The sequence below is a fragment of the Rhinatrema bivittatum genome, chromosome 15, assembly GCF_901001135.1.
Source record: "Rhinatrema bivittatum chromosome 15, aRhiBiv1.1, whole genome shotgun sequence".
Lineage (NCBI taxonomy): Eukaryota > Metazoa > Chordata > Amphibia > Gymnophiona > Rhinatrematidae > Rhinatrema > Rhinatrema bivittatum.
In genome coordinates this window covers 47,403,137-47,545,554 of record NC_042629.1, presented here as the reverse complement: position 1 = coordinate 47,545,554, position 142,418 = coordinate 47,403,137, and the positions used below count along the sequence as shown (strand labels likewise).

The 142,418-nt window shown below is 44.4% G+C and overlaps 5 protein-coding genes across 18 annotated transcripts; 3 read left to right on the top strand and 2 right to left on the bottom strand.

Moving 5' to 3' along the window:
* Window positions 1–5,767: 5,767 nt before the first annotated feature.
* On the top strand, window positions 5,768–15,081 carry LOC115077013 (3 beta-hydroxysteroid dehydrogenase/Delta 5-->4-isomerase-like). The gene is made up of 3 exons (XM_029579130.1): window positions 5,768–6,340; window positions 12,097–12,261; window positions 13,070–15,081. The coding sequence occupies exons 1-3, from the start codon at window positions 6,181–6,183 to the stop codon at window positions 13,885–13,887; spliced, it is 1,143 nt and encodes a 380-aa protein (XP_029434990.1). The 5' UTR covers window positions 5,768–6,180; the 3' UTR covers window positions 13,888–15,081.
* Window positions 15,082–22,733: 7,652 nt separating this feature from the next.
* Window positions 22,734–50,977, top strand: PLA1A (phospholipase A1 member A). Of its 5 annotated transcripts, XR_003852799.1 has the most exons (12): window positions 22,735–22,873; window positions 23,201–23,405; window positions 32,977–33,154; window positions 33,834–33,945; window positions 34,212–34,313; window positions 34,979–35,065; window positions 40,091–40,258; window positions 41,206–41,295; window positions 42,252–42,360; window positions 42,934–43,107; window positions 44,416–44,562; window positions 50,253–50,977. XR_003852799.1 is itself a non-coding variant. In XM_029578154.1 (11 exons), the coding sequence occupies exons 3-11, from the start codon at window positions 33,011–33,013 to the stop codon at window positions 44,495–44,497; spliced, it is 1,068 nt and encodes a 355-aa protein (XP_029434014.1). In that variant the 5' UTR covers window positions 22,734–22,873; window positions 23,170–23,405; window positions 32,977–33,010; the 3' UTR covers window positions 44,498–45,282. The 5 variants fall into 5 exon arrangements, 4 of the variants coding, with proteins under 4 accessions (XP_029434014.1, XP_029434013.1, XP_029434015.1 ...); XM_029578154.1 differs by lacking the exon at window positions 50,253–50,977 and having other exon boundaries at window positions 22,734–22,873; window positions 23,170–23,405; window positions 44,416–45,282; XM_029578153.1 differs by lacking the exon at window positions 50,253–50,977 and having other exon boundaries at window positions 44,416–45,282.
* Window positions 49,324–66,688, bottom strand: POPDC2 (popeye domain containing 2). Of its 2 annotated transcripts, none has more exons than XM_029578158.1 (4): window positions 65,757–66,687; window positions 60,982–61,090; window positions 55,103–55,481; window positions 49,324–50,332 (listed from the first exon to the last, which is right to left on the bottom strand). In XM_029578158.1, the coding sequence occupies exons 1-4, from the start codon at window positions 66,242–66,244 to the stop codon at window positions 50,247–50,249; spliced, it is 1,062 nt and encodes a 353-aa protein (XP_029434018.1). In that variant the 5' UTR covers window positions 66,245–66,687; the 3' UTR covers window positions 49,324–50,246. The 2 variants fall into 2 exon arrangements, with proteins under 2 accessions (XP_029434018.1, XP_029434017.1); XM_029578157.1 differs by having other exon boundaries at window positions 50,195–50,332; window positions 54,964–55,481; window positions 65,757–66,688.
* A 12,696-nt stretch (window positions 66,689–79,384) lies between these two features.
* Window positions 79,385–87,325, bottom strand: LOC115076738 (cytochrome c oxidase copper chaperone). 4 transcript variants are annotated; one of them, XM_029578560.1, is made up of 4 exons: window positions 86,982–87,325; window positions 83,832–83,971; window positions 82,265–82,381; window positions 79,385–81,080 (listed from the first exon to the last, which is right to left on the bottom strand). In XM_029578560.1, the coding sequence occupies exons 2-3, from the start codon at window positions 83,948–83,950 to the stop codon at window positions 82,297–82,299; spliced, it is 204 nt and encodes a 67-aa protein (XP_029434420.1). In that variant the 5' UTR covers window positions 83,951–83,971; window positions 86,982–87,325; the 3' UTR covers window positions 79,385–81,080; window positions 82,265–82,296. The 4 variants fall into 4 exon arrangements, with proteins under 4 accessions (XP_029434420.1, XP_029434419.1, XP_029434417.1 ...); XM_029578559.1 differs by lacking the exon at window positions 86,982–87,325 and adding an exon at window positions 86,808–86,943; XM_029578557.1 differs by lacking the exon at window positions 86,982–87,325 and adding an exon at window positions 86,730–86,876.
* Window positions 87,326–87,445: 120 nt separating this feature from the next.
* Window positions 87,446–139,424, top strand: LOC115076737 (potassium/sodium hyperpolarization-activated cyclic nucleotide-gated channel 1-like). 6 transcript variants are annotated; one of them, XM_029578552.1, is made up of 11 exons: window positions 87,446–88,363; window positions 91,389–91,575; window positions 93,096–93,200; window positions 102,152–102,268; window positions 109,282–109,443; window positions 110,481–110,574; window positions 114,709–114,836; window positions 116,121–116,267; window positions 124,084–124,321; window positions 126,521–126,688; window positions 138,462–139,424. In XM_029578552.1, exons 1-11 carry the CDS (start codon window positions 87,630–87,632, stop codon window positions 138,497–138,499), a joined length of 2,118 nt encoding a protein of 705 aa, XP_029434412.1. In that variant the 5' UTR covers window positions 87,446–87,629; the 3' UTR covers window positions 138,500–139,424. The 6 variants fall into 6 exon arrangements, 5 of the variants coding, with proteins under 5 accessions (XP_029434412.1, XP_029434415.1, XP_029434413.1 ...); XM_029578553.1 differs by having other exon boundaries at window positions 87,447–88,363; window positions 93,093–93,200; window positions 114,751–114,836; XM_029578551.1 differs by having other exon boundaries at window positions 87,447–88,363; window positions 93,093–93,200.
* The last annotated feature ends 2,994 nt before the right edge of the window (window positions 139,425–142,418 follow it).

Genomic DNA, 142,418 nt, shown 5'->3' with positions numbered 1-142,418 from the left:
CCATCTTGTCTGCGGAATCACCTAAGGCGCACGCGCGCAAGGGCCTCCTTTGTACAAGTCATGGTGGGAACCTCGGGGGCGGCCCCTCCAGGTGACGTGAACTCGCTGCTGTACTTAAGCTGACCGGCCCTTTGCTTCAGCGAGTTAGCAAGGAGTTCCCTCGTTGCTGAATCCGCTCCATTCCTGGACTTCAGTTCCAGATTCCTCTCTTGGCGTGTGGACGTTCTGGGTACCCGCTCCTCAGGGGCCCTTCCGCGTTCCCGGCTATCCTCGGAGGGCCTTCCTGCCTTGGACAACTACCTGACCCACTTCTCGGGACACTCTCCTGGAACTACCACTTCTGAGTACTTTACTTCAGACTTCAACGATACCAGCTTTACTGAAGCTTCTCTGCGGTGTACCCCGTGCCTCGGGCCACTACCGTTTCCTCTTCAGTGGAAGTTGTTCCAGTACACCCTGTGCTGCAGGGTATTGCTGCACCAGCTACAAGGTCCACTTCTCGGTCCCTGCACCTCAGACTTCTCATCATCATCATCATCATCTTCAGTACAGTCATCCTCGGTGTACCCCGCTCTGCGGGCCACTACCGGATCTTCACATCAGTGGTATCAACCTGATACCCCACTGCTCAGAACTGTTCTTATCTGCATCTCCCGCTCTGCAGGCTCTGCCTTTCCTTCCTTCATAATAAAGTCTCTACCATACAGCTGTGTCCTACTCCGCTGAGACCGTGCTTACCGATGGTGAGGCCCACAGGGCTCCTCCCTGTGGGCAGAGACATCTCTCATCTCGGCCCAGGGTTCACATCCTTACCAAAAACATAACAAGCAGAAGTTTTGCAGGATGCCAAAAAGAGATAAACTGGTCAATAATGAGCCAGGTAATCCAGCTCCATGTGGGAGAATTGCACTGGCTGCTCTCAGTTCCCTATGCATGAGCTTCACTTTCCCTTTTCAGACATGCAAAGCCACTCAAGTGATGCGTACTCCATGGCATTCACATGAAGAAAGGGCAAGAAGCCAAAACTGCCTGCCCACACTGATGAAATGGGTTGGATTCAAATGCCTACTCTAGAAAGGTGTGTTTCCTGCAAAAGGGCATTAGTACATTATTAGTGCTTTTGGACCATCGTAAAAAAAAAAAAAAAAAAGGACTCCTGACCTGGTTCAACTCGTCCATCATAAAAATACCAACATAGAGCAATGATAGAAATATAGAAACATAGAAATGACATCAGAAAAGGACCAAATGGTTCATCTGGTCTGCCCAGCAAGCTTAAGGTAGTACCTGCTGTGCCGTCTTGGTTACCCCTTTGCTTAACAATTTCCCAGACCGTAAAAGTCAGGACCCTTCTTGGTTGCAGTTTGAATCCAATTCCCCGTTACCTCTTGCCATTGAAGCAGAGAGCAATGTTGAAATTGCATCAAAGTATCAGGCTTATTGGTTAAGGGCAGTAACCGCTGCATCAGCAAGTTACCCCTATGCACACTTTTCTTCATTTCCATCCTTTAGCCTTTAGGGATCTACAGAGAATCTTTCACTGTTTTCATCTTCACAACCTTCTCTAGAAGGGCATTCCAGGCATCCACCACCCTCTCCATGAAGAAATATTTCATGACATTGGTTCTGAGTCATTCTCCCTGGAGTTTCATTTCATGACCCCTAGTTCTACTGATTTCTTTCCAATGGAGAAGGTTTGTCGATTGTGCATCATTAAAACCTTTCAGGTATCTGAAGGTCTGTATCATATCTCCCCTGTGACTCCTCTGTTCCAAGGTGGCACTGTTATGAAAGTGGACCCCTGTTTCGAGGTAGTCAGCTACCGTAGAAGGGCGAGGCCGCTGGACAGGAGGAAGTTGAATGAAGACTTCACCCTGGAAGCACGCAACCCCCCCCCCCCCCCCAGGAGGAGCCTGTAGGGATCCGGCCGCTGGGACTTAGGAGACTCCTCTGGTCTGGATGCAGGCGCCTCCTGCAGGTCGTAGCAGTCCAAGGACAGAGTCATAGAAGAGTCCAAAGCCGGTCCGGAGGTTCGGTACACAGACGAGGTCAAAATCCAGTCCAGGGTCTAAGCAGGAGAATGGTCCAACGCCATACCAGGATCAAGCCAGGAGAAGGGTCCAACGCCGTACCAGGATCAAGCCAGGAGAAGACACGTCCACCAGTCCAGAAGTCAGAAGCCAAGAATCAATCCACGGAGCAGGGAAGCAGAGTGGGACGAAGAACCAGGAACAGAGAACACAGGAGCAAACTCAGGCAGGAACCTCAATACCAAGGCAAGGTCTGAGAACCAGACCTTGCCTTAAATACAGGATGTTGGAGGTGGAGTTTCTGGGAGGACCATGACAGTTTCCTGTCATGGCCCCTTTAAGAACAGTCTTCAGCCGCCCGCGCGGCCCTAGAGGAAGTGATGGGGGCGGAGCCAAACCCCGAGGAGCCAGCTGGCCAGAACAGATGCGGCAGTGGCCGCAGACGAGAGACAGAAGGACAGCCTGCCCCGCAGGAGCCCTGACTGACTCCCGAAGCCCCAGGTACTATTTTCCTTGCACCCGCCGGCCCGGTCTAAGCCGCGGTCCGCCATGACCGGCGGCCATGACACCCGGCTCAGGTCGCGGCTTGCCGCGGCCGGCAGTGCTAACAGGCACCTTCTCTCATCCAACAAGTTGGACCTGCCCTATCCCATGACATTTACATTTCCTAAGAAGTCTCTCATGACGTTGTCAAATGCTTTCTGGAAATCCATATACTCTATGTCAACTGGCTCACCTTTATCCACGTTTATTTACACCCTCAAAAAATGTAGCAGATTGTTCCATTGCTAATCTATATGTTCAGCAATTTTGTTCTTTTTGATAGTTTCTACCATTTTGCCTGGTACAGACATCAGACTCACTAGTCTGTAGTTTCCTGGATCATCCCTTGATCCTTTTTTAAAAATTGGCGTTACATTGGCAACCTTCCAGTCTTCAGCTACATAGATGGTGTTATTGATAGTTTACAAATTTCCAATAGCAGGTCCACAATTTCATTTCTCAGTTCTTTCAGTACACTGGGATGTATACCATCTGGTCCAGGTGATTTACTATTCTTTAGTTTGTCAATTTGCATTAGTACATCTTCCAAGTTCACTGAGATTTGTTTCATTTCTCCTCCTCGTATTTGCAATACCTTGTATTATATTATTACCTTATATTATTTTTCTCCTTGTATATGCAATACCCTTGTATTATATTATTACCCTGTATTATATTTCTATAAAGGCTAAAGGACAGGAAACAGAGTAGGATTAAATGGGCAATTTTCTCAGTGGAAGGGAGTGGACAGTGGAGTGTCTCAGGGATCTGTATTGGGACCCTTACTGTTCAATATATTTATAAATGATCTGGAAAGAAATACAATGAGTGAGATAATCAAATTTGCAGATGACACAAAATTGTTCAGAGTAGTTAAATCACAAGCAGATTGTGATAAATTGCAGGAAGACCTTGTGAGACTGGAAAATTGGGCATCCAAATGGCAGATGAAATTTAATGTGGATAAGTGCAAGGTGATGCATATAGGGAAAAATAACCCATGCTATAATTACACAATGTTGGGTTCCATATTAGGTGCTACAAAGCAAGAAAGAGATCTAGGTGTCATAGTGGATAACACATTGAAATCGTCGGTGCAGTGTGCTGCGGCAGTCAAAAAAGCAAACAGAATGTTGGGAATTATTAGAAAAGGAATGATGAATAAAACGGAAAATGTCATAATGCCTCTGTATAGCTCCATGGTGAGACCGCACCTTGAATACTGTGTACAGTTCTGGTCGCCGCATCTCAAAAAAGATATAATTGCGATGGAGAAGGTACAGAGAAGGGCTACCAAAATGATAAGGGGAATGGAACAACTCCCCTATGAGGAAAGACTAAAGAGGTTAGGACTTTTCAGCTTGGAGAAGAGACGACTGAGGGGGGATATGATAGAGGTGTTTAAAATCATGAGAGGTCTAGAACGGGTAGATGTGAATCGATTATTTACTCTTTCGGATAGTAGAAAGACTAGGGGGCACTCCATGAAGTTAGCATGGGGCACATTTAAAACTAATCGGAGAAAGTTCTTTTTTACTCAATGCACAATTAAACTCTGGAATTTGTTGCCAGAGAATGTGGTTAGTGCAGCTAGTATAGCTGTGTTTAAAAAAGGATTGGATAAGTTCTTGGAGGAGAAGTCCATTACCTGCTATTAAGTTCACTTAGAGAATAGCCACTGCCATTAGCAATGGTTACATGGAATAGACTTCGTTTTTGGGTACTTGCCAGGTTCTTATGGCCTGGATTGGCCACTGTTGGAAACAGGATGCTGGGCTTGATGGACCCTTGGTCTGACCCAGTATGGCATTTTCTTATGTTTTATGTTCTTATTTGTTGTATCATATTTTTACCTTCTATCATATTTCTATATGTTGAACCAAACTTTAAAAACCCTTATAAAAAGTGCTCAAATTTCCCAATCACTTATCTTGACACCACAGTGTTCCAATCTTTCATCCACTCGATTTTTACTCCGCCATCTTCCTTTACTGATGAATGCTGTCCGCCGCGTTTCACGCACTGTTCAAATCCCACAAACAGTTAAACTTTTTTTCTTCTGCACAACTCCCAACACTGACAGTGGTTCGGCATCTGCTACCGCCTTCTTCAGGGGATTCACCTATGACAAGAGGCACATTATCTTACTGCTCACAACTTCTTACAAAATTTGTATTTTTCAAAAACGCAGTAAGATAATGTGCCTCTTGTCATAGGTGAATCCCTTGAAGAAGGCGGTAGCAGACGCTGAAACATTGTCAATGTTGGGAGTTGTGCAGAAGGCTTTGCATCTGACTTGCCAGTGCTTATGCTGTTTCCTGTTTCCTTCATTTGGATCCCTTTTCCATTTCTTGAAAGAAGTAATACCTGCAGACAGCACACCTCAGTAAACAGAATAGTGAATGTGTCTTTCAAAAACAATAGGTTTCCATTTCCCAGGACCCCCACCTATGTTTACATTTTGGAGGGGTAGCCCCCGTCTTCAGTGTCCTGTCTGTCTTGAGCAGATTGTAAGATCCACGGAGCTGGGATTCTCTCTTGTATGTGCAGGGATGTATTTAGGATTTTGCCACTCCTAGACACTTTTGGTGCTTTCACTGACTGTCTGCCACCCCCCCCCCCCCACCTACCCCCGCACCCCAGTAAGATTCTATTTCAGGGTAGCAGAGGGCAGTTCTCTGCCAAAAGAGATGCAGAAGAGCTGGAAGGCAGCAAATCTTAGCCATTCTCCTGCCCCTAAATGTTTGCTGCCCTAGGTGCAGGCCTAATGGACGCCTATTGACAAATCCAGAGCTGTATGTGTGTGTGTGCAACCCCAGCTACACCTTGTAAAATTATCGAAATAGACGGAGTGGAGGGAGATTCCAAATAGAGAGGAGAAAGATGAGCCAAGTCCTCTGAAAACAAGTCAGACGAGGATTTTGATGGCATAAATGTCTTGTTGACTTCTCCCACCGCCACCGCCACCACCCACACCCCTCCAGTGCACAGGCCTGCCAAGCAAATCCTTCAGAATAAGTGATTTTTGCCAGAAAGCAAAGGGTACTGGGGGAGATTTTGTCTCCAGAACTTGAAAGCTTCAAGGGCATTCTGGAAACAGGCAGGCGGAGCCTTCAAACTAGCCTTCCCAGGAGAGAGTGGAAATGAGGGAGGGGGGAGAGAGAGAGACATCTGGAGCAAGCCTCCCACTTGTATATATGTGAATATATATCGGCAACTTGCCAGGCATCTATTACTCTGCTACCTGCTTCCATGAAAACCTAGCCCAAGATAGAGTCCACCCTTTAATGTTAAATGACTGCATTCCAAGTAATTTAAAACATTTGACTGCGTGAATTTTGACAGCTTGGGATCATCAAATTGACTGGACTTATTAGACAGAAGTCAGTTGGAATTCCTTCAAAAACTTTCCAAAGACAGCTGTTTCCGAAAAGTGCCCTGTAGCTATTTTGGCACAAGAGGAGATCAATCAACACCATTGTTTTCCTTCTATCTTCTTGATCAAATTGTTCCTGCGGATACTGCCTGCCCTTCCAGCATTTGGAAGCAGTGAGCGGAGGTGTGCAAGCTGCCTGCGTTTCCCCTGGTCCTGTTCGGCGGCGCAGTCATGTCCTTGTCCCTGGCTGGGGTGAGCTGCATGGTGACCGGAGCAGGAGGGTTCCTGGGCGGCAGGATTGTCCAGTTACTGCTCCAAGAGGAAAATGAACTGGCAGAGGTGCGGCTGATGGACCAGGTCTTCAGTCCTGAGCTGTTGAAGAGATATGAAAGTGAGTACCCTTTCTTTTCATCTTCTCTGGGGCATTGCGCTGGCAATGGAGAGCGAGAGGAGAAGAGACAAGCTGGGAGCTGAATGCTAGGTCCTAGCTAACTCCACCACTACCTCAGCAGCTGCTGCTGAAGAGTCACCCAATCTGCATTTTTATGCAATTAAGCATTAGTCCAGATGCAAAAAAGGGGTTGTTTGGGGGTTGGGGGTTTTTTTTTACCATTTACCCACTAGGGCTAATTCAGCACCAAGCTTCCCTTCCTATTTAACAAAAAAAAAGTCACAGATCACTTTGAAATTGTGAGATGGCCTTGCATCTTGACTTTAATATTAGAATCAAGGTGGGCCATAGATAATGCTCCAGAAATAATTGAAAAGGGAGTTGAGTCTAATGAATCCAAAGGATATGCACTGTAGTGGAGGTTAAAAATGACTGACCCTGGAAACCAGGAGCAGCTGGAGCCTCTTTTCACGTAAGCATTCAGACTAAGGACTGTCATGGATATATCTCGGCATACATACATTAATAGTGCAGACCCAGACTTATTTTGCCCAGGTTAGTCAAAGATATTTTTCATAGAAACAGAAGGCGAGAAAGACTTTGCAAAAGAAAGTCCATGAAGATGCAGGCGTGCTGGGGCTGAATGGACTGGGGGCTGGTAGGTTCTTTATTTCTCATTGCAAACAGACAGCCCCTTTTGCAATCCCACAATCAGGGCACGTCCCCTCGCCTGCCCTAGCCTGAGTAGGGGTCAGCAGGAGCAACCTGCTGGTAGTTGCCAGACCTGACCCACCAACATTCCAAAGGGCCGTTCTGGTGGCCAGGCTTGAGGTTCACAGCCAAACCCTCAGTCTTCTCCTCATCAGGCACCATCTTCCAGAGGAAGGTTGGACCCCTGTGGCGCACCGCTTCTCTCTGTGCTCGGCTTTTCTCTTTGCTTCACCCGGGCTTCCACATTCAATCACTTGGGTCTGTGTCATGGTCCCCAATCTGTTCTCTGTTTCCCCTCTCTCATGCCCTTCAGCACGTTCTCCTCTGAATCCTTAATGGTGCTGAAGGCAAGGGCGCCGTCGGCGGCGAGGGCTTTCTCCCCTGCTCTGCTTAGAAGGCATAAAATCCCTGTTGTGTAGGGCTCCAATGAAAGAGATCCGACAGGCGCTTCATTTTCTGTATTAACATTGCATGTCTTCATAGCAAATTGTCAGGAAGCCACTTTTTATGCACTTCCACATTTTTTTCACCATTGCTGTTCTGAAAACACTGTATTTCAAAACATCTAAGCATCCTTAATCATTTACATATTACAGACAGGGAGTCTTATTGCTATACATGTTTCAGTTAATGCTTTCACACTGATAACAGCATCAACGAGCACAGAGTAAAGCATCTCAATCACCTCTTCCCCCTCCCCAAGCCAAAATAATGAAAACGTGGGGATTTGAACAGCGTATAAATATCCTTACTACATGGCAGTGTTTGTGTGTGTGTGTGTGTGTGTATGTGTGTGTATGTGTGTGTGCATGTCTGTATGTGTGTGTGTGTGTGTGTCTGTATGTGTGAGTGCGTGTCTGTGTGTGCATGTGTCTGTACATGGGTGTGTATCTGTGTCTGTAGATTTTTTTTCCTTCTCTCCAATACTTTCTGGCACTGAAGCCAATTTCAGACACTGAGCCCTTTTTACTAAGCATTTTTCCCATAGACATAGAATGGGAGAAAACTTGTCGTAAATGATCCCCCCCCCCCCCCACACACACACACACAGATTGGCTTTGAGTTTGACCTCATTCAAGTTCTGAGTGTGCATGCCAGAAATCTGAAATGGATTTTTCTTGAAACTTCTGTAGTACCTTTAACAGAATCAGCTTGAGCACTGCGCACATCCAGCAGCACTCTAGGAATGATAAGGTACATAATCTGCTTTGAAGGGTGGAATATAAATCAAAAGAAATAAGGAAATAAGAGCAGCTGCAGTGATGAAATGCCATTTAATACTCGAAAAAAACAAAACAAAACAAAAAGGTGGCAATCCGGTGCGTGTGGAGTGGAAACAGAGAAACATGACGGCAGAAAAAGATCAAACAGTCTATCCAGTTTGCTCATTTTCCGCACACAAATATGATTTATGTACACAAAAATGTGTTATCTGCACTGAAAGTAATTTTGTGCATAAATCCTATTGAGAGACTCCCTCTGCCCCCCCCCCCCCCCCCCCCCCCCCCCCCCGGATAAAAATCTGTGGTCAGCCCTTGCCGAGCAAGCATGGTAACTGGAGTTTGTGCACACATCCTTGGGGTTATGCACATTTTTTTAAACCACTGATGCATCAGCATGCCGTTTGCTGACTGCATCAGGATTTAAACAGGTTGGTTGTGGGTTTTTTTCTGTGCCTGCATTAAGAAACTGAGCACTGAATTTCAGCACACAGACGTCCTGCGGGGGCTCATTGCATCGGCCCCTCAGCAAGAGATTTGTTCAGATGAGGGGTTGTGCCAAAGTACAAGCCCATTAGGTTACCACGCATAAGACACCCAGATTCAGCTTATGAGACTTGTACTGACAATTATATGTGATTCATTTATCTTATTCTGAGATCTTGCAGCTGATTTATGAGTCACATTTTTGGTGCTAGTTCTGAATTTGGGGGGGGGGGGGAGGGCTGTATACAATCCAAGCAGTGCTGTAATGAGGCATTTTAGCTCCTGGGGTAAGTAATCAATTTACCACCACCCAGTTTTTGAGAACTTAACAGAGGGCAATTTGGAGAGGTGACATTAAATGGGACGATCCATGGCTCCCTGGCTGAGGGAACTTTCTCTTGCATCACCTGTTGGCTGCTTACTCCTCCCTCTGATTTTCCTTTTGGTCTCTAATTTTTATGGACTTTTTCCCTTTAAGTCATTCTTGAGGCCCATTTTTTACTTTTTTTGTTTCCTCTTTCCCTTTTCCTTATCTCCTTTACTTTTCCTACCTCTTTCTTTAAGAACATAAGAAGTTGCCATGTTGGGTCAGACCAAGGGTCCATCAAGCCTAGCATCCTGTTTCCAACAATGGCCAATCCAGGCTACAAGTCCTTGGCAAGTATCCAAAAACTAGGAAGATCCCATGCTACTGATGCCAGTAATAGCAGTGGCTAATCCCTAAGTCAGCTTGACTAATAGCAGTTTATGGACTTCTCCAGGATCTTATCCAAACCATTTGTAACCCAGCTAAACTAACTGCCTTAACCACATCCTCCAGCAATGAATTGCAGAATTTAATTATGCGCTGAGTAAAAAAGAATTTTCTCTGATTTGTTTTAAATGTGCCACTTGCTAACTTCACCTTATAGAAACATAGAAATGACGGCAGAAGAAGACCAACCGGTCCATCCAGTCTGCCCAGCAAGCTTCACACATTTGTTCTCATACTTAACTGTTTCTCTTGGCTCTTAGTAACCTTATGTTCTAATTCCCTTTTCACCCCCACCATTAATGTAGAGAGCAGTGCTGGAGCTGCTTCCAAGTGAAATATTAAGTTTGATTAGTTGGGTAAGCGGCAGCATAGCTCTCTGCCATGAAGCAGAGGGCAATGCTGGAAATGTGTGAAGTATCAGTTTTTCTTTTCCCCTGTCATTGAAGCAAGGAGTCATGCCGGACATGCACCGAAAGTGAAGAATGCCTTGAAAGTCACATTAACTATCATCAAATATTGAAAAGCCTAATAATTGGTAATACCTATAAGCCCATGAACCCATCCCTGTTTTTTTTTCTTTTTTTCTTTTCTTTTTTTAATTGGGAGATGGATGCCCTTCATCCTTCTACTCTGTGAAGGTGGACACCTACCACCGGCCACTGGCATCCCGCTCCGTTAATGCCTCTGTGGCTACTGCCGCTCCATGCAGTGTTTTACTACCTGCTCTTTATATGCGTCCTCTAGAACTGATGGATCCCATCCCTGGGTTTTTTTATTATTTATTTAATTGGGAGATGACAGCCCTCCATCCTTCCGCTCCGTGAAGGTGGACACCTACCACTGGCCACTGGCATCCCGCTCCGTGAATGCCTCTGTGGCTACTGCCGCTCTGTGCAGTATTTTACTACCTGCTCTTTATATGGACACCTACCACTGGCCACTGGCATCCCGCTCCGTGAATGCCTCTGTGGCTACTGCCGCTCCGTGCAGTATTTTACTACCTGCTCTTTATATGTGTCCTCTAGACCTGATGGATCCCATCCCTGTTTTGTTTTTTGTTTTTGTTTTTTATTTAATTGGGAGATGACAGCCCTACATCCTTCCGCTCCATGAAGGTGGACACCTACCACTGGCCACTGGCATCCCGCTCCGTGAATGCCTCTGTGGCTACTGCCGCTCCGTGCAGTATTTTACTACCTGCTCTTTATATGCGTCCTCTGGACCTGATGGATCCACAATATTTATCCCATGCCCCTTTGAAGTGCTTCACAGTTTTGGACTTCACCACTTCCTCCGGAAGGGCATTCCAGGCATCCACCACTCTCTCCGTGAAGAAATTCTTCCTGACATTGGTTCTTAGTCTTCCTCCTTGGAGCCTCAGCTCGTGACCTCTGGTTCTGCTGATTTTTTTCTGTTGGAAAAGGTTTGTCATTGTCTTTGGATCGTTAAAGTTTTTCAAGTATCTGAAAGTTTGAATCATATCACCCCTGCTCCTCCTTTCCTCCAGGGTGTACATATTTAGATTCTTCAATCTCTCCTCGTATGTCAACCGATGAAGACCCTCCACCTTCCTGGTCGCCCTTCTCTGTACCGCCTCCAACTTGTCCTTGTCTCTTTGTAGATACGGTCTCCAGAACTGAACACAGTACTCCAGGTGAGGCCTCACCAAGGACCTGTACAAGGGGATTATCACTTCCCTTTTCTTACTCGATATTCCTCTCTCTATGCATCCCAGCATTCTTCTGGCTTTTGCAATCGCCTTGTCGCATTGTTTCGCCGACTTCATATCATTAGACACTATCACCCCAAGGTCTCTCTCCTGCTCCGTGCACATCAGCCTTTCCCCCCCCATCGAATACAGTTCATTCGGATTTCCACTCCTTCTACCACATTTCCTTCTACCACATTTCTCACATTTCTCACATTTCTCACATTTCCTTCTACCACATTTCTCACCCTCTCACTCCAAACTTCTCTTTCCATCCCCTTCTTTCTCCTCCCCTTCTCCACTTGCCCCATGCTCTCTCCTTCCCCTCCACCATCTTCTCTCTCCTTCCATATCTGTCACACCTTCTCCCTTCCTTCCTTTCCTCCTCCTACCCACCCACCAGTGTTCAGTCCCCAGCTGGTTTCCTCCCATCTCACCTATTTGGTGGGTGCTGGATAAGGAACTCCATTGATCACCTCCACTCCAGCCACAGACAGGCCCACGTATGTCCTCAGCCCCAACTATATTTACTTCTTCACGAGCTTCACTTAAACTCAGGTGTCAGAACCAGGTATTCTCAATGTAGGCTATAATGTCCTTTATTCTCTGACCCTGGCATATAACTTTTTACATGAACTTTTTGATGATTTGAATTTGGTCAAACCAAATGCAGTGTGGCTATTTCCTTGGATTTATATACTACTGATTAGCCATAGAAATACAAGTTTTGTAATTAAGCAGCTTTCATAGTCCCACATTAATACAGGAGGAGTTGGTGAGGTGGGACCGATTTCCTGTATCTTATGCTTACTGATCAGAGAAGGCGCACATGTACCCCCCCTAACAGTGATTCTGTTCTCTCCTTTTGCGACTGCAGCTTTTCATGGTAACACTGAAGTGACGATCATGATGGGGGACATCCGAGATGCAGCGTTTCTACAGAAAGCTTGCCGGGGCTTGTCCCTTGTGATTCATGTTGCGTCCATCATCGACCATAAAGGACAAATGGATGAGGAGCTGCTGATGGGAGTCAACGTGAAAGGTATTATAAAAGGGGATGCACAGGATAGCACAGGTGATCGGCAAAAGGTTACAGAGCCTTTTACATACAAGGTTACCAGTTCAGATCCGGCTAGGGTTGATTGAGAGTGCAAGTGATCGCCATATGAAAGTCCTTTGGAAACTTATTTGAAATGAGATGCTGGTCCAAGCGAGCATGTATTTAACGTTCCCCCAAAAACCCACCAGCAAATTTGGTGCTAACTGGTACCACTGCTGGCATCTGAGCAGAGAGGCCACAGATTGCACTGGCATGGAGACAAAATCATCCTCTCATCCCTACAGGTGATTCCCCCAGAGTACAGTTGAGGCACATTAGCTGATATTGGATGATTCTAATAATGACCAATCATACCGGTAGTATGACTAGCAGAGAGATGGCAAGGTCCTGGAGACGTTTTCAGCAGCCATGAGCCAATATTAATTGAGATTTTAAGTTATTATTGGCCAAACCAATGCATTTGTCAAAAGGGCACTTTAACATGAAACAACACCAAAGGTTTTATGTTAATTCAGATCTCCTCACAGAGCTTTGCCTTCAAACTGTAGATTTTCTGTTATAATTCAAAAGGTTTGTTGTAGTCCAACAAAAGGGTCCCCAAATTTAAGAATCAGAGCAAAGATCTATGCAAGCCAGTGCTCTGTCTCCACCAATAGCAAGCAGGGAGTGTTCAGATCCAATTACGAGGAATGTGACAAAAATCCTCATTGTGCCATTGGCATCAAATCCAAAAATCATTATAGCTCCTGACTCACTATTTCTCACTCAGTAACAAGTAACTCTTTTAAAGGTACGCAACTGCTGTTGGAGGCCTGCATCCAGAACAATGTGAAGTATTTCATCTACACCAGCAGCGTGGAGGTGATGGGTCCAAACTACCGAGGGGACCCCATCATCAATGGTAATGAAGATACGGCATACGAAAGCAATCATTACTTCCCGTATGGCCAGAGCAAGAAATCCGCTGAGCAACATGTTTTGAGGGCAAACGGAGAGGCACTAGGCAATGGTGGTGCCTTGGTGACGTGCGCTTTGCGGTCCATGTACATCTTCGGGGAAGGGTGTCGCTTCATTATGTATCATGTGGATGAGGCCATTCTGAACAAGGACGTCTTTCCGAGGTTCTCCAGGAAGGAGGCCACTGTAAATCCTGTCTACGTAGGAAACATTGCCTGGGCCCACATCCAGGCCGCCAAGGCCATGAGGAGCCCTGAAAAAGCCAAGCAGATTGGAGGGAACTTCTACTTCATCTCCGATGACACGCCCCACGTCAGCTACTCGGACTTTTACCATTCGTTGGGCAAGGAGCTAGGCTTCGGGATTGCGTCTAGGCTCATCATGCCCCTGCCCCTGCAGTACATCTTCGCCTTCCTGCTGCAGATGCTAAGCGCCTTGCTGAAACCTTTCTTGAAATACGTCCCTCCTACCAACAGGCACCTGCTAAACATAATGCACACACCGTTCACTTTCTCCTACAAGAAAGCCCAGCGGGATTTTGGCTACCAGCCACTCCACAGCTGGGAGGAAGCCAAGCAATCAACAGCCAGCTGGATAGCCTCAGTGATTCCACAGCGCAGGGAATACCTGAAAAACGGCAAGCGATGCTAAGCAGGCGTGACAGCGGCACAGCAGAAGGAAACCAACGGGAGTTCTTCAGCATTAGTTGTAAGGCATGCCGTGTGAAAGGAGGCAGGTTGATCCAGGCCTGGCTTCATGAATGAAAAACTACTGCTATTTCCCTAAAAGTACGAACTACATCTGCAAGCCTGCACTCAGGAGGGGGATTAAACAGGCCAGGATCAGCCATTTGACATGTGGGGGGGGGGGAGGGGGCCACACGATCACCCTCTGTTAACCCCCAAATTGGATTTCATTGTGAACTACTGGGCAATGGGTTTGGGACAGCTTTAATAAAGGGTACATTTTTAGTAGGGCTCCTAACTGCAGAAGCCCGCATGCACCACCCCCCCGATTGCCAAGCACCTCCACTGTGTTTGAGTATCGGCTTCGTGTTTGGCTAAATGTGGGTGTGGGCCACTCAGGGCAGTGCTGGATGAGGGCGTGCGGGATACACGTTAACAGCATAGACAACTTTCAGAATTAAATGTGCACGAGCATTTTCTAACCACATCCCCAAACCACGATGTCTTTACCCCCCTCCTTCTCTCCCCCCCCCCCCCCCCCACATCACCCCACTTCTGTAGCACCTTCTTTTTATCTTGGACAAAAATAGGCACAGACTTCCAAACCACTGAAAATCCCCTGCTGCGGATTCAGCAAATCTACCCGACTAATCCCCTGGGTGTCCAGGCCCTCACTTTGGTTTGTATCTAATCATTTGCCTTTTTCAAACCTGAGTTCAAGGCGAGTTACAATTCAGGTCCTCTAGTTGTTATTGGAGCTAACAAACATTTCATTTTTATTTTTTTTTATTATAAGCAACCTTTCCTATAGTTTAAATATTAGAGTTCAAGGCTCTAAAATAATATTCTCTGTTCAAACTGCAAATAGTATATATATACATTTTATGCTGTCCTTCCTCCATCATCACTAAAAAATAAAGGCCTAGAGAAATTGCAGGGCCATAGTAAGTTATGCATTAAAGATAACTTCTCTGCCAGGGAAGTTTTGTTCTTTAAATACTGAATAGTAAATAGTGGTGCAATCCTCCTTCTATACTGTCTGTTCTATACTGTAAGTACTTTGCAATGCTCAGCACAACTTGTTCTTTTCTCTCTAATGAGGACGCACTGTAAGGTACTTTAGTTCTTCTGAGCTTTGTAATAAATTTGTGATCCAGAACCTACGTCTCGCTCATTCTTTTGGGTGCCAACCAGGGCCTTGGCATTTTAATAGGGCCATGCTGTCGTTGATAAAGGACCAGAAAACGGCAGCGACGTTCATGGCTTCATTTCGTGACGGTTCCCATCTGAAAGGGCAGAAAAAAACCCAAACAAACAAAAAAAAATGTTTTGCTTCTGCCTTTTAGTGCGCCGACTCGCAGAAAGAAAAATGAAATGAAAACATAACCAAAGCAAAAGATTTTCCCATGCACACCCCTGTATTTTAATTTTGTAGGGGGTCATTGTCTTATCATGAGACGCTGCCTGACTGTCTGGTATGAGGATTCACAGAAAACCTGCGTATTCCAGACGAGGGGGGTCAGACAGCTCCAGGTCATTACAGAGATCTTCAGCTAAACCAGGTTCTCCACCCATGCTGAGGCTTGCAGTTTTTGTATCTTAAGCAGTTGGAACTACATACATGCATCAGAAATGCATGTATGTTCAGAACGGGCTTCCCTGAAAAAGGAATGGCCCCCGACCGAATTAGAATTAGAGAGAAAAGGGGGGAACCGAGAGTAAAACCAGTGCTGGCTCTGCCTCCTCCTACAGATGTGGAACCGGATGGTAAGTCTTGAACCTCAAAATGTGAAACACCTCCCCCCCCCCCCATCACTTCCACCGCCAGGAAAATTCCTGGAAGGCTTTCTGCAGGCTCTGTAGCACACAAAGCAGCACTCCTGGACTCACAGTGACACCTCAAGAGTCGTTGCACTACCGTTCTGGTTAAGCAGCACCCGTCCCACAGCAGCAGCAGCAGCAGCACCAACTCCAGAAAGAAAGTTCAGGGCGGGGCCCTTGAGCTGTCACGCACGGACAGGCCCTGCAGCGGCCCCACCCTCTCCTTGCGCACGGACTTCCTGCTACCATGAAAACCCCTACTTGGTGCAGGGGCCTGTGAGCGTGTGATGGCTCACAGGCCCCGCCCTGAATTTTCTTCTTGGAGTTGCTGCTGCTTCGGAGCGGGCGCCACTCTGCAGGACAACGGGGATGGCAGCAGGCCTAGATAGCCACTTGGCGGCAGCATTCCAGTACCTATGAAAATTTGGCTCCAGAGACAGTTGCCTATATTGTCTCCGCCGAAAAGCTCAAGGACAAGGGATCTTCACATGAAGCTGAAGTCAGGGAAGCTGAAAAAGAAGGTAAGGAGCTGCTTTTTCACTGGGAGGGAGCTGGACACCTGGAACAAATATTCAGAGAAGCCAAAACAGTGGCAGAATTCAAGCTTGCCTGGGACGGACAACATAAAGGACAATTTTCAAAGGAATGTGCTTGGGTAACTAAGGGGGTTATTTTGTAAGGCTTATCGCATGCGATAGCAAGTGGGGGCGGAGTCGGGGCGGTGAGGGGAGGAGTCGGGGCAGCGAGGAGGCGGACTCGGCACTGTCTTCACTGGCAGCGATAAGGTAAGCCACGTTATCGCCGTCAGTAGCGCGCCCAATAGCACCACCTTTCACGGTGGCGCTATTGGGTGCGAAAGCCGGCAGCGATAGCACCGCGGTGGTGCGATGGCTGCCGGCTTTCGTAGGCCTGCCCCCCCCTCCCACCCCCCGTTACCGCTGGATTCACCGTTCTGTGCGAGAATGAAGAATCCAGGCCTAAGGTCTCTGGCATAAAAAGTGCCCTCGCCCCAGTGGTGAAGAATTATGTACACTTTTCACAGCAAAAAGAGGAGGTTTGGTAATGGGGGAAGGAAAAGCCCCCATGGGGATTTCATTTACTGCACGCACTTTGAGCTGCTACAAGGCAGGCGCAGAATCCATGTGATCCCTGCTGGCCCATGAATTTTCAAAGGGAAATTCCACGGAGAGTTTCCCTTTGAAAATTAGACTTGCAAGGTCTGCGGGACAAGTCTCATAATTGCCACCAGAGGAGCCGTGGTGATATGACACGTCAGAGGCAGAAAAACCACAGATCGCAGAAGACCTGTGACAACACATTAGGCAAGTACAAATGAGTAGACGGGGATAGATCCAAGTTGATTCTTTTCTGTCTACGTCTTCCATGTCTCCTTTCAGAGTCAGAGACTCGTCTAGGTGCATAGAATAGATCCAAAAGGAAATAGCAAATGTAAATTACCTTCTGCTAGTATGTGCACGTAGCTTCATCATGTTAAAGGAACACTTCACCTGCTCATACATTATCCTTGCCGCATCACCACATGAACGAGGATCCCTGGTGTAGGTCTGATTGCAACTGTTTCTGTAGGCTATGCAGAGATCCAAGATAAAATAAAGTCTGGATCATCTTTCTTGTCCAATTTCACTTAAAGACAAGGTGGGGGGGGAGGGGCAAGGGAGAATGAAATAAAAGATGTTAAAAACACCTCATAGCTAAAGTGCACAAGGAAACCTAACTCCTATATAAATCACTTGTTATGGTGCTGGTGTAATTTCCTAGGAAGAAATATCACAAAGTGCCCATGCATTTCCAGCATTAAAAGAAAATTCACATGGTTTGTCTAGTTTTTAGAAATAAGGGATGGTAATCTTACACAAAAAATGAAAAAAAAATCTACAAATTAAATGGATGAATTTATCAAAATGAACATAAATCAATTCATCCTACAAATAATACATTTCATAATAATATAAAAACATACAAAAAAAACCCCCTATATACACAACAGTACAAAAGAAAAAGACTCAATAACTCAAGCAAAACTAACACATCAGAACTCAACTATCAACCACTATTATTTTACACAGTGATTATTACACATCCATCATAGGTGTTAATTCTGGAGGAGAATGGTCAAAGTTAATAGAAAAACTTAAAAAGTAAATGAACATATACAAATTTCACTTACATCAAAAGGGAAAAAATCAAATAACCCAATTTTTAAGTAAAGATTTCTTTTAATCACCTATAAAGTATTGATCAAACTAATACAACAAATTGAACATTTCTCATTTCTAAATATTTCTATAAAAGAGATTAGTGGAAGAGTGGCTTAGTGATTAGCCCGCCAGGCTAAGATCCAGAGAAAGCAGGATTTAAATCCTGCTGTGATTTTAGGTGAGTTTAGTTTATTTAGTCTTGATTTAATGCATATTCATTTTAAGTCACTTCATCCTCCACTGCATGAGGTATAAACTTAGGGCCTGATTAACTAAGACTATATTTCCATTCTGTGTCTATGGAAAAAATGCTTAGTACATCAAGCCATCAGCCTTCTGGGGACAGGGAAATGCCTAAGGTACCTGAATATTACCTGCTTTCAAGTGATTGAGCAGTCATGAAACTTGGAATATGACTATTAAATTCAAATCTCACTTTTAAATATGGATCATCCCTTCAAACTTATGAAATTGGTAATATTTAATAAGATGAGTCTTTAAACATTGTACTATAGCCCTAACAAAAAAACAACATAGACCTTCCAAAAATACAAGGTGCACATGATATAAAAAAAACAAACCCCATTAAAAACCTATTAACAAAAGTGCAAAATGAAACCCAACGCTTACATAAATCACTTGTCATGGTGCTAGTGTGATGTCCTAGAAAGATAACAGCATGCCTGAGAGTTATCATTCTTTAAAAAAAACAAAAAAAAAGCTTCATGTGGTTGGTCTAGGTTTTATTCAGGAATGTAAATAAAATAATTGTTCATCTCACAAAACTTTCTGGTTAGTTGCAGGACTTTTTTTTCAGGGGGCAGGTGCCAATATTGAGTACCAGCACCTTTTTCTTCTACCTGCTTGATTTGCCCTGTGATCCCTCCAAATAAAAAAACAAACAAACATGTGAGTACCAGTGCCTTTTATTCCAAGAAAGACAGTGCTGATTAGTTGTATGGAGTCTTTGCTGTGATACCTTTAAAAGATCCAGCCAAAAAGATGTTGCAGTACATGGTATTCGAGGATCTTGGAGGCCTCTTAATCAGATGATTACCTGTGGAACATAGAAAAACGTAGTAAAAATATTTGTACTGCGTGAAGTGAGTTCAAAAGGACTTCTTGGGTACAACATTGGCTCCACTGGTAGATGACTTTCTGAACCTCTCTGATGTAATGTTAAGATGAGCAGGAAAGCACAAACTGCTTTCCACCATGTCTTCCTCTGTCACCCATTCACTTTCTTTCACATAAGAGGAAGAAAACAGAAAAGTGACTGAAGAATAGGGAGGTCTGCTTCTTGCAGAGGGAGAGTCTGCATGCCACAAAAATGTCAAGGGCGGCCCTTTTCCCTTCTGGGTATAGCGACCAAGTGCAGCCTTGTTCCTCAGTGCTTGGCAGAATGACTGCATAGGTTCCGTGGGAGCTGGTCATCCACTTCCTGAAGTGCAGCGCTGGTGGCAAACAGATGCGGGGTCCTCAGGGAACCATTACTTCCAATTTCCATTATGATTTCCAAAAACAGCAGGCCATCCTGGTACCGAGTCCCAAACACAGTTGCATTTTATTACAAAAAAAACTTCAAAACAGAGTCCAAACCTGCAATATAGCCTTTAATTTTTGCAAAAAAAAAAAAAAATGGAGCCAGAATGAAGAAAAATTCTCCTTGCCTATGTCCAATAAGGCTCAGAGGTATCTTGGCTTCAGATCTCCTTCAGTCCAGGGCTGGCCTTAGAGCCCTATGACCTGTCCAGGTGCTGAATTCAGCTACTGGCATTTCAGCTCCAAGAGGCATTCACACCTGGATGGTGGGTTCTCCTACCGCATGGGCTTCCCACAGCAGCAAAAAGAATACAATCTCTACTGGATCTTGTAGGACAGCCCTGGAAACGCACATCGCATAGTCCATTTCTCCCATTGGTAATTGCACTGCCCCACAAAGTTTAACAACTCTTTTCCAAACAAGCAGCATCCTGTTTTCCAGGCTTAAAAGTTGTCCTTCAGGAGAAGCACCTGAACGTAGGCCCCTGCCATGATAAGAGAAGGGTTTTACATTTCCACCTTAGGAGGTGTTGCTCCTTTTCTCAGACTGGTCATCAGATACAGCTTGGACGAACTGCATGCAGTCTCTCTCAGGGGGGGGCCCAGGGATGTACCAACTTTACAGTGTGTCTGATTTGGGGAAATCACATAAGCTTTTACACTATAATTCAGTTCCTTTAGCAAGTTCTCTTTTAAACTCTTTTTACAAATTTGTTAGACCAGTGTGGATTCCCCAGAGATCAAGTACATTTGCCCAGTTTTCGGGAAGTCCACTACCAGCAAACACAGAAATTAGTGGCGAATCCACGTTCAAACCTGTTTCATTTTTAGCAACACTCCTTCTCCTTCATCCAGATTTGCCAGGAGTTTTTTCCCCCCACACATTACCTGGTCCACAGCGAATCGGGCAGAGGAAGAGAAGATCTAAAACAAATTCTGTTAAACGTGAAGCAGGTGGACATTCACAAGCTTGAGCCGAAACTCAGAGGCTCCAGCCCACTCTCTTCATGCATTAATATAAAGGCATGTCGGCACAGAGCTCCTATCTGTAAGCACATCTCCTGTTCAACAGTCAGTCTTCTTCCTAGCATTCCCCCTCCCCGCCCCCCCATTTAATCTCCTCTTCCAATTGTCTTTAGGGCAGTCGCTGCAGTGGCAGTCCATTCACCAGGGCTCCCTCCAGAACCTTGCGGTCATGGGTCTCAGATCTGGCTGCTAGGCGGGTACTGTCTGTGTGAGGCCCTGGACTCCCTCACCTCTGGCGGCGTCTTGGCGCTGCTTCTGCAGCGTCCCTAGACAACGGATGAACCAGGGAGCAGAAGACCCGCAGCGAGAATCGCACCCAGGTCGCTCCACCTGGCCCTGAGATACCGGACTGGGCCCTCTTAAGTTTCTTTGCTCAGTACCCATGCGTCGCAGTCCAGCTCCACCTAGGATTTCTCAGTAGGTGTATGGGATGCCATTGCATGGAATAAATGACTCTAATCTGCTCTGGAAGGTCCAGACACCAAGAATCAGGGATGCAGGAACACCCCAGGAGAGGAACGCCATTAATGTGGAACTATAACAAAGCGACCAATCCAGGAGAGGAGTTTAATGCTGGGGATTATTATTTCATTCACATAGGGGATGGGGGGCCGGCCCAGGGGCTCAGCGGCGGTGCTGTAGACAAAGAATCCCCAGTTTAGCTCCCAGGTCGGGTTTTTTTGCATCCTGGGTCGAACGGGTCTGGGAATGCTGGGCATAGCCCTTGGTGGGTGATGGGAAGGAAGACGCAGAATTTAGGATTCCCATGATAGAGGGTTGCGGAAGAAGCCCTGGGCATGGCTCCCAGTGACCAGACTAGAGAGCAGTGGGATTAAAATGGGGGGGGGGGGGGGGAAGGAAGGGTGCGGAGGGAAATTCCCAGTTATTTGTGAACGAAGATTCATGGAGCCAGGATCCTAGCACTGTTTCCAATCGAGCTGGAATAAAAATGAGAGAGGAGGGTACTAATGGGCCAGAAATATGAATAATAATAAGCAGGCATGCCGTGGCTTCCAAATCACGCAGTCAAATCTGGATCCAAAATTTAATTCAGTCCAGGGTGACTTTATAGCTCCATGTCAAAAAGGGACTGGCTGATCGAGGCCTGGTTTTACTCCCATTGTATCGATAGATTTGTGGGTCTAGCTTCTTAAGGTTTCTGGCACAGCCTGTCCTGGAGGTAAAGGGTCTCCCTAGTTTAGATTCTGTGCCTGACCTGCTCCTTGTGGAGTTGCATAATTAAATAAACAAACCTTTTCATCCCTGGGAGACAGCTGACTTAATTTGCCTGCTGGACTTTCTCACAATACTGCCTGTCCCTGAACACAGCATCTACTGGATGACGTACGGTGACAATCTTAAGGTAAAAGTGGTTTCCACGCCATAGACCTTTCCATAAACCTCCTCCATGATGGACTGAAGGAGGGGAATTTTCAGTTGTCCGAATTTTCCAAGTGGACTTACGTGCTCAAGTCTCCTTGGAAAATTCATGGGCCGTGCCAGTAGGCGCATGAGTGAGTGTGCAGGGAGTTGCAACTGCTCCTGAGCAGGTATCACTCCCTGCATGTACATTTATACGCATATTTTTTGGAACTCACTGAGAGTGGGGAAAAGTACGAGTGTACTTTTTCCCCACACAGCCCCTGGGTTGATTTTGTGTGGATAAATGAGGGGTTATATATATATACATAAAACCTGTTGAAAATGATCCCTAAAGTGAGTGGTAGATCCCTAAGATAGTTGCAGTGGCTGCACTGATTTGTCCACCAGGATTAGATTTTGAGAGATTGAAGTATCCCGTGGAAGGACACCCGGAGGCCTATCTGGTCCCTCAGGAGGGACGGCAACCTAGGCTCAAAATCTGCAAATTAACTTGCCTCTTTTAGAGTAAATCTGTGTACATCATGAATAGTTACAGATATCCTAAGGGCAAGCCCAGTTTGCAGAAGCTGGAGGTCTGAAGGCATGCACCCCTGTTTTAAACCATAAGGTAACCATAGCCGATCCTTTCCCTATCTTTCATATGTCAGACCATTGCCAAGAAAACCCTCGGCATGCCACTGAAAGTTTACACTGGCCAAAGGGAGGAGGAGAAGCAAAGTCGCTGTAGCACACATTTAAACAAACAAGAGCAAAGTCGATCGGGCTCTTGCTGTCTACCAAAAAGGTAAGTTTTGTCAATGATTGATCACATCGAACGAGGAGCTTTTAAAGATATTTTTTGTCCTTGCTGCTCTCTTCATGCATCCTGCCCGGGTAGAAACATGGCCAAGGAGGAGAGGAGAAGAAATAGGATGATCCTAATCCCTGGAATCCTACTCTTGCTGAGCTTAGCACGAGCAGGTACAATATGACGAAAAGGGCATTTAGGAACAGAGCCGTGGGGGAATAGAACAAGAGAAGGAAATGGACAGGAGACCTGAGCAGAGAACATCACAAGCCAAAATGTTAATCTGAGCCATTCCAACCTTTGATCTCAGAACTGTTTTGCTGTTGAGGTTAGATTTGAATCAACTATATTAATGTCTCTTATGCTTTTATTGTAATTCAGTATTTCCATGTGCTTTGCTTTTTTGGGATATGAATTAATTTTAGTTTCTTTTATGCTATTTTGATGTTTTAATGTTTTTATTTTGTAGCTATTATTTGCCTGTCTCTCTGACATTGCAGAAGACAAGGTCCATCTCTCCAACCATTGCACGGACTTCCGAACAGCAGAACTCCTCCATGGAAGTAGCCTCAGTGTCCAGTTCTTACTCTTCACCCCACAGGATCCAAATTGCGGAGTACTCATTAATGTTCATGAGCCTATCAGTATCCAGAACTCCAGTTTTAACTCCACATTGGGCACCAAGATACTCATTCATGGCTTCAGGTAAGAAGAATGATTCAAAATAGAACTGTAGAGATTATTAATGCATAACACCCTGCTCCCCCAGGCCCTCACTACGGAGCAGGATACTGGGGGAAGTTTCATTTCTAGGTCCTTGGGATGCAATGAGTTGGACACAGAAAAACTCAGTCTCCACACTCAGAGTTCCAACAAATGTTTTCACCGTACCAAAAAATCTTCAGCAGAAAAGATTTGATAGACAGCGAGGCCTACCAGCTCCCCTGGGGCCTGCTCAAGCTCTCTAGGCCTGGGATCTTAGGGCAGGGCAAAGAGAACCTCCCTTCACCCAGAATCCCTTGCAGTCTTCTTCCTTAAGAATTTCTGAGTTAAAAGTCTGAACCAGACTCCTTAAGGTAGAATGTGGGAGTTGTCGGTATACTCCATCACAGAAGGGTAGAAAAATTTCAGCCCAAGTAGACCCCTATATAGCATTGGGCGTTCACTCGGAAATTGAGCTTGCTTTAGATGACCCAGTTAGGGTCACATGGAACCATTTTGATCCTGTTAGCCAAACTGAAGTAGAAGGCTATATGACAGTTTTGAAAAATTCCTTTAGCACATTGGACTAATGTCCTTTTTCTGTATTATATAACCTAAAGGATGTTTTTTCAGGTGGGTTAACCAGCTTATATAATCAATTACTGCTTGAAGGTTGTTTACCAAATGCATTAAAAATGGCTACGGTTCGCCCCTTTTATTTTTAAATATCTTAGTCATATGTGACCTCTTGAATTATAGACCTATAGATAACTTAAATACCATGGGTAAGGTAATGGAAAAAATCAACTACAGACAATTGAACGATTTTTTGACTGATAAAGTTTTACACCACTTTCAGTGCAGTTTTCACTGGAAGCATAGCACAGAAACGTAATTGGTTTCAACCTTTGACTTTGTGTTATGCTAGTTAGATAAAAATTGACCACTAATAGCGGTCTTTTTAGACATCATTGAGGCTTATGACACAGTAGCCCATAACATTGTATTGCAACAATTACAACAGTTGATGCTGTGATGCGAGGCCTTCGGATACTGTTATGAATGCGAAGGTGTAGTCATTTCTGGATCGGGTGTTGTGAGCCCTTGGGCCTCGGCACAACTCAGGAAAGAGCCCAAGACACACCGTGGGAGGTGAGCTAGTGCGAGCATGGGTAGAGCTAAGCAAGGCTGAACCTCTACCGGACCTGCACACCTCAGGATGATCAACAACGCAATATTGATCAATGAACAGTCCCCTGACCGTTCCTAGCCCTTTCGGACCTGCTGCTGGGTAACGGCAAAAAGCAACAGGCCGGACAGAGGATGAGGGCAGACGAAGACCTTGACATAGAAGTCTCTAGATGAGACGAGGAGCTTGGAAGACTCTGGACGAGACGAGGAACTTGGAAGACTCTGGACGAGATGAGGAGCTTGAAAGGTTCAGACATTGGCACTGTCTCTCAGAGCACCCTACACAGCCCAACGTCACAGGCAGACTCAATGGGCTGGTCACGGACCACCCTGTCCTACTTCACACCCTACACAAGCTGGAAGGCTGGTCGTGGACCTCAAAGAGAGCGGGACAAGTGCAGGAAGGGAACCCAGCCAGACGAGGCTCCAATGACCGGAAACAGGAACTGGATGAAATGGAACTACCCTCGGGATGGCCATCTGGAGGACTCAGGAAGCTAGAAGGTCAAGAGACTTGGAGGAACTCTGAGCACTAGGAAGACTCAGACGAAGGCTTGGAGGAACTCTGAGTGCTAGGAAGACTCAGACGAGGACTTGGAGGAACTCTGAGCACTAGGAGGACTCAGACGAGGTCTTGGAAAAGGCGACGAAGGAGTGAGACCTTGAAACATCAGGAACCGGAACATCAGGGCGTGCAACATCAGGACATCTGGACTTGGAGCAAACAATGGATGAGCAGAACCTCAGAACATCAGGACATGGAACATCAGGAAGTAGTGAAGGAGCTCCAACGAAGGACGAGACCAGGGACATGAAAACACTGAACACGAAGTCATCTAAACAGAAGACCACGGAAGACCTAGACCGGTCACGGAATACAGACAACTGTGGAACCCAATCCGGAGGCACTGGTTGAAGGCAGGCAGGGCCCTTATAAAGGGCTGAAGCAGGAAATAAGGACCAGCTGGATTCCGGTGGGGCCAGGAGCACTTCCTGCTACTGGCCCTTTAAATACCCTGAAGAGGTGCACGCCGGCACCTAAGGCAGGAACAGGAAGAAGTACCACGGACAGCGGCGCTCTCCTGCAAGTCGACGCAGAAGGACAGGCAGGCTTCGGGGCGGCCTCCAGGCCCCGAGATGACGTCGGAGCGGCAGTGGCCTCCTGTTGTCGCTCAGGAGGTACTTCGGCGGCGACTCCTCGCCACTAGAGGAGCTGGTGGGTGCGGCCTCTAGGCTGCATGAAGATGGCGTCGGCAGCAGTGGTCCCAAGCCTCGTGGGCAGAGTCTGGCGATGTCCGAGCCCCGGCGGCTCCCCAGCAGCATCGGGGAAGCCAGCGTGACCAAGAAGGGTGAGAGGCCTGCTCACGGAGAGTGGCTCCGCGGGCAGGAATCATAACAGTTGAGAACTAAGGGCCTTGTCCATTAGTGGTTTACATCCTACTTATCAGAGAGGAAACGGTGCGTTTGCATGGGAGTGTCATGTTCTGATTGGTATGAGCTTCATTGAGGAGTACCACAAGGTTCTATTTTATCAGCTGCCTTATTTAATGTATATCTTCTCCCTCTATGTATCTTACTTGAACATCTGGAGGTTGAATTTAGGGCATATGCTGATGACTTACAACTGTACTTCCCTGTGATGGACTCATTCGCGATCACTGTGAGTAAAATTTCTAAATGTCAAGAATTAATTCCTGGATGGAACAGAATAACTTATTATTGAATCTAGAGGTTGTTTGTTTCTCTTGTAAGACATGGCCTTTATCCAATATTGAGAATTACCCTATTTTAGTTAATGGAATTAGGTTCCCAATTAAAACAGTGGTGAAAAATTTGAGAATGCTTTTCGATTTACATTTCAAGTTCCTGTCTCATTTGCAATCAATTCTTAAATCTGTTTTGTTTTGGGTTTTTTTAAATTACAGACATTGCGCCATGTAAGGTATATTTTGGATAAACAATATTTCCGCATTTTGGTGCAGTCATTCATGCTATTGATGATTTATTATTTTAACAACCTGTTTCTGGGCTCGCAGCCTCAAGTATTCAGGTATTGTGTATATTACAGAATGCCACAGCATGATTAATTGTGCGAGAGCTTCCTCAGGAACATATTAGTCCAATTTTGTACAACCTACATTGGTTACCACCTCAGCAACGGATCCAATTAAAATACTGGTATTAGTTTTTAAAGTAGTAAAAATGGAAGGCCTTGTTATTTGGGGATGCTACCAACACCCTATACTCCCTCTAGATCTTTACGGCCTCAAGGGATGGGCCTATTGGAAATCCCTTCCGTTAAATCAATACATCTGAAAGAGTCCAGAAGTCCAGTAATGAAGAATACCTTACCTGCACCTCCTAGAGCAATTACTGATATGAAGATTTTTAGAAAAAAGTTGCTTTAGAGAAGCATTTGGAGATATCTGTAAAGAGTCTGCTTTAGTCAATTTGCGGCCATTTGGATTTTAGTGCAGAATGTTGCACTGTTTTTATTGTTACTATTATTGTTTTATTTAAATTGTTATTATGGTGTATGAAATGTCTTAGTGTTATTCATTTTTACTATATTGTAACCTGCGTAGCCCGACTGGTTCATTATAAGTGGGCTATAAAACCTTTTCAATAAATAAATGTTATCCAGCTGTTATGAATTCGCTACCCGCGGGTTCCCCCGCGAGCAGGCTCACTCACCCCATGCTGCCTTCTGCCCGACGTGGCTGGTGCCGCCAGAGTCAGGCCTCCCACGCGGTCGGAGCCGCGAACTATGTCTTTCCCTGTGGCCCGAAGGCCGCCCGTGCTGCTCCTCTTCGCCGTGGCTGGAGCCGCGGATTTCCTGCCGTCCCCTGTGTGGCCAGGACCGCCACCAACGTCACCTGATCTTCGCGGCGTGGAGGCCGCATCCCCGGGGTTGAGTGGCAGCTGGAGTTGCCCCTGGGGCCTCCTGCAGTGGCTGGAGCTGCTGCCATCATCGGGCCTGCTCCTCAGGCCAGCCCTGCTTCTGTACACGATGACGCTGTGCAGGCCGCTGTCCACGGTCCTGCGCAGCCCTGCTTCCTGCTCCTTAGGCTCCGGCATGTGCCTCTCTGCAAGATTTAAAGGGCCAGGCACAGGACGTGTGCTGGCCCCACCTAGGGAGTGGACTTCCTGTTTCAGCCCTATAAAGGGCTGCTCCGTCAGTCAGTCTTTGCCTTGTATCGGAGTTGCTTCACTCTGGAGGCTCCTGCCTGCCAGAGCTCTGTCAGGTCTTCTTCATCTTCTCCATGGAGTTCTTGTTGTCACGCCATGTCAAGTTATGTCTTCATTGCCTGAGGTCCCTGTCCAGGTGTCCTGGTGTCTCGCTTTGATCCTCCATTTCCTGATATTCCAGGTTCCTTGATGTCCTGCTCCTGTGTCTTCGTCTTTAGCGCTCTTGAACCTCCTGGTTCCTGTTAGGCCGGGAGTCCCTCGGATGATGTTTTGCCCGAGCGTGGACTAGCCTACAGGTGGACGTGTGTCCTGTGCTCCTGAGCCGTCATGCCCTGCCAGCCGTTGGTGGAGCTTCGGACGACATCGGCTCCGTCGTTGGAGTTCTGCTTCGACTGGATCCTTCCCTGCGCTTGTCCCGCTCCCAGCGTGGTCCGTGACCAGCCTCCTCAGGCTGTGTAGGGCGCGCAGTGGGACAGGGTGGTCCGCGACTCAGTCCCGCGGGTGGGCAGAGTAGAGCTCCCTGAGAGACAGTGCCACGGTCCTTCTGCCCAGCTTCTCGTCTCCTCTGGACTTTGTCAGTTCCTCGTCTCGTCCTGGATGCCGTTGCATCACTCTTGGTATCATGTCTTGTTCCTGATGTCGTCACATCGACCCTGGTCCGGGATGCTGTCGCATCGACCACTGGTCCATGATGTCTTCGCATCAGCTTTGGTGTCAAGTCTTCATCCGCGATGCCGTTGCATCGATCCTGGTGTCATGTCTTCGTCCGCGATGCTGTTGCATCGATCCTGCTGTCATGTCTTTCTGTCAAGGCCCATCTGCCCTTGACCTCAGGCCAGGCCTGCTGCTCCATGCTGTTTCATGCAGCAGGTCCGAAAGGGCTCGGAATGGTCGGAGGACCATTCACATTCCAACATCATCCTGTTGTTGGCCTTGGGAGCTTGCCAGCCTGGCAGAGGGTAAGACCGTCAGCCATGGTGGAACACGCCGTCAACCCTCGGTTCGGTCCTGGATCCGTCTGGGGTCGGGCTGAGGCCCAAGGGCACACTAAAACAACCCTTCTCTAACAGAATGCAAGGCCTTTCGAGGCCCCTCTCTAACAGAATGCAAGGCCTTTTGAGGCCCCGTCTCAACACCAGCTAAGGTAGCCCCACCCTGGAATGCCCCCCAGAGCTAAAAACTTTCCTGGATAAATCAGCAATGGTCAGCGTGGTAGGAAATTCAAATCCTGCAGTTTGTCTGGCTAGATCTAAACTTAGCTTAACAAAGCTAGTCCCAGTTCATGCATAACATTCCAAATGCTCTAGCAAATACTGCCCTGGTCCACGATGACAGATGCAAGGATGTCATCAATAGCCTGGGAGAAACTGTAAAAATATTATTAATGATTCCAGAACTGAGCAATCATTAACCGGATATCCTGCTAAAAGCACCTGAGGCATGAAAGTCCTGGAAGCTGAATAAATGTTCTACCTTTCCTGGGTAACATAAAAATGAAAGCAACAATCCCAAATACAAATAAGGTGATCATTAGATCAGTCATACATTTTTAAACATTATATATATCTTATTTTCAGATATCAACACTGATTGTTTTAATGGCTTTCATGGGAACATTTTCCCTGCTGTGGCAATTCAAGACTGTCAACAGCAAAGAACAAAGTCAATTTCTCTGAAGACTGCGTTCAACTTTATTAAGGACATAAGTGAAGCCAAAACATAATGTCTAGTCCTTGTGCACAGGACAACATAAATTGCTTTTACAGTTTGTTGCCTGCCAATATTATAAACAAGGGAAACTTCCAGTATTTTGCTGCCCATCAAAAAGAATGGGACCCTCACAACAACCTCCTAAAAAGGGAAGATCAATAGTGCATCCTGTGAGCAGTTTCAAAACATGGGTGTGTCTACGGAAGCTTTCCAATTGGCTGAGAGCACTTTTTTGGATGTGTGTTTACAGCTGTACAGCTGCGGGCTTCAACTTGTGGGGCTCTCTAGAGCTCCTCCAGCAGGGGGGAAAGCATTGTTTCATAGGCCTTTAGGCCGCTGGTGACACTGTCCAGAAGTCTTGAAATAAAGACAGGACACACAGGAAGTTGTTCTAAAAATCAATATAATTCACTGGTGAAAAGCTTCGTGGATAGTAGCAAGATGCAGAAAACACAGTTTCTTCTGGAAATGTCCATAGAACACAATTATAAAAGTCACCTGCACATATCAGAAATGCATGCAGGGGCCTTCCTGCCGTGATTCCAAGGATCTATCCTTGATTTGTGGAATGGGTAAACACGAATCAGTTTTTTACGCTTTGAAAGAATACAAAGACTAGGGAACACACAATGAAGTTACTAAGTTGTACATTTAAAACTAATAAGAAAAAATACTTTTTTGCTCAACACGCAATTAAGCTCTTGAATTTGTTGCCAGAGAATGTGATAAAAGCTATGGGGCAGATTTTCAAAGCCCTACGCGCGTAAATCCAGGAGGATTTACACGCGTAAGGGGATTACGCGCGCCGGGCCTATTTTCAAAAGGCCCGGCGGCACGCATAAAGCCCCGGGACGTGTGTACGTCCCAGGGCTTGAAAAAATGGGCAGTCTGGGGGTGGGGCATGGGCGGGGCGGTCCGGGGAGGGGCATGGGTGGGGCAGTCCGGAGGTGGGGTGGGGGTGTGGCCAGAGGCCTCTCCACGGCCGCTGGGCTGGGGGATTGCGTGCCGGCAGTAGGGCAGCGCGTGCAAGTTACACTTGCCTCTGGCAGGCGTAACTTGTGAAATAAAGGTACGGGGGGGTTTCGGGCTGGGGCGGGACAGGTAGGGGAAGGGAGAGGAAGATGGGGAGGGAACGGGTAAAGCCAGCTGGTCTCCCCGAGGGCTAGTGTGCACCCCCTTGCGCGCCGACCCCTGATTTTATAACATGCGCATGGCTGCGCGTGCATGTTATAAAATCGGGCCTACATTTGTGGACGCCGGGTAGCGCGCACAAATGTAGGCCGCGCGCGTACCTTTTAAAATCTGCCCCTATTAGTGCAGCTGCATTTAAAAAAGGGTTGGACAAATTCCTGGAGGAAATGTCCATCAACGATTATTAAGGTGGAGTTGCAAAAATAAGCAGCAAGGAATCTCTCTGCCCCTTGGGATCCTGCCAGGTACTTGTAACCTTGATTGGCCACTGTCGGAAACAGGAATCTGGGCTTGATGGATCTTTGGTCTGATCCAGTATGGCCTATCTTATGTTCTTATAGTCTTATGTTCATGCAGACAAAAACTGAATTATAAACAGCAACAAGTAATGCAACAATGCAACAATAAAAAATCAGAAGCATTACAATTCCTCATAAATATCAAACAATAACATGAGGAAATATAAATCATCAATAGAATAAAAAGAATATTTCAAAACAGCTGACAAAAACAATAACAACCAATAATTTAAAACTCAAATACATTTTCCAAAGACTAATAAAATATTTCAAAACAGCAGACACAAACTCCACTGAATACTTAAAACTTAAAAAGGATAAAATTCCCTTGCCTATACCTTGGATCTTTTGATTTCCAGATACCCTGAGATTGTTGTGGATTAGCAGGGCAGAGGAGAGGGGTTGTTGATCACAGTCTTCCTCTTTTCTCTCATACATACACACATGCTCAATCACAGAACATGTTCTTACCTACACACCCACACACATGCACATACATGCAAACGTTCTCACAAACACACACATACATACTCTCACAGATGCACACACAAACATGCTCTACCACACAGATCCACACAGACATGCCCTATTTCACACTCACACACACAGACATGCTCTAACTCACGCTAACACACACACATACATGCTCTCACAGTCACACACACAAAAATGCTCTATCTCACACTCACAGACATACACAGACGTTCTCACAGATACACACACAGACATGCTATATCTCACATTGACACACAAAGACATGCTCTATCTCACACTCACACATACAGAGATGCTTTATCTCACACTGACACACACACATACATGCTCTCACTGCCACACACAGATATGCTCTATCTTACACCGACACACACAGGCATGCTCTATCTCAAACTCACACACACATAGGCACACTGTCTTACACTGGCACACACACATCCATGCTCTCACAGAAACATACAGACATGTTCTATCTCACACTGACACACACATACATGCGCCAGCTCACACTGACAAACACACATACATGCTTTCACAGACATACACACAGGCATGCTCTATCTCACACTTACAGACATACACAGTCATGCTCTTACAGAGACACACACAAAAAGACATGCTCTGTCTCACACTCATACACACACTAACATGCTTTATCTCATACTGACACATACACATACATGCTCTCAGATACACACAGACATGCTCTTACACACACACACACACACACAAACATGCTCTATCTCACACTCACACACACAGAAAGATATGCTCTATCTCACACTGACACACACACACATGCTCTCACAGACACACACAGACATGGTCTATCTCACACTCACACACACATGCTCTATCTCACACTCACACATACAGAAAGATATGCTCTATCTCACAGACACACACACACATGCTCTATCTCACACTGATACACACACATACATGCTCCCACAGACACACACCCTGACACACTCTCTCTCTCACTCACTTCCTCCCTTCTCCCCATCAGAAGCACAGCAGCAGCCTCCTCTTTCAGCTCCCTTGACAGTAGGGACTCTTCTTCTTTCTTGAGGCCAAAGGGGCGGCAGCTGCTGCTCTGCTTCCTGCGCCGGGGGAGGGGCCGCAGTTGCCACTAGTCCTCCTCCTACGCCCGGGCCGGGACCGATGCTGCTTCTTTCCGCCCACGCGGACCCAGCACTTCTGGCCGCGGAAAGGAGAAGAGGCCATGCTGTCGCTCTAGGCAACTGCCTAGTCCTTCCCCCAGCCCTGGATCGTATACTTTTAGCCTGCTCTGGTTTCCAGTCCTGGAGTTCACTGATGTGCAGACAGGTAGAACCACCATATGCCGATGATCATTTCTAGCTGCATCCGTGCTGCTCCAGCTAGGAGGTCCGTATTTTCATGAAAGACTTCAGTACTCCGAGGTGAATCTTCCTGAATGGATTGTACCGGAGTCCCTGGTTTCCTGATGCCATCTCCCAACTCTCACTGACTTTCAGGGCCCTGGGAACCAAGCCTTCCTGGATCGATGGGATGATCGGCGCTCTGCTTCGGCCGGGCGAGGCAAACGTGATTGCTGTGGACTGGGTTTATGGCTCCACGGTCCAGTACCACAGTGCCGTAGAAAACATGATGGAGCTAGCACTGCGGATCTCTGTGCTCATCAGAAGACTAATCGTAAGTGAAAGAAATGCAGGACAGTCAAAGAAGGAAAGTTATTGTCGTGTGGACTAATGTTTGGAGTTCAGTAACAAATACTATGCTAATATCTTTTATGGTACTTTAATGCAGGAATCCTGAAAGGTTGTACTGCATTGTTGGGTCATCAGCTTGATCTCAGGCAAAGGAATGGCCTTCTTGGAGATTTAACTTCATAAGCATTTCATTTATCTGGCGATAATTCCTTCATTACTTATTATGGGATGACAGATGCAACTGGAGCAAATGACACTTCCTCTCATTCCAAAATATCATAAGAGAAAGTCAAGTGATGTTCCCGGGGGTGTACAGGTCTCAGTGGTAGGGCCTGTTTACTAAGCCTGCTGGTGCCTTTCCAAGAATCCCATTGTGGCGTCAGGCATCAGACTCCCTCCAACAGATTTTAAGCAAACTTGTTGCTGGGAACCTGCACACAAGCTTAAATTACAGTGAATTTTTGGAAAGGAAATGAATCTGGCAGGAATTCTCTTGTCTGATTGTAAGAGTGGGGTGGATGGCTAGGATGGACTTTTGTATATTGAAGCCAATTTTGGAGCCAACTGTACAAATAAGACTGTTCTACTAGGATATTTAAGCTCACCATGTCTAGTTTAAAAAAACCTCCAAAACTATGAATGTCGTCTTGTTCAACCTGCAGGCACTAAGAGGCATATCAGAAAAGTCTATCCATCTTATCGGGATCAGCCTAGGAGCACATGTCAGTGGGCTGGTGGGATATTTCCTGGAAGGCAAGCTTGGAAGAATTACAGGTACAATGAATGCTTGTTACAACAGATGTATCCACAGGGCCATGTCTGGGGATTATTTTTCTTTATATCTACTAGGAATGCATGACAGAATCATGGTTGGATAATCTGACTTCACACCAAATCTTGGAAAACATTACAAGTCAAATAGAAGGAAGCATAATACTTTAGGCAAGGTTTGAGTGTGACACAACAAGGGTATTCTGTTGGAAATGAAGTGTAAATGTGTCAGGGGTTACTTTTGAAGACATTTGATTTGTCCTCTACAGGGTTGGACCCTGCGGCGTATAAATTCACGAAGGCCAGTGCTGAGGAGCGCCTGGATCCAGGAGATGCCCTGTTTGTAGAAGCAATTCACACTGATGCCGACGGTAATCTTATTTTAACCTTTATAAAGTATCTGTCTCCATTACTATAAAATATTGCACAAACCCTACTAAGGCTTCTCTGCAATACATTTGACAGCACAAGATGAAACCAGTTTTAAGTGCATCCCAAGGTAGTTGAAAACTGTTCAGTTCGGAGTTTGAGCCTGGCTTCCAAACTCCAGTGTACAGAGGACAATACTTTAGGTGTACCACGATTTTGTTCATTGGAGAAAGCAAAGAACCCCTGGATTAGCAGCGGTGTCTGGCAATGACCATCCGTGGAGTGAGGTGACACGCTCAGGATCAGGGACAGGGGAAGCGCCTTATAAAAAGTCATTCAGAGCTCCAAAAACCTCTAAAGCTTATCTTATTCTTCGGTGACCTCCAAAATATTACAGTGGGGAAAATTAACATATGGTCATATTTCCAGAAAACTTTGCCTTTATATTCAACAGTTCAAGTTCTAGACTTCCTCATTACTGGTTAAATAGGCCCAAGATCTAGCAGTGCCTCACAGCTCACCTTGGATGGTGCTGGGTGCGAATAAGTGGCACTTAGTAAGTGCTATGTGTGTATACGTGGATGTGGATGTGGATGTAGATGTAGCCGTACATACAGAATGAGATCATTTTATGTGGTGGTAAATTCATGTGGCAATTTTCTTCCAGGATTTGGTATCCGGATACCAGTGGGACATATTGATTACTTCGTAAATGGAGGCAAAGATCAACCTGGGTGTTCAGTTTTGAGAAATCGTTAAGTATTAAAGGCTATATTTGTATTTTTGTTAAGGGTTTTTTTTTCATGTATTTCCTTTAAACAAAAAGGAAGCACAAGATGCAAAAAGTGCATAAATTACTATTTACAAATGGAAACACTCACAAAATACATTTCAGGTGGACCCCACAGATCATTTTTCTCTGCACAGACTATAATTTGCAAACGTTTCCTAAAATAGCAATAAAAGTCCTTAATTTAGCAGTATACATTCCTATAGATTATTTTGCATTTAATCAAGTACTTGAACAGACTAGTAGCATTTGTGCAAAATAATATTTCAGCCCCCAAAATTCCTTTTTTTTTTTTGAAATTTTTAAAAATGTACTCTTACTTTGTCTTTCTTTTTTAATTTTTAGGAATTTATTATGCTGTATTCTATTCATATCTTACATTTTCTTAATATATGAAGATTTGTTTTAAAATGTTGGATTTATTTTTTTGTTGCATCAGAATAAAGAAAAGCACTCGTGATGTTCATGTTCCAATTTTGCTCAAATTTCCAGATGTGAGAGTTTTAGTTTACTGCATCATATCAGCAGGTGGGGCACCTCCGAAATTGCTTTTTTAAGGCTCCTTTTAGTTCTGGGTGGAGCGTCCTGTTTTCCCCATATGTGCAAAATTGACATTGCGCTCGCTTTGGCCTGTTTGCAAAGATGTAAACAAATAAGCATGGGTGTAGCTTGCTTATTGTGGCAGTTACTACCCCTAACTAATCAAGCTTGATATTTCACTTGGATGCAGCTCCATCACTGCTCTCTACATTAATGGTGGGGGTGGAAGGGAAATAGAACCAAAAGGTTACTAAGAGCCAAGAGAAACAGATAAGTATGAGAAGAAAAAAGTGCGAAGCTTGCTGGGCAGACTGGATGGGCCGTTTGGTCATCTTCTGCTGTCATTTCACGTGATTGACCAAGACACAGCATGCAGTGAGAAACACTTTCATCCATGTGCAAATATAGAGCCAAAGGTTAGAAATCTTCTACCAAAATCTCGGTAACCGTTGAGCCCTATTGACTGGTTTCTCTCCAGTCTATAACTATACCAGCCAAGGGGTGGGCAACTATGGTCCTTAATCACAAACAGGTGCAGATTTCAGGATACCCACAGTGACTATTCATCAAATATATCTGCGAGCATTTGGCCTAGCTGGCAAATTGGCATATTTTGATTAACCCAATCTGTTTGCAGCTCTCAAGGACTGGAAATGCCTATTGATGTGCTTGCCTTAGAGCAGGGGGTGTACAAACGGGAGGGGGTGGGAGAACCGCAAACGAGCTTCCAAGGGGGAAGGTGCACGCGGCTGCCAGTGAACCCAATCGCACCAGCTGCCAAAAAACCAGAGAGAGAGGCCATGCAGTCGCCACTGGACCTCATCCCAGCAGAGGCTGAGCAGAAAAGGTCACGCTATCTGCGCAGGCCTGCGGTATTAGAACTTGCGAGAGTAGCACTTTCTCTATGCCCATCTCACGGTGCATGAGATCAGCATGGAGAAAGTGCTAGTCCCACCAGTTTTTAATATGGCGGGGGCTGCGTGGAGGAGGAGGAGGCAGCAGAACAGGCTTCAGTGTCAGAAGCAGCGAGGAGCAATCAGCTCTTCCCCAGCGGCCACGCAGCAGCGGTAACAGCAGCAGCAGGAATTAGAGAGGCTCCAAGGCTGCCGGCAAAACAAAGAGAGGGGGGTCTGCCTTCAGTGTGTATGAGAATGGTGCCTGCCTGGAGGTCTGACTGTGTGTGAGAGAGAATGAGTGCCTCCTTGTGGGTCTGTGTGTGTGGTGTGTGAGAGAATGGTGTTTGCCTGGGGGGGGGGTCAGTGTGTGTGGGTCTGTGTGTGTGTGTGTGTTATGCTCCTGCCCGCAAGAAGCGTGGGCAGGCTCTTACCTTCTCACAGACAGCCAGTCGGGCTGCTGATGCTTTCTCCCTGAATCAGCTGGGGCTGTCCCCGCAGCTGTTCCCATGCGGCCGGCTTCTCTGTTCCTGCCTTCCCCCGACGTGCTGCTGCGATCCCGGGCCCTTCAGTCAGCAGGCCGTCTCTGCTGGTGCCTGCTACAGCCCAGGTCCTTGCCTGGCTGGGAAGCCGTCCCTGCCAGTGCCTGCAGCCTGCTACAGCTCTCTGCTCTGCCTGCAGTCTTACCTCTCCTCCTGGGGCTGTCTTCACGGCATGGAGCCGTTCCTGCAGTCAGCCCTTCTCCTGCTTCAGTCCTTGCAGCTCTCTGTTCTCTCTGCCGGTGCCTGCAGCCAGCCTTACCTCTCTCTGCTTCTTCCTGCTTCTGTCCTTGCAGCTGGGAGCTGCTCCACTGACCTGCCTTCACCCAGCTCCAGCCCAGGGCTGCTCCACTGCTTCCCTGGCCTTCCACGTGGCTGAGGACGCCACCAGCTTCCAGCTCTTCTCTCCAGCTCCCTAGGGCGCAAGCGCGCATCTCTCTGCTCCTCTTCAAGGGCCAGCCAGGTGTGGCCCCCTGCTGACCCCTCCCTGGGCGTTGTCCACCTCAGCCCTACTAAAGGGCTCAGCTTTCAGTCTGTCTTTGCCTTCGCAAGGAGTTGGTCACTCCTGAGATCCTTCGCTCCAGGAAGTCGTCCGTGTTCCAGCACTTCTGCAAGGTCCTGTGTTTCTTGTTACCTATCGGAGCTCCTCGTCCAGTCCTGATGTCTGCTTGCCGTTCCAGTCCCAAGGTCTGTCTTTTGATCCAGTACTTGTGTTCCAGTCCTGATGTTCCTGCTGTTTCAGATGTCCATGTTCCAGCCCTGAGGTGTGTCTCCTGTTCCAGTCCTGTTGTTCCTGCTGTTCCAGATGTCCTTGTTCCAGCACTGAGGTCTGTCTTAATCCTTGTTCCCGATCCTGATGCTTTAAGCTGCCGGGAGTGCAGCGTATCCTTGCCTTGAAGCTGCCGGGAGTGCAGCGTATCCTTGCCTCGAAGCTGCCAGGAGTGCAGCAACCTGCTCTTCCCTGTGCTCTCCCGCTCACAGGGTGGTCCGCGACTCAGTCCCGCGGGTGGTCTGAGTAGGGCGCCCTGAGGGACAGTGCCCATGTCTTCCTTCAGCCCTCGTTCCTGACTCCACCTCTGTGCATCCAGTACCTCGTCCTGAGTCCACGTCTGTGCCTGTCCACGTCTTTGCATCCTGCACGTCGTTCCTGAAGTCCACGTCTTTGCCTGAGTCTACGTCGTTCCTGAGTCTCGTCTGAATCCATGTTCCAGTCTTCGCTGCCCTGGCCTCCATCCGGCCTGCCGCTTCGTGCCGTACCCTGCGGCAGGTCCGAAAGGGCTAGGAACGGTCGGAGGACTGTTCACAAGACCAACATTGCGTTGTTGGGTCTTCCGAAGCGTGCAGGTCCGGAGGAGAGCCTGTCTTCCATGTCACTCCCGCCCTGCTCCCGTCCAGCCCATGCTCGGGCATGCCACGCCTCCCGCGGCACCTCTTCAGAGCCCTCTGGGGTCGAGCCGTGGCCCAAGGACACACATCACCCAGGAGTGGGATCGCTCTCCTAGCGCTCTCCTAGCGCTCCACAACAGTGTGTATGGGTGCCTGCCTGGGGTCCAGCTGTTTGTGTGAGAATGAATGGGGGTCTGTGTGGGTGAGAGCCTGTTGTATAAGAGAATCTGGGGGAGTAAGAGTTTTTGTGTGCATGGAAGGGAGAGAGACTTAGACCCTGTGTGTGAGAGTGTGTGGGTATATATGAGAACATGATTGTGTGAGAGAGAATGAATATGCGAGTATGTATGTGAGCGAGAGAGGATAAAGTTTGGGTTACCCCTAGCCCCCTGATTCTCAACAATCTCAGGGTGACTGGAAATCAAGTTTCCAGGGATGGACAGCAGGAGCTTTTTTTAATCCTCATTAGTTTTAATTATTGGATGTTATTTGAGTGCTGTTTTGAAATATTTTATTGGTGCTTGTGAAATGTAAGAAAAAACGTAAATGACTTTAATAGATGTTCTATTTGACAGCAGTTTGGAAATATTCTTTTTTTAGTATAATTCTATTATTATAATTGTTTTATGATTTTTTATTTTATTGTTTTATGAGGAATGGTGGTTCTGTTTTCCATTGTTACACTGTAGATAGAGTCTGGCTTCTTGGGTTTTCCTTTTCAGTTTTTGTCTGCATATTGCTGGTTCTAATTTGAGATCCTTTATTCTGTATTTGGTGAGGGGCTGTCTCTGCTCTGTGCGTGTGACAAAGTGAAAGATTTTGCTAGCATGCAGTGTCTGTGTAGATGTAGGGATCTATAGCAATTCTGGGACCCAGTGTAATATTTACGGTGCTGCTTTTTCACAGGTAGGGTTCTGGTTTGCGTTCTTGGTGTTACTACTGTTACGTTATGATAAGTTTGCTGTATAGATTTTGAGGGTCTTGTTCACAATGTGTCTGGCAATGGAAAGCGTTTGTGCTGCTGTTACTGTGAGATGCTTGTCTGGATGTGGATATGGTGTGGTATCTGCTTCTCTTTGTGTTTGTGGGTATCTGATTGCTCCTATCAGCAACCTGGTTCAACAGCTGATTGGTTGGTGAGAAACTTTAACATATATATATATATTTATGTCATAATCACGATGTAACCCAACTTTGGTGGGTGGAGGGCCCAACAAATTGTATGCATGGAAGGGGGACCGAGACTCAAAAGGTTACGTTTTCCTAATGATGGCGACCTGGAAATTAGTTTTCTTTTTATTGATATTTTCAGCTTGTTTCGTGTTTTTTTTGTTTTTTTTTGTTCCATTTCATTTTTCAAGGAGTTGGTTAGGTGGAAGTGCCCTCTACAGGTGCTAAAATATAGAGCTGCATAGAAACCTTGCATGTTTGTGCCTGAATACAAATGGTCCCAGTTTTTTCATATATATTTCAAGATGAATTCATCTGTTTTAAATATACTGTTTGAAAATGTGGGCAGGCAGTATATAAATTGGATAAATAAATAAATAACTCTTGCAGTCATCTTGAGGAATGGATTTTGTTTTTGTTTCATATCCTGACTTGCCTCTTTCTCTTTAATTTTCTATCAGCGTACAACTATTTAATCTGTGACCACATGAGATCCATTAATATCTACATCAGTTCCTTGGAAAACTCATGTTCATTGATGGCATTTCCATGCTCAAGCTACCAAAACTTCACTGATGGAGACTGCCTGGATTGTTTTGATCCCTTTCTGCTGTCCTGTCCCCAGATAGGTAAAGTAGATTTTGCTGTGGTGGCAGGGAAGAAAGCTGTGTAAATGCCTGTGATCTGCATCTCGGTACTGTTTAGCTAACCTGGAACTCTGTACGTGCAGAACCTTCCTCTCTCACTTAGAAGCACAGAAGGACCGCCAGTCCTTGGCTAATCTAGTGGATAAGGCCCATCTGCTCAGTTTACTTCCTGTTGCAATAGCGTAGACCTCAATTAATCTTTGACTTTTCCTTCATGTCTTTGCAAGTAAGGATCCTCCCCCTCCCCCCCCCCCCCAATGCTTTATCTTATTGGAACTTTAGCAACACGAATATCCTGGTCTACTGCATCCAGCTCAATTCATCCGGAGAGTTATGAGCAGCATTTGTGCCGCTCCGTATGCAGTACCCTTTTCACTGATGTCTTGTGACCTTTCTTGCGGAAAACAGAACACAAGGCCTATGCAAAAGTCATCTCCATAAGGGCAGATTGATATAGGCTTTCCCTCCAGCCCAACCACTGTATCTCATGGCCCAGGATCCAGGAACAGAAACAACATGTGTGCTGAGACCCTCAAGCACATCACTATCTGCTGAGGCTTATCTACCATGTTTTATTATCTTTTGAGTTTGAGTACAGTTTTTTGAACCTGACAAAGAAAACTAGCCAAAAATGCATTAAGTCATTCCAATAAGAAAGTATCACCTAATATTTTTCCATTGACCTTTATTTCTGGTTGAGTCACAAAATGCAGAAGAAAACATGCTAACCAGTGAATCACTGCAAATGTTTCCATTCTCAGCATCAAATGTCAAGCCCTGTTCTGAACTTCACTGTGTTAACTCGGTGAGGCGCCCATGGATAATCACTCAGGCCTCTTGCTTCCCGGGAAGGAGGGTTAAAGTCAGAAGGAATACTGTTTCTTTCCTGCTTTCATAATCTTTATGCTTTTTTGGTTTTTTTTTCGCAGGATTGTTGGATCACGGGGGCATTGGCATGACAAAGCTTCCTACAGGAGTTCAGGTCTTCATGATGACCACATCTGAAGCACCTTATTGTGGTGGGTGGCAAAAAAGCAAACCTCCCAACCTCACAAAATGAGAAAAGATGAAACTTAGAATCTGAGGAATCTAAAGAACTTAGAACCGTGTTTCCCCCATATCTAGGAGCATCAGCGTCAACACAGAGCCCACCCTGGCTACTGATGTCCAAAGTCACTACATTTTGAAAATTAAAGCAACAGTATTGCATACAGATGCCCCCTCAGATTTGGTTAAATGGGCATGAGGCATGCAGAGATTAATCACCCATCCTGTTAAGCAGTCCCAGACCATTTTTCATGCTCAGAATTCTTTTTTAAATCTATTTTTTTTTTTGAGAAGTCATTGTTAACACGGCCCAGGTTGCAGCCATTTCTTTCCTGCTTTATAACGGAATTGGCGCGCCTAATGACTAAACCCTAAGGACAAAGCGAGAGGTGATGGGATATGTCAAGTGCGTGAGCATTTCATGATGCCTGGTTGACTTCTTTGGCACGGATTTTGGCATTATTATAACCATTAACCACTAGTATGGGGCAGTTTTCAAAATGCTCAATGTCAACCAAATTCAAAAATGCTGTAGGCAACTTAACTAAAAAAATGAACTCCAGTTACAATTAAAAAGGAAAGAAATGCAGAAAACTCCGGATGGAGGGGAAGAAAGATGCGTAAAGAACTATATGCGGTCCTAAATCTGAGAGTTGTTTACTGCGGATCAGTCTGTTCCCCTGCCCGCTTTTCCTGTGCACAGGCAAAAGACAATGCATTGTGAACAGGAATTCATTAAAAATCCAGCACGATGCAGGTTTGCAGGCCGTCCGTGCAGTTTTCCAGAATTAAAGGCAGAGTTTGTCAAATTCCAGCTCCATTTCTGCCTTACTAATGCCCACAATGCCCAGGACTCTGTGCTTATTAAAGCATTTCCAGGACATGCACGGCTGTTACAAAACCTCTCTCGTCTCCCTTTTCCTATCAGCATATCACAGCCTGCTGGAGTTTAAGTTGCAGGAGCCCAGAAACACAGACACCAGTATTGAGATCACAGTCCACAGCAGAAACTTCACCACAACCAAAAAAGTTGAAATGTGAGTTTCCTGACTCCCCTTTCTCCTTTCCCCGATTACCTGTCCTACCCTCATCTCCTTCTTTTATCTAACCACCCACATCTGCAGCCAGGATCCTGTTTTCTGAAATTGTTTGGTTAATTTAATATTTATGGAATGACTTGCATCCATTAATCCTTACTCTGTTGCAATAAATGTGAAAGCGGCCAACAAGTAATTTAAGAAAGGCTGGAGCCTGGGAATGGCCACTCTTACAGAAATGAGGCACTTCAGTCTCCTGAGGTAGGGAGAAGCGGGGGAGTCAAAGTATTTTTCCTATGGTGAGAGAGAGGGGCAAAAGTGCAGCAGCCCTTAGCCAGGTGCCAGCCTGGTGCCAGCCACGAGGCAGCACAGCTGGGGTTGGCCTATGCATCAGAGGAAGTATGTTGACCATCCTAGGCGAGCAAAAGTTTAAAAAAGGGAAGCCTTTGGATGCAGGATAAACAGAAATCCCAGCCCAAAGCTGTAGTACTTGCTGCAAGCAGGCACTTGACAAAAAAAACAAAACCAAACCAAAATCTCATGTTTTATCTTGTCACTCCCTCTTTGTTGCAGTCCTAAAGGCAGCCACCTTGGGAAAGGAATAATCGGCCACCATGCTCCACTCTGCCAGGTAGATATCGTTGGACTAAAACTTTTAGGCAAGAAATCCATGCAGAGGTTTTGGAGTAGAACCAAAGCTCAGGTGACCGGCAAGTTCTGTGCCGCAGCGCTGCCTCTGTACAGCAGGTAAGAAGATCCGTCGGTCAGAGCACTCTTCTAGGTTTACAGAGCTGGCAGCAAGTTTTGCGCTAGACACTACATGAGTTCTCGGTTTAACCAAGCCTTACTCCTTCCGGTTGCACTCCATGCATACTTCTTGTGATTAGGCTATCCATACACTTAATCATTTGGTGAAAGGTAGAGTTGACCCCCTCTGGCTTGCATCTTTAACCTTTGGAGGAATGATCCCAATGACTATTTTCCGTTCCTTAGTGCTTAAATACTGTAGCAGACTTTTATAAGGTCAATTTTGGACCTTAGGAGCATCATCAATCGTGCAATGGTATTAGTGTGATTTCAATTTTAAACTCGATAACGCTTAAAAGACGAATTGCTGTAAAACAGTAGAAGCCTTCTGTATGTCTCTGCCAGATAGAACCAGAATCAAAATTTAGAGGTTGGCCCTACTAACAGCATGTGCACAACTGGCGAAGGCTCCCAGTCTCTGACGGTTAGTTCTCTGAGCTGCCGTACAGGAGACTGAGGTTGGCAACCTGGCACAGACATCTTGAGCTACTCAGAGATGACGCAACGACAAAGGGCTCAGTGTCCTTGAGGGGAAGAAAGAAGGAATTGTTTCTGGTACCTGGTCGTTGGCTAAAAAGCATCACTGGATTTTAACTTCAAAAGGGTTCAGTGTTGCCGTCTTTAGCGCGTGCAGAGAAGAGGACTGGTGGGAAAGCAAGGAAAACCCTGGAAGCCACGTAGGACAACTTGAGCAAAGTACTGTGGTTGCCAAGTTAGTCAACTTTCTGGTGACGCTTGAATGGAAGAACAGGAATAATGGCTTTGTAGTTAGAGATTTTGAACTATTATCCTTCCTAATCCCACTAATGCTTCTTTTACTGTCCAAATCTCAGCATGAGTCTAAATCATAAAATGTTTTAGGCTGTTTGGACTGCTGATCAAAATTGTATCATTTCGTGAGGTAGGTACTCCTGAAGATAAGTGTATCAACCAAAATAAATATTTCCATCATTGTTTCACCCAGCCCCGTGCAGGCACACACGTTGTACACAATCCTAAGCAGCTTGCGCACCTACGAGAACACGCACACATACAATGCATCCACTCGGCAAGCTATCACAGTTTTTCTCTGATATTTGCCTTCTTTTTGCTGGGTGTAGAAAAGTCGAGGACACAAATGTACCTTTTAAAGAAGTATTCATCACTCAGGCCATGCCATTACTTAGTTCTTCGAAAGAACTGGCCAGGTGTTTTCATGTGCCCATCACCTTGGTCCGTAACTGGTCTTTTCCTTTGTTTTCCTTGCAGTGAGCCGACATGGTGCCTGTCCCAAAACTTGATCCTGACAGAGAACCAGCCGGTGCTTCATGACCTGGCCATGGCTTGCTAGTAACGCACGTTTCTCTTGGGGAGTGAAAAGTTTAGCTTATCGTATTTGATAAATCACCATCCTTGGTAAAAATAGCAATACATGTTAAATAAATTATCACCATGCATAAATGATAAAATAACAATAACAATAAAATAGCATCTATGTCCAGGCGTGGTCTGGAATCAAGTCCAAAGCTCTTTTGGCAGGCTGTTCCAGAGGCTGGGAGCTAGGAAAGGAAGAAGCATTGCCCAGGTGCTTTCTAAACACAATTTTTGGGGAGACAGCAACCTGAGAAGTTCTTGTTGCCAAGAGGGTAGGGTTCTGGCAGGTTGATAAGGACCCAGGAGTTTTGTTGGATCCAGCGGCCTATCCCAGCAAAGAGCTTTGAACGGGAGACAATTTAATTTAAATCGAATGCGACTGGAAATTGGAAGCCAGTGCAGTCTTGCACAAGAGGGCAGGCGTGGTCACTTTTCAAATATATATATATAAGAACAATAATGAGGCAGTACAAATATACAATCAAGTGTTCCAGTAGTAATAATATACTTCAAAATAGCAGAACATGAACACTCATGTGTAAATTTTGCTTGGTAGTTAATTAAACAAGTAAATTTATATGCACTATGGTATATATATTTGTATTATAATTCTAATGTGTATACAAGTTCTATTATGTTCACGTGTGTATTTATGAATGTACTGTTGTACCCCATCCAGAATTGTGGATAGGTGAGTTAGAAATATTTGTAGATAAATAAATAATCCACAGCTCTCACACTCAGCTGTCATGGAACAAGGAACTTCTCGGTATCTTTATTGAAATGAGTTCTCTCTCTTGCTTGCTCTGCTTTCCAGGGCTTGGCGTTTCTAACATTTCTTGCATGTGGCTGAGCAGCAGCTATAAGTTTACAGAGCTTCTGAAGCCAGCTCACTGTATCATTTTAATATCTTCTTTGCACTTATGGATCCAGCAGCGGGTTATTAAATGTTCCGTGGTGCGTTCTTGATAGCCACAACCCTGTGCTGGTAAAGATCTTCCATTTTATTTCTGCTTGGCCTGTATGGCTAGGGTTTAGAGATGGCCATAGCCCACATGGAAGACAGGCCTGCATATAATTAAGTAACGGCGTAGGACCCCGAATTTTGAAGATGCCAAAGAGGAGTCTGCTTGTGCTTGACTTAGGTCCATACGCCAACAACAGCTTCAAAAATGAAAAGCAGGAGGAACCTTCTGTGTTGGATTTTCTACAAAGTGTTTATTTATAAATTCCTCTAATCTCTGTTTTACTCTCTGTGTTTCTTCATATTAAAATTGCTTAGCTTGAGGTTGAAAGCCTGGGTCCAGAACAGAAAATGTCTTTACTTTTGCTGCACACATTCCATGAACAGGCTGCACAAAGCCTGAATATCCTTATTGCATCACGTCAAACTCTGCACTTTCCAGTCCTAGCCCATCCGCTTTTCTAGTGCTATCTCGTGCCCATGACACCGATACACACAATATACAAACTATTTAAAAAAAATTATCCAGGTGACTAATTCAGTGAAATATGGAGTCCTCTCTTGCTGATTTTCGCAAGGCATTCAAATAACCGCAGTATTTTAAAGGTTATATAACCAACCAAAATGACGATGTTTATTAAAGCCTATTCATTTCACCCACGATGACTTTATTGGCTAAGCTGAGATTTGCAAGGTTTTCAGTGTTGCACACATACATTATAAAGATGAGAAAGCACTAGATGATGAAGTAGCTTGTGCCTGTGATGTAACCCATCAACCAGTCATGGATAAGTAACCCTACCTCTTTGCTGCAGGAATGTTAAACTGTAATCAGGATCGAAGCTCTAAAAATAGAAGGGGGAATGTGTACCGAGCATTGAAAGGCTGGGTGTTAGGAAGATGATTAAAATGAAGACACGTTTTAATTTTTTTTCCCCAAAGAAGGAATTAAGACAGCCTCAGAAAGTGTCTTGCTCAATATTTTTCTTTAGAATGAGTTTATTGATTTTATAATTTCAGATGACCCTTTCAACAAGTACCCATTCAAAAAAAAAAAAATGCTTCCCACTAAAGCTCAGCACTTATCATTCATTCTCAGAAAACCACTGGTAGCAATCACCAGAACATACACTTCTCTTCCAGGGTGGAAGTCCTCCCAGAAAGTACCTTGCCCTCTTGTACCACACATGCTAGTTCAAAGGCTTCTGACTTTGTAAGTCTGAGAACTGTAACTTGTTGAGATGTTTATGGAACGGGTAGAAACGGGCCCTTCAGCTCTGTGTCAACCTCGATGTAACAGAATTCCCTGTGGGCCAAACCTGCTGCGTTACACTTGCCGTCGCGTGGAAGCGAGAGAAGGTGCCACTTCGCCGCTGAGTCACTTTGTACAAACAAGAGCATTATGCTGCCTGCATCTGTCTGCGTTATGATTTACAGATCACTTTTTTTTTTATACACGCGGTAGCTAAGACAGAGAACATGGAATCTGACCCCCAAGAGCTGGTATCGTCAGGCGGTTGGGTAGCTATTGTCTCGTGACATTATCCACATAAGTTAGGTTATCAGTTCCAGGAAAAGAATACATCCTGAACCACAGCTCCTGTATTTATTGAACAGCAACAGAAAGTGTGTAAAAATCTGATTTTATCAATTCAACAAATATGACCATAACGTCAAGAGCAGACACACCTAAGCAGTAGTCAAACTGAAGGGGAAAAATATATGGGGGGATGGGGAAGACTAGCTTCTTTTCATATTTTATAGCTGGTAAATATCAAACTGATCCTATCATCGCAGACCTTCAAAAACGCATCCACAGAGGTTCTGGAGGGCCTTGCCCATCGGCAAACAAGGTGAGCACCCTAATGCTACTATGATACAAGCAAACAACCCAAAGGTTGATGTCTTGTTTACAAAGTATCATACAGATGGAAGTTGAAGGTACACCGATTGCCGTGGCTCCCTGTGAGGTTATTGTTAGGTCAACCCCAGTGGCATGATTCTGGCTTATCTTCAGCCCTGACGTATATTGCTTTCTCTTTTCTATGGAAAAGACACTTAACACATCTTTCCCCCCCTGACCTCCACATCCATTGCTAGAATCTGAAAACCAAGAAGTGCAGGGATGGGTTGTAGTCAGGCCTTTAAAATGTCCTTTCGCCCACAGAGGTGCGCATCTCCCCTAGAGATTTTTAGTATGCATTTTCACTACACGGTACCATCTAGACTAAATGTGCTCGGGGCACTCAAGGCTTCAAATCAAATAGGAAATGAGAAACAGAATGTGAAAACCTATAGGAAGGGAAGGCAGTGGGACTGAGAAATGACCAGGAATTTATTTTGTAGAAAAAACTAAGACCTCTATCTGCTGAAGGACAGAGTTCAGGCAACAATAAGAGAAAACTGGTTTCTTTACAAGCAATGATCCACAGAAAAATTACAGGGCGGTTACTGTCCATGAACCTTTGATAGAGTGTGGGTCCCTTCTTCAGATGTTATTAGAAAACGTATTCTTGAAAACTCATGTCCAGCATCAGCACTGGATAATACTTATGTAGATCCAACACAAGGCATTAAAACCCGCAAGGAAACCAGTTAAAGTCCAGCACTCTAATACTGTGGCCGGACTCAGCTGCAACGTTGAATTGACAGCTATGTAAGAATAGCTTAAGCAAGGTATGCACTTGCATATGTAGGAACAAGGGTCAACAAATAAGTTGCATGCAATACCTTTTACTGGACTAACTTAATACATTTGTGATGAGCTTTCAAGAGCTCTGCGGTCTTCACTGGGTCAGAGAGGAAACAGTGCAGTTGTACCGGGATTGGATAGCAGAGTCAACTGGGCCTTAGACTGTTTACCACTGCCATTGCAGCTCAGCAAAGAGGAAGAAGAGGGGAGGAACAGGGGGGTTGACAGAGGTGGCTGTGGTAATACAGCTTCACAGTTAAAAAGACCTTTAAGAACATAAGAAATTGCCATGCTGGGTCAGACCAAGGGTCCATCAAGTCCAGTATCCTGTTTCCAACAGAGGCCAAACCAGGCCACAAGAACCTGGCAATTATCCAAACACTAAGAAGATCCTATGCTACTGATGCTATTAATAGCAGAGGCTATTAGCTAAGTAAACTTGATTAATAGCTCTTAATGGACTTCTCCTCCAAGAACTTATCCAAACCTTTTTTGAACCCAGCTACACTAACTGCACTAACCACATCTTCTGGCAACAAATTCCAGAGCTTTATTGTGCATTCAGTGAAAAATAATTTTCTCCAATTAGTCTTAAATGTGCTACTTGCTAACTTCATGGAATGCCCCCTAGTCCTTCTATTATTCGAAAGTGTAAATAACCGATTCACATCTACTAGTTCAAGACCTCTCATGATCTTAAAGACCTCTATCATATCCCCCCTCAGCCGTCTCTTCTCCAAGCTGAACAGCCTTAACCTCTTCAGCCTTTCCTCATAGGGGAGCTGTTCCATCCCCTTTATCATTTTGGTTGCCCTTCTCTATACCTTCTCCATTGCAACTATATCTTTTTTGAGATGCGGCGACCAGAATTGTACACAGTATTCAAGGTGTGGTCTCACCATGGAGCGATATAGAGGCATTATGACATTTTCCGTTTTATTAACCATTCCCTTCCTAATAATTCCTAACATTCTGTTTGCTTTTTTTACTGCTGCAGCATACTGAGCCAACGGTTTTAAAGTATTATCCACTATGATGCCTAGATCTCTTTCCTGGGTGGTAGCTCCTAATATGGAACCTAACATCGTGTAACTACAGCAAGGATTATTTTTCCCTATATGCAACACCTTGCACTTGTCCAATTAAATTTCATCTGCCATTTGGATGCCCAATCTCCTAGTCTTGCAAGGTATTCCTGTAATGTATCACAATCCTCTTGTGATTTAACTACTCTGAATAATTTTGTATCATCCACAAATTTGATAACCTCACATTACCTGATAATGGGGAAAGAAGGCCTTTTTGTGTTTGTTTCAAACTGTTTGATCATCTTCATTTCAAATGTTTTATACAAAAGTTAAAAAAGGTAGCCCCAGATGTATTGTTAGTCCAATAAAAAGGAGTCACCTACAACTTGTTTGGTGATCCTTATTTCTAAGAATAGTTTAGAATTCATTAGGCCATACTTTTCCCATCTCTGATTACAGGGGAATCCCAGACTCGTCCTGCAATGCCCAATGTGAAATTAATACTAGGCCAGCCCTGGAAAAGAGATACAACCTTACTACTCAGTTCACCTACACTATACAAATACTATTTAATGTCCAGGTGATTTGCACTTGGAATAAAAAAAAATGATCCCTTTTCATCAGCACATGGTCCTAATAATGGAAGAGGCTGCAGTGAAAGTGTGTCATCACATATTCAAAAGTATCTCTAAAAACATCCCAGCAAGCTCTGGGCTCCTGATGAGAGACATGGAGTCAGGACTAGGAGTTGTTCCTAGAAATATTAAAAAAATAAATATATCAACCCACAGTTGACTCTAGCATCAGAGATAAATGGGATATAGTGCAGGAGGTATCTGGTGTTGATATGTTATTCCACAATGTGTTTTGTAGGCATGCAGCCACGCAGAAGTCTGTGCACTGTTATTGGCGAGTGTCTTGCCACTCAAATGCCTGTGAGTGCAAGTGTGAAAGATTCACGTGGGCCCGGTGCAGGTGTGTATGTGTGTGTGTGTGTGAGTTGTATGCAAAAACACATCTTCAAGTGATAACTGTTTGTTTCCTACAGTTCTGGGGTCTGCGTTGGAGCCAGTGGTGCTCGAGCTTTTGCCAAGACTCGGGGATAGCTCCTCAGGAGGCATTCAGAAGCTATGGAAGAGAAAAAGAAAAGAAGAGAACTTATTAGTCTTATCACTGTAACTGGTCTGCTCTGATCAGTATCTCTGACTTTCTTTTGATTAACCAGTGTGTTTTTGTATTTTATGTTAAGTTTTTTAGATACATGAACCACACGGGTAGCTTTTCTTTTGACAAGGGTTGCATCTGATATCCAGTATGCAAGATGTGGATATTTTAATAATTAAAAATTTCCCTGGAAGATTTGAATAGTTTTCACAGGAGGATAGTAACTGGCAGCAGATAAAGACCTCTTGGCCCACAGTCTACTGTGCCACTACAGACTACACTCGATCTCCAGTCATCTCCCATCCTGCCCTTAGCACTGTCCTCTCTATCTGCCCCAACCGTAATTGAATTGTCTCCTCTAACAAGCTTTTCCAGGCATCCACTACCCCCTTAGTAAAGAAGCATGATCTCATATTTCCTCTCTCCTTACAGCCTTATGTCATGACCCCATCCTTGAGTTTCTTTTACTATTGATACTGCTAGTTGTTTGAATGTTTATGCATGTGATATTTTGCAGCTGTATAAGTCGGTGTACTCCTATGTTGACTGAATGACTGTATGAACAATGCTCTGTAGAGATAAAATTAAAGAGAGGTTGGGGGTAAGGTTGCCAGTTGACTTTATTTTCTTTGGTGGACAGGCCGATCCCAGCCTGGTTTTACTCCTTTGCATGCAAGGAGATGTAGTTCTGTTTTCCTTAGAGCAACAAGTTCTCAACCCAATCCCCAGGGCCAACTTGGCTAATCTGATTTTCAGGCTCTCTTTAATGAATATGCATGATGGATACTTGCAAACAGTGGAGGCAGTGCATGCAAATCTATCTCATGCATATCCATTGTGGATAGCCTGAAAACCAGGCCTGTTTATGGCTCGAGGATCACATTTGGTCACCTCTATCCTAGGGTGGTAAACTGGCTCCAGTATCTCAGGATGGTTTGATCCGAGCCTGGTTTACTCCACTGCTTAAATGGATTGCAATTGCTCTGTCAAATTCTCGAAGGCAGTGGTTCTCAACCCGGTCCTCAGGGTCCATCGGGCCAGTCTGCTTTTCAGGCTATCCCTAATGAATATGCATGAGATCTAAAGACCATATATGCATGCATGTTATTGCTTACAAACTCATGTGGTTAATCACACACAAGCGGCATGATTTTAGATATTTGCACCTGCTCAGCTACACAGATTCAGCTGTAAACACATACACACGTGTAATCACATGCATAGACACTCCTTCATACACGTGCATATGCACTGGCAGGTACACATGCAGTAATGGACACCATCAGACAGACCCATGGACAAACTGCTTCAGATTGAGCTCCAGGGCTTCCTGCCCCGAGCTATCTTTTCCTGAGGCACGGTAAGGCTGAGGGATTATACCGAATCTGCTGCTAGCATCACAAACAGAAAAAAGCACTTCATTAAATTGTTCCAGAATATTGTCTGGGCCACAGCCACAGTGAATCATGGAAAATTGGGGTGGAGCTATGCGAAAGCCAGATTAGCAGGCAAGTCTGAAAATGTTTTATCGACAAGTGGGCATGGCCAGTGAAGCTGTTTGACATCAATGTGCAGAATAGATGGATAACTTAATGTGCTTGACCCAGCTAAAAGGTGAACACATATGGGTCCTCTGAAACTGAGTTCCCCATTTATTGCAGCACTTAAGAACATAAGAACATGCCATACTGGGTCAGACCAAGGGTCCATCAAGCCCAGCATCCTGTTTCCAACAGTGGCCAATCCAGGCCATAAGAACCTGGCAAGTACCCAAAAACTAAGTCTATTCCATGTTACTGTTGCTAGTAATAGTGGCTATTTTCTAAGTCAACTTAATCAATAGCAGGTAATGGATTTCTCCTCCAAGAACTTATCCAATTCTTTTTTAAATCCAGCTACACTAACTGCACTAACCACTTGGCAGGATGGCAGCTTCTTCACCAGCCAGAGACCTTGGGATTTTAAACTACAATTTTCTAATTCCACACAATACTCTGCTACTGCGATAAATAACCAGCTTCACCAGCTGTGCTCATAGGACAACCTTGATCTCCCTTCAGCTTAGGAGGCTATATTCATAGAAGACTTTTCCAAACTACACCTATGTAAAGAATGCAAAAGGTTCTAGCTGTTCGTATCCCTACCCTTATCGCACACACTATTGCTCAAGAAACAGCCATTTCAGTATTATAAATCTCACCCTCTCTTCAAGGCTCAGTTTGTTATCCTACTTATGGGACCACACATGAGAGTTCAGCTTTCACTACTTCCTAAGGTGCATCATAGCACCCCATTTCCAACTGGAGATCTCAGGACCTGGGCCTTCAACCTTTTGGCTCCAAACCAGAGAATCTACCACTGAGCTAAAGATGCAGCTCCCATAGCCAAGCTAGAAGACAAACCGCATCTACTCTAACCTGGCTGCTCATATCTCTCCTCTTCTCATTCTACCCTGGTCATGTACCATTGACAGTTTTCTAGATAAAATCAGTTTTAATATCACAGTTATCACTCAGCAAACGCACTCTGTTATCAGCCTCAATTCTTCCTGATCCTGACATCAATCAATGGCTACTCCTTTGACTAATGACGGCATGCTCAGGGAGAAAGGAACCTGAGCCGGACAATCTCATCACGCAGGTCTTCGGCACAGTTCCATGTCAAAAGTGATTTAGGATTCTTGTCGAGACACTTCAGTTGGACAGCAACTGTAAATGAGCTTCCCTTAGGGCGTTTAAGACCAGGCATAGATACACCAGGTAACAGCATGGACTACAGGTCGGCAGAGGAGGAGAATCAAAAGAGAAAGAGCTAAGTCAGAGCAAAGATTCAGTCTTTAGGCACCTGCAAATATAAGTGCTGCGAGATCTTGTCGAGTTGCTGGAACTATGAACACTGAAAGCGGATTCATCAAGGTCTTTTCCTATAGACCCAGACTAGGAGAAAAGCCTTTGTGAATCAGGCCCTAGACATCCATGTCAACTTATCTTCCTACTACAGTGGTTCCTAAGCCTTTCCTATTCACCCCACATGAATATGCATGAGATACATTTGCATGCATCTATTGGGTCTCCAATGTATGCAAATGCATTTCATGCATATTCGCTGTGGATATCCTGAAAACCAGAATGACTGTGGGATCAACAGCACAAGTTTTGGAGACCCTGCCTTAATGACCTCTCTTCTCATTCTCCCCGCCCCCCCCCCCCCCCCCAAGCATGAAAGCCTGGCTTTACTCAACTTATCTGCTAGTTTTAATGATGTGCTATTAAGATGATGAGAGACCACAAACCAAGATTTTGAAGAGGCAAAATCTGAAAAGTAGAATATAATTAAAGGAGAGCAGGCATTGTAATCCAGTGCTTGGAGGCCCTCGCTACTCAACAGTCTTAACTTTGCTTTCTCTCACTGGGCAATCTTTCATTTCTGACCCTCCACTATGCTGCCATGTGCCGACAACATGACTTTGCCAGAGAAGTCCATTCAGGCTCAAAGTTATCCCACAAACAACTCATTCCCAAGTCGCTCTTCTATGGGGACACTGGGTGCATCCCTTTCTCGTTACAGAACTGAGCTGGGATGTTCCACCTCTCACAACGTTTAATTACTACTTGTAAACGTGGGGAGACTAAATTTCCCAGCCATCTACCCCGGACAAATGGACCTGCCTGAAAACTGTTCTTTGCCCAGGCTTCCATAGCTGGGGGGGGAAGAGGGAAGGGGGGATTTAGACCCAGGAGTAAGTAGCACGTGTCCATTTCTTTTTCAAATGCACGGGGACCGTTTTGTCCTCAACTGGCCTCCCAAACAAATGGGAAGTGCAAAGAACGCCAATACTTGGTACCTACTTACTCTCCCGTTGCTAATTTTTAAAGGACCCAGGCACAAAAGTGCAACAGACCTTGCAACAGGTGTGGGGAGGAAGGAAGAGCTGCTCAGAATTTCCCCCTGTGTACACAGGAGCCAGAAACCCCCGGTCACACTGGCCGGGCAGGCAATGAGGATTTAGCATCAGGCAGGCCCAGACTTAGGGTGAAGCAACATGGGCAACTGGCTAGGATGCCAACTTTTGAAGGCTCCAACTATCCAGACTAAAGAGGTGCATGCTCCTGCTGGTTTTAGGGTACCGCTTTCTGCTGCTAGAAAACCAATCTGTCTGCCTTCCAGCAGGGCACTACCCCTCACTCAGGGGAAAATCCTTACCCCCATCAGTCAAAGCTATTTAAATATGGTGCAGGGCCAAGAGAATCTGGAGAAAGAAAGCAGGAGTGTCTTCTCCCCATGGCCAGTGCTTCCATTGGGCAAACTAGGTGGTTGCCTAGAGTGCCAAAATTTGGGGGGGTGGCAAAATCCCGCCAGCCGGAGGCCCAAAGGGGAAAGCCAATATTGTCCAAGAAGGGAGCGCTGTGCTGGAATAGCTGGGGGGTAGGGCTGCATGACCGAAGGTTTGCCTAAGGCACCAGATACTCTTGCACCGGCCCTGCTTCTCCCTTTGAAGCAGAGGACACATGCTGTAAGCTTTGCACAGGCAGGAGCAGCCTCACACAGGCTCAGGCACGGTGGAAGCTTGCCTTCCACAGACAGCGTTTACTTACGCAGGGTTCCTAAACAAGGTGACGTGGGAACTGCTTAGGAACCGCCCTCACTTCATATACTCCCTTTCGCTCACATAATCCATAAAAGACCCTGGCATTTCAGCAAAATCTTCCAGCACAAGACTCGTAGAGTCCTCACCCAGCGCATCGCTGTCAGGCCAAGAGGCTCTGCCATGGGTGGAAGACAGAGGGGCGTGGGGGAGAGGCGGGGCGGTTTTCTGGATAGGCGTGGCCAGAGGCTGAAGGCGGGGCGCTGACGGCTCCAAAGAACCGCCAGATTCCTTTTCTGCCTCTGGGGAAGGCTCCAAGACATGGTAGAGGCTGGGTAGCCGGATGTCAAAGCGGAGGCCAAATTTGGCAAAGAGCTTGTCATTGAGAGCATAAAGCTTCTGGGAGATGTCAAATCCAAGCAGCACGGAGAAGAGACGGGCGATGTAGCGTTCTTTGGCCAGGAGGAGGTAGAGCTTTTTCCGGGGCCAGCTGACATAGCTGCAGTCAGTCTCCGCCATCAGGGTGACCTGGAAGAATAAAAAAAACAAGAATGACATTAACAGAAGGTGCTACCGAGGCAAAGCACAGGTAAGCATAACACTTGTGCAATTAGTAGTAAGATTAATTTGTTCTCTTTAAGATCATAAGAACATAAGAAATTGCCATACTGGGTCAGACCAAGGGTCCATAAAGTCCAGCATCCTGTTTCCAACAGTGGCCAACACAGGCTACAAGTACCTGGTAAGTACCCAAAAACTAAGTCTATCCCACACTACTGATGCCAGTAATAGCAGTGGCTATTTTCTAAGTCAACTTAATTAATAGCAGGTAATGGACTTCTCCTCCAAGAACTTACCCAATCCTTTTTTAAACACAGCTATACTAACTGCACTAACCACATCCCCTGGCAACAAATTCCAGAGTTTAATTGTGCATTGAGTAAAAAAGAACTTTCTCCGATTAGTCTTAAATGTGCTACTTCCTAACTTCATGGAGTGCCCCCTAATTCTTCTATTATCCGAAAGAGTAAACAACCGATTCACATTTACCCATTCTAGACCTCTCATGATCTTAAAGACCTCTATCAGATCCCCCAATCACCCGTCTCTTCTCCAAGCTGAATTGCCCAAACTTCTTTAGCCTTTCCTTATAGGGGAGCTGTTCCATCCCCTTTATCATTTTGGTCGCCCTTCTCTGTATTTTCTCCATCGCAATTATATCTTTTTTGAGATGCGGCGACCAGAATTGTACACAGTATTCAAGGTGCGGTCTCACCATGGAGCGATACAGAGGCATTATGACATTTTCCGTTTTATTCACCATTCCCTTCCTAATAATAATTCCCAACATTCTGTTTGCTTTTTTGACTGCCGCAGCACACTGAGCCGACGATTTCAATGTGTTATCCACTATGACGCCTAGATCTCTTTCTTGGGTGGTAGCTCCTAATATGGAACCTAACATTTTTTTCATATTGAAGCCTTGACAATGGGTGCAACTGCCCACAAGTTTCAAACTCATGCTAATTCATCCTGTCACATTGGTGCCCACATATCTTTCTAGGAGATTACAGCTAAGGTGAATATTGCATTTGTACCCAGATTTAAGGAGATTTAAGGAAATGGGTGCTCTTATTGGGTAGAGATTGACACTTGGCTGTGAGAGCGCCAGGAGTACTTTTAATTAAACTAGACAATCTTAAAGCCTAAAACAGAATTAAACAAGCTTTGAAAATTATCTAGGGAGATGGTAAGTATTGCGATAGAATCCGTTCTGGTGTACGTTGCTTGCTATATTTCAGTGATCTTTTTTTAGCATCAGTCCCAAGGTCAGCATCTCTGCCACCTTCTTTAAAAGAAATGCATCTCTCCCAGCCCATCTCAATTGTGTCCCTGGGCAATCACATCCTCCTGCATACCCCGTTTCCAGGATGCTTAGCCTTTCCTAATGCAAAGCCTGAAAGTCAGTGAATATAAGAAGTACCGGTACTTCCACTGTAGCATTTTTTTTTTTTTTAAAAAGAGTTGAAATATGAATGAACATGAAAGACCTGTGAATGGACAGTAGTCAGGGTTGAAGCCTTGACGACTGGCGCTACTCATGCACAAGTTTCAGACTTGTGCTAAATCAACCCCTTTTTCTGGGTCCATTACCCTGTGTCCAATACATGCTATCCTGGGACCAAGAGATGCACTGATGTCACCTTCTACTTTGGGCTGATCCCACTGCAGAAGAGAGAAAGGTCCTGGACCTTTTCAAAAGGTCCAGCAGATCTTGTATATTGATGGACATGGGTGGATTTAAAAAGCAAGAAAACAAAAGCAAGGAGCAGGCAAGTTGGGCTCATCCAAACCTTAAATTACTCTATTTTTAAAAAAAGCCAAATAAAATTCCACCCTTGGTTTGTCCTCGGCATATAAAGGGGGACAGATCTTTTCTCTCCTCCTCAGCTCACCCGGCTGCAGGCGCACAGTTTCCCTTCATGCATCTCAAGAGGGGATCCAGCTGCGTTGCCCGCACACCCAAGAGCAACGGGATCTCTTCTGGTGCCGCCTTATTCCCTGCCACTCGCCTGTAGAGCCAGGGATGGGGAATGAATGCATTCTTCCAAAATTCCTTGGCGGAAGAAGACACATCCCAGGGCGTTCATTTTTTGGGGGTGACCGTGAGCTGGCTTTCCTGCCAGAAAGCTGGGTTTTCCCCAGCTCGGGAGATGAAATGTGAAGTGACTGTGCCCCAGGCATTTGGGTCTGGCTCAGCTGCAGAAGGACATTTGTATTCTTCTTCACCTTCTTAAAACAGGAAGGGGTGACGGGGGGGGGGGGGGGAGGGGGGATACAATCTCAGAAGCAAGAGAGTGAAGGATCCCTTGGCTGGATTCGGCTCGGGTGGCATCTTGCCTGCTCTTCTACACAAACTCGCAAACAACTCCCGAGAAACTGCTGAGCTAGGGGTTCGGACAGGCTTGTGCATTGGGGGAGCGGGAATGTCTTTTGTTCTTCCTTTCATTTCATTGTCTAATTTTTCCTTTTCATTTCCCTCCATTTTGTCTTGTTTCTTTTTTTTTTGGCTTTGCAAGCCCCAAGTAAGAACACCCCACCCTCTCCCCACAAACCCCCTTATAAAACCCAATGCCCCCCCATTCCTCATCCCCACCTGAGAAATGTCCCGTGAATCCACGCCACCTTCCTGGAACCCCACCTCTACCTGAAAAGTCCAAATTGCACCACCACTACCCCTGCGGCACCTCCCCCCCTCTTACTTTCCCCTACATTCAAAGTTTTGGGGCCTCTCGGGGGGCAGAAATGATCCCCACCCGGGGTGTCATTTAACACCAGTGAGGCAGAAGTGAGTGGGGATCGCTTCTGCCCATGGGGGAGAACCAAGACTTTGGATTTAGGGTAAGGGATGTCCGGTGGGAGAGAGAAGAGGAGGGATGTTTGGACTTTCTGGGAGCGGGGTGAGGAGCGGAGACCATTTGGCTTTATAAGGGAGTTTGTAGTAGGTGTGAAGGACAGGGACAGGGCTTACTGCCCCTTTATCCAGCACAGCGATGGCAGCAGGAGCCTGTGTTCCCAGTGCCTTCGCCGATAACAGCACTAATGATATTTTGCTGGTTTTTAGTGTGGTTTCAGCTGGAAATGACACAAATAGAAAACAAATATTGCTGGTGTTGTATTCTTTATAAATAGCAACACATCCCTGGGCTCTGGTGACAGATTGTATTGATTTTCCCGCTGAACGGGGGGGGGGGGGGGGGGGGAGCACTGGACAACACCAACCCATAATTAACAGCAGTTTACACTGTGATGGCTGGTTGCCGTCAAAGATGGAACAAGATTTTACTGACAAACAAACAATCCTCCGCAGGATGCCAAAAAAGCTCACAGCAGAGCCTCCATTTCTTCTCAAGCCCAGTATCCAGTTCACCTGCCAGGCAAGCATTTCCCTCCGCCGGACGAGGTACTGCAGCTAGAACAGGACACCACTGCAGGGTTATAAAGTGACCTAGCACTGTCCTTCAAGCCGGAACTTTACCCTCTACTGCCTCAGATACAAACTTGAATTGTGAGCCCTCTGGAGACAGTGAAATACCTATAGTATTACTTCACCTCATTCTCTCTTCCCTGTGTCGAAATAATTTTTCTGAACGCAGAGGCCAGGGCACGTCCCCTTCCAGGCTGGGCACGCCAAATGACCAGTGTTTCCTCTGGAGCACAGAGGGACACTGGCACATGCACTGGTACTGTGGCAGTAGGAAAAAAACAAAAAAACAAGCACCTGAGTGGAGCTGTGATATTCTTTGGACTAAGTATGGAAAAATGATACCCGCGGGCAAAGGAGACAGCGCCTGGCGAGAGGCCGCCTGGAATGATGGGAAATTCCGCAAACTGTTCTATCGGACCTGGGAGCAGAGCACCAGGGGACCTCTGACCTTGCCCTCTCCTTCTGTGTCGATGCTGTTCTATGAATAATAGAGAGGGACACGAGACGGGTGACTTCCAAGGCTGCAACGCCTTGCCATGCATCAAGCTGACTGGAAGGTCATATGATATTCTTGTGACCCGGGAGACGAGACCAAAACACCAAACAAAGTCAATGTCTCTCGCTTGCACGTCCTCTGATGCACTGCAGAAACTTTATTCAGATACTAGACAGGCGGCTGTCACAAAATGAATGCATCAGTTCCCAAACAATAAAAACGACACATCTGGATAACAGATTCAAACGCGGGGTTTAAAAGGGCCTGACCCTGGCAATCATTCTGGGTAAACGGCCATGAGAAACCTTTCCTGACAAAAGTAATTATGAGGGCGCTGTAATTTAACGTTCGAGGCATTAGAAACAAGGCCACTCATCAAATGTTATGCTAAATGTGATCATTAAAGTCCTTTTGCACTCTGGATTGTTTTCAAGGGCTCGTTTTCATTTATTTTTTTCGGGAGGGAGGGGGAGAGAGGGCAGACAGTTTGCTCCTGCTCCTTTGGACTTCCAGCTCAGACTGAGGGGCCACGAGCCTACACTTGCAACTGTCTTGGGATTTTTTTTTTCCCCTCTATTTTATATCCCATTTCAACTTACAAAGCCCAACCATTGCAGAGACAGAGCTCGCCCAGAGCCTATGCACCCTGGGCTCCTTCCAGAGCCCTGCAATTGTAGACTCTAGGTCTGGCCACTAGGTGTCACTGTTGCATGACGACTAGGCTCTCCTCCTGCCTGCACAGGCTGTGAACCCCCATCTCTGCTGCATTCCCAGCCTTGACCTGCCCAGGGAGCAGAAGGCATGACCCACGAATCAAACCCAGATCTTTCGCATGGCAGCGCCCAGAACCATTCATGCATCGTCGGACGGGTCATCAAAGGCTTATTTCTGATGTCAGATACCATGCAAACTGCTCAAGCTCCCATTTGCCTTCCATTTTGTCTCTGATAGACATTAAAATGAGGCTCCATGAGGTCCATATTCAGCGCCATTTAGCTGGATGAGTTTTGAATTACTCAGCTAAGTGGCGGCAGCTGAATATCTGCCTGGGATCAATGGCCACCTCTTAATTACTTATCCAGTTAAATAGTTAGCCCGTAGATGGGGTGGGGGCTTAACAGAGGAGTTGAGGTAGCCAGACAAGTTATCCAGATATTCAGAGCTTATCTGGCTAACTCTGGTCATGCCGGAAACCTGTGCTAAAGTTGACCAGATAAACTTATCTGGTTAACTTTTAGATAGCCATGTATATTCCGAGGCACAGCTGCACCATTGAATATCCTGCCTAAGTTAGCTGAATAGATTTATCCAGCTAACTAGCTCAACTGGATAGCAGCTGAATATGGACTTAAGTGTTACTTATGTACTGCTCACTGCTGTGACAAGTCGCTCTTCTTTGTGCTTCAGGCATCGCTCTGCGTGTGTCCTAAGAAGGCTGCGCGCAGAATATTCTACGTCTCTCTCCTCCTCCCCAACATGAATGGCCTCTATGAACTTCCTTCCTGGTTCTGAGCCATGAAAGTGAGCCCAAGCGTTCTCGTTACCTGAAATATCCCCTCTTCGGAGGGCCGCAGGGATTCCCATTCTGCTGAATCCAGGAACTGGTATGGGAAGACATAATGCAGGAACTGGCCATCCAGACTCACGCGGACCCTGCGTGGAGGAGGAAAGCAAGAGGTGAGGGAGGGAGGAAGCACATTTTTTGGTTTGTTTTTTTTTTAACCTTTCTGTTTTGCGTTTGTTTTTGCCGTTTCTATCCTGACTGACAGACGTGCTGCTTTTGCAATTCTGGTGATGCAGTTTTATTATGCCGGCTGCAGTAATCTTCTCCAAACAAGCTATTTGGCTGTAGCAGACTATAAATGTTCATCATCAACAAATAAATAAAATAGTTAAGAGTGTTTTTCTATTTGGGCCCAGAGCGAACTGTAGTGCGCACGGTGCTGGAAGTTGGCATTCAGTGGGTTAATGTGATCTACACCAATTTATGATTTCTAGCCAACATATTTGCAAGCCACTGAAAACAACATTGTTCCAACACTGAAGCCAGTGCAATGCTAAAGATATGTATACTGTACTCAAAATGCTTTCTGGTATGTTCACTGAGACATAGAAACATAGATGCTGACAGAAAAGGACCCACTTTATACCCATCTGCCTTGCTGTTAAAGGTTCTACTCCATCTGTGGCCTTCCCTCTTATAGAAACATAGAAATGATGGCAGAAAAAGACCAATGGTCCATCCAGTCTGCCCAGCAAGCTTCCCATGGTACTATCTGCCGCGCCATGCAGGTTACCCCCACGTATCAGTCAGCGCTGCTGGATGTGCTTTGCTTATGGACTTGGCCACAGAAGAAGTCCTGGGTTTTTTCCTTAATGTCTGTGCATCAGTACTCCTGAGTGTAAAAAAAGGTCAGGGCTCGTGGCGGTTGCCTCTGAATCCAAACCTCTTTCTTCCCCCCCCCCCCCCCTCCCTCCTTTGAAGCAGAGAACAATGTTGCAGTTGCATCAAAAGCATCAAGACTTATTGGTTAAGGGCAGTAATCCCCATGACTTCTGTTAAGGGCAGTAACTGTTGCTCTGTGCAGGTTACCCCCATTCTTATCAGTTCCCCAGACCATAGAAGTCGAGGCCCTCGTTGGTTGCTGTCTGAATCCAATTCCCCTTTTCCCCTGCCATTGAAGCAGAGAGCAATGTTGGCGTTGCATCAAAAATATCAAGGCTTATGGGTTAAGGGTAGTAACTGCCCCGCCAGCAAGTTATCCCCATGCACATTTTCTTCGATTCCTTTAGGATTTTGCCATAGAAGTAGTCCTGTGCTTTTTTCCTTATGTCTGCTTATCAGTATCCCAGTCCATGGAAGTCGGCGCAGTTGTCACTGAATTCAGTTCCTTTTTCCCCCCTGCTGTCTAAGCGGGGAGCAATGTTACAGTTGCATTAAAAGGCATCAAAGCACATTGGTTAAGGGTAGTAATCTCCATGCCTTCTGCTAAGGGTATTAACCACTGTACCAGCAAGTTACCCCAAGTACTCTTTTTTTCATTCCCATCCTGTAGCCATTAAAGATCCAGTGTTTATCCCATGCCTCTTTGAATTCTTTGACTGTTCTCTTCTTCACCACCTCCTCCAGAAGGGCATTCCAGGCCTCCTCCACCAACCTCTTCTTCCGCCACCAAGGTCCCTGCATGTCCATCCCATTCAGGCGTGAATTCTGCCATAGTTTCAGCTCCCATAGCCTCCACTGGCAGCATATTCTAGTCCACCACCCTCCCGGTGAAAAAGTATTTACTTACATTGCTTTAAAGATTCCTTCCCTTAAGAACATAAGAACATGCCATACTGGGTCAGACCAAAGGTCCATCAAGCCCAGCATCCTGTTTCCAACAGTGGCCAATCCAGGCCATAAGAACCTGGCAGGTACCCAAAAACTAAGTCTATTCCATGTTACCATTGCTAATGGCAGTGGCTATTCTCTAAGTGAACTTAATAGCAGGTAATGGACTTCTCCTCCAAGAACTTATCCAATCCTTTTTTAAACACAGCTACACTAACTGCACTAACCACATCCTCTGGCAACAAATTCCAGAGTTTAATTGTGCGTTGAGTAAAAAAGAACTTTCTCTGATTAGTTTTAGATGTGCCCCATGCTAACTTCATGGAGTGCCCCCTAGTCTTTCTACTATCCGAAAGCGTAAATAACCGATTCACATCTACCCGTTCTAGACCTCTCATGATTTTAAACATCTCTATCATATCCCCCTCAGCCGTCTCTTCTCCAAGCTGAACAGCCCTAACCTCTTTAGTCTTTCCTCATAGGGAAAGCTGTTCCATTCCCCTTATCATTATGGTCGCCCTTCTCTGTACCTTCTCCATCGCAACTATATCTTTTTTGAGATGCGGCGACCAGAATTGTACACTTCATAAGATATCCCTTTGTTCTTGAGCTTTTCTAAGGAAAATGCTTCCTTCTGATACTTTATTGAAGCCTGCTCACTATCATATCATATCATAGCTTCCCTTTCTCTTGTTTCTTCTAGCGTTCATCTTTGGCTCTTTAATTCTCTCTGATAAAGCTTATATAGTGCAAGCCAGGCACCATTTTGGTGGCTTTCCTTTCAGTTGCCTCTACCTTGTCAATGTCCTTTTGTGGATGTGGTTTCCAGAACTGAATACCGTTCTCTCATCAAAGAATCACAGAAGTATAAATGCACTTTCTTCCTTCTTCTTGCAGAATATTAGCTTTCCCAACTGCTCCGTCGCACTGACTGTCTACCTTGATGTCATCAGAGATGATCACTCCTGGATCTCTCTCCTATTTGGTGACTGCTGATTCTTCACCTCCAAAAAAGTTCTTGGCCCTTGGATTTCTGTGTCCCAAGTGCATGATTTTACTTTCTTTTTTAGTTAGAGAGTAGTTGCCTATCTTTAACCATTTTTCCAGGCTTTTAAAGTCCTCTATGAGCAGTCTACTCTGCTGCAAATTGGCACACTTCCCGCCTATCCCTCAGCCACTGTCACTTGTGAAGACACTGAAAAGGCCTGGACCTAACGCAGGTCCTTGTGGCACACACTCGTCACGTTCCCTTCACTAGTGTGGATCCATTGACTTATCATTCTCCGAGTCCCTCGGACCAACCAACATCTCACCCAGTTTACAATTTGTTTTCCAACTTGCTTGCTCACTAGACCAAAGGGCACATCTCAAGCTGAGGGCTGATCCTCGAGGGGATGCAGGGCTCCATGGATATTTCATGCCATTGATGATGGAGGGGGATTCATCCTCTGCAAAGACGGCATGAGTTGGGGGTGAAGGGTGGGGGAAGTTCAGGCTTACCTCCCTGGCCTCAATGTGCTGCAGCAGAAAGGATGGAGGCATTTTTTGGACTCAGCCCCACAGCTGCATCGTAAAGGAGGTGGCAGCCTGATGGTGTTACACCCTGCCTCCTCCCAGATGTAGCACACTGGACCAGAAACCTGGGTGAAAACTGCTGCTATTGCAGTGGCACATGACATACCCCCCCCCCCCCAAAAAAAAAAAGATATAGGGCCTGGGGCAGTTACCCCGACAGCCCCCATGCACTTCATTACAAAAAGCCGTCGTTTACCTAGTGGGATTTTCCCCTTTAAGAAACCTCACTGCCTGGGATCCTAAGCCACTGTCTTCAAGTTGCTGTGCTTTTCTGTCCTGCAGCAGTGCTCCACTGCATTGCCCACCACCATAAGCTAACGAGTTTGTAGTTTTCCCATCTCCTCCTCCTCCTTCTCGCCCTTGCAGTGGGGCTACCTTTACATTTCTCCAGTTACTTGGAACCTCTCCTTTTTCAAGCGATAAACTGAATAGAGTTGTCAGGTGTACAGTCCTCACCTCCGTCAGCCTCTGCCATATTCTGCTCTGTACCCTTTCAGATCCCCTGCTTTTGTTTGCTTTCAACCGTACCGGTGAATTGAATATTACTACTTCCTCGGTAAAAGGAGGACGTGTTCACTACTAACATTAGCGCAGTGTGAATAACGTTTGGCATGTCACTTGTTGAAAACTTTTGTTTTTTTTTATTTATCTCAGGAACGGACGAAGTTTGAAAGCTTAAAATGGTGAAGGCATGCTGGCAACGTTGCCACTTATGCCGGAGAGCTGTCCAGGCATGCCTGAGCGGCGGGGAGATGGAGGGATAAAAAGCGATCGCAAAAATCAAATCTGCCTCTAGTGAAATGCTCTACCGCAGCTGCGCTAAAGGCAAATAAATAAATAAATAACAAAGTCATTGCGTCTTCCTTTTTCCCCCCTCCTCTTCCTGATAGGACTAAACTGCTGATTAGAAAGCTTTCGGAGCTAGGCCAAGCCAGCTAAATGACCACATGCTGATAAGGAAGCAGAATAAAAAGGAACCAGCCTGACCACAGTAATAAACCGTTTCAAAGCTATGGGTTTCCTTTATTAACCGACAGTAGTGCTAAACACCCAGTTCTGAACATTTTCATGTCTTCAAATCCTGCTCTAATCCGTGAAAAGCCTGTATTCTGCAAAATTCCTGAGCCCTGTAAATGGCCAAAACATCTGTAAATGTTCGATTCGACCCACAGCACCATTTCCTGCTGCAAATAGATATTTGAGTCGGGTCGAAGGCTACTAGTTTTGCCCTGTTGATACGGACCCCCATACCTAACAGAACTTTGCTGACCTGAAACCCAAATGCTTAGAAATCCCAAAAGATAGAAAAGCAAAATGCCTTTCCAAAAAGAAATAACACTTTTTGTTTCAAAGAATGTGTGTGGGGGGGAGGGATGACAAACCATGAGCTGGGTCTGCTAAGGCACTTACCTGCCAGAGATTAGCAGTGATAGGCGGTCAATGGGGGTCTTCCCCTCCACGGCATAGTTCTGGTCCTTCACCAGCGAGAGGACGCGATCCTCACTGCACTTGACGATCTCCTTGAACGCGGGCATGGGCACTTGCAAGGGCTGATAGAGAGTCTTGTAGAGGGCGTCAAACTCCTCCTGGAAGGTGTCCTTTCGAAGGCGGTACATCAGGTGGGCCAGCTGAAGCAAGCAGAACACCACCAGCAGCAGGCTCCAAGCGAAGACATCCAGGCCGCAGGCATCCAGCCAGCCCCACAGGGCGTAGCAGAAGAAGCCTAGGGCCAGCAAGCTAAAAATGTAGATGGAGCCAAATATCCCACTCCCCCCCATATAGCCCAGCAGAAAGAGGACATTAGCCAAATGGTACATAGCCCCCTCCATTAGAGGCTTCCAGCCCTCACAGAGAGGGCTGTGGAAAATCTGCTCCACTAGGGTCAGGTTATGACTCATGTCGCCTCCTCTTTCTCTCTGTTTTTCTTGCCCTAAGTCAAGAAAAAAAAAATTATATATGAAAATTAAAATAAAGCTCCAGGCTGTGTGATTCCCCTTTTTTCAAGGCTTGATGGTTCAATTGAAAGTCCAAAGTAGCCTCATGGTATTTTCTTAAATTAAGAAATAAATAAGTGAATCCTCCCCCTCCACAAAATAGATCTTCTCAGTTGCTAGTTGCACTAGGAGCTGGCCTCATGTTTGCTCTCCAGTGAGCCAAACAAAGAAAAGGCCTAGTTTAGATGCTGGAGCGCAGAGAAAACTGGCATTTAACTAAAGAATTCATTTGAGAATGCAATGAGAGAGTTCCTCTTTTCTTTCTCTCTCTCTGTTGCTCCTTCTTGATGCATGTAAATAGAGACTCTGTGTGTGTGTGTGAGAGAGAGAGAGCGAGAGAACTGGTGTTTAATTTGGAATGGATACCTCTTGGCAGCAGGAGGGAGCGAGACCCCTGGATAACCATGTTTGGAATTGAAATCCAAGGAGGAAAGGCAGGCAGTGCCCAGGAGAGAGAGAGAGAGAGCGAGCGAGTGGAGAGGCCCAGCCACTTCACATAACTCAAAGCACGAGCAGATAAGAGCAGAGGGTAGAAGCAAAGACGATAAAACATGCCTCGCTCTGCTTAGTTAGCCCTGAGCTACGAATCCAGCTGGCACCATCAATCTAAAAAAAAATAAAAAAAAAAATATATAATAACCCCCCAAGTTTATCATCAAGGATACAATCTGTGTGATGTAGTCTGCAGAAAAACCTTTCTTGCTGCTTCTGAATGCCAAGTTCCTAAAACAAAGATTAGATTGTCTTGAAAAGGCCACCACAAAGTACCTCGACTCTTTTCTTTTTTAAAATGAATTATATAAAAAAGGCCATGAGAGCGTGCATCACATTGCTAGTCTATTACTTGCAAACTTATTGTGATTCAGTTTACAGAGAGCCCAATAAGAATGATAGAATATTGTATCACAATAAACTCTGGAATTTGTTGCCAGAGGATGTAGTTAGTGCAGTTAGTGTAGCTGGGCTTAAAAAAGGATTAGATAGGTTCTTGGAGGAGAAGTCCATTACCTGCTATTAATTAAGTTGACTTAGAAAATAGCCACTGCTATTACTAGCAACAGTAGCATGGGATAGACTTAGTTTTTGGGTACTTGCCAGGTTCTTATGGCCTGGATTGGCCACTGTTGGAAACAGGATGCTGGGCTTGATGGAAACCTTGGTCTGACCCAGTATGGCATGTTCTTATGTGGTCAGAAGTAGCAATAATGCCTCCTCGAGGCAAGGCTACTTTCCTTCTTCCTTAAATCTGGCAATTATCTGCTCCATAATAAAGAAATCCACACTCAACCACCACCATCACGCCTCCCCCTCTCCCCACCCAAGATTTTGACAGCTTCTGTCCTGTCTCTAATGTCCCCCTTTCAGCTAAGCGTATGGAAAGAGCTTTGCAAATCATGAAACGGACGGATGATGTGGATTGGGTGTATCTCCATCCAGGCAGGGGTTTGGAACCAACCATAGTACAGAAACGGTTGCAGTTGATTTCATTGACGATGCACTCAGATCCTTGGGGAAAGAGCCCATGTCACTACTTTTACTTGACTGTGGCTTTTTACCCCAGCGATCACAGAATTTTCATGGATCTTGATCTTGAATAAATTGTTAGAGGACTGGGAGGAGGTGACGTTATTTATTTATTTATTTTTAATTTTTATATACCGAGGTTCTTGTATCAGATACAAATCACTCCGGTTTACATAAAACAGTGAGATGCCCAAAAGGGAGGGGCTTTACATATAACTATAAAACAAAGTACAAATTGAACATGGCATAGAAATAGTTACAAGAAAAAGAAAAACTTTTGAACTCAATATCATATTATAGTAACAAATAAAACAATGGGTATCATAGTTTTGAAAAATAAAAATAAAGTAAAAGTAAAACAATAAAGCACAGTTTATACAATAAAGTATATATTAAATACGATAAAATATGTATAAGCGCAGTATATACAATAAAGCATAGTATCTTAATAGGGAACAAGGGGACGGGTTGATGTGATTGATTACTGAATATATATTACGCGAGAATGCTAGCATCTAGGCAGCGTTAAGTGTCTGGAAAGGCTTGGCGGAAGAGCCAGGTTTTTAGTTGTTTTTTTTTTAACTCCTGATGACTAGGTTCAAGTCTTAGATCTGGGGGGAGTGCGTTCCATTGGTGGGGGCCTGCTGAAGATAGTGCTCGTTTCCTTAGTAGTGTTTTTGCAGGTGGGGCATAAAGTGTGCCTTTGTAGGCGCTTCTGATGGGTCTGGAGGATGTATGAGGTTGAAGTTGTGTGCTTCAACTTCCCATGCTGGTCTTCTAAATTGGAGCTCCTCGACCGCCGGGGCTAATTTAGGGGAAATAGAGTGCATATCCGAGCATATCGCAGTGAGACGAACCCACGCCCGATAGCGGAACTCACAGCGGGCATGGCGACCAAAAAAAAAAAAAAAGCGGTCGACTTTAAGAAATTCTCCTACACTAAAGGGGGGAAAAGAGTTGGACTCTGAGGCGCACAAAATGGCAGCAGAGGATGAAACAGAGGAGCCAGGGAATGATAGTGGCGACCTGATACAGAGCCTCTCTCCCGAGCGGAACTGCGCTCCTGGTTCATGGAGATCCACCAGGACATAAAACCTTTTAAAGCAGAAATAGCCACCACCCTCCAGGAAATGCGCAAGGACAGCGCGGAGTTAGGCCGGAGGCTTGATGAAGCAGACATCCGGCTTGAGGAGCACGAAGACACGTGGAATCAGCAGCAAAAGGCTCTAACCTCGCTGCAATCCACCCAGACTGATCTAGCAGACAAACCTGAAGACCTGGAAAACAGGTCCAGGTGTTGTAATCTATGCTTTAAAGGAATACCCAAAAGAGAAGACGATACTAACTGTACCTTGGTTATTCAGAAAATCTGTACTAAGATACTGAATGAGATACCTGCTGACAATGCGGGATCCCAAGATGACACGCAAATTGAAAGGGCACACAGATCACTGGGACCCAAGGTAGGGAATAAGCCGCATGACATCATTGCCTGCTTCCACTCGTACGCCTATAAAGGAAGGATAGCAGCTGCAGCGAGATGTCGCTTTGGGCGCTGGGAGGAGAATGACATTGCCATCTACGCAGATCTAGCCACTACCACCTTGCAAAAATGCCTGGATTTTAAACCTATCACCTCCGCTTTTGTGTCTGCGAAAGTTCACTACCGCTGGCTGTTCCCCTTTGGACTGTGGTTCCAGATTGATGGGAAGTCACATAGGGCCCGTACGATAGATGAAGCTGCGCAAGCCTTGAAGGAAGCTGGACTTTCGGTGAAGATCCCTGCTTCCAATACTATCGCTTCTGCTGGCACCAGATCCGAGACACCGCGGTGGCAGCGCGTAAACAAAGGAGGTCGCAGACTCCGGAGGAATACCGGTGACAGTGCGCAGGCTGATACTCTCACCTGAACTGGTTTGCCTATTAGAGCTCCTCCGTGGAGTTCCTGGTTTTCTATATGACCAGGGGAGTAAGTGCCAGATGGACAAAGAGTGATTATTCTAATCTCTGTTTACAATGTCTGCTGCCTTAGATTTCTGGGTAATCATAAGCAGGGTTTCTCTCAATTACATATGATGAATCACTCTTAGCTGCTCCGGGGGGGGGGGGTGGGGGGGGGGGGGGGGGGGAAGTTCCGCTCACCAGCATGGGTTCTTCCTCCAGTAGATACTGGGAACGATGGAATCTTTCCCAAGGGTTTCAGTGGGGAAGGAGGGGGGGGGGGGGGTTGGGTGTCTAGCCTCATCCTATCTACACATACCTTAACTCTGGGGAGTTACTGGAGCTCTGGCACATATGTGAGCAGTTTTTTTCCACGGGTGACCCGGGGCGGTTACTTTTCTCAGTTTCGGTTTGGGGACCATTACAGGTTACACCTGATGTGGAGGTCATTACAGATTTTGCAACATGAGCAGAGGACGGGGTCTGATCAGGGTCATGATGACTACCGTTAAGTTTGTATCTCTCAATCTTAAGGGTCTGAATTCGGGTCGTAAAAGACGACTTTTGTTCCAGGAGATGGGCTGCTTAAATGCTGATGTGATTTATCTACAGGAGACACATCTCCAGAAACGTTACGAGGGTCTAATGAAATCAGACAAATATCTGCATCAATATTGGGCGGCGGCGACAAAAGACGCTAAATATTCCGGGGTTGGTATTTTAATTCATAAGAATTTGCATTTTGAACTATTGAACTCATATCATGATCCTCAGGGCTGCTACCTCTTACTGAATGTGAATTAGGGGGGGGGGGGGGTGTCTTTGACATTTTGTGCCATATATGACCCCACCTCTCATAAAGAGGCCTTCTATGCTACCCTTTATACTACCCTAGCCGATGAGGTGGAAGGGAGCGTAATCCTGGGGGGGGGGGGGGGATTTTAATGTCACTCTTAACCCTCATATAGATAACTCCACGGGGAACAGCTCCGATTCGACTGTGACTAGGAAGGCCCTCAAAAATATAATCGCATTTATTGCTGGGATAGACGTCTGGAGGTCTCGTTTTCCTACATCTAGATGCTATTCATTCTATTCTCAACCTCACAATTGTTACTCCCGCTTAGACGTTTCTGATAGACAAAACTAGAATAAATATGGTTCGAGCGGTAGAAATTGAACCAATAGAATGGTCCAATCATGCACCAGTCTGGTTTCAATTACAAAACTGTGATACCGGTCAGCGCTACTGGAGACTTAATGATTCCCTGTTGGAGGACAGTGAGTTTCAAAAACACATAACTAGGGACATACAGGAATATCTCTGTTTTAATGACACAAATGATACTAACCCAGGGGCCATGTGGGAATGTCTGAAAAGTGTGCTGCGGGGTTTCTTTATTGCTAGGGCCACTTTCGTTAAAAAACAGAGAGAGGGAAAGACACTACCTGATGACAGTTTTACGCCAGCTTGAAATTACTCATATGCGGGATACCCTCAATACCCACCTAAGACAGGATATTCAGGAGATACGGGACAAAATTGTAGCGCTCGATTCGGCACGGATTGCGCATCAGATGGAGCTGGCCCAGCAGAAATTTTTTGAAGGGGAGAATAAAGCCGGGAGGTATCTTGCGCAAATGCTTAAGCATAGACAGGCGCAAGCTACCATCCCTAAAATCAAAACCTCAGAGGGTAAACTTCTAACTGATAATACTTCCATTAGACAAAGATTTCATCAGTTTTACACTCAGTTATACAGTGGGGACCCGAATATTCAGGAAGGGGCCATTGTAGAATATGTCAGATATACCTCTCCCAGAGCTGACTACTTCCCAATGGCAATTTTTGGACAAAGATATCACGATAGGGGAAATCCATGACACCATTAAAACCTGGCAAACCACCGGGCATCACTGGCTATACCCAGAGGTTTTACAAACAAACAATTCTTCACTGCACTGGCGCCAGAACTCCTAAAATTTTTTAATTCTTTGAGAACGGGAACCTCTCTTTCGCCACAAGCCAATACGGCAGGGATCACCATTCTGGTAAAACCAGGTAGAGATACGACACTTTGCGGATCATACCGACCCATCTCTCTCCTGAATATTGATGTTAAGTTACTGGCGAAAATCCTTGCCAATCGTTTCAATTGTTTTATAGCTCAGTTGGTTCATTCTGACCAGGCGGGGTTTATTCTGGGAGAACCATGGCCGACAATGTCCACAAGATCTTGACAATATCTGGTAGGTGAAACAACATAAGATACCCACTATAGCCCTATCCATAGATGTCGAAAAGGCATTTGATATGATGCATTGGCCTTACCTTTTTCATACCATGGAAAGAATGGGATTTGGGGCCCCCTACCTTCAGTAGCTTTGGCAGTTGTAAAGCGCTCCTAAGGCATATCTTAAGATTAATGGTTACTCACCTACCTTCATGGTGGGCAGAGGGACAAGGCAGGGGTGCCCTCCATCACCGCTGTTATTCACCCTCTTCCTTGAACCTTTTGCAGTTAATGTTCGACGGAACGCTGAAGCGACTGGGTTGACCATTGGTGGGACCTCCTCCAAACTTTCCCTGTATGCTGATATCCTACTTATGATTACAAATCCTGAATCCTCCCTTATGCATTTGACCAGCGAAATGGAGGCTTTTAGTCGAGTATCGGGATTTCGTGTTAATTGGGAAAAATCGGAGATACTCAATGTCACTATCTCGCCCAATGAGGCCACTCATTTACAAGGGCTGTTCAAATTTAAGTGGGCGCAAACACATAAAATATTTGGGAGTATACCTTAGTGATACCCAGGATTTGCTCTCCATAAACTACACACCCTTATGGCATAAATTAAAGATATGGAAGAATGGAGCCGCTACTATATTTCTTGGATGGGCCGTCTGGCTGTCTTCAAAAATGACAATACTTCCAAAACTTTTATATCTGTTTCAGACACTTCCGATTCTAATCCCAATACCACTTTTAAAGCAATGGCAGAGGAAATGTGTGGCCTTTATTTGGGCAGAGCGTAGGCCCTGGATGGCTCGGTGGGTATTGTTCCAACCTAAATCTCTAGGGGGACTTAATGTTCTAGATCTTTCCAGATACTATTGGGTCGCCCAATTTAAGAAGTTGGTAGATTGGCATGTCACAAGACAGCCTAAGCAATGGGTGCAAAATATGCAAGAAATGCTTAGACAAGTTCCACTTTGCAGTCTCCTGTGGCAGCCTAAAGGGACTTGGCTGGTACACCCAGGAACCAAATTTCCCCCGTCTTCCTCCTTTCTCTAAACTTGTGGCACCAACTCAGGACTCGCCTATTGGGTCGGCGGGAATACCACGCTAGCACCGTTTATATGTAAATAAAACATTTAAGCCTGGCTTTGCGAGTGCGGCATTTCAGGTGTGGAGACAGTGGGGGATTTGGATCCGGGAGCAGGTCTGGGGGCTACACAGATTGTGTTCTTTTACAGATCTACAACAAGCTTACGATTTGCCTGCGTCAGCAGCCTACCCTTATGCACAATTAGCTCATTTTTCACAAGGCAGCATGATTGCTTCGCACCTCAACCTGGGCATGTCTGAATTTGAGCCGGTTTGCCAAAAAGCAAATAGTTTTAAAAAGGTCCTTTGCATGCTGGGTCTGTATCCGCTTTCCAGAAGGCTTGGGAGAAGGATAGACAGCTCGATTGGTCACCCCGGGACTGGAAGTATATCTTTCAGAACTTGGGCAGAGGGGACATCGCTACCTCCCTCATAGAAAATTCCTACAAACTATTATACCAGTGGTAGATCTGCCCTTTTCCGCTACATAAATTGACTCCACAAATTTCAGCCAAATGCTGGCGGGCTTGTGCGGCTGTGGGTACTTTTTTCCATATGTGGTGGGACTGTCCCTACATACAGGAGATGTGGCAAGGGATCTTTCAATGGCTGGGGGAAATGATTCCGGGATTGCCTGGTCCACAATCCTGCCCAGACGTTGCTAGGTGCCAAAACTCCCAGGGATTCCGGACGACCATAACCGTTTAATTCATTATATTCCGACAGCCAGTCGCTGTGAAATAGCTAAGCGTGGAAGTCAATAAAGGTACCAACCAAAAGCAGTCATACAACAAAAGGTGGATAAAATATATTTATATCACATATCACAGCCTATTAAGCATAACAGTATCCTAAAATCTGAAGAGATTTGGCAAGCTTATCAAATATGGAAGTCCTCACAAGCCTCATCTACCCTCACGTTGTCGGTAGCCTCACTGGCCCTAGTATCCCTAAATTAGGGGATCGGACCCAGATATGATCCAAGCCTCTATGATGCTCCCATTAAATATTATGAATGTCTCGATACATGTGATATATACACAAGAGGCAAAGCGGAGGGTTAGGGACATAATAAATTGTTTTGTTAATAATGAGTGTGAATCTATGACTAGTATCATTATTCCAATCAAGATAGCTGTTCTTCTATTTTTGACATTGTGTTATATTTATCCTGTTATGCAGCCTGTGTATCATGTTTGATTCACTGTTTGCTCAATAAAAATCTTGTAATTACAAAAAATAAATAAATAAATAAAACTTGTTAGAGGACTATTCTCATGAGGTAGCCCACTGATGAAGTTTGTTCAGTTCCCTGTCTGCCTCCTCCCCCTTTGTATTAATGTTTATTGACACCTCTAGCTGATGATGTTTCCAAGCCCATACATTCCATTAAGCCCAAACCTACCCATGACTAGTAACTCAGTATCTCAAGGGTGGCGGTAGACTTCGGCTGAGAAGAAAACAGTTTGTTAAATCAACCGTCAAGACAGAAATGCTCAAGGTAGAGCAGGAGTCCAGTTTGAATCTGGATTGTTCATTGATCCTAGGTGGTGTAATCTTCTTCTCTAAAGAAGCAGGTCCAAAGATAAGGAGATCCTTTGACCCTGCTCCTTAAGATAATCATAGTTCAAATGTGTCCAGGGGAGTGTGGCTGCAGGCTTATTTCAACAAGGCAACCAGACAATGCCACTCCAGGTGGTGATCACTTACCACAACAATAACTATAACAGTGCTCCCATTCACCATCACCTGACAGTTATTCAAGCTGTCTCCACACCTGAATTAAGACTTAGTTGCAGATTTAGAGATATCGTCACACTTGTACTAAAAAACTGCACGGGCAATGCCCACTTCAGAAGTCTTGGTTTGGGCTTCACAATACTGTATAGCCAGGGCTCTGCCTATCCATGCACTCACCTCACCTTGTACTTACCATCTTGAACGCTAAATTGTCAAGCAATGTGCTTCTCACAGGCCCCCTAAACTAGAACTCACCCACCTGCTTTTTCCCCTCGACTGTGGCCTAGTTTTCAGGAACCGCCTTCTGCATTTTAAACCCAGGGGGGGTGATTTTATAGCGGTCTGTGTGCTTTTGAACCTGCAGATTTCAGCTCACATTCATGGGTAGTGTCCCACTATGCCCTGAGCAGGTGTAGTTTCCTGCAGGTACATCTCCGCCTATTCTTTCAAAGATCAAAATGTATATGCCCCAACTCCACCCTCAGAACACCTCTTCCTAGTCCAGGTAAAGGAGTTTCAGGCGGCCTTTTGCACACACAACCTCCCGCTTAATTTGCACAGCCCCATTTTACATACATAAAACAGGTTTTTTACATACCTAAGTCACTCTGAAAAATCAAACCCTTAATAGAACCATGACTCTTTATGGGCTTATAAAGATTATTATATTGAAAGATATCTTGTTTTTATTTGCACTCATCCACTTCCATCTTTTAGATCTATGATCAGATTACAGTATTTCTCTTAATTGTTTTTAGTTTATACTTGTAGCACCATGTTTAGTATTTATTTAGGTAATTGCTATCAGCTGATGTTTTGACTATCATAATCCTATGTTTTTACATTTTGTAATACTGTTGTACCACACCTTGAACATGGATGGCAAGGGGTGAAAGAAATATAATTGGTATGAATCAGTATGCCCTGTACTGGGTGGTCTACCAGGACGTGCATTATACTGAAGCATGCAAACAACAGACAGTATCCGATTCCACATCTGAGAACTGCATCAATGGTTCATACACTGTGCACGCAATATACCAGCACCATGAACACACCAGAAATGTGAGAATCCAAAAACTGAAATGACCGTATGCCAGAAGCATGTTCAGGCAGAATGTGCATGGATGAGAAGGGCCTCTGCCTAGGTCACATGTGCATCAGAAGCATAAGAAAATCAGAAACGACTTAGAAATAGGGGTACCACTATGCACTATCTATATAAAGAATATATTTCAGACTATTATCTTCTTTGAAGGAAACTGAGATCAAAAGGGGAGGAGGAATAGCCTAGTGGTTATTGCCTCAGGTACAAAAACTTGGATTGTAAGCCCTCTGGGGACAGAGAAATACCTACAGTACCTGAATGTAAACCGGTGTGATGTCTCGATTGAGATTGAATGTCGGTATATAAAAATAATAAATAAAAGTTATAGTAAAATCCCCTGATGAAATGCATGCCATTCTTATGCCGTCATTTCTCATCGGCAGACAGGAGCTGCTCTGTGTAATGAAACACCTTATACAGAATTAGAATCCAAACCACAGAGAAAGCGCTACCTGTGACTGTAAGAAGGGGCATTCTATAACACCCAGGAGGTAAAAATATTCACAAGTGATTCTTGTTGCTCGGGAGTTAGTTGACCGCTCATCCCTGGAAATGAATCAGGTGCTTCTGTAAGAATCTTATACAGGTGGTTCACCACAACTGGGCATTTCAGTAAAAGACAGATCTTCCTGGACAAGGTATCTACTCTTAGCCATAGGGAGGAGAAATAGCCTAGAGCAGTGGAATATGAACCAGGAGACCACGGTTCAAGTCCTGCTGTTGCTCCTTGTGAACTTGGGCAAGTCACTTTACTCTCCATTGCCTCAGGTACAAAAACTTAGATTGTAAGCCCTCTGGGGATAGAGAAATACCTACAGTACCTGAATGTAAACCAGTGTGATATCTTGATTGATATCGAATGTCAGTATATAAAAATAAATAAATAAATAAGCAACTTGCCCGCCCCAGAGCAAACTAGCAGCATGTTGGCAGACTGCCCTGACAGAGCCACACAGCTCCAATACCAAGAAAGCCTTGTTCACTGCTGCTGCATTTTTACCTAGCAATTTGATAGATAAAAATTTTGTGATCTGAATTCTCAGTAGATAAAGCAGAGTAACAAATCCATGAAACTGTCCAGTGGAAGAGGGAAAACCAGATCAGGACAACCCTGCCACTCATGACCTGAAGTCATTTGAGTGCCATTGAGCAGGCATGGCCTAATCAAGTCCTAGAGGTTGGTCAGCCAACTAGGTTTGCAGAATATTGATGGTTCTTACCCAAGGTGCGTTTGCATAAAAATTTTGAATGAATGCATAATTTGGTATCCTCAGAAGCAGACTTTCATAGTATTTGAAAGGCAGATCTGGTCATTCAGTGCCAGCCTTTTTATGGGCCACTGAAATCACAGAGGCATCTCTCCCAGCCTGGGCATAGAGGGATACTGAAGCACAGACAGCATCATTGTCGCATTCCACAATAATCCTTCCATCTTCTCGGCCTCAGCTCTCATTAAAGTATTGGGTTACAAGTGCAGGAAAGTTAAGCCAACTGCCGGTTGCCCTTGTGCCTAGAATCTCCACTACAATCAGCTCCCATCCACCCTCCTTCTGGAGTGCAGGAAACAGGCAAATTTAGAAGGCTGGAGTAAGCTGCAAGGGGTGGGTGGGTGAGTGAATGGGCAGAGAGGCAGAGAGAGAGAGAAAGGATTACAGCCAAAGCAGCTCATGTTTCAGGACACATTCCCAGCATCCTTTGCACATGCCGTTCTAGATGGGCCCGATCCCCCACTTAAAGGGACAGGACCGCCTTTCAAAGATTAGGAGGAAGAACAGTAGCAATAAAAGCCTCATTACTCCCACTCCAGAGTTTTTATAGGTCTTGAGAGGATTAGAATTAATTTCAGGAAAAGAACATGCACTTTGTACAAAAACTTGTATTTTTATTTATTTATTTTAAAAGTTTTTTATATACCGCACATGGGGTCACTTACGTGTCCGTCTTGACGGTTTACAAGTTTACATACATAATAAAACAAATTTAAGTATAACACAAACATAATTCACATACATAAAGAAAATAAAATAAAATAATTCTTTCATAGCAAGTGTCAAACGGATATGGATAATTCAGGATATTTATTTAGGTGATAGTACTGTAATTGTATGCATCGTTGAATAGAAAAGTTTTAACCAGCTTTTTTAATTCGTTGTATGCTTCATGTCTCATTGTTACCTGCCAAGAATGGATTATTGAGCGAGATCTACATTTTATAAATAAAATAAACTGAGAGTCAACTTTAATATCTGCTTCTTCTCATTCTAGCAGCTACAGGGTCTTATCTATGACAATTGTACCTGGCTAAATCATCTGGCGAGCTGAGGGAAAGAGGTGTTCGCTGTCCAAAGCTGCAACTCTATAATTCAGTGATTCACAATGAGATGGGCTGCTGGCAAACCACTACTTTAAGACTATATAAACCCCCGCATCCATTAAGACCTTCGGGAAAATGTCTGCTTGAAATTCCCTCTGCGAAGCTGGCACGGCTGGGCATGAGGGACAGAGGGTTTTTTTTCTATCGCAGGATCTCATTTCTGGGGTTCTCTTCCAGATTCCATTAGAGTAACAGAAGAATTAACATTTTTAAGAAATCTTTAAAGACTTCCTTTATTTAAAAAAACAAGCTTACAGTTTAGATGGAACAGCTCCCCTATGAGGAAAGACTAAAAAGAGGTTAGGACTTTTCAACTTGGAGAAGAGACGGCTGAGGGGGGATATGATAGAGGTGTTTAAAATCATGAGAGGTCTAGAACGGGTAGATGTGAATTGGTTTTTTACTCTTTCGGATAATAGAAAGACTAGGGGGCACTCCATGAAGTTAGCATGGGGCACATTTAAAACTAATCGGAGAAAGTTCTTTTTTATTCAGCGCACAATTAAACTCTGGAATTCATTGCCAGAGGATGTGGTTAGTGCAGTTAGTGTAGCTGTGTTTAAAAAAGGATTGGATAAGTTCTTGGAGGAGAAGTCCATTAACTGCTATTAATTAAGTTTACTTAGAAAATAGCCACTGCCATTACTAGCAATGGTAACATGGAATAGACTTAGTTTTTGGGTAGTTGCCAGGTTCTTATGGCCTGGATTGGCCACTGTTGGAAACAGGATGCTGGGCTTGATGGACCCTTGGTCTGACCCAGTATAGCATGTTCTTATGTTCTTAGATGGAACAGCATAATCTGCAGTCTTTAGGAGATTGCAATTTCCTCTTCGATGGTGCAGAGTCAATGTATTCCAGCCTTGAAGTCCTTGTATTTTGTCTTGTAATGTTTAATATTTGTTTTATTAATGTCTCTATTGTAATCCGCATTGAAATATTTTCCACATTTTGTCCCAAAAAGTAAGGTTTAATAAACTGAATTGAAACAGGGACGAACGGGAACTCTACAAGTGCACACCCCCTTTTTTTTTTTTTTTTAAAACATCAAACAATTGTTCCAGTGACCTCTTGGTCCACCAGGCCCACATCGCTATCCCTACCTAGTATTTCACTGCAGTTCCCCCAAAATCTCCTGCCCTTTTCCCCATCCCATTTCAGTCCTAGTGTGGCTCAACTTACTTCTGCTTGCTCCCAGGCATTTACAACTCTAAAGTACGGCAGCGTTTCCTCCATGATCTCACGGAAAATGTTATCTTCCCCTTCTTAGGAAAGCCTGGCAGATTTTTGAATGGTAGTGTTTTTAGGTTTCTCAGAAGAGAGCAGACTTTAAACAATCTGGCTCCATCAGGATCTCTTACTTACAATGCAAGGCAATGATACCAGTGAGAGCCCGAGAAAGCAAGCGCTATTCTGGTGACAAGTCTGAGCACAGGTAAAACCATTTTAACATCCATAAAACCCTATTTTTTTATTTTTTTTTTGTAAATGTGCAGTTGTGATACTCACATTACCTGCTGCCCCAGCCAGTAAAGATTTCAGATTGGTGCTCCCTTTTCTCCAACTGATAACATTTTTACTGTCTTTAGCTCTGTCCTTTTCTTCTCTCCTGGGCATGAAGAGGGGGGAAACGCTATAAAGCATGAGATATCCTGATCAATAGGACGTTTACTCTGTCCCGCGAGAGCCTTCCAGCAAAACATACTGTTTTAAGGTGGCACAAAGAATGTCAAAGCAGGATGCAGAACTCAAGTGCCTACAGTGAAAGCATTTGTGCCAGGTATAATACAATGGTGATATTTAAAAAGGGAATGTTTTTAAGTGAGATTAACAAAACAACAAAAGAACACAGCGCATATCACAACAAGGATTTAACAGACTGTAGAATTCTTTAATGCAATTCATCTACTATAGTGCATCAAGACCCCAGACAGCCTACCAAGGACAGAACACTAGGGTAGGAAATAGCGAGCATGTGACAATTTTTCAGCTGCTAGAAAAGATATACCCCCCCCATACCCAGTGCTCACAGGCAGTATTACAAAAAGGCAGTTACATATAACCCTGTTATATGTAACTGCCTTTTTCCGCACCATTGTTTTAGTTTATGTTTACGATACACCCTTGTTTTATGTGAACCAGCATGATGGGACTGCGTTCTCGAATGCCGGTATATAAAAACCCGAAATAAATAAATAAAAATAAACTCCATCAGCCGATGTGCATGTGTTCTCACTAGGATAACTTATCTTTACTGCCACAAAATAATCACAGGCAAACACAAAATCCTCAAAACTTTTCAGAGTAAAAAAAAGACCACCTCCCTGAATTGATGGCTTTTACAGAGCAATAGAAAAGGTAGAGTTAATCAGATGGGATTATTTTAATGTCCTTAGCTGGGGTTACAAAAAAAAAAAGGAAGAGTACTAAATATTTCTATAAATTTTATTAATAGATAAAATCTCTTATATACATCTGCCACAGAATATGAATCTTAGGCATAGAATGAGCCATTCATCACCATTCAAATATCAGAGCAATAATAAACAAAGGATCAAATGTACTAGTCCCTTAGTACGAGTGTTCAAAATAGTGCAAGGGACATGGAGTATTTTTTTGGTACAAAAATGTCACGGCAAACAAAAAAAGCAATTCTCTCCAACATTAATAAAAATGCAGTAAGTTTCTCTTTCACATCTAGCCAAAACCACAGCATACATTCTGGAAAAGAAAAGAAAAATGTAGGTCACTTGGGAAACATCTCTTCCATTTACAGGATTTTCTATAGTTACTTTTCTTCTAAGCCCCTGAATTCCTTACAACGCACAATTCCAAAGGGCGCCTGTGCCACCATCCACAGTGGGGTTTAGCCGGACAAGTCATCCTAGGAAGTGCTGTGCTTAGACCTAGGAGGGGTCTCCCCAAACCTGTCTTGCTGACCCCACACGCATGCTCCCCAATGAACATGCACGAGAAGTCTGCATACAATAAGGACCCAGTATATGCAAATATACCTCGTGCATATTCATTGTGGATATCCTGAAAATTCAAGTGGCTGATGGGGCACCAGGACTGGCTCACGAAACACTGACTTAGGAACAGAGAGAGAGAGGGGTAGCCAATTGAGAAGGGCTGAAAAATAACCCCCTACTACAATTATGTATGGACAAAATGGCTGCCAATACAAACTATGGGAGGTGATAGTTTCATAACTGGTCCAACTGAAGTACTATCCAGGACTACCAATAAAATAGCAACCACCCAACCCACCCACTCACTCACTACATAATTGTAGTGGGTGTGTGTGTGTGTGTGTGTTTCATTCTATTAATAATATTGTCACTCTACAGTGGAGATTTGTTTTGTTGAAAAATAATCCTCCACGTGGTCACATCTGTTATACTGACATACAGGTGTCCAATATGAGGCCTGCTGAGGAAAGCAGGAGAATAGCGTCAGCAAATTAAACAGATCAGGCCTTTTTTTCATTTCATGAGTTGCTTGCTGGCTGATTGCAATTCTCCTCCAAAGCATTCCCTACCAAAATCACTCCTAAGGGACCAGGGCTGCCTATGCAGTAGCAATCCTCCTCCCTCTCCGGGCCTGAATGTTTTTTGTTTTTTTTATTAGCTACAGTTTCATGTTCTGCTTATAGTTCCCCATCATTATGACTTTCCTATCTGTAAATAAGCAGGGGAATGCAGGCGCAGGCACTGACATATGCTCCTTTCAACTGCAGATCACTCCATGCTGGATTCTTAGTGCTGCATCAAGAACCAGCACGAAACAATCCAGCAACAGAACCCTCTTTATCCTCTCAGCAAGATCTCAGCTGAGAGGATAAAGTATTGCCTCCATTTGCGTAGTGGCAGGGGCCTCTACCCCTGTAGCTTAGAGGAACTTACCAAGCACCCAGAGCTCTTGCTTCCTCTCGCACTCATACTTTAAATCCCAGGGCTCTCATACACTCCTTGTGAGCCTCAATGAGTGCTTGGCAGTTCTCCTCTCCTTTCTCTATGATACTGGAAGGTAAAAAGAAAAAAAGGAAATCTGGTTTCATACATCTCACTAAATAGATGAAACAAATCCTTCCCCATACAATCTAACAATGGAGGTCATCAGGGACTATATAATAAAGCAGGTGAAATAAAACTTTGTTAGCTAGTACTAAACTCTGTATTCCTAACAGTAACAAGGGAAAAAAGCTGGAAATATTATCTGAAAATAAAATGGGGAATGCATATAGAAAACCAAGCAGGAATAGAAAAAGCTGGGGCACGTGTGTATGCACGGAACAGGATAACCACATAAGGACTTGTAGCAGACCATATGGGGTTCAGTTTTGGGTACTCATCCTGAGCATTTAGCCAGATAAAGTTAAAGAATGCCTTTGGTTGCAACCGTTTTTAAAGGTGCATTCTCACTAGCAAGCCAAGTACCGCTTTGCTCTATAACATGAACATATTTCACATTAGGTGTTTAAAGGAATGGTGATGTAAACATTAATAAGAGTTTTTAGTTGCATAAAAAAGTTTATATAAAAAAAAATTTCTCATATATTTATATAATATAGCAAAGCGGTACTTGGCTTGCTAGCGAGTATGCACCTTTAAAAATGGTCATTCCTCAAGACAAGCAATCGGCTTATATATTCATCTATCCCTGATTTGAACTTGATTATTTCTGTTTTAGAGGGATTTTCATCACAGGCTTTTGTTTGTTGCTTAGAATACAATAACCAAATCACCTAATATGCTAGGTTCAGAATGTAGTATTACTTTTATATTTAAGAAAAATAAAGTTTAGCAGGGCATGGAGGTCAACTCTGTATATTAGTGGTACATCGGACATCTCGCAAGGGAAAGTCGTTTGTCAATTGATATGTCCAGAAAACACATATTCTTGTGGAAATATGAACATGTAAGAATTTATTTCTCCAAGGTCTTTAGGTTACCTGTATCTGCTTTGCTGCCTGTGACAAATCAGTTATATTTACTAATAAATGTCTCTCTATCACAGTGAAAAACTACAATAGGGAGTTCAGGATATTCTTTTCAGAGCTTATACCATTGGATATGACTGTCATTGTCTAACAGACTACAGTCCATAATACTGCCAAAGAGGCCATTTTAACCACTAACCTGGGCAGATCTTGCCAGAGTCACAAAGCAGCTACACATCAATAACTCAAAATATTAATTGTAAACCTGGCTTAATCACCAAAGACCCATGTTTCCATTCACTGAAAACAAGGCACTTCCCCATTATAATTTGGAGCCACTAACTTTAGAAGAAACTAAAACATGGCTGTCCTGACAATTAAGTTTTCAGACTGCTCCAAGTATTTATTACTTTACTTTCATATGTTTTAGGGTACTAGACTCTGGAGCTCTAAAAATGTAATTTTCTGGGCCTTGAACCCATTCCCAGTCTCTCAGGACTGGGAAAACCCTGGGATCGGAAGGCCATTACCAAGAGTCCCGTGCTTGCTTGGTCTCCGGACAGGCACAGCATGGTTTTAGGGGCTTCTTCTCTTGGGCTTCAGGACTCCCTGTCTGAGATTCACAGCTAGCAGCAATTAGGTTCGACATCTTCAAATTCAGATGCAATTGCTAAGAACATAAAAGACAAGTTGCTAATATACATGTTCCAAAACTGTTATACCAATGCATATGAAAAAACACCACACTTTTCACAGAGACTGGGGGCAGCGGGACTGTTGATATAAACAGTTCTTAGCGGGGTTTGCATGCTACTGTGCTGCACTGAACATTTGAGGAATTTGAACTCTTTATTAGAAAGTGACCAACAAATAAAAATTACAAAGCTGCAACACAAAACAAAGCAAACCACAGAAAATTAATTCTGGCTGTGCTGAAAACCCATCCGGTTGGGCATACTCCTGGATAGTACTGGGAACTACTGCCTTAGAAGGAGTTGCTGACAAAGCCCAGGACTCCAAACAGTAAGAAGCAGGGAGACCAGTGAGAAGGGAGCAAACAATTCCAAGTTCATAAAATGTATTCAAATTAAGAGGAAAATAGCTATGTTTAAGCCACTTTGCTCTACTAAGGAGTAACAGAACTAGACAATGCTATGTGCATAGATATGCATAACATTTGAATAATGCTTGCAACCTTCAGATCAGCCGAATTGCTATTTGAAGGAACACAATTTATAAAATGTTGATGGATAATCCCTGCACAGTGTTACCCTGGATGTTCAAGTGTGCAATAGCATGACAAAGAACAGGAAACATTAGGGACTATTTTGTATTTATATTATATTTTTATCTGTGATCTACTCTGCTTTGGGTTTATACTTGTCAAGATGATAGAAAAGGGTATAACAAAAAAAAAAATCATTACAGTCACATGTCTCAAACTGCAGAAGGAAGAATATAAAAAATATAAAAACCCCTAATAAAAAACAAATAAACCATACAATGTGCTAGGCAACCCAAAACTGGTCTGGGGAGATAAGCCCAGCTGTAAACAAGAAGTATCACCCACATCTAAAGAAAGTCCAGTTTTCTGAATGCAATTGTATACGGTCTGTGCATGTGCATGGATCCCCAGAGGCCAATCCTGTCAGAGTTCTCCCTGATGTATCTTGAAAGTTTTGTGTGGCAAGAACACAAAACAAAAAAGTTATTATAAGTTTTCTTTTCTTGTGGAAAGAAAGCCAATTAAAAAAAAAAAAGTGTGGTAGCAAGAACCACAGTTTAGAATTTTCTTCATGCTACTCCTTTCTATATTGCTACCTACAATAGGAGTATTAGTTTAATTTGGGGTTGCATTAATTTCAAACACCAATGTCACATGCTTGATATAGTGAGGGTAATTTTCCATAGTGTTCATAACTCAGCACATATACATGTGTGCCTAAAGTTACACCCGTATTTCATAAACTGTGCAGCAAGAACCGCATTGTTTATAAATACCATGTATCACTGCCCCAAAAATACCCACACATACTTCAGAACATCCTTTTTTTTTTTTTTTAAAGGATCCATAATTTATTATGGATCCATAATTTATTATGGATCCTTTAATAGGATCCATATCCTATTTTATAAAAGTACACACACTTTACATTTTTAAAGAACTGTGACGTGCACTTCATAACACTCTGTTTATTCAAGGAGGCAAATATTTTATAAAAGCTGGCCGATTATATATCTCATTTATGAAAATATTTGTGTGTTCTTGCAAGCACTACTTGACTCAGAACGTCACCTGTTCACCCACAACTTCCCACATTTGCTCCTGAACCAGGACCCAATAAAATTTAGACAAAAAGAAAAATCACATTTAATATCTGTGACCTCATTAGCAGGTGTAAAAGCATGCACAGATTTGATAACATGCACATACTATGTTTATAAAATACATAAAATGTGCATGTACTTTCAAATCATACCCTTGAATGCCCTCAAAACACTGTCTCCATGCATACATTTCTGCTTAGCATAGACAGTATGCACATATACATGCATTTTACATATCATAATATCTTGTTAGGATACATCCAAAAGAGTTGTGAAAGCTTCAGTCCTCCACTTTCCAGAAACTTTCTTACATGCTGCTTGTGAGTATTTATTTACTTTTAGAGCATTATTAATCCAGCTCAGTGCCTTCCAAATGGTTATGCAGGGTTCTAGGAGCCTCCTTTTTATTCCTCTTTGTCTGGTCATTAGGACTCATGTGGCAAGAATTTGGAAAAATTAAAGAAAAAGCAAAATCAACATTATTTAAAGTAGATTTTTAAAACAGAATGAAAAGAAAATGAGCGCCATGGCAATTAAACAAAAGTTAGATTATTAGGAGGGCAGTGAAAAAATAAAATAAATCCATAAAAATAATCTAATCTCAGAAAAGACGTCGTGAGGGACGATGGCCTGTCTCTGGGGCTCTGAGAAGCTGCAGTATTCGGAGGCTCTCTCTCGGCACATAAAAAGGTGAATATTCCTTCTAGTCATATACAACATGGTGCCGGTAAAAACATTAGTCAAAAAATATGGCACACTGCCAAAAAAAGATATTTATCTATATCTAGCTTGAATTTGGCCCACTTGGAACATGCGGCACTCAAAGCACACCGTTTCCAATTAGTTTATCAGGGAAAACAAATCCTTAGAAATTTCTGCTCATCTTATTTATATGAGTCCTGTCATGAAAATCTGAAATTCTTCTGTTCCATTACAGAAATGCAAACTAAATATACTGAATTAAATAAATTACTCCAAGCAGCGCAAGCCACGGCTAGAAGCAACACTTTTTTTTTTTTTTACGGACTCAGATGCTACTCCTTTAAAACAAACAAAAAAAAAAACCAAAACAACCGCAACAGCACGAAGAACACTCGTACATAGTTAACGATTAAGCTCTCAGATCTCCCGATACAGCAGCCGTGGCTCTCAAGGGAAAGGAGAAACCGAATACATACGGGTCCTCCAGCCCACATTTTCTGGAGCTGTTACGTAACTTGCCGGGAAGAAGGAGAGAAGGGGGTGGAGATAATAGCTCCTACCAACCAAGGACCAGAGGAAGAAAGTAATCCTGCATCTAGGGGGAAAAAAATAATGGAAAATAGGATGACAGCCACCCAGTACTCACTAACCTCTAACACGCCTCACATTCGACCTTTTCGCTTCCTGGACGCTTTCTGATGACGTTCCGGTACCTACGTCTCACATTTTACGTCACTTTCATCGACTCCCATTGGTTGTCTGGAGCTCCAGCGCCAGTTTTGTGATTGTGCAGCGCCACGCGCACACAAGATCCTTTGGTAAAAGGAGCGACAGTGTGGCACACGGGTTAAAGTTAGAGATAGAAAAAGCAGTAGGGTTCGGGGCAAGATGAATTCAGTGCTCCTTCCTCCTCTAGCTCGGGTCTATTTTAAAATGGGTGCCGAGGAGGGAGCACCTTTGCCTCTTCGGGTTAGAGGTGCGTTATCATGCCTTACATGTTTTTATGTTTCGTATGAATTAAAAAAAATATATAATAAACCGCGCCCCATACTTGTCACGATGCTGCCTATTGTAGTAACATGCCAGAGTTCTGCATCTAGACAATTTCCAGTTTATAAGAGAAGAGAATACGCAGAAGGTGACGGTGACATCACGAGGTCGGAAGTGACGCTGCGCCGAGTGTGAGAACATTGCTGGGCTCGAGGCGTCAATTCCGAAGCAACGATTTCCGCGAGGGAAGGCGCGCGCTGTTTCTTCAGTATCGCTCATGTTTGGGGGGGAGGAGGAAAATAGAGAGAATGACGGGGAAACAGCCCACGGACATAAACCATCGGTTGAGAAAAAGCTGTTCGGAACCCGTCCCTGTGCAGAAGGTGTTACTGGCGACGGTCATTTCGCAGCCCTTGCTACCTTCGCAAGTGAAACGGAAGGAGGACGAGGAGGGGCTGGGGAAGTCGGACTACGTCGGGCCGCGAACCGCCAAAGTGGTGGCGTGGGTCGATAATCGGGACAAGACCCTCGCCTCCTCGTCCCAGGATGGGTCGGATCCCACGGTGACGCAAGAGCCCTCCTGGGATCCAATCGCTAACCTTTCCGAAGAGCTGGTGAGCGACAGGCTCCGCTCGCTGACTGATTGGTCCAATGACTGCCAGAGTGTGGTGGAGGCCCCGGCTGCCGCCCCAGCGCCGGAGAAGAAACCCGTCGTCCCCGAGGAGAGAGCCCCGTCGCCTCTCAAGAACTTCTTCCAGATCGTGCAATCCAGGCCTCTGAGGAGAGCCTTCTCGCCCCTTGGCTTCTCCGGGGTGGCTGTGCTGGAGCCGGGGAGCGGGGCTGACGTGCCACCCAAGAAATCGTGGCTGCCCCCTTGCTTGAGGGAGCGGGTTTCGCCGGCCGCCACGTACTGCCGCGGCTTGGTTCGGCGCAGTCTTATGCTGCCTATGAAAAAGTTCGCCTTCCATTTGGCCGAGATTGAGAGAAGAGGTGACCCTGCCCAGGATGATGTTCGGGTAATCCACCCTTTCAGTTGCTTCAGGTAAGAGAGGGTTTCCAGCATGGATGGTATTATGATTCCTTTACTCACTAAACTGAAATCTCAACCCTCCAGATTTCTCCATCTGGCATGAGATCCTCATATAGCAATATGATTGTATAATAAAGGAAGTAAATGTATAGGTGTAGTTTGGGCAGGACCATGAGGGAAGCCCACCCCTCTTCTCAGACAAGGTCATATTGGTACTCACCTGAAGATTTGCGCCCCCTCCCCTCAATTTATAACACCTGAAGGTCAAACACAGAAACTAATGGTGGAGGGGTTAATCCCACGTTTCTTATAGTTAAAAACCTGTTTATTTAGGTTGCTTGATGTTGCTCTCAAAGACTTAACGTTTTGGTCACTCTTACTACTTAACATTTCTGTAGTGCTACTAGGTATGTGAAGAGCTCTACAGATACCTGTGGCAGAGAAAAAAAATGACAGGAGTTGGGCAGCACCTTATCGACTAACCAATTTATTTAAGCATAAGCTTTCGAGGACAGTGTCCACATCTGACGAAGTGGAGTATGCGTGTGCCAGGCTGTGCAGCCAGTTGGGTGTCCAGTTGATAGTGTCATTTATTTGAAGCACGTGCTTACCTGCATGCACAATCTGAGCAACTTTGAGGGTGCTTTGTTTTGTTTTTTTTTGGGCGCTCATTGAGGCACAGGGTTTCATGCCTAAATTTTGGCTTCCTAAATTTTGAACACCTTTTTTTTTGCAGTGCGAATACAGCTGGACACACACTTTTCAGTCGCCTGTTAGAGCATACTGACATACTGATGGCGCCTATAGCAAACAAACCTAAGCACCTTTACTTTGGGCTGCTTGTCATATTCAGGCATCTCAGCCTGGCGTTCCCTCTAACCTGTGCCAGCACTGCTTGGAAGCTCAGGTGAAATTGCCTTTGTCTGATTTTATTAAGCCCGGTTCTTCCCAGCCTGATGTGGGTCTGGATAAAGATGTGTCAGAAGGGGTGCCTAACTTTGGAACTCCTCTAACTAGTTCTTTAGTATCCTTCAAGGATACATTTCTCTGAACCATGCACTGCTGAGTGACTGTTGGCTTTCCCCGTTTTTCTAGTTTAAAAGCTGCTCTATCTCCTTTTTGAAAGTTAGTGCCAACAGCTTGGTTCCACTCTGGTTAAGGTGGAGCCCATCCTTTCGGAAAAGTCTCTCCTTTCCCCCAAAAGTTTCCCCAGTTCCTTACAAAGCTGAATCCCTCTTCCCTGCACCATCGTCTCATCCACGCATTGAAACTCTGCCTGCCTCTGGGGACCTGCACATGGAACAGGAAGCATTTCAGAGAATGCCACCCTGGAGGTTCTGGATTTCAGCTTCCTACCTAAAATCCTAAATTTGGCTTCCAGAACCTCGCTCCCACATTTTCCTATGTCGTTGGTGCCCACATGTACCACGACAGCCGGCGGCTCCTCCCCAGCACTATCTATATTCCTATCTAGGTGACGCGTGAGGTCTGCCACCTTCGCACCAGGCAGGCAAGTTACCAGGCGGTCCTCACATCTACCAGCCACCCTGCTATCTAGATTTCTAATAATCGAATCACCAACTATAATGGCCAGCCTAAGCCTTCCCTCTTGGGCAGTAGCTCTGGGAGAGTTGTCCTCAGTGCGAGAGGACAATACATCACCTGGAGAGCAGGTCCTTGCTACAGGATCACTTCCTGCTACACCAGGGTGATGTTCTCCTACTGGGCGACCTTTCTGATCCAAGGCAGCACTGGGGCTGCCAGACTAGATTTGGGACTTGGCTACTATGTCCCTGAAGGTCTCATCCATGTACCTCTCTGTCTCCCTCAGCTCCTCCAAGTCTGCTACTCTAGCCTCCAGAGATCGCACTCATTCCCTGAGAGCCAGGAGCTCTTTGCACCGAGTGCACACATACAATCTCTCACCGGCAGGTAAAAAATCATACATGTGACACTCAATGCAAAAGACTGGAAAGCCCCCTTCGTGCTGCTGGACTGCTGCCTTCATCTTAGTTTTATTGAGTTCCTAGTTAAGTTTAGGATACTAAGGGAGTTGGAATGAGTGTAGTTTAAATTTACAGATGAATTTACTAATTAATCAGTGTCCTACAAGGTGGTGATTAAACTTTCAATAAGGGCTGGTACAATAGTATGATTTAGATAAGACCCTGATTGATTTTTAATGAAAAAGTGTCTCGTGCCTAAAAATCAAGGGTTGAGTGGGTGGGAAAGACACACTAGAATTAACTATCTCTGGCTTGCTTATTACCTCTGACACACACAAACTCTCTAAAGAATATATCCCTTAATTTCACTTTTCATCAAACTTTTATAAGCCCAAAAATTTCTGAAAGCTATACTTACCAATCCTCTTTAACCACCGTTAAATTAATCTTCACTCAGTTACTGGAAGGGTTAACGGCGCACGCTTCCGGTCCTCCTCTACTGCAAAGGGTGCGGGGGCTGTGGAAGTCAATCCCTGGATTGCTTGCGGTGACCTCTGGACTCCTCTCCTGGGGGATGCTGGGAGCAGTATGCAGATGAGCCTTCCAGTCATCTGCAAAAATAAAAAGAAATTTTGGAATAGACAAAAGAGGAAAAAGAGCAAAACATAACTCCTTGTAAAGAAAAACTACATTTTTGCCATAGCTCCTAAAACTTTGACTGTTGTTCAGGTTTTCTATATGCTTTAACACCCCTGCAGTATGTGTGTGTGTGTGGGGGGGGGGGGGGGGGGGGGGAGCACCATGAACATATCCAGATATTCTGCCATTTAAATAATTCGTCTTTTGTAGAAGGGGAAAAAGTGTGATCCTCCCAATAAAACTGGAGGAAGAAGTCACTGTGACAGTCTGTGGGTCCCTGTGTGAATCGATAAGCTTGGTTGGCAGATGTTGCTATTGCGTGATGGCTGGGACTCGTAGCCTCAACCAGTTGGAGGAACCGAAGCCAAGCATGGGAATCAATCTCCAGTCTCCTACTCTATGCCACTGAGCCACCATGTCAACCCTTACTTATTTTTTATGTACCTTTGCAGGCTTTACTATGTTATCTTTATGATTATCGTGACTATACTGAGTCTTTTCATCACTCCTGTTACTATGGCCTTTCAAGATGAATCAAATCACTTCAATGCCTGGATTGCTATCAACACACTCACAGACGTTTTCTTTCTAATTGACATTTTTGTAAACTTTAAATTGGGCATGTTTTCTGAAGATCAGGTAAGAACTATTCAACTGGATTAGACCATTTTTAATGTATTTTTGTGGCTAATTTGCATTGGGTTTACTGTAGAAAATATTACTGCTACTTTAAAGTAGCAGTAATTCATGATTTACATCTTGTTTCATTCCTGTCATAGGGTGAGAGCAGAGTTGTTTTCATGATTATTCATATCTTGATCTCTTGTCTAACATCAACTAAGGTGGCATTTGTTCTGATTATATATACCAGTGGCTTGCTGTGGTGTAGAACCGGCAGACCATTGAATCTTCCTGTTGTCAGATACATTGTGTTTTTCAAGTACTATGCAGACTTTAAAGCAGCATTTTAATATGAGCTTTTCTAGACAGGTAATTATCTTGCAGTAAGTATGTACAGTATTACTAAATAAAGCTATGCACTTTTAGATGACTGTTTAAAACAACTTGCGTGTTGTCTGCTGAAGATCTTGTATTGTCTTTTTTTCTGTCAATAAGCAGGCTGAATTAGCCATGCTTCATGGATAATGTCATTAGGTGGCACTTTGCAGCGTTGTCTCTCAAGATAGTTAAAGTTTTTGATGTCCAGAAAATCCAATTCTAGTACATCCCCTTATTTTGCATGTGAAGTATTTGCATACATAGAAGGTAGTATATGCAAATATATCTCATGCATATTCATTAGAGAGATACTGGAAACACGACTGGCTGGGGGGAGGCTTGTAGTTTGTATACTTCAGATCTACAATAGTGTTGTAAGAAAGTATGAATCTCAATGGTTTGCTTTTCTGTTGAACAAGACATATCAGAGAAGGAATTAAGAAGTGTTGTCTTGTGATTTCCTTTTCGTTCTGCAGACAAGTCTGGATTCCTGGGATTTCACTCTTTTACCAGCAGTTGGAGGCAGATGTCGTTTGTTTTTTTTTTGGTCACTATTTATTCTAGGATAGCTGGAACTCTTATAGTAGTTCTCTGCCTTCAGTGTGTGAAGGCATTCTGGGTTCCTTGTACGTATCCGCATCAGTCCAGACTCCTGGGTTTTGCCTCCCGTCCAGCAGATGGAGACAGAGAGAGGTTTACTGACACTGCCACATAAACCAAGGTGCCACCTGCAGTCCCTCAGTATTTCTCTGTCTCCAGCAGATGGTGGAGGTGCAAAGTGTTTTCAAGGGGGGAAAGTACTTACAGAAAGAAAAGGTGCAAATATCTGTGGGTACTTTTTTATTCCAGGGCAATAAGAAAAGTAATACTATGTGCTTACTTTTGCTTTGATTATTTGTGCAAAACCCGGCTGAAAAGTACCCATGGACTTCTGTATCAGTGCAGGCAGTTGGATTGAATATAGTGAAGTCATCTAATTCTAAATCTGAAGAGCTTCAGTTTTTTTTTGCATGTTTTAGTTGCAAATGCTGGTTTGAATTTAGCAGATCACCCTGATAAATATTGGCTTTATTTATTTAGAAAGGAAAAGGATTTGATTAGAAAGTGAATTAAGTGACACACATCCAGTGCATATTAATGTTGCTTTCCTTTCTCAGCAGATATTTGTTATGGACCCAGTGAAGATTAAGAGAAGATATCTGAAAACGTGGTTTCTACCAGATTTGCTGTCTTCAGTCCCATTGGACATTTTCTGGCTCCTAAGGGTAAAGATTAGCAAGCACGATGTCATCTTTTGAATAGCATATCATACTTTGAAGAAAACCTAGAATAATCAATCAAGAACCAGTAAAGCCTGGCACAATACCTGAGAAAGGGTAACGGTTTGTTTAAAAGACTTACTAGTATCGCAGATCTGAGATGGAATAACGAAAGACATTTAAGGAAAGAGGGCAAAGGTGCAACATATGGCATTGGACAGAAGGATTGAAGAATTGGTGGAAAGATTCAAATAACCTAGCAGGGCTACAAAAATATTTTACTTGCCCCTAGTTTCATCATTCTGCTGGGCGCATCAGGTGGTGCGGCTGTGCTGCACCACTATCACCCCCATGGTGCCACAGGAAAAGGTGTAGTTATTTCCTGCGGTGCTGCTGGCGATTAATGTGAAGAACATTATCGCCCGCAGTGCTGCTGGGAGAGAACCCCGCCCACGCTCTCCCCTTCCCCTAATTAGAATAATACCGCCGTGATGCATTAACGGCCTGTCGTAGAATAAAGGATGACCCTTTTGGTTTGATGGTCTTGTGGTAAGCGTGGTGCATAGGTAGTGTATAAGAATATTTTTGTGCAGGTCAGTCTGAGCCTTCAGAAGTAGCGTTGTCTCTACTCATCTACTTGAGAGATGAAGAAAATGGAATATTTAGTGCATCTTAGCACTTCTTGGACTCTGGGTCTTAGCAATAAGATTATAAAAGAGACTAGCTGTGTCCTCAGCAGCCAGAGTTCATGTTGTCATGCAGTTAATGTGAAGGATACATGTATAGAGGACAGTTAGGAAAGGTGGGTAATGGACATATGATTGATCGTGATTCTGAATGATCTGGACTGAAGAAAATCCTGGTGGGTCCCTTTGGTGGCAGCTAGTCACAGGCTGGCAATGCACCTTGCAGATAGGGAAAAGCTGTTTTGAAAATACTATGGAGTTTTCTATTCTGTATGCATGGGAAAAATGTGTATTGCATAAAGTTTTCTCTCTGAGGATGAGCAGGATGTAGTAGTGTTTACTGGTGGGTAATGTTATCTCAGAGACTAGCTGGTGAAGTTTACTATAAAGTTTCTAGAAGCTTTGACGTGTTCCATTAAGCATGTATTTGCTGCCCCACTTAAGACATCATGAAGGACCCTCTCGTTCCAGATTTTCTACAGATGTTCACAGTCTTGGCCTTTTTTCACTGAGAATTTTTTTTGTGTGTGGTTCCTTGTGAGGCCTTCTGGTTCTTCTTCTCTCCTGTATTTTAGATTCCCTAGATAGGTTTTGCTCAATGGAGTAAGTATTTGTGATTTTTCATCTGCTGTGTGCATTGGTATTGAAACCTTGAGCGGTATCTGTTAGATTTTTTTATAAAAGTCATTTGTTTTGCCCTGTTATTTATTGTCGTCTGCCTGAGAAAGGTATGAGAACCAGCAACTACAAATGCCTTCTGTGCAGATGTGTCTTATCAAGAATCCGGACGGTAGATGTCGAGTGTTACAAGTGCAGGAAGATGACTCCTAGAGGATGTCGTTCCCGCCTAGAGCTAATGGAAGAACGCTTTGAAAAATCCATCTGTTTCTGCTGCTAACACTGCCATCCATGCTGCATTATTGCACTAAGCCCTTTCTTCCAAAGTGCTGGCGTTACCTGCTTTCCTTGGGTCTCTTTGAGAGCAGAATCGGGTAGCTCAGCTCACCTCCCACAACGCCGACGTCGGAGGGCCATTGGGCCTTTGCTTGTCCTTTTGCTTATACAGATGCGTGGTTTGGTGCTGGGTGTTTTTTTTTTCATTTTATTTAAATGTTTGCTTTCCAGGAGATCCTGGTTGTTTTAGGACAGGGTTGATTATAATCTTATGCCTAATTTTAAATTTAGTAATATTTTGTTTGAAAGGCCTAGATCATTGATAGTAACAAATCTAACTCTCTTTTTTTTTACTATTGGGTATATTATCTGTTCCATAAAAAATGATTGATATTGTGGTTCAGTTGTTAATGGTTAAAAAGTTGATTTATTTTTGGTATCAGAATTATAGCTCAATGATTCTGATGTGCCGTTATTGCAGCTTTCCTGACCAAGCAATTCGTTTTTTTATATAAACGTAGGCCAAAGAGAAGGGGGGGGGGGTTGTATTATTTTACAAATCTAAATTTCCTTTAGAAGAAATCTCATTACAGTTGAGAGAGGGTAGTAATAATTTAGTATGCAATGGAATGAGTGGATTTTGGCATTGTTGTATTGCTCTCCAGGTTATTTGACTAAGGACTTATCCGCCCTAGGGGATTTTTTGATGGCCATGTTGGCCCGTTCTCAAAAAAATGTAGTATTTGGGGACCTAAATATCGATGAGAACAGTGGCTGTAAGGGAACTAACTTGGGAATTTAATTCCTTAGTCTCCACGGACTAGCAGGATGGTAGTCCTCACACATGGGTAAAATCATCAGATGTTTTCCGATATGGAAAACGTTTTATGTCAGAGTTTTCTCCCTAGTAGCTATAGATCAATTTCAAATTTGTCTTTAGTAAAAGTCTTAGAATTGTTTTTATTCAGTTACTAGAGTTTATAGATTCTAGACAGATTTTGCATGACTGTCAGTGTGGATTTAGAAAGGGTCAAAGTACAGAGACCGTGCTGGTCTCTGTTAATGATTATAATGTACATTGGATTCCAGAATTGACGTCCTAGCTATTTACCTGGATATTGCTTCAGCTTTAGATTCAGTATGCCTCTCTATTTTGTTGGTCCAATTAAGAGAAAAAGGGATAGGGGGAGTAGTTTAATTGGTTTGATTCATTTTTAAGTTCTTGTCAACAACAGGTTAAAGTATGGCCAACTAGTCCAAAGTGGTTTGACCCAGCAATAGGTGTACTGCAGGGCTTGGTTTTATCCCAGATATTGGTTTCATATTTTCTTTTTTTCATGATGTGGTTTGGATTTTTTTTGTTTTATTTTATGCTGATGATGTCCAAATAGATTTTGTTGTTCAGGGAGATATTTCTTCTGTTATTTTGCGAATATCGGATTGTATGGATGGCTACCAATGCCATGAGTATAAAAAAAAACTAAGGCATTATGGATTTCAAGGCGTCCTAGACCAGAATCCCTGGACAGGTGGTTAATAAATGGGGACCAAATTTTGTTCATGGAGTAAATACGTACTCTGAAGTGTATTTCCCAATTAAAGGGAGTGCTATCCAGGGGTTATTTCAAGTTGTGAATGCTTTGACATTTAAAACCATTTTTGGATTTGTCACATTTTAGAGCTATAGTTCAGACCTTTGTTATGATTATTGTGACTCTCTATACATTGGTCTGCCAAAAATTGTCTATGGGTATTCCAACTTTTGCAAAACTCAGCAGCCCATTTGATGGTTAATACGGATCGATTTGAACATATTAGTCCCCATTTATATCATCTGCGTTGGTTGCCGTTCCCCTGGAGAGTTAAATTTCAAATTTTGACTATTGTATTCAAGGCCTTGTGAGTGGACTCTTCTAACTTTAAAAAGTATGTTTAGTCCATATAAGCCATCTACGACTTTGCTCTCTTTAGGTCAACATCTTTTTAGAGGTCCCAGTAGCAAGTACAGCACGGTTGCAGGAAACCAGGAGCCGGGCTCTTTCAGTTATAGGAGTGAAATTATGGCATGAACTGCCAGCGGAGTTGAGGCATATTCAGGATATTAAATTGTTTAGGAAAGCACTTAACTGTTCTTTTTAGCAAAGCTTTTGGAAAAGTGTAATGTTTTGATAGTTGCAATGTTTTAATGCATTAATGTTTTTGTTTTTAAGATTATGTTAGCATGAATGATTTAATGTTTTTGTTTGTAATCCGTTCACCGTGATTTTATTATATGAGCAGAATATAAATATTTTTCAATAAACAATAAGTCCAGCTTGCTGGCATCAGAGTTATTGGCATCAAAGGGCCCAGAACCTGCACTGGATACTATTGACATTTATTTATTTATTTATTCGTCGTGTTTTGTATACAATCATTCGGTTTCACCATCAGAAAGGTTTACAGAAGGTAAATTAGTATATAGTCGTCAAGTCAGTTTATACATTCGTGTTAAGTTGTGGTTAGTTGGTATAACATGTGCAGATACAATTAGGGTGGGGTTAGAGGGTGGGGTGGTTGGGTGGTTGGGTAGGAAGTAACAGGCTGATACAGTACAGTGGAGCACACTGTTAGCCCAGGTTTGGACCCGCGTTTTCGACGCGCTAGCTTTACCCCTTATACAGTAAGGGGTAATAGCGCGTCAAACGTGCGTCCAATCCCCCCGAAACTAATAGCGCCTGCAACATGCAAATGCATGTTGATGGCCCTATTAGTTATTCCCGTGCGATACAGAAAGTAAAATGTGCAGCCAAGCCGCACATTTTACTTTCAGAAATTAACGCCTGCTCAAAGGCTGGCGTTATTTTCGGCTGGCACCGGGGAAGTGTGCAGAAAAAACTGCTTTTCTGTACACCCTCCGACTTAATATCATGGCAATATTAAGTCGGAGACCCCAAAAGTTTAAAAAAAAAAAAAAAAATTTAAAAAAATTAAAAATCGGCCCATGGGTCGGAAGACGGATGCTCAATTATGCTGGCGTCCATTTTCTGAACCCGTGGCTGTCAGCGGGTTTGAGAACTGAGGCCGGCAAAATTGAGCGTCGGCTGTCAAACCCACTGAGCCACCGCTCCTTTTACCACAGGCCCTAATTTGCATAGGCCACCCTCCTGAATCACGTGCCCAGGAGAGTGGCCTGTACGCGCGATTGGAAGAGTGGGTGCTCGCCGGCTCTCCCACGCGTTTTTTCTGTATCGGCCTGTAAGTGAGATTAGTTGAACAGGTGAGTTAGTGATACAGGATGGACAAATAGTTAATATGCAGTTAACTATGCTCTTTAACTCGTTATAAATGTCTTAGAATTTCGAGAGGTCGTAGAGATGTCATTGTTCATGGAGTGGGCTGTAGTTTCTTGTTGTTGGTGTGCAATGGTGTCGGACAGTGCAGTTGTTGGTGTGAGTTTGCGTAGGCTTTGGTGAACAACCAGGTTTTCAGTTCTTATAAGTGCCCATAGAGACCAGGGAACTCCTCATCCAATGAAAGTGAAGGATTCCATTTCAGAGGTAGCAGCATCAAGGAGTACTGATACCAAGCATCAGGCAAAGGTTAAGAAGCATTTTCCTCTATCTGTGTGCAGTACCAGGACCGGGGAGAGTCTGGCTATAGCCGTAAATCTCCTGAAGTGTTCCTGCAGAGAGAAAAGTTCTCAGTTGCATCTGTCTTGGAGTCACAACAGCCTCCAAAGGCCCAGTTGCCAGTCACTGATCTTTATCAACTGACTTAGTAAGATGGTGACCCCCTCCTGTTCCTCATGCTATATTGGCACTGACACATTTTGAGGAGCAATTGCTGAGCCCAATAAATCTGGAATTGTCATTGCCAATCATACTCTTTTTTTTTTTTTTTCTAATTGGACAGCAGATTGGATCTTTCTGTTATACCAAGGCAAGTCTGACTCTGGATGGGAATAGAAATAAAGAAACATTGCATAAGGGGATTACTTTTTCAGTGGACTAACTTAACACATCGACTAGCTAGTAATATCTTTTGCTTATTTGAATTATGACCTGAACAAGAGTGTATTAGTTCTCGAAAACTATTCAGGAAATGTATTAAGTTAGTCCAATAAAAAGGTTATCACCTTCTATATTTTTTTTTTAAGCTGTTAACCTTTGTTTTTATTCATTCAGGTGGACTAACATCGCAGCCAAACTACGTTATCTGGGTGGGCATGTCAGGGTTCATAGTATTGGAGCCATGGTGGCATCAGTGATCCATGGAAAAGATTTGCAAGTCTGCAATGTGGAACTCAGTCTACAAGTTTGCATTCCATTACTGTCTAGATCAGTGGTTCTCAACCCTGTCCTGGGGACCCCCCCAGCCAGTTGGGTTTTCAGGATATCCACAATGAATATGCATGAGAGAAAATTTGCATGTTATGGAGGCAGTGTATGCAAATTTTCTCTCATGCATATTCATTGTGGATATCCTGAAAACCTGACTGGTTGGGGGGGTCCCCAGGTCAGGGTTGAGAACCACTGGTCTAGATAAAGACCCCCAGTGAGAGACTAGATTTTGTCAATCTATTCGAAGTGTCTATTTGAGGTTTAGAATTGTAATCCTTCTTCTGGGCCCATTGTTTCCAGGTTACCCCCTAAAAAATAGAGAAAATTATTTGCTTATTGCTGCCACAAATACTTTTTTTTTTTTTTTTTTAAATTATTTTTTCTCCCCTTTTTCATTCAGGGTAGCCTGTAGGCAGGTTGGGGGGTGCAGGGATCTGTCTGCTACAAGACACTGACAGCTGCCCTCCTACGTTCCTAATTCAGGTAAAAGACAAAGTGTATTCTCCTCAGAAGTAGACTTTTATTTATCAGATTTGGCAGGACATAGCATTTAGAAAATAACAATTCTATCTTTAACATCCTGGCTACTAAGCACCAGTTTTCTCTAAAGAAAGTTTTGTATCATGGGTGGTAACAAAACATGCCATAAACCTTAGCCTGCTTAAGATACTAACACTTATGACTGACTAACTTACACCTGATTCGAACTTTCAGGCGATTCCTCTGTTCACCTCTGAAGCAGGTTCCGGTTGGAATGCTGGAGAGCGTGGGCAGGGGATAGGCTTGTTTCCTGGCTTGATGTGGGCCGAGCTATCTGGGCTGGTTCTCACCCTTTGGGATAGCAGAGAGATCTGGTCGGACTTGGACCCTTCTGTCACTTCCAGGGACACCTCAACACAGGTTCTCACTCTCAGAGTTCTCTCCCCGGGTTTGTGTTCAGGATTTGGGACTCCTCTTTCTCGGGGGGGGTCCGTGTCTGGCCTCCCTGCTCCCTTTTTGGCTTCTGGGTCACTCTGCCAGGAGGTTCTCTTTCTTTCTTTTACGCTTTTTTTCTCCTTGCCCCCTCCTGTCTTATACGTCCCAGCTAATAAATATGCATAAGCTCATACATATCCTCGTGGAGGGTCTGTTGCCACATCTTTTTCTCCCCTTCCACATTACTTAGGGGAGGGGTCCTGCCACATTGTAGGTTCTTTTTCCCCCTCCTGTTTCTTTGGGGAAGAAACTGCCACGTTGGCATACAAGCTGTGTCAGAGTGTCAGCACTGTCTCAGGCTGCCCCCCCCCCCTCTTTTCCTTCTAAGGGCGGGAGTCTCTGCTCACTTGTTTGAATGTCCCTGCTTAGGATCTTAAGTGGTATTGTCTCTTCTGTCTGGTTTCTTTATTTGCAGAGGAACTGGCAAACAGGCACATCTGATAATGCCACCTATACTACATTAGAACAAGGCCTCTAGTTTCCACTGATGTAATGCAGTTTAAAGTTCACCTGTGTAAAATTCCTTCTCTTGCTATAGCAGGGTTTGGGCCTGTCAGAATGTATCCTGTACATAGCTATTATATTTCATAATTGGTGCATCATTGGTAAACAGGAGATATTGCCCTACAAGCCTATAGCTAGGGATTATTCATATGTGAGGTCTTAGCATCCTGCTTGTCCTCTGAGAAAGAAAAAGTTGCTTATCTGCAACAGGTGTTCTCCAAAGTCAGCAGGATGTAAATCCTAACAGAACCCACCCACCTCCCCTTGGATTTGGATCCAGTACTCAATATTAGCTCATATAAGAACTGAGTGGGCCGCGCGAGATGTCTGTGATGTGAGATGGCAGTTAATGCTCCATGGAGTATGTCAGAGCAAGATGTACTAAGCAATTTCCCATAATGGCTTGGATAGGGTTATGAGGGATGTGCGTATATGGTTTCAGCAGGTTATATATATTTATTCCTACCAGCAGGTAGAGAGAGAAGGTCCAAGCAGTATTATTGCCTCTTCATTTAAATTTGTCACTGTTAGAGGGCACGGTATAATTGGTACTGTAGATCATTTGCAGTTTAATTTGGTTACTTCAGCTTTAAAAAAACAAAACAAAAAAACCCTGGTACATGAGTGCCAGCTGTACTAGGAAAGTATCTTTCTCTCCTTTCTACCTTATAGGCGGTTTCAGTTAGATTGAGATTTCTCTTTAATCCTATCAAAACTGTTATGGGTCATTGCCTCTTCAGAGTTGCTTCCCTCAAAAGGCTTTAGTACCTAGAATCTCCGCATGCATTTGAGCCTTAACAATATACCGGTACTCCATTTGATTTGTGGCTTCACTTTCTTGATCACATTAATATCGTGGCACTTTGAGGCTGTGTCAGTACTTTTGAGGTTTTGCTTGCATTTGGAGTACTTGTGGCATTCTTAGATGTTTGAGATTGTCATAGTACACCAGTACTAACCTAGTGCTTTGTGCCCTTGGAAGTGCCTCCATGTTTTTCATTTAATTTTTTTTCTAGTTTTATTGCTGCTCTGAGACTTCTTTCCCTGAAATAAAGGTTAACAAACAAATATATAAGATATTTTATTGAAACTAACTTAATATATTTCTTGATTGGCTTTCGAACGACAATACTCCCTTCCTCAAATCAGAATAGAATGAGCAAAAAATATTACTAGAAAATATAAGTTAATCTAAAAGGCTTTCCAATAAGTGTCAGGAGGCATTTATGGGCAATCCTTAACATCTCATAAATATTGTATTGTTTTGAGAGTTTCTAAAATATGCATCTCAGAATATTGTGGTCTTGAGACTTATTTGATAATTTCAGAGATATAAAAGAAGTTAAACACTGTAAGAAAATTGTGTATCAAAATATAAGCTGACAGAAAAATATTTTTCTATTCTTTGTGCTTTTAACGGTTTCCTCCATGTCTGTCTGTTCTGTTGTCTCCTATTTTTTTCTTAGCCAATTTTTCATTCTTTTTTTCTCTTTCAACTCCTTGTTTTACTGTTTCCTATCATCTGTCATTAACTTGTTTTTTCCCATTTGTTGTAACTAGATTTCCTCTTTAATAGCTTTCAGCGCCGCATAGTGACTTAACCCACAGAATCTCTAAATTTACGAGACTTGCCAGTGTTTTCAGGCTCCTGCGGATCCCTAAGCTGGCAAGATACTTCCAAGAGTGGGAACAGGTAAAGGCATTTGGCTACGAAACATAGTAAGCATCAAAAAATGTCCTCATGAAAACCACAGAGGGATTGATTTACTAAAAGATTCCTCATATGTCTGAGAACCATTCTTAGTTAATATTGCTCATGGATTTACCAGGTTGCATTCTTAAAGCTGCATGGTGTATGCCAGTGTTAGAATATACACGCCACAGGAAAACTATTACTACGTTAAATAATAGTGTGTGTTAGTGCATTAGTCCTTTTAGCTCCTGACTTGTTAGCTCTTAAATGATATGGTAGTCTCATCCAGTTTTCCAATATATTTGACTACATCACAAACAATTTTGTATTTTCTTAGCGTCCAGTCAGATGAATCCAGAACAAGTGGGTTATGCACCTCCAGCAGCAGATGGAGACAGAGCAAACTGATGTCACAGTATATATACCCCGGCAGTGACATCAGCCTGCTAGTATTCTCCATCTCCCTACTGGGGATTGCTTTGATTTGAAAAAGGAGAAATAAGGAAAATAAATTCGCCCTGCTCCTGCTGTGATACCAAAAGGTCCCTCCCCCAGTTGAGAATTCCTGAGAAGATTTCCGTGGTCCCTCAGATGAGTGCCTTGGTCTGGTAGCTGGTTTTTCAGCTGGCGTGGTCTTAGCTGTTAAACAGTTGAAAGGCAGCGGGTGCAGGAAACCGAGCATGGTGGTGACGGCTTATGCCCTCTCCCCATGCATTCGGAGACTGTCTCTGTACTCAACCAGGTAAGACTGAGCTCAGGTAAGTTTTTAATAAAATAAAAAAAAATACAGAGACAAAGAAGGAGGGTGTTTTTGTTTTTGTTTGTTTTTTGCTATAGGGCTTTCTCCCTCCCCTGGTCTCTGTGCTTGGCGCACAGTTTAGACCAGGGCTTCCCAAACCCTTCCTGGGGACCCCACAGTCAGGTTTTCAGGATATCCACAATGAATATGCATGAAGTACATTTGCATACCATGGAGACTCAGTATATGCAAATGTATCTCATGCATATTCATTGTGGATATCCTGAAAACCTGACTGGCTATGGGGTTCCCAGGTCAGGTTTGGGAAGTCCTGGTTTACACTTTCATCCCGCACCGTAGGAGGTCAAGGAACCTGGGCAGGATGAGCAGCCTCTGTAGGCTAGGCCCCGCTCTGAGGCTTTTTCTCTGCTCACCACGTGGTAGGCCTCAACAGCATTTCACGTGCTTTCTTTAGGCTGTCGTCTACATGATTGTCAGTTTGGGGTGTGTTTCTAGCTGTGTCCAAGTTGTGCGTCCAGTTTTTGGACACGTAGGCAGGCCTAGTGGTCTGTGCATCCAAGTTAAGCAGTGCTTTAAGTGGCCGTCCACTTGTGCGCAAAAGTTGAGTGTTGCTGTGCACTTAATTTTTTTACGATATCTAGGTGTGGGACGCCTAGTTGTTGAACGCGCCTAGGTGGAAGCCTAGAATTTTTTGGATGCCTAAAAAAAAACTGGCTGGCTGCCAATCAGCGAGCAGCCGGTCTAATGGCACCTATATCTAAGAAACCTAAGCACCTTTCTCTTTGCACCGCCTGTCATATTCGGGCATCTCAACCAGATGTACCACCTCTGTTTGGACACTCAGGGAGAATTATCTTCCTCTGATTTCACTAAGCCTGGTTCTTCCCAGCTGGATGCAGGGCTGGGTAAAGACGTTTCAGGCGGGGCACCTGATTTTGGAGCTCCCCTAACTGTTTCTTCAGCAGAGGAAGGCAGCTCAGTATGCCTCAGATGCCTCCTGATCTGGATACTTCTACATTTTCATGGGTAGGATTTTTCCAGGGATTGCAATCCTTTCTTCAGGTGAAGTTCTCAGCCCCATCCAGTGCTCCCAGGGCAGAGTTGCAGGTACAAATCTTGCCTGGACCTACTGTTAAGCGCCGGAATATTCCTAGAGCAGCAGCAAGACTGCCTGATAAGAGATCCGATGGCATGGATGATGATGCCGATCCTGACTCTGAGGATGGTGACAGTCCTCCAGGAATATATCTGTATAGGACTATACTACGGTTCTTCCATAGATGGCTCTGATTTCCCAGACCTTGAAAAATGCTGGGCGTGCCTGGGGCAGATCCCATGTCTGAGCCAATGAAAAATCCCAAAGCCTCTTGTTTTTTCCCTGTGATGGAGGCCATTCAAGAATTGATTGATCTTCAGTCGGGCACCCCAGAAGCTAATTTCAAAGGAGGTCAGGTTTTGGAAGGCCTGTACCCTCTGGATTTGGTGGTGAGAAAGCATTTACGTTTTTCGAAGGTAGATGCACTTGTGTGTGCAGTCTCCAAGTGGTCAACTATCCCTGTAGAGAGAGGAGTGGCCTTAAAGGATGTACACGATAGGAGGATTGAAACTATTCTTAAGCAGGCATTTGAAGCAGTGACAATGAATTTGCAAATAGCATCGTGTTGTTCCCTGGTGGCTTGCTCTTGTTTACTTCTCTCTCAAGAGTTTGATAACTCTGGGGTGAATTCTAGGGCAGTTATGGAGCCAGCGGCCGCCGCCTTGGCAGATACAGGCTGCGGTTTGGTCTGCACCTCAGCCAGGGGGGTGGCTTCGGTAAAAGCAGTCAGGCAGTTACGGTAGAAGAATTGGTTGGCTGATGCGACCTCCAAGGCTGACCTCACAAAATTGTCCTTTAAAGGTTCGCTGTTATTTGGGATCGAGTTGGAGAAACTGGCCAGTAAGCGGAGCAAATCAATGGTTCCTCTATTACCAGAGGATAAGAAGCAGACACCATGCTCTCTTAGCATTTTTGACCCTGTAGAGGAGTGAGTTTTCAGAAAATTCTACCTTTTGTAGGTCTCAGTCCTTTTGTCCCAGACAGCCCAGAAAAAGCGCAGGCTTAGGTAGTGGATCCTCCCTGAGTCTCCCAGTGAAGGTTTGCGACCCACCCCTGGGAACAGGAGATAGGGGGGACACCTCTCTTTTATCACATCAGATCAATGATTTCCTGGAGGTGATACGAGAAGGATATGCACTGGAGTTTCGCAGTATTCCTTGGGATGTGTTCATGGTCTCTCCCTGCCATTCCCCGCAGAAGAAGTAGGCAGTAGTGAATACACTGGCAAGGCTCCTCAGTCTAAGGGCTGTGATTCCAGTGCCCACGTCTCAAGAATATATGGGGCGATATTCAGTTTTTCGTTGTGCCCAAGAAAGAGGGATCCTTTTATCCCATCCTGGATCTCAGAGGTGTCAACTGTCATCTGTGGGTGACTCATTTTCACATGGAGCCCTTGCACTTGGTGATAATGGCGTTGACATTGGGGGAACTTCTGACCTCTTTGGACCTGTCCGAAGTGCATTTTCGCATTCCCATTCGACTAGATCAATACTTTCTGTGGTTCGCAGTTCTGGGACGCAGTTATCAGTTTCGGGTACTGCCTTCTGGTCTGGCCATCACTCCCCGGAACTTTTCCACGGTAAGGGTGGTAGTTGTGGTAGAATTGAGAGGATGGGATCCTAGTAAGCCCGTATTTGGATGACTGGCTGATTCGAGCCAAGTCGCCTGGTGACCCACAAGGTGATCTCCCTGTTGCAGGAATTCAGCTGGGTGGTGAACCTGGCCAAGAGCAGTCTGCAGCCTGCTCAGTCATTGGAATACCTTGGGGGTTCGGTTCGACACGAAGCAGGGCAAGGTTTTCGTGCTGGAAGCTCGTATTCAGAAATTAATGACACAGCTACATCTATTCATGAACACTCTGCACCCGTCTGTATGGTCCTACCTGAATATACTTGGTTTAATGGCAGCAAACCAGAAGTGGTACCTTGGGTGCGAGCACATATGCATCCTCTTCGGTACTCCCTATTGTCTCAGTGGAACTTGCAGTCTCCGGACTATTCAATTTGGCTCCATCTGCCAATGGAGGTCTCCTCCCGACTGCAGCGGTGGCTAAAGCTGTATCATCTTTGGGAATTTTCCTAGTACCACCGGACTGGCTAGTACTGATGAAAGATGTGAGCCTCCATGGTTGGGGAGCTCACTGTCAGGAGCCGACAGCTGAAGGGTGCCGGGATGCAGAAGAGTCTCACTGGGACATCAATCATTTGGAAGCCAGGGCAGTCTAGCTGGCATGTTTGCAGTTCGGCGACAGGCTGCAGGTTTGAGTGGTCCGAATAATGTCAAACAATGCAACGACTGTGGCTTCCATAAATTGGCAGGGAGAAACCAAGAGCCAACAAGTCTCGCAGAAGATCAACTTATGGAACGGGCCGAACTACATATTGAAATGATCTCAGCTTTGCATATACAGAAGACTGTGTAAGAGCAGACTCTCTCAGCAGGGAAAGTCTGGACCCAGGAGAATGGATGCCATCAAACGAGGCATTTCAGCTGATTCTGGATCGCTGGGGTCGCCAGTTTCTAGACCTGGTGATTTTCTCGTAGTGTGAAAGTTCCACAAATCTTCAGTTGCAGAAGGGATCCGAAGTCGTTGGTGATAGACGTCTGGTGCAGGTGTGGCCGGAAAACAAGTTGCTGTATGCCTTTCCCTCTGGCTTGTGTTGGGCAGATTAGTTTGAAGGATCAAATACTGCAGAGGGATGGTGCTCTTGGTTGCTCCAGATTGACCCAGGATACCGTGATATGCAGGTCTGTGGCGGCTCTTGGCAGAATCACCCCTTCAGCTCCCAGCATACAGGGATATGTTGAGACAGGGTCCTATTCTTCAAGAAGATCCAACTCTATTTTGTCTTATGGTATGGCCCTTGAAAGGGCTTGTTTGCTGAAACATGTATACTCTGTGGTAATGATTTCTACCTTGCTAAGAGTTAGAAGGTTCTCTACTTCCTAGGCTTGTGTGCTGGTTTGGCGAGTGTGTGAGGCCTGGTGTGAGGATTGAGGTTCTCTTCCTTGTTCGGACAGGAACCCGCTCATTTTGGTATTTTTGCTGGATGGCTTGAATAAAGGTTTGGCACTTAATTCCTTAAAGGTACAAGTAGCGGCTCTTGCCTGTTTCAGAGATCAGGTGAATGGTGGATTCTTGTTGGCTTATCCCAATGTGGTCCGTTTCCTGAAAAGAGTGAAACATCTTCGTCCTCCTTTGCGGCTTACACTACCCTTATGGAGTCTTAATTTGGTATTGGATTTCTTATCGGGCCCTACATTTAGACCGATGTGTAATCTGACCTTGCAGTTACTGACCTTGAAAACAGTGTTTCTTGTGGCAGTTTGTTCTCCATGTAGGGTTTCTGAACTTCTTGTCCTGTCTTGCCGGGAGCCATTCCTTCGGACGACTCCAGGGGCGGTACAGCTGCGTACTGTTCCTTCTTTTCTACTGAAGGTGGTCAGTGACTTTCACTTGAATTAGTCTTATCTCCCTGCCATCTCTGGACAGCGAAAGAGGAGTATAGTCTGTTGCGACCCTTGGATATCAAGAGACATTGTCTGGTATCTAGAGGTTACTGAGCTTTTACGGAAGATGGATCTCCTGTTTTGTCCTTCACGGCAGTACTAGGCAGGGAGAGCCGGCCTCACGGGATATCATAGTTCACTGGGTTAAGGAGATAGTCATGGTTGCATAAGTTGATACTGAGAAGTAGTTACCTATTCAGGTCAGGGCTTATTCCACTAGAGTTCAAGCAGTGTCATGGGTGGAAGTGAAATTGTCTCCTGTTGACATTTTGCCGAGCTGAGACATGGTCCTCGTTACACACTTTTTCCGGGTATTATAGTCTGGATGTGCAAGCCTGGGAGGATGCAACCTTTGCAAGTACGGTTTTGACTGGACTGCTGGCAGCCTCCCGCCCTATTCGGGAGTAGCTTGGGTACATCCCTCTTGTTCTGGACACTAGGAAATGAGAAATGACTACTTACCTGATAATTTCCTTTTCTTTAGGACAGTCAGATGAATCCAGCTTTCCTCCCTTGGCTGTCGAATGGTTGTATTATGGTCCTCCTCCATGGCTACGTGTTACAGGGAATATTGGTAAGTGTTCCTCCAGAGCCTAGACTAGTGTTAATACAGTCCTTGACTGAGCTCAGTGTTGCCTGTTGGCTGAGTATTGAAGTTTAATCAAGCTTTTTGTTAGTCTGTCGACAGTTGCTTTTGAAAGGAATACTGGCAGGCTGATGTCACTACAGGGATATATACACCGTGACGTCAGTTTGCTTAGTCTCCATCTGCTAGTAGAGTTGCATAACCTACTTGTTCTGGATTCATCTGACTGTCCTAAAGAAAAGGACATTATCAGGTAAGTTTTACTTTCTCAATGGAATGCATAAGAGGTAAGTTCTAGTACAACAAAGGTAACTTAGGTCAGGTGTATCAGCAGACCTGGTGTGGAAGTTTGCATAGCAGCCCTGTGCTTGACTTTAGTTCTAGCGACATTACTATCCACACCTTTTAGCAAGATTTCTTTTATCTAAAAAAAACCAAACAAATTCTCCCATTATATGAAAAAATAGGTTTTGACCACATTCTGTTATTTGGAAAAATGTCTTCACCCCTTTTCTCCTACCTCACACTCTCGCGCACACACTCAGGCTAAGCAAAACTCAGAATTCCCAGGTATTGTGATAACAGGGTAACTGCTTTTTTTTTTTGGTGGGCGGGGGGGGGGGGCAGTGTGGCAGGCAAGGAGTGGGTCAATGTAATGTTTGGGTTAGTGAGGAGGAAAGGGGTTGAGGGAGAAATGAGTACCCTTAGAGCATGTTGACATCATCTCCTGAGTTTGCTTGGTGTAATAGCCCTACGATTTCTCAATGAATTTTGAATGTCTGAAAGGGGGCATTGGGGCCCAAGCATGGGGAAAGGAGGCACCACCGCATCCTACTCCAATTTTGGAGCTGGGCATGCCTGAAATGCTTCATTAAAGGCTCCCTTTGCCCTAATCGCTGCTGTTTGGGCTCTGATTAGCCAACATTGAATTTGTTGGCCAGTCCAAATAAATGTTTGCCTCTGACTGCTTTGTTGCAGAGAAATAGGTGAATAGAGCTATATGCTATATTTGGAGTTTGAAATGGCAAAGAGGAAGCTTATATTTTTCATTCTTTCTTTAGTTGGGAACTATTAACGTAAACTATTCTGAGCTGTTTTATCGGATCGTCTGTTTGTTTGGGATAACCATACTGATGAGTCACTGGAATGGATGTATCCAGTTCTTTCTTGCTTCCCTCCAGGACTTCCCAGAAAATTCTTGGGTCGCAAAGGGGAATCTCATTGTAAGTAGATGGTGGAGGGAGGATTGGAATTATTGTTTAATATTTTGCTTTGGACAGTTTATAAAGAGATTATGAAAAACCTGAATGATAATTGGGGCTCCTAGGTTCACTGTAACTGTTTTTTGCTTTCCCTTGATTATATTTAAACACAAATATTTTGTTTCCACATTTCGTTTTTTGACTGTGTACTGATAATTTGTTTAAAAACTAATCTGTTATCGAAAAGTGTTAGAATGTGGTAAATAAAATTAATCTCAAAAAGTGGAAACATTTACAAAAAATTCTAACACATTTTTTTATACTTTGAATTTGTGGACATATGTGTACTACTGGTTTTGATCACGTCCTAATTTGCAGGAAATAAGTAATCCAGTACTGCTGGTTTAGATAAGCCTGTAAAACAAAAAAACACATGAACCCCCATATTGCCTGAATATTTAAAATTGGTGCCTACTAGTGGGTGCTGAAGCCAGCAATAAGAGGAAAGGCTTCTGCCATGCTAGGCGTCCTTCCTTCTGCCATGCTGCAGAAGGAAGGACGCGGGAGGGGAAAAAAGTTGGGAAGAGCAGAACAAAAAATGACAAAGAACAATAAGCAAAAAAAAAATTAGATCAAAAAAAATTTCTAAAATGTTTCACCACTCTTGGGTTTAACTTCAATTTTTATATTTTCTAGTTAGACTAATAGGATTCAGTACTATTGAGAGTTCTTTGACCTCTGAAGGCCTCATGTAGTTTTCTTTTAATCTTAATGTACATTCATCACTCTGTATGGTTGCCTAAGGTCAAGAAACAGCTGTCCTATATATTATATGTAGCCCTAAGTCAGCATAGTATTCGCTAGTATAATGAACTTGATAATCCTTTGTTCTAGACTTGATAGAGCATTTATGTATGTGGAGGTGCTAGAGCCAGGCTTGATTTTAGCAATAGTCCATTTATCCTATGAATATAATTCAGGATCACAGAATAATTATTTCTTGTGTTACTCTAAAGAAAAATGTATTTATGAAGAAGTCCTTTTTCATTGGTCTGCAGAACCAGAGTTTGTTGGAACAGTACTCAGTTGGTGTGTTTCGTGCCTTGTCACAAATGGTAGGCGTTGGTTATGGGAGCAGTGACCCACCCAAAGGTAAAGAACACCTGTGAAAGCAAGTTTGCCACTAGTTTAAATATATCTTCAAGTCAAATGACTTAATTTTTACAGCGTTCAGGGCTACTGATCACACATTCATAAATTATATATATAACTGACATCTGTTAAATTCATTGGAGGATATGTTAGATTGGAGGTGCTGAATACTCCTTTTCTCTGAGGGTAAGCAGGATGTTAAGTCCTTGCATGTGGGTAATGTCATCTGACAGAACCTGGTGTGGAAGATTTATTCAAAAGCTTCTAGAAGCTTGATTTTGAGCATGTGCTGTGCAACCTGCATTGCACGGATCCCCACGGTTGTGATTTTTTTTTCTCTTTCAGTGAGAAAGTATTTCTTAAACTTCATTTCTTGCACAGGGTCTCATGGTTTTCTCACATCCATGCCTGTTAGTTTCACTATGTAGGTTATATCAATCTTTTTCTGATTTTATTTATTTTTTTTGGGGGGGGGGGGGTCTATCACTAGATACAACTGTTTTGGGTGCTAATAAACACTGAATACCAACAGCCAGTAAGAAAAAAAATCTTTAGTCTTTTATTATAAGCTATCTTATAATAGCAGTGCTTATCCAAAAGTGCGAAGTAAATGCTAGCTCAGCTCCTCTGAACCACTATTTTTAAATATGTCACTGCCTCTAATTTATACACGAATGAGTTAGCTTGCATAGCATTTTCCTAATTGATTGGCATTATAATTTTACCTCATATAAGCTAATGCAACTGGATTCTTGTAAGTCATGTGATTTCTTGTAAATTGAAGCAGAAGGAAAAAACAAAACTAAGTGTTGAATCAACATACTTTTTGACCTTTTACATACATTCTAGCATTTCAGCAGCCTTGGATATTTTTTTTTTCAGATCTGACCAGTGCAATTTCATGATGCTACAATGAGTTTTTTCTTCACTGTCACCAAACTAGTTTAGCTTCATAGGAAAACATTTTGAAAGCACCGTTAAACAACATCAGTGTACCAGTGTGTCATTGGTTAGGATTTTTGTTAAAATCAAGCCATTTGATTTAATCTTAGTTGTATATTTGGCAGACATCCCAGAAGATAAGGAGAACCAGCAGCTTCAATAAGTGCCCCTGTGCAAACTCATCGTGTTTATCACAGATCCCCATGATATTTGGGTGCTTTGCCTGGGGGAGGACCATGACGTTGAAGGATATTTCAAGTGTGGAAAAATGAGCCCTAGACAATGCCATTACTGTTGAGAGCTGAAGAAAAAGATCTTCAAGAGATTTAACTCCAGCTCATCAGTATTGGCATTAAAGACATCTGCATTGAGAGCCCTAGGAACTGCACCAACTGCTGGTGGTGCATCGATGACAGGAGTAGATTCCCCTTCAGTATAGATTACCCATAGGGACCAGGGAGATAGGCCATTGTCCCACTCCTCCCACCTGAAAAAGCAAAGGATATTGCATCTTTGGTTCTAACATCAAGGAGCTCCGATGTTGTGCATCAAGCAAAGGCTAAGAATCATTGGCATATGTCTCCTTTGGTATACAATGCTTGGGAGTGGGGAAGTTCTGGCTATGGCCTCGAATTCCTCTGAAGCATTCCTGTAGAGAGGGACAGCTCATTCTTGCATCACTCAGAAATTACAACAGCCTCAAGAGTCTAGATGCAAGCCACCGATCTTCCTCAAAGATCAAGAAAATGATGGGGTGATCTCCTGCTCCCCAGGCAGTATTGGCATTGTCAGTGTTTGAGTGTTAGACCGAAAGATGGCAGGTATTGGCATTGACAACATGGATAGCCTTTTATAAGGGCATTTGACAGAGGGGCATTGAAATCAGGTACCACTGCACCAATGTTAGTTTCCAGTGCAACAAAGGAGGAAGCTTCTATGCTATCACTTAGCAGGATTACAACTCACAGATCCAGTTATAGCTCATCAAGTAAGAGAGATGTTCTCCTCTGTAGCTCATCATCTTGAAGTGCCCATTGAGGACATCTGCAAAGCTGTAACTTGGTCTTTACATCTTCCTACTTTCTGGATAGCCTCTTGAGAGCTGACAAATTTGGATGGGCAGTTTTGCATAACCTGTTTTCTTTGAGGTCCAATCTCCATGGTGGGGACTGGATTGTTACTAAGTAAGCACTCTACTGCAAACCTTAGCTTGGGACTCCCCACATGTAATGGCTAATTCTGCATGCTTATTGATGGAAAACAACAAGTTTGCTTATCATAAACTGTGTTTTCTGTGGATAGCAGGATGAATTAGCCATGGACTATCTGCTCTCTTCCCTGGAGAGTTGATTATTTTATTTATTTATTTATTTATTTCAGATTTTTATATACCGGCATTCGAGACAGCAGTCACATCATGCTGGTTCACATAAAACAGGGGTGCATAGTAAACATAACTATAACAATGGTGCTGAAAAGGCAGTTACATATAACAGGGTGATAAGAACTTGGCTGAGAAGGAAGAGAAAGGACAGGTTATTAATTCACACAGGTAAACGATAGAAGATATGGTTAACCATGGTGTAGTTGGAGATTAGTTAACCATGTTGGAGATTAGATTACATAGTGAGATTTAGCTCTAGCACTGACTGAGGAGGCTCGCGAGGCAACACCTTGCGGGAATTCCTGCACATACTCAGTGCTCAAAGCTCTGTTGTCTTGAAGAGACAAGTCTGTTCAGTGCTGCCGAATGACATCACCCACCTGTAATAGCTAATTCATCCTGCTATCTACGGAAAACATTGAGTATGATAAACAGACTTACTTTCTAGGCTGCACTAAAAAACAAACAAACAAAAAAAAAAGCTACTTGCCACAAAAATTCTTCTGCCTGCTGGCAATGCTTTGTGGAGGGTTGTCCTTTTTTTTTTTTTCTTGGTGCAGCCTCTAGCTAAGGATTCTCCACATGTGAGGACGTAGCAACCTGCTTGTCCTCTGAGAAAGCAAATATAATGTGTTCTCCAAGAACAGCTGAATGTGAGTTCTCACTAATCCTGCCCACCTCCTCTTGGAGTTGGTTCTTCACATTTTATGATGTAAGTAGATGTAGAAGAACTGAGGTAGCCTGTACAGCTCAATTGAACATACCAAAAGCATCTAGAAACTTTTGAGTCAATCTTCTGCACTGGGCCCCTATCATCCACGTGAGAGGACTTAAATCCTGCTATCATCAGAAGATTCTTACAGATAAACAACTTTTGCTTTCTCCCCCAGACCCGCTCAGCACTTTTGCCTTCCCCCTTCTCACTGCCCTTTGCCATCACCTCCGTCCTGAATATTTGCCCCCCCCCAGCTGAAACCCAGCAGGCTCTCGTCTTGCCTGATCCAATCTGAGCAATCTTGTTCTCTCCCTCCACCCATCTGTCTGCTTCCATCTAGTCCTGCCCATCATGCTGGCTCCCACTAGTCCTGTACCTCTGTTTCCCTGTGGCCCTGGAACCTTGCAGTAGAGTTTATCTCCGTGTGCTCTGAGCTACCCATGTAAGCTCTTCAGGTGCTGGCGGTGTATGTATGGGTGCACGCCCCTGGGTGCTACAACTGGAGCAAATTCATTCAATGGTTATGTTTGTTGTGTTTATTTTTTTAGTAAATTTTGAACAAATTTCCATGCTCATTGATTCACCCGCTGTTGCCCATTTTTGCAGACATTTTTTTTACAAGGGGTCTATGTGCACTTTAAGTACAGGCAGCTGTCTGTTGTTTGGAAATCTGTGGATTTCTAATTTGACATTTGTAGTTATATTGCCAACTTTTGATTTCATTTTCGTGTATAGTCAGATGATGGGTTTCATCTCTGGTTTCTCATCTCCAATCAGGTGAGTCAGAAATTAATTCCGCCCAGTACAGGAGATTCCACAGGATGTAATTAATTTGACATCGGGGGTGTTTTTTGTTTTTTTTTTTGTTCAAATGTATTTATAAACTGCCTTTCCTATATTCAAGACAGTGCATTGCCTTGAGTTTCAAGCAAAAATGAATGGGAGCAACTGAACATTTTGGCACTGTAATATAATTCTAGAACATTTGCTGGTAAATACTATCAAAGTGAATTAGGGAAGGCCTTTGTTATCCTGACAGATGAATGGACCAACATCACTTGTAATCATTTTTTCTGTTTTCTTGAATTTTCAGATTTATTGGAAATGTGGATTCTGATCATTTGTATATTTTCAGGATCTTTGGTATATGTGATGATACTAGCCAATGTATCTGCTATGGTAACCAATGCTGAACAGGCAACAAAGAAATTTAGAGAAAAGGTGTGTCTTGATACGTATGTTAAAGTACTTATTTTCGAGTTATTTTCCTTGTTCTTTGGAGCACAGGAGTTGAAGTGATAGTTACATGGATGGTGCCATGTTACTGTAGCTCACCAGAAGGGCTCCAAGGGTTCCATTGAAATGGATAGCCCACTCTTCTTTTTTGGAGTTTAATCAGTTCAACTGAAGTTAAAAAGGAATGATCTGGCTAAAAGTAATTGACTTGTGGACTCGAAAGAGGAGGAAACTAGTCCATTAAATTACAATTTTCCCATCTGGGGTACTCCAGATTTTTTGACAAGTTTTTTTCCCAGCACACAACAACTTATCTTTTATAAGATGTGACCTCCGCAATACAGTGCTCTTAACTTTTGTGTTTGTCCTGTCAGGGAATTAATTTTCCAATTTAACCCTCCAGTTTAGTCAGTATTTGTTGAAATGGAATGCAAATACATTTATTTATTTATTATATATTTCTATACCGGACTTCACGAATAGAATTCACATCAGGCCGGTTTACATGGAACTTGGGGGATAAACAAGTGTAACCAAGAACAAGAAGGCTGAATCAAGCAAAGTTACATAAAACAGGGGATTGAACTTGGGGGCTAGAGTAGCCAGGAAGAAAGGTAGGGCGGAAACAAGCAACAAATAAATAATATATAACTGGTTATGAGATTGGTGATTATCTCATTCCTTAGGTTGCGTTCGAAGTGGCATTCCTTAGGTTGAGTTCGAAGTGGCATTTTGACTAGGGGAAGGCTTGGAGGAAAAGCCACGTCTTCAGTTGTCTTCGAAAGGTATGAAGGCAGGGTTCCAGTCTTAGGTCAGTCGGAAGTCTGTCCAGAGGACCGGGCCTGCTGTGGAGAAGGAACGTTCTTTGGTGGTTTTTAGACGGGTGTATTTTGAAGTATTTTGAAATACATGGTGTGTGTAGTAATTTTCAGTGGATTTCACTGTATGCTATCTTTTTTTAAATTGAAATTCAGTTTTACTGAGATGTTATAGCCACAAAATAATAATTAAATGTCACCACCTTATAACACTATAATATGAGCAACATACCTCACATTCCAATTAAAGTCAAACTCCCTATGGCTGTTGTTTGTAGCCAAAATATGCAGTTATAACATCAGGAGTAAAGCTTTATAAAACAGGGAATTTGTGTAAAATGAACTCTGAACCTTACCAGCCCAGAAGAAAAAAGGATTGCAGATTTAATGCTGTCTTATTTTTAACAGGTAGAGGAAACATAATTGTGTTTGTTCTAACTTTTTCTGGCAGATTGATCACCTCACAGAGTACATGGCATACAGAAAGCTCCCGCCACATTTGTGCAAAAGGATTTTTGATTACTATGAGACCAGGTACCAGGGGAAATGGTTTGATGAAAAGGAAATTCTTAATGAAATTTCAGAGCCCCTAAAAGAGGTAAATAGAATGAGGGAAGCACAAAATTCAATAAATTAGAGTATGCAAGATTGAGAGCCCTGAAAAATATGGCAATGCACAATTGGTCATTTAGATAAAGCGAATTCTTCATCCTTTTTGTTGCATTCATCCGGTGATCATAACAAAGGATGAAAGCTGGGTGCAACATGCTTCAGTCTTAGAATTATGATGGCGACATCCATTAGAGCTGGTGGTGGTTATTGGAAAAATATCTGGAATCAAATTATCTTTCAATCCCATATTCAGAAAAAGTGTTAAAACTTACTCTGGATTACCCTGAAGATTGTGAGTGCTTATTTTTACAATTGACCTTTTCTGATACATTACCAACAGTCTAATGGTATTTCCCCTCTCCTAATATGAGTATAGAAACATAACATAGATTAGAAACATAGAAATGATGGCAGAAGAAGACCCAACGACCCATCCAGTCTGCCCAGCAAGCTTTCACACTTTTTTTTTTCTCTCCTCATACTTATCTGATACTCTTGGCCCTTATTAGTAACTTTTTGGTTCTAGTTACCTTCCACCCCCGCCAATGATGTAGAGAGCAGCACTGGAGCTGCATCTAAGTGAAGTTTCTAGCTTAATTGGTTAGGGGTAGTAACTGCTGCAATAAGCAAGCTACTCCCACGCTTATCTGTTTACCCAGCCTGTGTAATTCAGACCTTGTTGGTTGTTGTCTGAATATAATTCCTCTTTTCTTTATTCCCCCCTGCCGTTGAAGCAGTGAGTTGCGCTGGATATGTATTCCAAGTGAAGTATCGAGCTTATTTGATTCTGGGTAGTAGCCACCGTAACAAACAAGCTACACCCATTATTATTTGTTTACCCAGACTATGTAATTCAGTCCTTGTTGGTTGTTGCCTGAATATAAATCCTCTTTTCCTCTTTCCCCTCTGCCGTTGAAGCAGAGAGCTATGCTGGATATGCATTGAAAGTGAAGATTGTCTTTCCCCCCTGCCGTTGAAGCAGAGAGCTATGCTGGATATGCATTGAAAGTGAAGTATCAGACTTATTTGGTTTGGGGTAGTAACCGCCGCAACAAGCAAGCTACTCCCCGGTTTTTTGTGAATGCAAATCCTTTTTACCACATTTCCTCTTGCCTTTGAAGCATAGAGCAATGCTGGAGTTGCATTGACAGTGAGTATGTTTATTGAATAAGGGTATTAATCTCCAGGTAGTAGCTGTCATTCCTGCAAGCTATCCCCATACCGCTTCTCTTCATTCACATCCTCCAGACTTTATGGATCCACAGTATTTATCACACGCCCCTTTGAAGTCCTTCACAGTTTTGGTTCTTCACCATTTCCTCCGGAAGGGCGTTCCAGGCATCCACCACCCTCTCCATGAAGAAATACTTCCTGACATTGGTTCTGAGTCGTCCTCCCTGGAGTTTCAAATCATGACCCCTGGTTCTGCTGATTTTTTTTCCACTGGAAAAGGTTTGTCATTGTCTTTAGATCATTAAAACCTTCCAAGTATCTGAATGTCTGTATCATATCACCTTTGCTCCTCCTTTCCTCTAGGGTTTACATATTTAGATTCTTTAATCTCTCCTCATAAGTCATTCGATGAAGACCCTCCACCTTTGTGGACACCCTTCTCTGGACCGCCTCCATCCTCTCTCTGCCCCTTTTGAGATACGGTCTCCAGAACTGAGCACAGTACTCCAGGTGAGGCCTCACCAAGGACCTGTACAAGGGGATAATCACTTCCCTTTTCTTACTTGATATTCCTCTCTCTATGCAGCCCAGCATTCTTCTGGCTTTAGCTATCGCCTTGTCACATTGTTTCACCGACTTCAGATCGTTAGACACTATCACCCCAAAGTCTCTGTCCTGCTCTGTGCACATCAGCCCTTCTCCCCCCCATCGAATACAGTTCATTCGGATTTCTACTCCCCATATGCATGACTCTACACTTCTTGGTATTGAATCTCAGCTGCCATATCTTCGACCACTCTTTCAGCTTCCTTAAATCCCGTCTCATTCTCTCCACTTCTTCCGGCGTGTCCACTCTGTTGCAGATCTTAGTGTCAGCCGCAAAAAGACAAACCTTAAAGTAAAGTAGTTTAAATGTATTATAGGCATCACTTAGAATTAATTAGAATTATTTAAATGTATTGTAGGCAGCACTTAGAATTACATGTAGTCAGCAGAAAAAGACCAAAGTGGTCCATCCAGTCTACCTAGCAAGTTATTTTTGTTAAAAATTATTATTATTTTTTTTAAGGATAGTACTTGCTGCTCCATGCAGGTTAACACAGGGTTATCCCTTTTCTTCATTTCCATCCTTTAGTCACCAGGGATCCCCTCTGTGAGTATACCATGCCCTTTTGAATTCTTGTATAGTGGGAGGAGATGTTAAGCTGCTTGTTAACGAAAACTGAAGAGGGTATTTTTTACTAGCAGTTGTGAAACAATCTATTCTACCAGTTTTGTTTTTTTTAAATCTATACTTTTATTTTTTTTTGATCTGGCATTCTCTCCTGCTTCTTTGGGTTTCCATCTGAGCCAGAATGGGCTTCTGAGCTAAGGTGCTATAAGCCTTTTATTTATAACTATGTGGGGGGTTTCCTCTATTTTTAGAACCACCTACCCATCCTAGCGATTGCAGTGATATTTCTCAGACCCAGGCCATGGAGTACAGCTCCCTCTGGAGCCCAGTATCTGTACCTAAGCCTAGCCAGTAGGTGTCAGCATTGAAAGATGGGCATTCCTAAGCCCTAGGGGCTGGGGATGTTACCTCTGCCACATTACTAGCTTCAGCCAGCTCAAGAATTAAATCCAGCTAGCCCTGTACTCTATTTTTATACTTCTCTGTTCTCAAACATATATTCAAAAACTGTAGATCTCAAATCAATCTCAGATGGTGATGGGACGACGCCATTTAACAGTTCCTAATTACTATTCCTGAACTTAAAGCCAGTTAAATCCCTGAAATTCATTAATGCCCCAGGACCTAATGATATGCAAGTTTAAATTTATAAAATTGTATTTTTATATATCAACAAAAAGACTATGTTCTTAATTGGTTAACAGTATTAATACGTATCAGATATTTCACAGATCTGTTCCTTTTCCAAGTTCAGGACTCATTGCAGCACATGATCAACCCAGTGATGAAAAAACCCCAAATTAAGTCAATATTTGCAACAATTTGCAGATAAGACTGATTTCAAATTCACAAATTAAACTCCAAAACAATGCCTTTCTTTAAATAGGCTGTATTTAGCATACCATAAGGAGTGCTTGAAGTCAGTATGATGGTATATTTGAAGTATAATTGATCAATAAAAGTTTTTCCATACATCTAAAAGGAATGTTTTATTTATTTTTTCTGTAATTACAGACATTTATCTGCTATTAAAAAGTTTTCGTATTCACATATACTATGATGGGTACATCTATAAAATTCAGTGGGATCCTTCAGCACTGCATTATGCTGAACAGTATTTCCGAGCAATTTAGAGGGTACATGGCTTTTTAAGATTCACAGGGAAGGAAAATATTTTCTCAGCCAAGGAGCAGGACTGAATTACTCATGTAGGTGACATCTGATGGCACCAAATGGACCCTTTCTCCTAGCTGTGGGATCTCAGTGAGGTATTGGCATGATTCATGAAGCCTTCTTGTGAACCATTAGAGTAAACGTCCTTGAAGTTTATCACATGGAAAGTAGTGTTCCTGGTTGCATTTTATCAGCTAGAAGAAAAAAGAAAAATAGGATGAAAAGAAAACTGATATATTTCTCTGAAGAGATAGTTGGAAAAAAAAGGCAAAAAGATTAGCATTCAAAAGAACTCAAGAATAGAGGGGAGAATATCTGGTGAAGCTGAAAAAGGTAAGGAAAGAAATCAGGATGGCGAAAGCTTGAGTGGAAGAAAGGATAGCCAAAGAGTTAGAGAGGTGATGACATTTTTCAGATATATCTGAGAAAGATGTGCCACCCGCCTTGTCATTTTTGCTAGAGGTGATATTGTAAGATTGAAAGGAGAACAAGGATCATTGTGTGGAGAAAGGTGAGGAAAAAGCAGAAATATTAAATCAATACTTCAGCTTGGTGTTCAAAAACAATCTTGGAGGAGAACTACTGTTGGTAGAAAAGAGCATGATGGGAATGGAATGGATACAACCTCATTTACAGAAGAGAGCGTTTGGGTGGAACTAGCAAAAGTGAAAATGGACAAGGCCTTGGGGCCTGATGAGATACATCCCAGGATACTGACGAGTACGTTGAAAGACTTGTCCAGTAAATCCTTAGAAACGGTAGTGGTACCACAAGACTGGAGAAGGTTAGTGGTGTCCCGCTTCACAAAAGTAGGAAGAGGAGGCTGGAAATTAAAGGCCGGTAAGCTTTACCTCATTGGTGAGGAAATGAATGGAAAAGCTGCTGAAGCAACAGATAAGTCAACTGTCTACAATCCAACAGATTGCAAGATCCAAGGCAACATAGTTTTACCAGAAAAAGGTTGTGTCAAACAAATTTTGTTTTTTGTTTTTTTTTTATTGGGCAACTAGAGAATTGGATCAAGGAAGAGTACTTGATGTGATTTATCTGGATTTCAGAAGAGTGTTTGATATTGTCCCATACAGAAAACTCATGAATAAAATAAGCCTGGGAGTGGATCCCAAGGTGGTAGAATGGATTACAAACTGGTTGACTGACAGTGAGTGGTGGTAAATGGAACCTATTCTGAGGAGAGGAGAGTGGAGTGATAAGTGGAGCACTTCAAGGATCAGTTCTGGGGCTGGTTTTGTTCAATATCTTTGTGAAAGATATAGTTGAAGGGTTAGAAGGAAGGGTTGTTGGGTTTGTTTTTTTTTGGGGGGGGGGGGTTTGTGGATGACGCCAAGATCTGCAACAGAGTGGACATGTCAAAGGTGTGGAGAGAATGAAAAGTGATCTAAGAGAGCTTGAGGAGTGGTCAAAGTTTGGTAGCTGGGATTCAATGCCAAGAAATGCAAAGTCATACATCTGGGGTGCAGAAATCCAATCTGCTATACATGACCGGGGAGGGGGGAAAGAGAGACTGATGTGTACAGACCAGGAAAGAGACCGCGGGGCGATGATATCAGATGATCTGAAAGCAGCAAAGCAATGTGATAAGTTGGTGGCTAAGGCCAGAAAAATGATGGGCTGCACTGAAAGAGACATAGTCAGCAGGAAAAAGGAGGCTATATTGCCCTTGTATAGGTCATTAGTGAGGATTCATCCGGAGTACTGTTGAGTTCTGGAGACAGTTATCTTAAAAAGGATAGAGACAAGATTGAAGAGGTCCAAAGAGAGGCAACCAAAATGGGGTGAGGTCTGCATCAAAAGCCATATGAGATGAGACTGAAGGACCTAATAAGTATACCTGAAGGAGAGAAGGGACAGGGGTGATATGATATAGACCCACAAATACTTGAACGGTATAAATGGTGCATGGGAATCAAGCTTTTTCAAATAGAAGGAAAGCTGTGGAACTAGGGGTCATAATATGAAGCTCCAAGGGGGAAGACTCAGGAACAACCTCAGGAAATATGTATTCACAGAAAGAGTGGTGGATGCATGGAATGCTCTTTCAGTAGAGGTAGTTAGAATGGTAGTTAAGACAACTGTAATGGAATTCATAAGAGCTTGGGATAAACAGAGAGGATAAAGGATGGAAGTGAAGATAAGGGGAAATCTGCATTAGAGTATCCTGCACGGAGAGGCAGTTACATTAACAGAATAAAAAATAAACTAAAAGAATAAAGCTTGCTGGGAAGACTGGGTGGACCACGTGGGTTTTTTACTGCCGTCATTTACTATGTTATTGCTGGGGAAAAGCCCTGGGGCTGTGGTGGAAGAGAACTGGGACTGTTTAGAAAAAAACATAGAAGAGACTTGTGAAAAGAATTTTATTCCCCCACATTTTTCTTTCTTTTACATCAATTGCAATTAGTTTGTCATAAGTTGTATAGCTATTAGGATTTATTAAAGTACATTATATGGGCAATAATTAAACCCCCTACAGTGGTGCAAATGCTAGAGGTAGTTTTGACTCCACGGGGTTTGCACGAGTAAAGCAAAACTATGGATGTAATTTTGCGTTTGCATTGACTCTTGCTGTGGCATAAAGTTCCCACAGAGCTTTGCGCTTTCTTTTTTTCTGTGGGTAACTTTTCTGGGCCGGTCTACATATGGTGTTGCTATCCTGCCCCTGGGAACCCCTCTGCATTATGCAAGTAAACGTATGTGCATTGTGGGACAACGTGGGTAGCTTTACCCACCCAGATAATTGTTTGGATAATTGCCAGGTTCTTGTGGCCTGGTTTGGCCTCTGTTGGATACAGGATGCTGGGCTTGATGGACCCTTGGTCTGACCCAGCATGGCAATTTCTTATGTTCAGAGGATGAGCCATTTTCAAAAAGCCCATGTCCTCAGGGAAAAAGCTGTTTCAGTCACAGAAATTACTTTTTGAAAAGTGTCCTTAGGGAGAGCAGTTTTCAAAGATGGGGAAAGTCTGCAGGTACTTTGTAGTACACAAAGTGAAAGCATGCACATACTTGTGCTTTTGAAAATTCTTGGAAGGCATGCACATAAACTCTACGACCCAAATTGCCACCTGCTCCTGGCATGGTGTGACTTGTGCCTGTGGATGTAAGAGCATACTTTTTAAAATTGAAAGTGTGTGTGTGTAAATCAAAACGCCGCCACCCCCAGAATGGTTCTTTTACATGCACAAAAGTACGCATGACGTGGAGTTCTCTTTGTGTGCAAAGATCACATTTTCTAATGAGCCATTTGTGCATAAAAGAGGATCGTAAATGACTTCTAATATTGTCCTCCTATAGGTATGTATGCATCCTATGTGTGTGTAGGGGTTGTATTAATATTCAAGTGTGTAATGTGGCTCTCAAAATAGTTTGGTCAAAGACAATAAGAAAAAAAGGTTGCAAATCTCTGCTTTCACCTTTCTTGCTGTGCTGTCACTTGTGAATTAAATACGCATACCTCTTCTGTCCATGATCACAGCAATAATTGGATTTCAGCTCTCATGCCACACACATTCAGGGATCTTGAGGATAAAGCCACGATAATTAAAACAAGTATCCCCTGCTTGATACATAATGGAGGACTGTAGAATAGGGCTCAAGGCATAACAACATACACTCAAGTAACTAACTCACTAGCTGACCAACTCAGAATGCAAACCAATGTAAAGGAGTTCATAAAGCAGCTAAAGACTATTCAGGGAAGCATTTGACTTCGTTTTGTTCCATATGTTATATTTTGTGTCATTTTAATTGTTATGTTGTTTAATATGTGTTATATAGTAACATGTGGGGTTTTTTTTTCCTGTTCTCTGTGCTGATCAGTCCTAGTTTGGAAGTTTTGGAATACACATTTTTGGATAAATAAATATACAGAACAGAGAAAAAGTTGGTCAAAATTTCAACAGTTTTAGTATCTGTATCGACTGTTGCAACCAGCTGTACAAACACTCCCATCTCTTCAACAATGGGGAAAAAAAGCTGTACAGGGTAGCTTTAATAGAGAAACCAGTACATATTGCACAGTCGATAGCTACTAGACAGTTTGTGGTAAATTTCTTGAGCTTGCTGCTAAGTAAATATCTGAATGTACAGTGTTTTCTATAATCTGTTATCACCTGCAACCTAAAAGTTATTTAAAATATACCTATCTTATTTTTGTGTATCAACTATATAACAGTTTGTTTTAAAGTATCTTATAAAATGATATGATTCAAATGTTGTGTTTGCATAGTAACTGTATCTGACTGATGCCTTTATATCCATTCAGGAGGTGCAGGGCCATCTGTGTACCAACCTGGTGAGAAAAGTGCCTTTGTTCCAGGACTGTGACGTGAACTTTGTGAATGCAGTGATAGCTGGTCTCCATTATGAATTGTTTCTGCCAGACGATGTTATCTGCCAGGAGGGGTGCTTTGGGGACAGGATGTACTTCATTGAATACGGAAAGGTCATGGTGGAGACAAAATACTTTAAGAAACAACTGATGGATGGAGATTATTTTGGAGGTTTCTTTCTTTATCCATCTCGCAGGGTATTTAGTAGTTGTAGTAGTAGTAAAAACATCTGCAGTGAGCAGCATGTAAGATTCTCCTGTTGAATACTTGCATACCTACTATGTGAACCAAAATCTGTTTTCATTCACAGTTCTCTAAAGATCAGCATACTAAATAGCCACACTGATGGGTCATGTGACTTTGTGTGCCAGAGTTAGAAGGGCTTCTTCCAAGCTTTTGAACCTTCAAGACGTTTTTGTGCCCAAGTGGCAGTGTGACCACTGAAAACCATCACTGCCTTTTGGCTGAGGAGCCTTCTATAAGACCTTCATCTGTACGGCAATTCTTTATCTGTAGCACCTCAAAGACCATGTGGCAAGAACATGAAAGTTCATCTTGACCTAGGGATAAGCCTCTTCAACTCTCTATGCGAGATTGATGGTCATGTTACTCATCAGTGTGTTTCTGTTCAGGTGTTATCTTCAGAGAAACATTACAGGTAAGTAATTACCCTGTTTTTTTGCATAGTTCGTTTGTTTGTTTTACGTTCTGTTTATCAATCTTAAGCAAAGTTGCCATGTTAGCAATCATGTCAATATATTTGGATTCTTTACAGATTGTGATAGTTTGTGTTAGACCAACATAAGAATTACTCACGGACGATGTATATGAGGTTTAGCAACCACATTGGTCACTACCACATGATTGGTCCATTACACCTATAATGTAATTTGTGATTTTTTTTTTTTTAAAGCAGCAACTGAAAATTAATATTTTTGATACATGTATGAGTTCTTATGTTGGTTTCTTGCCATGCTTTTGTGTCAATATTTAATATTTTAATAATCTTTTACTATCTGTATCATTATGGCTACAATTGTATCATGGTATATTTTGAAGGCCACTTTGGGGGGGGGTGTCAAATTGTAGGCAATATCTTTATTGGACTAACTTAATACATCTGTGACTAGCTTTCAAGAGAGCTTCTCCATTCAGTGAAAAGAACAGCACAGTTATGTTGGGTTTAAATAGTAGAGAGTCATCTAGGTCTGTCATTACAGTTTAATAAAGGGAAAGGAGTACCCGAGTTGAATGGGACATCATAACTTTACAGCTGAAAGGACCTATATATGCTAATGAGAGTCAATGTGCTTAAAGTATGTGTGTTTATTTCAAATTGTTTGATCATCCTAACTTCAAATCTTCTCCACTCTGCTATGCACTCCTAAAGTTTTTTCTTTTGTTGTAGGTCTTTTAAGTACCCTGCTGTTAAGTTGGTGTTAAGGTAGTGCTATTCCTTTGAAAAGTTTTCACTTTCTGAGCTGTCATTCTGTTTTATTCTGGAATGGTCTTAATGTTTTTACTTGTTTCACCAGTGTAGCATCCTTCACATTTTTCCCTGGGGGTGTGCTCAGTCTCCATCTGCTGGTAGAGGTGCATATCCCACTTGTTGGGATTGACCTGCGCTTACTAGAGGAAAGGAAATTATCAGGTAAATAGTAACTTCTCCATTTTGTATATCGAAGTGGGTAACACAGCAACCTTTGCTTAAAATTGGAAAATAGAATGTAAAACAAAAAAATGTAACTATGAAAATTTTCTTCAATTCTTAATTCTTCAGTGGTAATTTTTTTAAAAATAATTAAATGATGGTTCATTTATTTTAGGAAATGCATCAAAAGGGGAGATAAGACTAGAAGATGGAAAAACATTTCAAGCTAAAAATGAGTACAGAACTTAAGAGGAATCATGCACAGTGTCTGAAGCTACCAAAAATTCCTCAAGTCAATAAAGTGCAGATTATATTCTTAAAAATGTTCATTTCAATAGGGTCCTGTTAACTGGGTTTTTTTTGTCTACTTCTGTAAATCTGGCTGCAGTTGCTACTTTGCTTTCTACTAAACTAAAATGGATAAAAGGAATTAGGGGTTTTAAATATGTTCTTACTTTTACTTTGCATTGAGCGATGGTGTGAAAACACCCTGCACTATCTTAGTAAGAGGCATCTTGCTACTAATTCTAACCACAGTTTCCAGAAACGTATCACCATTTGTTTTATTTTTTGTACTATCAGCTTAATTGGCATTTTTAATGTAATATGTTGTACAGTGTTCTGTCAAACGGCATTAGGGCCCAGGAGTTTTGATTATGCTAACTGATAGTTCTATCACAGCGATTCATGACAGATTAGCAATTCACATGTCTTTCCAGAGATTGCTGTGCTGAGGAAGGGTTTTCGTGTTGCGACTGTAAAAGCCCTGACTCTCTGCAGCCTGTATTCATTATCTGCCGAGACCTTTCAGGAGGTGTTTCAGGCCTACCCTGAGATGGGAGAAAAGGTAGTGAATGTTGCTCAGAAATACCTGGAACAACTGCAAGGTGAGGATCGGCCTCATTTCTTTTTAATAGCAGAGTTTTTATATTTGAAACGTCGCACTTAGTATTTCTGAAGTTTACTTTTTTGGTGGGAGCGGGAGGGGTGCATTATCAAAATCCATTTTGTTGACTTCCCGGGAGGATTAATGTAATCACAAAAAAATCAAACTATTAAATGTCTTTATCTTGCTGGTAGTACTTTTTTATAGCTTAGTTTCATATAGGGAAAGTAGCTTTATAAGTTTGCTGTGTCTGTCCCCCCTACGCCTATTAACTTTTCAACTATTAGTTCATTTTCATTTTTGTTTATGCCACAGACAGAGGACCACTTGACCCTGACGCACACTCTGTGACCCAATACTTAGAATCTATTTTATTTCCTGTAGGGAGTGAGTTCAGTTAAAATCTTTGAGAAGTCAGACTACACTGACGCAGTGGAGCATAAGCTTACTGTGTTTGACCCAGCAGTTTTCTTTTGTTTCTTTGGGCTTCCAGTTCAATTGGACCTCACCTGTTTTTGGCTACTGTGCCCTGAGCCTTCATTCATAATTACATGGGGGGGTTTTCTCATCTTTTGTTCTATTTCTTCTTATTTCAACCCAGCTACCTCAGTGATGGTCCTTGGCCAGAGGTAAAAAAATGCAGCTATCTCCGGAACCCAGCTAACATGGGCCCTTAGATATCAATGATGGCAGAGGCTCCCTGCCTCCATAACAATCCCCGGTGAACTCAAGGAGCACATGTCCAGCCTGGGAATCGATCCAAATCCTTAGCATGGCAATGCCAGCACGTGCCACTACGTCAATTCATCACTGAGCATTTTTAAAGCTGTCTTGCCATTGTTTACTGCCTGTGGTCACCAGCTGACTCCATTTCTTTTCTTGTTTTCCATAGGAAAAATTCCCTCTAATATAGCATAATAGATGATCCATAAGTCTTACCTTAGAGGGCTTTTGGTGCAGATCCACAACATGCTGGTATCCTTTCTCTGGACCTTCTCTGTTCTATGTTCTTCTGGAGGTACAGTCTAAGTAAGATTTCACCAACAACTTCTACAATGGCATAATCTTTTTTTTTTTCTACTAGATATTCTTTTCCCTATTTTCCATAACATCTGTGGTCATTGTCTTGTTATAGTTTCACTCCCTTGAAATCATTGTTTTATAATCATCCTGAGGTCTCTTTCCTGCTCTGTGGCCATCAGTATCTCGCCTCTCGTTATGCACCACTCCATGGGATATCTGCACCCCAAAGCAGACTATCAAGCAGTCAACCACTCTTCGAGCGATTGCTTCTCAGGCTGTAGACTTCCTCAGACATGTCCACTCTGTTGCAGATCATAGTGTCATCGCAAGAAGACAAACGTTTCGTTCTATCCCCTATGCAACATTGCTTTCAAGAACTATGTTTATGAATAGCATATGCATCAGCTTCAGGATGTAACATCCAGTGGGGCCAAATCTGTCATTGCCACTGTAAACCCTTTGTTAGAACAGCAGATTCTAGAAGAATAAGTAGATATATTACATGCAAATTTCTATATCAGAGGAGGAAACGAGACACCATGAAATGTTCACACATCTTGGTTTTGGGTTGTTTTTTTTAATATATTGTTTTTTTTAATTGTTTTTTTGGCAGTCCTCCATTGATATTTAGTTGTTGTCTTACATTTACCTCCTGTGGACAGAGCAGCCAGAAACTACGTTATGTTATCTGTAACTTTTTTTTCTTTTGTGTTTTATGTTTTCACCGTGACCAGAGCTGTGGCTTTCACAAGCTTTGGGTCCTCCGCCTCCCCATGCACACACACACTCAGGCTTTGAACTAGGTACAGGTCCGGCTCTGATTGGGTTTATTCAGCTCCTACTCCTTGGCCAGTCTGCCTTGTCCAGTAGAATAACTTAAAATTGTAGCTCTTCTATCCAGTTGTGTCAGTTTTTCTTAATCATTCTATACCTACATTTCTCTAGATGCTACTAATGTCTCAGATCTAGGTGTACACTAAGCTCCTATACCAGTGGTGGCCAATTCCTGTCCTTGAGAGTCAAAAACGGGTCTGATTTTCAGGATATCCACAATGGATAGGCATGAGAGTGATCTGCATTGTATTCAAATCTATCTCATGCCTATTCATTGTAGAGATGCTTAAAACCTGGCCTGTTTGTGGTTCTTGGACCAGAGTTTGCCACACCTGTCCTATTCTAATTTTAGCAGGTATAAAGTGGGGCTTGCATCTAGATCAAAATGAGTCAGCCCCCTGAAAGTGTCACTGTTGCACTCTTGATGTTTCCTGATGTGCACATTTCATTTTTGCATTAAACAAATATCGCACACTGATCTTGGATTGTTTGTGCTGTGCATGTTAATGTAATATGGCAATCTAGTCAAGATCAAATTTCTGTCTGATTTTTATATTTATCCCCAGCCCTTATATGAATATCGCCAAGAGATCAAAAACTTACTAATGAGCTACCTAAACAATTAAACTTGAGCACACTCTGTACCTTACAGGTGATCCTAGAACACAAGGTGTTCTTTACACTGTCGTTCCTTTACTTGCCATATGAACACTTCTGCTACCTGGGATTTTTATACTCCTTTGTCCCCTTCCCCTATTATAGACCAGCTATTGCAGTGGTGGTCCTTGGGCAGAGAGCACGATTACTTCCATAAATGGTTACGTGCATGCCTGAAATCTGACCACTAAGTGTTGCCATTATGCAATGGCAGAAGCTTCATTCATGGGCTGTGAATGCTGCCTCCACTGCATCTCCAGCACCTTCCTGTGCAAGCTGCAGAAACTGGGCTTGGGAATTTAGCTCTCCTGCTTGAAAGGAGAACCAAGAGCTAAACATGGCAGGGATATTTTTGCCGACATTTCTTTTCCAGTTTACACTTCCTTTTCATCCAGGCAAGCCAGTCCACACCAGTGTATTGTGCACTCCAACCAGCAGGTGGAGACAAGAACAAAGACTCGCTGATGTCGCCATCATATAGCTCTGCTCAGACACCAGCCAGTTTTTCTACATTTCCAGCAGATGGTGGACATGTGGCTCTTGGCCTGCCTGGATTGAACAGGCCATTTTGACCTCCTGTGGTGAAAGCAGTAGTGTCTGAGAACCAATATCAGGAGACAAGCAAAAAAAAAAAAAAAGGTACAGGAGTGAGGTGAAGGCTGCGGCCCTAGCCGCCCTCTGGGCAGCAGAAGAGATCTGGTAGGGTAAGGAGGCCTTGGACTCAACCCTGCTGCATTGTCCTCTTCTCTGTCTGGTCCTGCTTTCTTACCTCTGCTCTCTCCCTGCCTTTCTTTCTTATTTTGCCGGTTCTGTTTGTGGAAAGTTTATTTAAAAAAAAAAAAAAAGCATGCACGTCAAGCAGTGCTGGGAGCGGGTGCAGACCGAGCAGCAGATAGCTGCGATTGCAGCCATGCAATTCAGGAGGACTGCGGAGCTAATTTTAGAACCAGCAAAATTTCAGTGGCAAAGCCACAGGTGGCAGGCGCCGTTTTGATTGGCAGGAATTCTGAGGCACGTGGTGGGATGCCTTTGCTCAGCTTTTAGAGAAAGAGTGTGACATAGCATCAGGGGAGCAGCGCGGAAAGAAGCTTTGCATCTGCTTAGGATGCCATATGAGGCTCCTTAGTCCCAGGAGGTCCCTCTGTGTGTGATAAGTGTGTGGAGGCCCAGGGGGATGTCTCTACAGGGAAGTTTGTCCCTTCAGGGACCTCAGAGGCTCCTGCTTTACAGGCAGAGGTGGTGGCAGCGACTCCTACCAGAGCAGCTGAGGAGTCTTCCTCACCTTCTTCCTGCCAATCTCATCGGGAATGGGCTCAGAGGGTTTTGCCTACCCTGGGGATGGATCTTTCTGCCATCTTGTGGGTGGAATTTGAGTCTCTAGGCATTTTGTCAGGAGCAAGGAGCTCCCTGGGAAGAGGTTAGGGATTGCCTGCTTCAAAAAACTCCCTCCTTAGGACCTAGAAAGCATTCCAGGGAGTCCTTATCTCCTTCCAAGAGGAAGAAGAGGCAGATGGAGGGAAAAGAAAGTGAGGACAGGGATCCTTCAGGAGACTCAGATGGGGAGTCAGAATCTTTTGGGGGGGGGGATCCCGACAATCCATTATTGGAAGAGGGGGAGATTCCCCCAGATGTGAGCATCATAGAACTATGCTGCGACTTTTTTTCCACAGGGACAAGATGTCCGGTTTAATTTTACAGACCTTGAAAGCCCTTGGAAGTGAGGAGATCTTGCCGGCAATGGCCAAAGATCCGAAGTGGAATCCTATATTGATCAGCTTGTGCAAGGCATCCTGGTTTTTTCCTATGCATAAGGCTGTCCAGGAGCTGATAGATTTGGAATGGAGCGCACCTGAGGCTAATTTTAAAGGTCGCTCCATAGCAGGATTGTATCCTATGGACCATAAAGCGAGAGAGCAACTCTGGTTTCCTAAAGTGTACGCATTAGTCTGTGCTGTGATGAAGCGGACCACCATTCTGGTGGAATGAAGTGCAGTTTTAAAAGACGCTTAAGATCAGGAAGATTGAGGCTATTTTGAAGTAGGTCTTTAAAGCGATGGCCATGAATTTCCACTTGCTGTTATATGGTGGCCAGGGCCGGGTTACAGCTAGCCCAGGAGGTCCAGGAAGCTCTGGGAGAGAATGGCGCATACCTGAAGCCGGGAGCTGTCTTCCTTGCGGATGATGGCTATGATTTGTTGTGCACGGTGGCTTGAGGGGGGTGGCTTTTGTGATTGCAGCCTGAAGACTCCTGTGGATATGGAACTGGTCTGCTGATACTATTTCAAATTCAAACCTTACAAAGTTACCTTTTAAGGGGCGTTTGTTGTTTGGTGAGGAGTTAGAGAAGATGGTGGATCGATGGGGAGAGTTGAAATTTCCTCTGTTGCTGGTGGATAAGAAGTAGTCTCCCCGGTTTTCTCAAGCCAAAGGGCAATTTTGGAGCTCTCAGCGATTTTGCTCCTCCAGAGATTCGAGTAGTCAGAGGTCTCAGACATTTGGGAGATCTCTGTCCTTTCGGCCGAGGAAGCCAGCAAAGGTGGCGCCTCCAGAATCTTGCGTTCCTCCTGATGAAGTTTTGGGGGTCCAACCTCCAGTGCCAGAGATAAGCAGTTGTCTGTCTAAATTTTATCGGAGATGGACCCACATCACTTCCAACCAGTGGGTTTTGGAAGTGGTGCGCAATAGATTCCGGAAAGCCTCTTCCGAGACAAGTCAGTGCAGTTGACCTGGGCTCAGGCAGTTTCCTGGGTAGAATTGCGTTTGCTTTCTCCAGCAGAGATTTGAGAGCAGTGACATGGTCTTCTTTGCATACATTTGCCATGTATTATCGACTGGATGTGGCGGTGTGGGAGGATTCTGCCTTTACTAGGACAGTGATGCTTCCAGCTGCCTCCCATCCTTTGAGAGAATAGCTTTGATACATCCCACTGGTGTGGACTGGCTTGCCTGAATGAAGAGGAAGGTGAAATTGCTTCGTACCCGATAATTTTCTTTCCTCAAAGTAAGACGAGCCAGACTACCTGCCTTGAGGAGGCAGACTTTCTTCTGTATTGCTAGTTCCCTGTACGTACCTGGATCAGTCCAGACAGTGGGTTATGTCCCCAATCCAGCAGATGGAGTCAGCACAAGCTTTGAGGGGGCGTATCCATATATACTACTACCCCCTCTGCAGGAGTTCAGTATCTTCTGACTCCAGCAGATGCGAGTAGGGGAATCAGGCTTCCCCTCCTTTTCCTTCACTTTCTTGCTTGATTATGGCTTGTTGTTGTCTTTTTCTGTGGATCAAGTTTGTATCAAGTTTGTATTAAGTTTAAAAAAAAAAAAAAAAAGGCAGAGTTCTTTCAACTTCTGGGGCGTGGCTTATCTTCCTTGTCTCTTCTCTGCGGCCTTGCTGTTTATTTCTCGTTGCAGCCAGGGGTAAGTTTGTTTTTCCTTTGTAGTTTTTTCCTTTACAGCTCAGCCCCCGGTGCCCGCGAAAGCCGGTGGAGCCGGCCTCTTTGCTCTTTACTCCCTCACCCGCGGCCATTTTACAGCTCCTCATGGGCTGCTGAGCCATTTAGGGAAAGATGTCTGGGGCGGGTCGTGTGGCCAGGAAGGCCCCCCCCCGCGGCACCCTCCTCTATTTTCAGACAACGGGCAGTGCGGGCCGACCGGGCCCCCCCGCAGCGGCGCCTTTGTGCGCGTGGCCCCCCCCGTGGCTTTTTCTTTTCTCCTGCAGCGATCCCGATGCCGCGGCCGTCCCGCTGTGCGGCCTGCGGAGACCCGGGGTCCCGGATTTCCCGGGAGGGCATCTGTGCACGATGCCTTCCCGGGGGGGAAGGTACCTCACAGTCCCTGACTGATTTCTCTTTTTTGCCCGGGCGGTGCGGGCCGGCCACTCCGCCATTTTTGGCGGGAACGGCGGCCATTTTACATTCTGAGCGCCCTGAGGCGCAGGCCACGAGGGGGCACTGATCCCTGGAGGCCACGAGGGAGAACGGATCCCTGGAGGACTCTACCAGCGGGGGTGTTCCCCCGATTTTGGTGCAGGAACCAAGCACCCAGAGCCAGGGAGCAGGAACCACGCCGCCCCCGAAGCGCACCCGAGCAGGCCGGGGTTCTCTCCGGAGTTTATCCTGCTCATGCATACCGCTTATCTGCAGGGGCTGGAAGCACCTGTGGGACCCCCCCCCTCCTAAGATCCCTCGGATGTCGCCCTCGACGCCGGCCCCCCCCGACCCTCCGGGAGTGGGGGCCTCCCGCCTTCCTACCCGGGTCCGATCCACGCCCGCGGCAGTGGGCGCGGTGCCAGACCCAGCGGGACATGGACTTGACCTCCCGGACGGGGGACAAGGGGACGGCACACAGGAGGGGGATGATCCGCGTACCCTACGCCTCTTCCAGAGGGAAGAGCTGGACGACCTCATCCCGCAGATCATCCAAGAATTAGATTTGGATCCGCCACCAGACCCGCCTGCCCCAGTAGCTCCCGCTGTCATCACTTCTTCAAGGAAGGGAGATCCTGTCCTGGCGGCACTCCGGCCGAGGGCTCGGGCTTTTCCCATTCATGACTCGTTTTTACAACTTCTCACCAGGGAATGGGACACCCCGGAGGCCTCCCTGAAGAGCAGCCGGGCTATGGAAAAGCTGTACCCGCTCCCCGAAGATTTTCTGGACCTCATCAAGGTCCCAAAGGTGGACTCCGCAGTGTCGGCGGTCACGAAGAGGACGACTATCCCAGTGACGGGAGGTGCGGCGTTGCGGGACACACAGGATCGTAAGTTGGAAGTTTTCCTTAAGCGGGTTTTCGAGGTCTCCGCTCTGGGTATGCGGGCGGTGATGTGCAGTTCGCTTGCCCAGCGGGCTAGTCTCCTTTGGGTGCAACAACTCCTCACGTCTCAGAACCTGCCGTCCGATGAGGCTGCCCAGGCAGATCGGCTAGAAGCCGCAGTGGCGTATGGGGCGGACGCCTCGTACGACCTTTTTCGGCTCCTCACAAGATCCATGGTTTCGGTAGTGGCAGCATGACGACTACTGTGGCTACGCAATTGGGCGTCTGATACGTCCTCTAAGTCCAGTCTGGGCTCTCTTCCCTTCAGGGGCAAGTTCCTCTTCGGGGAGGATTTGGACCAGATCATCAAGTCCCTGGGGGAGAACGCTGTTCATCGGCTGCCGGAGGATAGGTTTCGACCATCCAGAGCGTTTTCTTCTTCTCGGACCAGGACCAGAGCCAGAGCGCAACGGCGCTACAGGGGCTACAGACAGACGGGCTCCCGGCCATCCGCCCCCAGGTCTCAGCCCTGGTTGCGCGCCTTCCGCGGGCATCGGCCCGCACGCACTACTCCCGGAACCGGGAACCCCTATACCAAGTCTTCACAATGATGCCAGTCTCGCCCACTCCCCTGTCCCCAGGATTGGGGACCGACTAACGTATTTCTAAGCGGAGTGGGCACGGATCACCTCGGACCAGTGGGTCCTGGATACCATAAAACACGGCTACGCATTGGAATTTGTCCGCCCCCCGCAGGGAAGGTTCATCTTTTCCCCCTGTGGCTCGGACCTCAAGAGAGGAGCGGTGCAGCTGACTCTGGACAGACTCCGGGAGATAGGCGCTATTGCGCCCGTGCCCTTTGGAGAGGTGGGCTCGGGCCACTATTCCATCTATTTCGTCGTACCAAAGAAGGACGGTTCCTTCCGGCCTATCCTAGTCCTCAAGGAAGTCAACAAATCCCTTCGAGTCGTTCGGTTCCGCATGGAAACGCTCCGGTCAGTGATTGCGGCGGTGCATCGGGGGGAGTTCCTCGCCTCCCTGGACTTAACGGAGGCCTACCTGCACATTCCCATCCGCCCGGACCACCACAGTTTCCTTCGTTTCAAAATTCTGGACCAGCATTTTCAGTTCACGGCTCTCGCGTTTGGATTGGCGCCGGCGCTGCACACTTTCACCAAGATCATGGTAGTTGTGGCGGCAGCTCTCCGGAAGGAGGGCATCCTGGTTCATCCTTATCTGGACGATTGGCTCCTCCGGGCGAAGTCATTCGATCATGGACGCTCAGCGGTGACTCGAGTAGTACGGTTTCTACATTCCCTGGGATGGGTAGTGAACTTCTCCAAGAGCTCCCTCATGCCCTCGCAACGCTTGGGTTTTTTTGGGGGGCGACCTTCGACACCCTACTGGGCAAAGTTTTTCTGCGCCAGGACAAAGCTCAATCCTTGCGGGATCACACACGACGGTTCTCTGCGTTACCAGAGCCCACCTCCTGGGACTACCTGCAACTCCTGGGAGTGATGGGGTCCACCATCGACCTTGTACCTTGGGCTTTCGCGCACCTCAGGACCTTACAGTGGGCGCTCTTCTCCCGTTGGAAACCAGTATTGCAGGACTATCAGATGATTCTCCCGCTCCCACAGAATGCCAGGGACAGTCTGGGCTGGTGGTTGGATCCGCCGAACCTGGCCCGTGGCATGTCCCTCGATCTGCCAAATTGGGTGGTGGTGACCACCTATGCCAGTCTAGCAGGCTGGGGTGCAGTCTGCGATCGAAGCGCCACGCAGGGGACGTGGTCCACGGTGGAGGCGAAGTGGTCAATCAACCGTCTGGAAACCAGAGCGGTCCGGCTAGCTCTGCGACATTTCCTCCCGCTTCTTCGGAACCGAGAAGTCAGAATCCTATCGGACAACGCTACCACCGTGGTCTACATCAACCGACAAGGAGGCACGCGCAGCCCGCAGGTCGCGCTCGAGGCGGCGCTGCTGATGCAATGGGCGGAGCGTCATCTCGTCCGGCTAGCGGCCTCGCACGTCGCCGGTGTGGACAACGTCCAGGCGGACTTCCTCAGTCGTCAACTGCTGGACCCGGAGAGTGGTCTCTCTCCGACAAAGCAATGCAACTTCTCGTCCATCGGTGGGGGGCCCCCCACTTGGATCTGATGGCGTCCGCTCTCAACGCCAAGGCTCCACGCTTCTTCAGTCGCCGGAGAGAGCGCGGAGGGAGTGGATGCCCTGGTCCTCCCGTGGCCGCCATATCTTTCTTTTCCACCATGGCCCCTGGTGGGCAGGATGCTCCGCAGAATAGAAAGCCATCAGGGGACCGTGGTTTTCGTCACCCCAGAATGGCCCAGGCGACCCTGGTTTGCGGACCTGCTACAGCTGGTGATCGACAGGCCAATCAGGCTGGGGCACCTCCCCCAGCTCCTACATCAGGGCCTGGTATTTTTCGAGCAGGCAGAATTCTTCTGTCTTGCAGCCTGGCTTTTGAGAGGCGCCGCCTCCGGCGTCGGGGCTACCTGGAGGCAGTAGTATCCACGCTATTGCGGGCACGAAAGACATCGGCCTATGTTCGAGTCTGGAAGGTGTTCGAGCTGTGGTGTACCAGCCAGGCCACGAGACCCGCTAAGGCTTCTGTACCTCAGATCCTTCAGTTTCTACAGGCGGGGGTGGAAAAAGGGCTCACCTATAATTCACTACGGGTTCAGGTGGCCGCCCTTGGTTCGCTGTTGAGCGATGGGGGCTCTCTTCTACAGCATCCTGACATTGCTCGTTTTCTCAAGGGTGTCAAGCATATGCGTCCTCCGTTACGGGACCCTTGTCCCTCCTGGAGTCTTAACCTTGTGCTTTGCTCCCTGTCGGGACCACCGTTCGAGCCGCTGCGCAGCGCAACGATAAAGGATCTCACTCTCAAGACTGTATTTCTTGTGACCATCTGTTCCGCTCGACGCATCTCGGAGATGCAGGCTCTGTTGTGTAGAGAGCCCTATCTCCGTTTCTCCGACTCTGGAGTTTCGCTTCGCACCGTTCCCTCCTTCCTTCCGAAGGTGGTTTCTGCATTCCATGTGAACCAGACGGTGGAGTTGCTGTCCTTCTCTTCCTCAGAGCCGAAGTCTCTCCGTCTCTTGAATGTCAAGCGCACTCTGCGCCTCTATCTGGAGGCTACAAATGAGTTCCGAACCTCTGACCATCTCTTTGTACTCTGGGCCGGTCCTAAGAAGGGGTCTCAGGCCTCGAAGACTACCATTGCCAGATGGCTGAAGGCCGGCATTGCTGCTTCTTACATTGGGGCGGGTCGGACTCCCCCACCCGGAATCGTAGCGCATTCTACACGTTCTCAGGCGGCTTCCTGGGCGGAGGTTCGCTCGGTATCCTCGCAGGAAATTTGTAGGGCAGCCACCTGGAAATCGTTACACACGTTCTCGAGGCACTATCGTCTGCACCTCGCCTCTTCGGTCTCTGGACACTTTGGCGAGCAGGTTCTCCGAGCAGGCCTCGCAGGACCCCACCCGATTTAGGGAAGCTTGGGTACATCCCACTGTCTGGACTGATCCAGGTACGTACAGGGAAAAGAAAATTATTATTTACCTGCTAATTTTCGTTCCTGTAGTACCATGGATCAGTCCAGACGCCCACCGCGTTTGGGTTCTTGATCCTGCTCAGCTCTGCGCTGCTTCTTGCTCGCAGTGTTCTGTGTCTTCACAGTTGTTTCTTTTCGCTGTTTTTCACAGCTCCCTACAAGTTGGTAGGATGTTTGCAGTTACTTGTTGCGGTTACAATTGTTTTCATTATCTGTTTCCACAAACTTGATCCTTCGGGGGTTTCTACTCGGGCTTTGATATACTCGATACTGAACTCCTGCAGAGGGGGTAGTAGTATATATGGATACGCCCCCTCAAAGCTTGTGCTGACTCCATCTGCTGGATTGGGGACATAACCCACTGTCTGGACTGATCCATGGTACTACAGGAACGAAAATTAGCAGGTAAATAATAATTTTCTTATCCTTGTCCAGAAAGGAATGAGGTTCCAGGATCTTTCATGCAGCTGGACTCTCATAAGTTGGGTGAGTTCTGTTTTTCTTCTAAGATATTCTGATTGTCCTAGAGACTATTGTAAGCGGAGCTGAATCCAGTGTTTCTGTTAAAAATAAATAAGTAAATAAATAAAAAGAGCGTCCACAAGGATAAGTTGAATAGTGTTTGTAGAATGCAGTATTATTGTTACTGTTTTGTGGTTAGTGTCCACAGTTTGCTTTTGGAGAAATTCTGGCTGGCTGTTGTCTGAGCAGAGGAAGACGTCAACGAGTCTTTGTTCTCTGTCTCCACCTGCTGGTTGGAGTGCACAACCCACTGGTGTGGTCTGGCTTGCCTTACTTCAAGGAAAGGAAATGATCAGGTAAGAAGTAATTTCATCTTTCTGCTTTTGAAGCTCTGCTATGGATCATAGTCATAACTTAATTTCAGTTGGATCTTCTAGCATTCATGCTTTCCTGCTGCATTTTTATTTTTCAGATTATGAAGAGACAGAGCAGAAGGAAACATCTGCATAAAAAATGTGGAAACATGCTTTGGTGAAGAGGATGCCCCAACTTCAATGTTTCCATGACTGACAATTAGATTGAAGAAGATTCCCTTGCCTTGCCTTGAAAGCTTCAGTTGTTCCTAGCTGTTACAAAACAGCTTTAGAGTTGCAGATTCAAAGTATTCCGTTGCCTTCTGATTTGGCTCTGCTATGAATCAAAATGTAAGGCATTGTATTTTGGGGGTTTTTTATTTAATTTTTTTGTTTACTTTAAAGACCAATCAACTAACTTATTTAAAAGTAGTAGTTATGGGGATCCTTTCCCCAAACTTCCTTCTATATATTTGTTGTAACAGTTACATTTGCTGTAATTCTTCTCTACAGCTAAAAACATGCCTACATGATGTACAGGAGGCTCGTGTGACTTTTAGAAGTTCTGAGCTATGAAAATATTTTTCCTTTAGTTATTTATTCACTTATTGTTGCTTGGTGCACAGTAGACGCACTGAATTAATCTGTTTGGCCAAATTAAATCCAGATTGTAAAATTGAACTGTACTAAACTATTCCAGTAAAATCAGTCTCTTTACCTCAAAGCATTGATTTTACTTTATTTTGTAGCTGTGCCTTTTAGTTTAGCAACTGTATGGCTATATTATATAGTTATATATGGAACCAATAATGTATATGAAGAAGCCTTTCCCAAATGATTTTGCAACTTGTTTGAATCTTTGCATTTTAAGATAGGTGGGACAAAGTAGTAGTAATTATTATGGATGTATCAGTTTTTTTGTGTGACAGTGAGCAAGAAGTAAGCTGTAAGTTTAAAGAAAGACCAAGCACAGTAGTGTGTTAGTCTCAAATCCTTACCTGACTCAGCCAGAATTTTTAGCTTGATCTGCCATAGTTGTAATTTATGGAGTTTCTGTTACTTTATCAGGAACACTGATCAAAACTGCACATTAAAAATTTCTAAAATAGCAATGTCACAACAATTTATTGGGAAAAACCGCACTTATTTCAAAATTATTTGGCAAAGGCATAGAATAAGAAAAAGCCTTTGATAAATAAGGTCCTAAGAAGCAATAAGTATACCTAATCTAAACCTACAGTGTGAGATACATCAACATAAGTTTTTGTAATGGTTAACACACAATATCAAAGTGATTTTGTTTTGGATGTGACTTGTGTTTAAATTCACTTGACAAGCTCTTTCTACTTACAAATTGAGAAATTACTTCTTATCTGATAATTTCCTTTTCTTTAGGATAGACAGATGAATCCAGAACCAGTGGGTTATGTACCTCTACCAGCAGATGGGAGATAGAACAAAGCTGACATCACAGTATATATAACCCTGCAGTGACATCAGCCCACCAGCAAAAGCCAACTGTGGACAGACTAACAAAAACTTGATTAACACCAGATAACCATTCCAGTACTGTCAACAGGAAACACTGAGCTCAAAGAATGTATTAACACTAGTCTAGGGACTGGATTAATACTTACCAGTTACCCCTGGACCACATAGCCATGCAGGAGGACCATAGCACCATCATTCGGCATCCAAGGGCAGGAAGCTGGATTTATCTGTCTATCCCAAAGCAAAGGAAATTATCAGGTAAGTAGCAATTTCTCATTTCTTAGCATCTAGACAGATGAATCCAGAACCAGTGGGATGTACCCAAGCTACTCCCGAATAGGGCGGGAGGCTGCCTGTGGTCCAGTCAAAGCTGCATCCTTCCGGGCCTGCACATTCAGATGATACGTAAAAAAAAGATGTGTAAGGAGGACCACATCGCAGCTCAACAAATGTTGGTGGGAGATAACACTGCCTGAGCCCTAGTGGAATGAAATCTAACCTGATTAGGCAACGGCCGCTCAGCATCCACATATGCGGCTATGTATTCCTTCTTAATCCAGTGAGCTGTTGTAGCCAATGAAACCAACTCACCCTGTTGTCCGACTTTATGCAGATTGCTTGACCCTGCAACCTGTCACCGAACTCCAAGCATGCCACCCGGACTGCCCGACGTCCAGTGATTGATATTCCAAAGAGATTCTTCTGCTCTCCAGTACCCCTGCGCTGTGAGCTCCCCAGCCTTGGAGGCTTTTATCTGTTGTGAGTACTAGCCAGTCCGGGTGAACTTAGGGAACCCCCCTTCCTTAGATGAACCTCTCTTAACCACCACTGCAGTTGAGTGCAAATTTCCGTCAGCAGCTGGAGCCGAATGGAATAGTCTTCAAACTGTGGGCTACGAGACAGTGTGCTGAAGGAACGCATATGCGCCCTTGCCCATGGCACCACCTCCAGGGTCACTGCCTTCAATCTAAGCACTGCAGATAGGACCACACTGTCAGGTGTATTGTATTAGTACATGCACCTGTGCCATCAGCTTCTGAATATAGTCCTCCAGCAGGAACACCCTGCCCTGTTCTGTGTTGAACCAAACACTGAGATAATCTAGCAACTGAAATGGCTGGAGATTAATCTTGGCCAGGTTCACAACCCAACCTAACTCCTGCAACAAAGTGATCACATTATGCGAGACTCAGAGGCTCTCTTCCAGACTCTTGGCCTGAATCAGCCAGTCCAAGTACAGATGTACAAGGATCCCTCCTTTCTCAATTCTGCCGTCACCACTACCATAACCTTGGAAAAAGCTCTGGGCATGGTGGCCAAACCAAAAGGAAGTGCTTGAAAGTGATGATGCCCCAAAACCGCGAAACACAGAAATCGTTGATGCTCTAGTTGAATGGGAATATGCAGGTGTGCCTCAGACAAATACAGAGATGTCAGGAACTCCCCTGACTATACTGCCACTATCATTGAGCACAAGGTTTTCATGCGAAAATGAATCACACGGAAATGACAATTGACTCCTTTGAGATCCAGGGTGGGATAAAATGAGCCCTCCTTCTTGGGCACAATGAAATAAATGGAATATTGGCCAGTATTTTCTTGAGACATGGGAACTGGAACCAGAGCCCACAGGCTGAGGAGTCTTAACAATGTACACTCCATTGGCTGTCTCTTCTGCAGGGAGTTGCAGGGAGACACCATGAACCTGTCCTAAGGAACACTGCAAAACTCCAGTGCATAGCCATCTCATATCACCTCCAGAACCCACTGGTCTAGTGAGCTCGACCCACATATGCAAGGTCATTGCATTTGTCTCAAAGGCCTGCTTAAGGATAGCCTCAATTCTATCCTATGCATCCTTCAGAGCTGCTCCCACTTCAGTGGGAATAGTCGTCCACTTGGTAACTGTACAGACAAACGCATCTACTTTTGGGAAAAATGAAATTGCTCTTTTGTAATCGGATCCAGGGGGTACAGTCCATCCAAGACATGGATTCAGCCCCAGGTACTCCCAGCTTCAGTCTGGGAAATGAGATCCGGTAACTCATCTCTATGAAAGAATCACAATATAGTTCTGTAAGGTTCCAATCCTGGAGAAATCTCCTCAACCTCCAGGGAATAATGATTGGTCTTGTCATCCATGCCATCTGGATCCCTATCGGGAAAATTGGCTCCAGGTGTACTCCGCCACTTACCCACAGCATCAGCCATGCGGGATTTCACCGTCTGTGACTAGATAAGGTTAGCCAGGGCCGAGGACTTCGCCTGAAGAAAAGACAGCAGCCCTTGAAAAAATTCCAGCCAAGAAAAGGCTGAAGGATCCATGCCAATGCGGGGGCAGGTGTCCTGTGCCCACTGAAATACCTTCCTCTGCTGATGAACCAATTAGGGGAGACCCAAGATTAGGCGACCTTTCTGGCAGCTCTTTGTCTATTCCCACACCAGGCTGGGAAGAACCAGGCTTAGTAAAATCAGAGGGGCCTTTAAAGAGCCCTTACTCAAGTTAGAAGGAATGCCAGGCTGAAATGCCCGAATATGACATGCTACACACAGGGCAAGGCACTTAGGTTTCTTCGCTATAGGTG

Bases quoted from the DNA above. Each gene is read 5' to 3' on its own strand.
- LOC115077013 (XM_029579130.1), top strand. From the start codon at position 6,181: ATGTCCTTGTCCCTGGCTGGGGTGAGCTGCATGGTGACCGGAGCAGGA. The intron at 6,341-12,096 runs GTGAGTACCCTT...TTGCGACTGCAG, and splicing joins GCTGTTGAAGAGATATGAAA to CTTTTCATGGTAACACTGAA. The intron at 12,262-13,069 runs GTATTATAAAAG...ACTCTTTTAAAG, and splicing joins GATGGGAGTCAACGTGAAAG to GTACGCAACTGCTGTTGGAG.
- PLA1A (XM_029578153.1), top strand. From the start codon at position 22,795: ATGGCCAAGGAGGAGAGGAGAAGAAATAGGATGATCCTAATCCCTGGA. The intron at 23,406-32,976 runs GTAAGAAGAATG...ACTGACTTTCAG, and splicing joins ATACTCATTCATGGCTTCAG to GGCCCTGGGAACCAAGCCTT. The intron at 43,108-44,415 runs GTAAGAAGATCC...TTTTCCTTGCAG, and splicing joins GCGCTGCCTCTGTACAGCAG to TGAGCCGACATGGTGCCTGT.
- POPDC2 (XM_029578157.1), bottom strand. From the start codon at position 66,244: ATGAGTCATAACCTGACCCTAGTGGAGCAGATTTTCCACAGCCCTCTC. The intron at 61,091-65,756 runs GTAAGTGCCTTA...TCCTCCACGCAG, and splicing joins TCACTGCTAATCTCTGGCAG to GGTCCGCGTGAGTCTGGATG. The intron at 55,482-60,981 runs GTAACGAGAACG...TTATTCTTCCAG, and splicing joins CCGAAGAGGGGATATTTCAG to GTCACCCTGATGGCGGAGAC.
- LOC115076738 (XM_029578557.1), bottom strand. From the start codon at position 86,825: ATGTGGGCTGGAGGACCCGTATGTATTCGGTTTCTCCTTTCCCTTGAG. The intron at 83,972-86,729 runs GTACGAGTGTTC...TTATGTTCTTAG, and splicing joins AGAGCTTAATCGTTAACTAT to CAATTGCATCTGAATTTGAA. The intron at 82,382-83,831 runs GTAATGGCCTTC...TTTACCTTCCAG, and splicing joins AAGCAAGCACGGGACTCTTG to TATCATAGAGAAAGGAGAGG.
- LOC115076737 (XM_029578551.1), top strand. From the start codon at position 87,630: ATGACGGGGAAACAGCCCACGGACATAAACCATCGGTTGAGAAAAAGC. The intron at 93,201-102,151 runs GTAAAGATTAGC...CCTCTTTAATAG, and splicing joins ACATTTTCTGGCTCCTAAGG to CTTTCAGCGCCGCATAGTGA. The intron at 114,837-116,120 runs GTGTGTCTTGAT...TTTTTCTGGCAG, and splicing joins CAAAGAAATTTAGAGAAAAG to ATTGATCACCTCACAGAGTA.